Genomic DNA, 144,179 nt, shown 5'->3' on the forward strand with positions numbered 1-144,179 from the left:
CACCACAGTGGAAACCTCAATCTTTTTTAGTCCTAAAAGTGCTGCGATTTTGTTAAAGTCCCGAGAAGGGCAGAAAAGCCTTACTCGAACAGACCGAACACTAAGTTCATGTTCTAGGGAGTTAATTATCTTCAGGAAAATTTCAAATTTTCCCACAATTATTTATCCCCACCACAGAGGAAAACTGAATCCATTTCAGTCTTAAAAGTGCTGCGTTTCGTTTAAAATCCTGAGAAAGGCAGGTCGGTCTTGCTCAAACACATCGATTTGTATTTTATTTTTGGGGAGTTAGTTATCTGCTGGAAGCTCAAACCTCAATTCGCAGTAAAAACCTCAATACTTTTCAGTCGCAAAAGTGCTGGGGCTCATTTAAAGTCCAGAGAAGGACACCGATTTGTGTTAATTTTCAAGTGGGTAAGTTATCTTCAAGAGGGTGAAAATAGCCAATTTATTTTTCATATAGTTAGCGGAATGAATTAATAATTAAAATGAGCGAAAAATTCACCTTCTTAGGAACAATTTAAGTTAACAAGGAAATTCTTTCAATACTAAAACAGAGCAGTCTAGTTGTTGTAAAGTTCATATAACGATACACATACATACTGTGAATATACATGAAAATATATTTAGTAAAGTTGTAAAATGGTCAGGGCACGGGGTAAATCACCTGGGGAACCCGTATATCAAATGATATCCGAGAAAGAGATGGAGGAACGGGAAGTCAAGTATTTGCAACGATTGAACGATAATCGAGTGTGCGGTTCCTTTGTCAAGGGTAAGAAACACATGAAATGTCTCCATGCTCCGTAAATTGGTTGCTCTAAAAACTCAGCATAGCTGCCGCCGAGCAATTTAGTCTGCTTCTGTCTGAGCAAGTCAGGGAAAATCGCTGGGAGACCTACCTAAGCTGCAATGGTTTACCAAATCCCAAATCTCCTGCCGAAATGCGTCATTTTCTTGAAAGGATTAGAACTTTTCAGAAAATCGATGTGGACGATACGGTGGATTGGACATTGTCAGTAGATGAGCGCAGCTTACTTACCCAGGACATAAGACGCACGGATAAGTCGCGTAAAACCCTACGGAAGTCATGCCCCAACATTGGAATGTCCTTCGAACGCGACGTCAATATGTGTTTAGAGACACTGCGAAACATAGATCGGCAGCTGGCCAATGAAGTTGAAATGGAGGAAATCGACATTAATACGCAAATGGAGATAATTACGGTAAAGTTAGTGTTGACACTGATAGAAAGTGTGTTTATTTGAAAATATTGCAGGTGCGATCGGAAATTGCGAAAGAACTTGATACCATGTTTGATCGCCTAACCTATCGTGTTGCACGAACCGATGGAGTTTTTACGAGGTGAGAGACTAAAGTTCGCAGGGGGATAATGGAGTGGGAAGGAAGTAGAAGATAGTTTTAATGAAAATAGTTGCCCTGCTCAAGTAGAAACGGGTCGCATGTACAAGTATAGATGGAGCTAAGGAATAGAATCAACTCTTCACTAGAGTTCCTTAATCACAATTGAGAGGTCACTTCTGTTGACTGTAATTGCCTCGTCCGATATGAAAGATCATATGTACTTTACAGTTTCCTTAATGTTCCGTTCAATAATTATTTGGATCATCAAATCTAAACTAGAATCGGTAAGGATGCAATTTTTGTGATGTTAGATAGAAGTGTCATGGGCTCAACAAAAAGGCAACATTAAAGTCTCTAATCTGCTGTTCTTTAATTTATAAAATCTTCATTTAACAAATTAGAATGTATGCTAACATACTCCTAGATAGATTTAAGTAAGAGACTTAAGTTTTAAAATCGGTAATGGGATGGAAAGCAACATAAAATACCATTGATTAGAATTGGAAGAAGCTCAGCCAATGTAGAATCGAATACAATACGAGTACTTACAACTGCAATTTACAACTGCAAGTTTTGCATGTCCATTAACTATAATTCCACAAGAATTTTGGAAAGTTTTTTTTGGCTATTTTGGCTATTTAAGTAAGTAGCTACTTTAATTTCAATTACTATCCCGCTTATACCAGTTCATACGATGACATTGTTGCGCAATATGTGTACAAGGGTAAGGAGTTTGAATTGCAAATCTGGAGTCTACGAAATGTGCCCATTCGTTTTCAGCACATGGAGTAAGTTCATCCGATTTTATAGATATGAGAATGAATTGTCAATATGTTCGTTAAATAGATATCCTCTGCTGATGGCCGAATTAGAGGGTATTGATGCGCGCGTACAAATGCCACTCAGTGTCCTCATGGATAATCTAACCCTCCGTTGTGTCCACACCCATTTCGATGTAAACACCGAAAATGCGAAGAGCTATGAGTGCGTTATAACGGAAGAGCAAGACCTGAACGCGGGCATTTTGGACATTGAGGACTGTCTTGTGAATGAATGGTTAATGCAATTGGAGATACAGGAGGATATTATCGCAAAATTGCTGGCAAAACGGGCACTGTTTGAGGAGATAATGGTCGGTATTAACGAGAAGGCAGCGCAAGCGGCCAAGGAGGCAAAAGGTGAGGGTAAAGTGTCAAAAACAAATGTGCCGAAGACGCCAAAAGAGCCGCAAGGTATACCACCGGGTATGGTGCCCGATACTTATGGCTTGTTTTTGGTCCGCGAGCAAAAACAGTATATGGAGTTCTTGGATGATATTTTTCATCCGGAGAAACTGGCGCTAAAGCACTATGAAGTAAGTGGATTAGCACAAAGATCATAAGGTGGCTGCTTATATCGTTGCATATCTTGCAGATTAATCTCAGAAAATACATTATACTAGGTGGAAATTATTCCTTTTTTTTTGTGCGGCGGCCTGGGCACACATCGTTTGAGAAGTTCAACATAACGCTGCACGAAGATGGTCGTATTTTGTATACCATGTCGGACATTGTCGCTAACTTGGGGGACGGTGAGGATGAGGAATCTCGCTTGGGTCCCTTACTGGGTGATACGGTTGGTGGGGTTCCAGGTACCCAACGCAGTCGTAGCCGCATAGAGACGAAATCTAAGTCACGATTGCAGCTGCGTCCAGATGCGGAACCGGGCACAAAAATTATCTTAAATGAGGATGATCTACCATTTTTCCATGTCACCATTAAGCTGCCAAAGCATTTGTGCCTGTGGGGTTTGCCGGTGGCTTGCCAATACATGACAGAGTTCGAGCCACTGGATGTGCATCGGAGCGAGATTCAGGTTGCTGAAATTGTTCCACAGAAGAAGAAAGGTGGAAAGAAAGGGGCGAAGAAAGGGGCAGATGAAAAGGATGCGGTTTCAATGACTCCAGCACTCCAAAAGGAAACTGACAATGATCAGCGCCCCCTCCGTTTCTCGCAAATCCAACGACCAGAATCTCGACCCTCAAATATTTTCCGCTCTACGCTTTTGACCATGTTGCGTCATAGTAGATTGGCAGATCGTCAAATATCAATAGTGCCACTGTCTGATTTTAATCTTGAGGAACAGCTTGGAAAAACAAAGATACGAAATCTTGAACGACATTGTGTGCCACGCATAATATCTTCATTTAAGTTTCCGATGGAGTTCAGAGAGCAGCTCCAAATGTTGGATGAAGAGCTCAAATCGAAGACAAATAGGTTACTACGTCGCCCCGTCGAAGAAGACGTTAACTTGACTGCTGACGTTCGCCAATATACGTTTGATTACGAGGAGCAACAGGGTCCAGAGCGAATGTTTCCCGTGTTCGACTATTTCGAGCCCATTTTATATCCCGAAGAGGCAGTCCATGCGAACATGGAGGACGAAGGTACCCTGTACGGTCTGCTGACTAAGTTGGATAACATTAAGTCACAATATGTGACAAACTATAAGAATGTTATGAATCAACCTGTTTTCGAGCCCAAACGACGTGCTAAAAAGGAGAAGGATGTCACAATGGAGGAGCCCCAATCGACAAAAACAAGGTCGCGTAGCTCTACCAAAGGAAGAGATTCAACTCGGTCTCGAAGCAAGCACAAAATGCAAGAACCTAGTATACATACTTTGATGTATGGGTCGATTATGAATCTTAGTACTACGAATATAGGCGCGATCGAATCGGTGAAATCAAATATTCTAGATCCAGAAAGCGTGAGTATGCACTCTAGACTCTCGGTATTATCTGAATATGAAATGCACGACGAGCCGCCCAAGATTGAGGTCACACACTGGACTACGGAGCATATATTTGATACGAAATTCAACACGGAGGAACAAACGATTACCATTAAAACGGATCGTTTGGGCATTTTTGGATTTGCCTACAAGCGATACGATCATTTTCCATTTCGGGACTGGAGTTTGCAACCGAGCGATGAAAAGTGAGTAGCAGATCACCTGGATTTGTAGGGAACTAAAACAGATTTTTCTTTACAGTCCCGATGAGATTATATTTACATTGGACACCTTTCATGTGCGTGTCATTCTGTATGTCTCGGGTAAGGGAGTTCGTGGTTATGCCACAGACCTCTCAAAAGAATATGTGGCGAAGCCGGTACGATATTTAGATATTGAACAGCCCGTATCGGACTTTCAGGAGCTGCGCATGGTAATATTAATAAAATTATGCATTATAGTTTTATACTCTTTTTACACTGTAGACACAATGGGAAGGTGTCTGAATAACAATTTTAAAAAATTTGTTTTTCTTTTTCTGACTATTTAAGCATGATACTTGCTTTTAAAATTATTCTTTTATTGAAATGGGCATATACCTGAATTAAGTTTTAAAATGTTGTTGAACTCAAAGTTACATTTTTAAAATCATATAACACTTTTGTTTTTACTGAGACAATAAAAATGATGTTATAGCTTCATGCATAGATATGTTGCATGATATCGATATTGGTTCAATTAATCGAACTTTTTTATAAGCTGCAGCATTGATGAACATGCGAATTTGTATCGATAACATGTATTTTTGCAGTATTAAGCTAATCGTGTCGTATTGGTCAGCTTTTCGCAAGGATCTAATCATCGATCTTAAGTCTTCTACTTCACAGCAGATCATGACATTATTGATCTCAATTTATAATATTTACATTTATTTTCAGCGTTTCTGGAATAGAAACATCAACATCTTTGCGGAACACGACGCCTGCTATTATATCGACAATGGTTACTTCTCCATTAAACATTTGGCCACAGCGGAGCATACCTACGATGTGATGGCCTTGCACTGCAAGCTCATTAAGTTCTATCGTTCGAGTTGGAATCGTTTGGCGACGAGACGTGATATAATTATGTGCATGAAGGGCGCCAAGGATACATCCGAATTGTCTGAGGTCACCATACGGGTTGAGCCCGAATGTACCACATTTGTAGAAGTACATGAGCTTTGTTCGGATGATTTGAACGTGTTTAAATTAAAATATTCACCCACGTGGCGTAACATAGGCGTATGTTGAAATCTTCAAACGCACAAGACTGTATTGTATCTATATTTTCCTGTATTTCTAGACCTATTCGGATGCGCATCAGGCCATAGTTTCTATGTTTCCACAAGCAACCGATGTGCGCAACAAAGATGCGCTCTTAATTTTTCAACTCAAACGACTTTTGAGCGCCGTAGCCCCATTATGTTTCTCATAGTAGTTTTATAGTAATAATAATAATAACAACTTCAACATGTATGCTAATCAAAAAAAATGTCAAATTTGTTCATTAAAAAAAATACACAAAAATATAGACACTGTACACTTTTTGGGGAGGGAATAAAAAAATGGTAAAAAAGACAAATAAACCAAAAAAAGAAAATGAGGGGATACATTTAATAAGTGAGGCAGATTGGTTAGCTCGAGAACAAAGTTATCTACAGCGGTTGCGCGACTTGAAAACATGCTTGAGCTTCATTGATGGTGAGTTGGAGATTCTGTGAAAATCTGTATCTGTATCTGAATCTGCGGATATTTCAGAGGCCACAAAAGATTATGAGAGTCTAGAGCTGGAACAGATTAGGGAGAAGCATTGGAATCATTATGTGCGTTGCGATGGTTTGCCTCATCCACAATATCCGCCTGATATACGACGGTTCATAGAGGAGATCCGACACTTTGAGAACATCAACAGACACGATGTCGTTGACTGGACGTTGTCGATTAATGAGCGCAGCATCTTGACACAGGATATATTTTGCAAAGATTTAACCCGTAGAACCCAGATCAAAAGTAGCCCGAATATTGGAGCCATTTACGAAATGTGGGTGCAACGTATTTTGAGCACATTGAACCAAATGAATATAATGCTGGACAACGAGCTGGAAATGAGCAGCATTGAGTTGGCTCGAGCCTTGGAAATTGTTGCAGTACGTGGTTTCTTATTATTTTTTTTTCTATTTTGAGCTTCGAGCTAAGATCTTTCACATCTTTACAATAGATGCGAGCCGAGCTTCAGCGAGAAATAGAAATACTCCTCGACAAACTCACCTATCGTGTTATATGCTCTGATGATGCCTATATGGTGTAAGCAAGCAAATCATAACATACTGTATAGGTTATACTTATCATGAACCTTTTTCCTATACTATATAGCTCGAAGGATGGCATTGTAGCGAACTATTGCTACAAGAGTGACAGCTACAATTTTCACATATGGTGTTTGCGGGATGTGCCATTGCGGTTTAAGCAGATGGAGTGAGTTTTGAGTTTAGACACTTTTTTGAGGTACAAGCTCAGAATTCTGGCAGTACCTAATTACAGTTATATCGATTTAAAAAGGTCATCTCAGTTCTAAAAAATGAAGCTAGTCGACACACAGAGGGGTCGCTAAGATAAGATTATATTGCCTACTCTGTCTATTACGCGACAAAGTTAACATCTTCTCAGAATATAAATTACTTATAGATGTCTTTATAGAGATGCGGATGATTCTGCTCAATTATAAAAAAAGCTTAAGCATAATGATTGAATGGTTATTCTAAGTGATTTCCAGGGGCTGGTTAGACTAAACTGACATTGCACATATTTTTGTAGATTATCTAGAGTCTGGCGCAGGCTAGAAATTTATAGTCAAATTTATATACTCTGTACCTGAAAGATACAAGATTATTTTATGTTTGCGGGAAGTGAAAAATATAAGAGGCAGAAGGAGGTGTGACAGACCCCACAAAACATATACCATCTATAATATTGATCAGCATGACTGACTAATAAGTTCTCTACGATTTTTTTTTTTTTTTGAGTCGTTATCCGATTGTCGACTTATTTAACCGTTGCTTATGTGGTCGTAGGATAGGGGGATTGGGAGAATCTTTAGTTGAACTGCTATGTTTAGTTTAGTGGGACTATTATTCACTTCGATTGTAATTAATCAGAATTTTGATCCTTCTGTAGACCACCCCTAATGTTTGCTGATCTGATATGTACCGGTGTTACCGTGCAATTGCCGCTAAGCATCCTTACCGACAAATTAACGCTGCAATGTGTGCATGCTTTCTACGATCACTATACAGAATATTGCAAAAGCTATGAACAGGTTATAGATATATCCACAGATAATTTGAATGCTGGTATTGCAAACATTGAGGACTGTTTGATCAACGAATGGCTCATGCAGGTGGAAATACAGACAGAGATGTTTGACAAATTGGAAAGAAAGCTGAAGCAATATGAGGAAAATATGTTGTAAGTGTAAGGATATAATATCGGAGTTAAAGTTTGCAAATACCTATAAATAATAATACATACTACTATTATATTACAGAGCCCAAGCGGCGAAGGAGAGCCAATCGAAATCAAAAAGGGACGAAGCAAAGAACAAACCAATAAAGGAGGCACCAGTTGTTCCGCCAGGCATGTTTCCCGATCCATATAATGCTTTTTTGGATCGCGAGCAAAAGCAATATATTGAATTTCTTGATGAAATCTATCATCCACACAAACTTAACTTGGAGCGTGAAGAGGTAAGAATACGGGTCCGGTACCTCTTTATTCTCTGACACATAGTATTCGTTTAATATTTCAACTTCGACAGATCAACCTGCGACGCTACATTATGTTGGGTGGAGTTTTTTCCCTAATCTTTGTATGCAAACCTAAGCACACAGACTTTCAGAAGTTCAATATAACGCTGCATGACGATGGCCGCATATTGATTAGTTTGCGGGATGTTGTCGCAGATTTGGGTCGGGATGAGCAGGTGATGGGACCGTTGCTGGGTGAAGCGCCATCCCAGCTGAGTGGGGCCCAAATGGAGCAAGCATTGCGGTCTCGCCTGCAGATGGTACAGCTAAGCGAACACATAGAAGGTGGGTGGAGACTAGGTCCAGACGAGGTTCCCTATTTCTTTGTTACATTCAAGCTCCCCAGACATTTGTGTCTCTGGGGTGTACCTATGCCCTGCCATTTCATGGAGGAGCCCTCCGAAAGGGTGGTGGAGGAGGAGCCTACGACTGAAAACGAACCTCTTCCAAGTAAGAAGAAGAAGCAAAAGAAGCGTTTACCAGACACTTCGCCGCATTCACCACGCGTCAGTTCAATCTCCGCTAATATCGATACGTCGCTTGCCCCTGAGCGCATAAGTAGACCAAATCCTTCGTACATTAATCGTCGGGCAGTACAATCGCAGAACATCTATCGCTCCACTATTTTAGCCACATTGCGACGCACAATACTGCGACCATCGATCTTGCCAAGCGTGACGATAAAGAATTTTCCACTCACAGGCAAGTTGCTGACGACAGCACACATCCGCAATTTGCAACGACATTTGTTGCCCAGAATTTTGCCCTCCTTCAAGTTTCCGCACGAGTTCAAGGATGACTTGGAGGAGCTGCTGTTAGTGAAACAGAAAAAGAATAGGCTGAAACGTCGCACAGAGGTGGATCATGAGCTGGATCTAAATCAGAATGTGGAGTTTAATTTTGTGGACCAATATGGGCCCGAAAGCATCTATCCAGTATTTGACAGGCGCGAGAAAGTGATGTACTTTAGAAGCAGCATGGAGCACGAGTCTAGTAGTGAAGATGACGGCCAACCGACGCAAACTGATAAAAACATGGATGAGCCCACATTGTTTAGCATGCTTAATACATTCAATGAAATGCAGGAGCGGTACGAGAACAAGCATCAACAAATTACCGCCCAGCCGAATTTCGTTGTGAAGCACAAGACACCAAAGCAGGTGCAGACATCTGAGCCAGCCAGCAGTTCGGCTCGCGAGTATTCTTCTATTCGTGGCAGAAGTGGATCACGGAAAAGAAGTCGAAGCTTTATACACACCTCCTCAACGGACCTAACAAAGCGTGATCCTAATTCCTCGCCATTAGCCACCCAACCCAGTGTTGAAATGTCCTTGCGTGTCCCTGAAGTTGACAGTTTTCATGACGAAATCTCTCAGCCAACCAGTAGAAAGTCTAGAATGTCCACGAGCTCTCGCCGCCCGTCTCAAAAAGTTGGACCAATAGTCAAACATTGGACAACCAAATACATAAGGGAGACCGAGTTCGACAAAGAGAAATTGACAATTACAATAAAAACAGATCGTTTGGGACTGTTTGGTTTCGCCTACAAGCGATACGAGCACTTTCCTTTCCGGGATTGGTGTGTACAGCCACCCATTGAGGAGGGGTAAGAGAATATGCATAGTAGCATAGTAGTAGTAGTAGTAGTTCTTAAAACATCCTGCTGCCATCTATAGAAGTAACGAAATCTTGTTTACTCTGGATACATTCCATGTGCGTGTTGTTATGTACATCTCTAATAAGGGGATACGGGGCTATGTGACTGATTTGGTCAAGGAATTTGTGGCCAAGCCGGTCAAGTACTTGACCATTGAGGAGCCCATAGCGGATTTTCTAGAAATCAAGAAGGTGAGAAATGCAGAAAAAGGCGCGCAATGAAGTGATGCATAAATGTTTATCGATACGTGAAAAATATCGATAGCTATAAGTTAAAACTATTTTGGAATACTTGTATAATAACATTTCCCGCATTTTCTACAGCGGTTTCGTGAGCGCAATGTTAATATATTTGCCGAACATGATGCTGGGTACTATATTGAGAATGGATACTTCTCCCAGAAGCATTTGGCCGCAGAGTTGCATGTGTATGATGCGATCGCCGTACATTGTAAGTTGATGAAGTTCTTGAGGTCGAGTTGGAACCGTTTGGCCACGCGTCGGAACATTGTGCTCTGCCTCCGCAATCCTAAAGATATGACCGAAAATGCGCAAGTCACAACGCGCGTCACTCCAGACAATTCCACATTTGTGGAGATATCCGAGCTCTGCTCTGATGACTTGGATGTATTCAAATTGGAGTATAAGCCGACATGGCGAAACATAGGCGTAAGTAGTCGTAGAAATGTGCAGTTTACAAGCAATTTAAGTATAGGGGCGATTAAAAAACGGTTAAAGGGTTATACTACGGGTTGAGACTACTGATACCCATTCTGATGGGTTTTAAATTAGTAAAACGAAAGTATGGGTTTTCTCAGTTTATTAAAGAAATCGTCTACTATTCAGATTTAGATTCTCAAAAAAGAAGTCCCATAATTGATATTAGCAAAGTAGATGATAAACTGATTAATTCCCGTAACTCCCATGGTTAATAAAGCGTTTTCATTTCCCTTCGATGGGTCAAGTAACTTGGTTCTAGTGGACATATTATCTTACAGGAACCAAGTTTTTGTCCTTCAAGCTTTATAAAGTTGAAAAACATCACTCTTTCAAGTATATTTTAAAATTTCAAACAATTACATATAACGTTAGAACATAGACATAAGTTGAAGCTGAAACATTTTACAATCCTTAAATCTATTTAGTTTGAAATAGGATAACAATTTCGCCTCAGCCACAAAATAATTGTGTATAAATAATGGTATAGAATTGATTTTTTCTCTTACAGATGTATTCGGATTTGCACCATTTAATCAATTCCATGTATCCTCATGCCACAGATGTGCGAAATCGTGACCCCAGACTAATGTACTATATTAGAAAGTTGCTGACCGAGATCAAGCCGCTGAGTTTCTCCTAGCCTTACACTACACATGAATAAAACTCTAATCGTTGATGACTAAAATGCCTCTGACTCTTTTAATTAACAGCAATTAAACTCAATTGCAATGTTAGCTGCGTTGTCGTTGGCGGTTTGCCGTTGCCGCCAAGAACTTCATTTATTTATGACCATTTTCAGTTGACTTTTGAACTGTAGAGTAGACTCAGCGTTAAGTTAAAATGTAGAGTTACGTTCCCTCATAGCTAGCGTTATACAAAGAATAAAAGGAATTCGCATTACATTTAAGGCATTTTGTAATTGATTTAAGCATAAATGCGTTTATTTTTAAATAATTCAAAATCTAACAGTTAATTAATGCATATTTAATATGATTAGTGTAAATAAGGAAGTAAAAATTTGACTCGTGTATGTATTAACTACTATATTATCTATATTATCTATTATTATTGGAAGTTAGATTTTCCTTAATACACATCAGATATAATTTAGTGTTTTATTAATTTTAAAAGGATATAATTTAAAACGTGATTTTTAGATTAAGGGATTAGAGCAAAGATTTTGAAATGTTTTACTACAAAGCTTTACTCAATAGATGTCTAGAAGGCATATGTGTAAAAGTGAGATTTCTACACGATAGATGACTACACGGTAGATGTCTACAAGTTAGATGACTATACGTCAGATGACTATACGTCAGATGACTATACGTCAGATGACTATACGTCAGATGACTATACGTCAGATGACTATACGTCAGATGACTATACGTCAGATGACTATACGTCAGATGACTATACGTCAGATGACTATACGTCAGGTGACTATAAGTTAGATGAGTATACGTCAGATGACTATACGTCAGATGACTATACGTCAGAATACTATACGACAGATGGCTATACGTCAGAAGACTAAACGTCAGAAGACTAAACGTCAGAAGACTAAACGTCAGAAGACTAAACGTCAGAAGACTAAACGTCAGAAGACTAAACGTCAGAAGACTAAACGTCAGAAGACTAAACGTCAGAAGACTAAACGTCGGAAGACTAAACGTCAGAAGACTAAACGTCAGATGTCTACAATTCAGATATCTACAAGTCAGATGTCTACAAGTCACATGTCTACACGCCAGATGAATATACGGCAGTTTTTTGCAGGTCAAAAGTCTACAAGTCGATGGTATTATATACGCCAGATGTTTACACATTAAGCAACCACAACTAGAAAAATATTTCACAAATAGTTTTAGTCAAGCTTGAAATTGAACTAAAATATTCTGTGGTGTTTTTAGTACCATTTAATAAGCGGTACCTAATCGACTTATAGTCGCTCTTGTCGCGCATTGCATAAGTCTCTTTCTGGGTCACTAAGAAGTCTTAGCTGGTATAGGGCATTGGCAAATATGTATCTTCAACTTTTGTTGTGTCCCTTGCTGGTCAGTTGGATAATATTGCTACACACTTGTGGACATTCTGCCTTGGCTGAGCAGGAGATAGATGGTGCAGAGCTGGCGAAGGTGGCGCTACCATCGGATATTCACCGGCGTGTCATTGGCGGCGAATCTATGACGAACCAAAAACTTGGGGGCTACCTGGTGGCCTTGCGTTATCGTGGGGAATTTATCTGCGGCGGCACGCTGATCAACGATCGCATTGTTGTCTCTGCGGCTCATTGTTTTATCGGACGCGGCCTCAAGAATCAATGGATCATTGAGGGCAACATCAGTACGCTGAGCGAAACAGGCGTTAGGGTGGGCTTGGTCGATGTCGTTAGGCCAGCAGCGTTCCGTGAGGATGATATGCACATGGATGTGGCTGTGCTGTTGTTGCGGAAGCCCATTAGGGGCAAGTCTATAAACCCGCTGTCGCTGTGTAGTAAGCATCTGCCCGCTGGAGAACATCTCAGAGTCTCCGGTTGGGGGCTGATCGATCCTAATGCTTCCACTCCACATATGCATCTACGCAGCGTCGTTGTTCCGATTCTTCAGAAGAAGCAGTGCAAGAAAACATATCGCGCATCGGTGTTTCTGACGGATAGTATGTTCTGTGCTGGGGTGTTGGGACAAAAGGATGCCTGCACATTTGACTCTGGCGGTCCCATGGTCTATGGAAAGCAACTTTGTGGAATTGTGTCCTTCGGCATTGGTTGTGCCAGCCACAAATTTCCTGGTGTCTACACTGATGTCTACTACGTGAGACCCTTCATAGAGAAGACGATGGCATCTTTGCTGAAGCGTAAATAGAAATCCAGCTGTTTTTGAAGCTTTTTCTCCACTGTACCCACAAATTCCCAACAGTATAATAATTTCACACTATTCGTTTAACATTTCAATAAAACAATTTTCAAAAAGAATAAAGAAGAAGAAGGTCAGTCAAAGACTTTTCGCTAAACTTAAGAAAAAAATAATAAATGACAACAAACCAGATTTATTTATTTATCTACAAGTAATATTCTGTTATTGTATGAATGGATTTGAATTTTCCTGAACTTAAGGTCTAAGGTCAAAGATAAAATATTAAACTAACTTTTTAAACTAAATGTTAGATTCCTAAATGGTTTAGTGCGTTACACGAATTGTGAGCGATTGATTTGTATAAGCCCTGAGCTTTCTTATACTGATTTTTTATGGGTAGAAAATAATAATAATAATAACTTTAATTTTATAACTTTTTTATATAGGTAAATATTTAAGCTTAAATTTTAGAAGTAGGTTAGTTTGAGAAGAATTATGTTATTAGATGCGATTATTACTATTGAAAACTCATTAATTATATGGTTTGAAAGGTGGTCCGAATTAAAAATGGCACAGAACTGGTTCAAAAGTGGTTCAGGCCTACAAAACTCAGAAATTACGAAAAGTATAGAGGGCTGTAGTCGGATTTGTATGTACATATGTGGTAAGCCCATGGTTCAAATTCAACATCTGAATCTGATTTAATATTTTTTCAAAATCGCAATTAAAAATGGGTTAGAGTTCCGTTTATCTTTTAGCGCTGGGTATAAGTACATTACATAAGTGCAAGTTTTGTTTGTATGTATGAGCCGTGATTACTTGTTTCTGTTTTGCGACACACACCAAGACAACATATCTGTATTAATTATTGCTATTATTTGTATCTTTTGGACGATTGGTGCGACTCTCGCCCGCGTCTGGGAACCATTTAGGTACGTCCAAAAGTTTTTGCGTGAAATGCGTGTTGTGTCAGCAACGGCTACGGCAACGGCAGCGACACCAACAGCTCCTTGCTGATCATTGACTGATTCAATAATTGATTGCCCGGCTCGGCCTTTGAAAGCCCGAGGGCGCAATTTTAGAAACAACGTTCGCAACCAACTTTTACTTTTGTTGCCTGCCATCAAACCAGCCAGCCTTACTGCCTTTCTGCCTCAAAATGTAAATTAGCGAGCGTTTATGTTGCAGAGCTCAATGCGCTACCATATTTATGTGCCCAAAATTTATCGCATGACTGATGGCAAGCCATCGAGTAACATGAACCATCAGCCATCAAGCATCGACCAGCGTTTCAGGTTGGCCGAATTAGTTTAATAATACAATTAATTGTTATTTATTGCTTCCTTTGAGTACCATTTAGCGTATGCAGCTTAAAGTAGTCTCTGGACGCAGACGCTAGTTTGTTGCACGCAAGCCAATTTTTGCCCTTAACGGTATTGAAGGTGTATCAAGTTTTTTTTCAATTTTTTTTTTAATGTACCCACACAAAAGCTGTGGCTGGAATTTCAGCCAAGAATTCCAGCAATCTAACAACAAAAATTAAAGGGGCTGGTACAGTGTTGAAATTGTTTTAAAAGTCTGTGAGTCATTGGTAATACCCGTATATGTATTTTATTGCCAATCAATTGAGCATTTAAACACAGATATGTCGACTTTAAAGTAACTGAACAATAACAACAGTTCCAATGGAAATTTAAAAATATAATGCCTCGATAAGTCTGATCCTACTGAATACATTTTTTCCCATATTGCAATACAAATACATTTTCTGTTGATTGTTGTGTTAAGAAGTAAATTTCTTAATTCTAGCATTTATTGGAAGAAAGAAAAAAGAAAAACCAACATTTTTGAAAAGTCCCGATTTATCTCCAATTTTTTTAACCCGTCTAAAAAAGGCTTTTTCGGGAGGTCTGCAAAGTAGACCTTCTTGGTGGTGATAACCTGTCATTCGACTCAAACGAAAATCTGGAGAGTAGGGTGGATGGGACAACAGCATATTCTTAAGAAATTAGTATTTGCTACATTACATTAATAAAACTTTAATTATAACTCAACTATGTATACCAGTTTGGAATATATTAATTATTCAATTAATTTATATCCAACACTAAATTTGGTATATTCTACAAAATTTAATACAAATAAACAAATAATAAAGTAATAAAAAATCGAATGTTGGGCAATATATCGGAAATTAAATCGCTTTTAGTGTTTATTCAGTTCAATTGTTGGAGTTAATTTTATATATTATATTTTTTACGGATCGGAATAAAAAGGGAATTATGTCTTAAGTAGCGATTTAATATTTGTATAAGAAAACCAAGCATCTAATAGAAACACAACTTTTTTTTTAATTTTTTGACACCAATAATTAAACAAATTTTTCTGGGCACGTCAAGAATATTTAACTATTGTAGTGTTCTTGATCTAGGAATTTGTGGGTTAACTGAAAAAAAAACAACAAATTTTGAATTGCTAAGGCAAATATCAAGATATATACACCTAATTCTGTTTTTACACCGTTCCTGAAAAAGACGCTTAAAAAAAACCGTGTAAAATAGTCATTGCCCATATATTATTTTGAATCGTGCTAAATGGAATAAAGTCGTGCAACCATAAATAAAATATTTAATTTTCAATCCGTGTTAAATCAAAATAGTGTAAAAAAAGACCGTGTTAAAACAGAATTAAGTGTACTCAATATCCCTGTCAGCTCTTCAAACAAGTGAACGAGGTTTTTCAATTTATGGACAAATTTTAAATGAGCGACGAGATCGACTTCTTAGCTCAAATATAGATCAGTAAATTTGTATTTCTTAATACAAATTTGTAGTGCTTAATATTAATAAATTTGTCGTTTTCATTTAATGGTTATAACAGGTTCGTGTTGGGCACCGTTTAGAATAATTTTTGTCGTGTGTGAGCGTGCCGTTTTCTAAAGGTTTATTTCAGTTATTCCATCTCTAGTATGAACATAGATAACTCCGATAACAGCTAGGGACACCAAACTTGCGAAGCAGACTTGCGTTATCCATACAGGGTGCGCCATCTTTATGTAGATATTGAATAACTTTGTCATTAGTGAACCGATTGACTTGAGTAGACCAGTGTTGAAAACCTCAGTTCAAGAAACTGTACAGAACCAAATTAAATAAAAATATCTCATACTTGAAAATCGGTTGTTTATTTTCAAGAATATTCAATGTTTGCATACCGACATAAAAGATGGCGCACCCTGTATGTATCCATTACAAACCGTATATAGCCTGATTAGTTTCTTTAGCTGCCATCGGACAGATTGTTTATAAAATCACTCTTTGTAGAATAAACTAATCGTAGATGGACGATTAAAAACCTGTGATTGCCTATAAATAACATTAACTGTAAGCCAATACAGAAAGTTTCGTCAAAGCAAAGCTACAATGTATATCTGAGTCTTCTGTTTGACATTCTACGTGCAACGCCAGCTGCGCCGCAGGACACTCGCAAGATGGGGAAGAAAAAGGAGCTTGCCACACGGCAATATAACGTACGCACATAAATATCCCTGCACGACACTTTGCAGCCTTCGCATGTCACAAGGCTCGGCCGGACTGGCAGACTGGCAGGCTGCTTTCCTGCCAGACTTGGCATTAACTTTATTTATCTGCTTTTAAATGGCATTTTCAGTTGCATATAATTTTCATGTAATGCGCACCAGAAACAAAGACAACATAATGTAACTTGCAGCATTTACAACGCCAGCAACAACAACAACAACAACAATTACTAAAACAGCAGCCGAAGCCGCAACCGTAACGTAAGGAGGCTGTAGATAGATATAGGTCTGTATATGCTTATAAACAGCGCCAGTATTTGAACTCACTACCATTTACCACAACGACTACTACGACTACTACTACTACTATTTTTAGTAGTGTCATAAATTTGTGGCACATTGTGGAGCGCTCGCGAGTTTCACGCGGTGCCGCGCCAATTCTCAACTTCAGGCGGCCTTTGGCTGCCAGTCTTGGCCACGGCATGCGATACTCCAAGCTAGCTGGCACCTAGGCTCGAGGTCCGCCGTCGATAACAGACACTGGCACCGACACCGTCACCGACACCGACACCGACACCGACACCGACAACGATGCCGACACCTTGGACCGCGTCTGTTTTTGGCTACAGTTGCTGACTGATTTGCAGATGCATTTTTTCATTTCCTTCAGTTTTCGGAGTCGGGCCTTTTGTTTTGTTTTTTGTTTTTCGATCGCATTGGTGAATGAGTGAGCGCTGCTGAAGTGCTCCATAAAATTTGCCAATCAGACACACCAAATCAACTGGCCAGCACATTGTTGCGCTAGTTATTGTACTTTATTTTCACGTAGCCCCTACGCCTATTTAATTAACACACCGCGACCAGAGAAAAGAGTGAGGAGACTGATGAGTATTGAAGCGGCAGTGGACTGTGGCTTTGAGAGACCGGAAGAAGGTTGGAGTTTGTTTCTATTTGTCGCAAATCTTGCATCAAAGCATAATAAATGCAGTTGAGTTTTATTGATTTATAATTTACAAATATTGTTTAAATGAAGTTAACCTAGCACTGGCTTTACAAGATGTCTTTTAATATGATTAAAAATCTGCTGTTTTTCTTTTTCAACACACTGAAAACCTCCTTCTTATATGATAGAAAAACTTCAAGAAAGATTCGCATAGCAGGTTGAAAAGACTATTCCAGTTTATGAGAGAGTAGGAAAAAATACTTTTACTTTATAAAGTGTTCTACAAAAATCGATTAAAAGCCAATAAACAATCGCAAAACCAATTCTTTTGCAAGCGAGAGGACTACAACAAGAAAAAAAATGTTTAGCACGAAAACGGCTTTTAATTAGAATATAATGCCACTTGCCAGCTGCTTTAACATATATTACGCTTAAAAATATTTTCCATTTTAATAATATGAATCTGGTAACGATAAATATTCAACATTTCAATATTCATAATTTTTTGTTAATTTTGAAAATGTTTGGACCTTAAAAACATCAGAAACTTGATGAAATCTAGGAACATAATCCCATATTTTGTATTGAATCCATGTCTTAGAACTAGGTTTTCTAGGAACTTAACCGCCGTGTTAAGGGAGGGCTAAAGGAATTCAACAATTAAAACAATCTTGTGAATTCATTTTGAAATCTGAACAGGCTCCACTGTAGGGAGTATAGCGATTTGGTTGGTCAACGTTAACATTAAAGTCGGTATTGTTGGCTTTGTTGTGAACTGGATTTCTATAGAATTGACGCACGGTTGCACAGACGGCTCAGACGGCGGACAAAGCAAACAAATCTTCAAACTCGACAAATACTCAGTCGATCAATCGCAGCGCACTGTGCGCCGTGTATCTAACAGATACGAAAACACAAACATAAACACACAATACACGCATCTAGCATTTTATTATCAAGTGAGTGTTGAGTGTTTGAACGACTTAAAAGCCAATAAAATTGTTGTTAATTAGTTTTGTAAATTGAAAATTAGGTTTTGGGAAAAAGAGAATCATCACAAAACTATGCAGTTGCTCGCTGGCAACGAATTCAGTTTATTTGTTCAATTTATGAAGCTGGGCACTTTTATTGAACTTTTCCGCATGTGTCTATGTACATAAGTGCCGTAGAGGCAAACCACCACACATACTATAGATATACACACACATATATAGAAACTAGACAAATCGAATCGCTTGCAAAGTGAACTTTAATCGGCTTAAATGTAATTTAACTTATTTGGGGAAACAGCAACGACGACGACGCTTACAACGCTTACGATGCCGACGACGCGCTATGATTTCTCTACTTTTCAGCAAAGTCAGCTTAGTGGAAACAAATCGGTTAATTAAAGTTCAACAAAGTTTAAAACCGATTTCATGCCGCGTTGAATTAACGAAATGTAAACTTTTGAGATAGACAGACAGACAGAGAGAGAGAGAGAGAGAGAAAGGAGAGAGTGGCTAATGGGGTCGAGGGAAGTTGGAAGGCACCTCAGATGGAGCATCATTTGTACTTATTTAAGTGCTTGATCATGCTGATATCATCACCTTGCAGTGACTTTTTTCGTTCGTTATACCATCTTTGATACGTACCCGAACACTGTCTGCAATTAGCGTTTACAGACGCCAGGTGGTCTTTACCTTTTGGTCCGAACACATGCAGACAATGCCAGAAACAAATCTGAAATCGAAAATCAGTAAATCGTTGAAGAGGAGAAACAAAAATATTTTATGTGTGAGCAGGAATTACATTTTAGGGCCAAGTTGTTAGGCATTGTTGAATTCGAGAAAAAAGAAAGTCGAAGAAAGGATGCCCTCAAGCAGTTGGATGAGACCTTTCAACCATACATACTAGTAATGTTTATTTTAAATAAACATATGTTTAAATTAATATTATAGCTACCACAATTATCTGCTTTCTAAAACTGAGGCAAATAAAATATATATCTACAAGAACGACACGGGAATCACAAATGCAGAGGAACTGTTTTCCTTTTTAAAAAAAGAGATGATGAATTCCTTTTAGAAGTAAATGAAATATCTATTTCACAGAAATCAACATTTCAGCAGAAGTTGAAGTAGAGGGAAAGTAGTAAGTAGAGAGAAAAAATATCAAAAGTTGGATGAAACCTTTCAACAATATATAGTAATATTCATTTTCAATAAAAATATGTGTAAATATGTATAAATCAATATTAATACCACAATATTTCTGGAAGAATACTAAAGCGACTCGGGAATCACAAATGGAAAGGAACTGTTTCCCTTTGTAAGAAAAAAAGAGATGATTTTTTTTTCTGTTTAATCAAAGTATTGAAGCCGTGCATTCAGATTAGCACCTTAACAATACATGTTTACAAATATAAAATTGCATAACCTCGAGCACTTCCTCCAAATTCCTTTTAGAAGTAAATAAAATTCGAATTTCACAGACAACAACATTTCAGCAGAAGTTGAAGCTTGCTAATGCACAACAGCTCAGTTTTTATAATATTATTATCCATATTCATAAGTAGGGAGAAAAAATATCAAAAATTAACGCCCTATTCAAACTCTTTTTGAAGAGACATGTATTTATCGCTCAATGTTATATTAAACTATCATTTTGAAAAGAATATCTGATTCGTGTTTACTGACAAGATCATAATTACCATACAAATATAAAAATTTATTTATTTAAAAATTTGCAAGAAAAGAGTGCTAGCCTTAACAAATTTTAAATACAGATTTTGAAAAACTGTATTTATATTTAAATACAGAATTTTGTTCTATATAAATAATAAATAAAGTTACTTCCAAGCTTAAATTATTGCTATTCTTAAAAGCTTACCTGAAAGGTCCGATCTTTTTGCGTCAAATGTAGATTATCATATTTATCTCAAAAGAAACTTTTTTGTTGGCATTCCAGGTGGCAAAGGAGTATTATCCTGCTAAGATCTGCGACCTCTTTTTCAGCTTTTAAAGTGGAGATCAGTAATCACTAGAATTTATAAGGAAATGAGAAACCGTTTAAAGGAATAGATTAGATTATATAAGCTTATAGAAGTAATCGAAGAATAGAAGTAATCGACTAACTATCAAGAAGCCTTTTAGTTTCAGTTTTTAAATAAAGATGAGCTTCGGAAATTCATTAGAAAATTATGCCGACAAATTAAGTTTATTTGTAACAATGGTTTCTAAACTGTTACTTAAAATATTAATATTACGCATACAGTTGAAACAGCTGCTAGTTTTTGGTAACTATAAGTTTGTATTTTTGTCTCCAATATCAATATCCACAATATTGGAGTGCCCAACTGTAGGTAGAGTATAGAGTGACCGACAATACTACCGCTGTGTTGACAGTTATTGATCGATGATATCGGAAACACAATGTTGAAATTAATTTTTATGTGGTTTCTCTGCATTTCTCATCGTGTTGTGTGCGTGCCCCTTTCGTTGATGGGCTTGTACCACCAATTGAGTCTCATTCTTGTGATCTGTAATTTACATTTATTTGGACTTCCACAGATTTCTTAATGAGTAACTTTAAACGAGAAGCGTCAATTTGGGCGTTATAGATGGCAGGCCTTTCTAAACTCCCATATGCGAGCAGCTGCTCACATGTCTGCCAAAAAACGCAACAACAACAAATAAATGTAGACACAATGATATACTATGTTTGTGTGTGTGTGTGTGCGTGTGTAGGTATTATGCAGCCAAGTCCAATAAGTGACACTGACTAATGCGGCATCATTAATCTAAAGCTGCTTAATGTCAAGCTGCTGGCAGCGCGCCCATCAATACGCATCAAAATCGAATTCTGTATGCGAATCGTAGACGCAGCTTTTCTTACTCACGTCCCGGCGGCAGTCCACCCGACAAATGCAAGCGAGAATTTTTAAGGTGTACGTTTCTTAAAACATTTGAAAGAGTCTGGTACAAAATAAAAGACCAAGAATGATGGTCGAAAAGGTTCGAAAACCATTAAAACAAAACTGAAAGAGAAACCAAATAAACGAAACTATCGAGAACTTCAATGTTTTTACAAATTGTACAGAAGACCTTTATAGAGCATTTAAAGTAAAAAACACTAGTATTCGCCTTTACCTTTTGGGTACAAGGTATAAATATTTAGTGTTGCAATGCCTAAACAAAGTGGCATGTTCGAGCACTCGAGTATTTACCGATCTTTCAAAAAATCTTCGAATAAGTCGCCAACAAAATCAAAAGTTTTAATAAAGTAGTTAACGTAAATCTAACGAAACTTCTATGCCGAAATTAGTTGTAATATTCATTTCAATAATTGTATTGTATTTTAAAAATATTCAAATATATCAAAGAGTATTTATATAATAGTTAGTTGAGCTCTCTCTTTATCAATATCGGAAGCTCTTTTTGGGTGCATTCTCTCGGATTCATCCAGTATTGCTGAACAACATTTCAGATGAGATCGAGCTTGCATATATTTTTCATGATGCACGTTTTGAAATCTCTCATTTTTGCTTTTTCAAAAATAATACAAAAAAATGTAACTCAGTTTTAGTATTTCAGTATTAATGTACGTACATACTTAGTTGCCAGAAGTAGTTTTGAACTTTTAAGTTATTTTGGTAGGAATTGTGGTAATTAGGCTGCGTTGGCTACACTTCAAGGTTGGGTGTTAGTTTATTGAATTTTAGGTTAGCTGCAATTTTAAGCCATCATTAATTTGAATCACTTTCTTGCTCTCTAGTAAACTGTACCTCCCCTTACTAAAAACCTCTATTATCATTCCGAGATAATCACTGATTACCTTGGCTGCGAGCTGGGGCATAGCTTGCCGGACTGGCGAGTAAACCGTCCCCACCGGATCAGTTATTCTCCACTTTTCAGTTTTTAAAATATATTTGCATTGTCTATTATTCAAATATTTTAATTTAATTTTACTATATTTTTATTATTGTTGATTATTATTTTAATTCCTTTACATCTATTTATTTTTGTTAGGTCTCTGACTACATTGTGCTATGAACCGGGACATAGCTGGCCGATTAGCAAATAAAATATTATTGTAATTTACAAAGGCTTTTTTAGATTTCAATTTTGTTTATTTAAAGTTATATTTTTTTTTATTGATTTTCTGCATCAACAGCTTTATGTTCTGAAAAATAACAAATAAATATAACAATAAAAAATTCGATTCATGTAATAATGTACTGATTCATTTATCCATTTTGCTTGACATGCAAAATTGATTCTCCAAAAAAGCGATGTTTAACAAATATGTCACGCATTGATGAAATCAATTGAGAAGAATTGATGGAATACAGGCTGATCCATCGGAAAGTAAATAATCTTGACGCCGACTTAGGAGACCTTGAATATCAAGCTTGGCCATATCGATTCGTCTCATCGTGCATCTTTAAAATAAGGTCTGTCTACTACTTTCTTTCTTAAATACTTCGCGCAGAGGGTCTTTCAATATAACTTAAATTAATATGTTATTTCGAGAACTGTGTATATTTTTGTCGGGTGGAAACATGGAAATGCTGGTAAAGAATTTGTGATGAACTGAACCAGAGTTGCGAGTGTTGCCAGCGTTGTCAGCGTCGTCAGCATTGGACGTTGCATGGTTGGATGTCACTGCCACCACAGTCGAGGTGGAAGTCTGTGTCTTCACTGATTTGACTGCCAAGCCATGTGTGTGTGTGTGTGTGTGTGTGTGCGCAGACATAGACAAGCGAGCAATCAAGCCGCAGTCAGTCAAGAAGTCATTCACTCAGTCAAAGTGGAGTCCGTCATTTAGTCAGGCAGTCAGTCAGTGCATCACTCAAGATTCCTGTTGCTGGGCATCGCTCAAAACGGCGAACCAATTTTCTGCTACACATTCTGCGCCAGTTTTGTGGCAGCGGCCACCCTTTGCATGACTACTGGGCATAATTTCAACCACAACAACAACAACAACAACAGAGAAATATGGCCAAAAGTAGAAAAGAGTCATGAAAAATGAACACGTTGCTGGTTGCTGGCTGCGCACGCGCACCTTCGTTTGGTTTCGAGTTGGCCCGCTCTGGCCGGCTCTGGTCTTGTCTGGCGACACTCCTAACCGCAGGGCGGCAGCCAAAGACTGTGCGCCCGTTTTTCGATTAAGCCTCCTCCGATGGCAACGTGTGCCGAAGCGTGGCAATCGTCGAGTGCAGCACTCCAAGCTCTACACTAGACACTGCGAGGGCAATTCAAGACTGCAACTGTAGTGCAGATTTGGTCGAGTGTATGGCAAAATAGTAGGAAGGAGCGGATCAGGCGGGCAGGCAGGCAGGAGACAGGAGACAGGAGGTGGGCAGGCAGGCAGGCCAGCAAGCAACCAACGCCTTCAGTTTACATTTTACAATCCTAACAAGGTTAGCGATAAACGAAGTTGGGCCACAATATGGTGCTGCATGTTTGGCGGCTGTGGAGTGTGGCGGAGGCAGTGGCACATGCCCAACCAGTACAGCTACGAAAACAACAACAACAAACATATACACACAAAGACTCTCAAAAACAGTGAAGATTTGAACGAACAAACGATCCATATATTTTTTGGCCATTCAACATTTTTACTTTGTTCATAGTTTGTCCGATGTTCGAAATATTTGGTTTTAAATTAAAAATGAAGAACTCAATTATTTTTGTAAAGGAACTTGTACTCTTACTGATATAGCATTGCTTTTGAAAAAGCTGGTGAAATGTTTATTTATGAAGCTTCACGATCTTGTCATATGTTCGTTTAATGTGCCAGTTAGGGGGGCTTTTACTGTATGTTGAGAATTGCAGCCGAGTTGCAAACCGACACACATACATACTATCCATACGTGCAGTAAAGTGCACATTAAAAATGAGGCATGGGGAGCAACGGCAACGGCGATGGCGGCGGCGACGATGTCTTTTTCTGTGGCAGAACAAGGTTGGCCTGGCCCGAACATTTGGCCGCCTGGCTGCTTGGAAGCCTGGCAGGCTGGCAGGCTGGCAGCCCGACTGCTCGGCCGGGTATTGCTGCCTTTTTAATGCAATTCAGGCGAAAGGCGCACAAAGGGACAGCGAACAAGATGCCGAGTTGCTGATTGTGTGAGCAGCGACGTCGACGTCGACGACGACGCAGAAGCAAAGCTTTTGTCGCAAGCACAAACATGGAATATGACAGGCTGGGCTCACACACACATACATAAGTGTGTACTTATAGGGAGCAGCGCATGCAAAGCATTGTGAAAAACGAAGTGCTACAGAAAAAGCATGCGACAAAAACAGCAGAGCATTGGCGAAGAGCGCTCTGTTGCGGCAGTGATGCCAATTGTTGATGAAAGAATGAGATGGATCTGTAAAAATCGCTAAAGGTTGTTAAAAGATTCAAAATTCATTGAAAAATACACATACCTTGCCTTAAATGTTGTTTCCAAACGGATAACATGTTACAGAAAAGAAAAATTATTTGACATTATGCCTTCAGGAAATGATGAAATTCGTAAAAATTATTGCAAAGGCTTATTGCTTATTATGCTGGGAGTCGCTCTGAAAGAACTACTGCCTAAAGGAATGCTGGGAATTTGAACAATCATCGAAGTGCAATAAAAAAATTAGTAATTTAATGTGCTTTTGTCACCATTATATACTATTTATATTGAATCATATATACATAGTTCCTTAAATAGTGGATCCACTTCTGGCAGTCAGAAAATATTGCCCATTATGACATTTTTGTGTAAAATAATTAAATCTGGTACTATGTTAAGCAAATATCGTAGTAAAGTGACTATAATCATATTATTGTTGATTTATTTTCCAAACACATTTTGAATTTGTGTCTTTTTTAAATTTTTATTTATCATTTTAAACTATTTTTTATTTTACTAGCTTTGTCTTTGTATTTACTGATAAGTATTCCAAATAAAAATAAAAATACAAAATAAATATAATATTTAAAACTTTTTAGTTAATAGTACTATCAAGAAGCTAATATTAATATGAATTGATAGTTTTAAAAACAACATATAGTAGTTAGGTATGTTAATTTGCAGAAAAAACAATACAAAAATTTGGAGTTCTGGACTGCAAAAAAATAATGTGAAAGAAATCTAGCTGAAAAATGGCTGTGGTCGCATCACTGTGCAACAGTAGGTGTGTGTGCTAGGGTTCCACATGCTAGTGTGTGGGTATTGCAGAAACAATGGCGACAATAAAAATGCGATCGCACAACATGCTCCAAAGATAAGTTAACGCAAAGTGACAGTGTACAACTTTTAATGGAATTGTCGTTTGCCTGTGACGTCGGCAGTGGCAGCTTGCCGGTCCTGTAGCAATTGCACAGCCCGACCAAGACGTGAGCGTTTTTTGCATAAAAGTGAAGAGCTATTGAATTTATGGTTTTGGCTGCTGATGATTCAGCAGCACGTCGCGCCCTTTTGGTTTATGTGTTCAATTATGCCATGGAATAAAAGTACATACCGGCCTCTAGCCGATCAGCCTAAAGTGGCAAAAAGGATAACTGCAATGCCCACTCCTGCTGACGCCCACACCCACGCCCACACTCGCAACAACAGTCACTCACAATCACGCCGAGCAGCTGCAAGTATAGCCGGCAGCGCTACTGTGGCACATGCCGAGGCGGAACTAACAAATCAACGATCGCACGAAGCAATCATAACCAAAGAGCGGCTGTGCGACTGTTTGTGAGAGCGCGAGAGGGCGATCGGTGCCGAACTGGGCTCAACGCCAACGCACGCTCTTATTGGAAGCGAGCAGTGCAGCTTCGAGTGAGCTATCTATCTCACTTGCATACGCTACATAGTACGTGCAATGCTACGCTTCCAATTGGAGCACACACGTACGCTCTGGCGCTCGCTCTAGAAAACATGTCTTTCTGGTTTTTGTTTTGTTTACGATTTTCGTTGGAACGCCGCCACTTGGGCTTGAGTCGCATTCACGGCGGCGCACAAATTCAGTTGCTCAGCAAACTCGTCGCAAGCAAGACGTACGCGCGCGCGCGTTTCTTTTTATACATTTTTCATACCGCAACCAAGTCGAAGTGAAGTTGAAGTCAAAGTACTCGTAACGCAGATAAAAATCGTATCAGAACATAAACTACGACAACAGTTAATAGAAGTAGACCGTGTGTGTGTGTGAGTGTGTCAATTGTGCGCCAATTATTAAGCTCGACTTGAAAGAAGGCAACGAAAATTAAAGTTTTCAGTTAGTTACATCCTGCGCTCAATGTAGGCCCGCAAACAGCTGTGGCCAGAGAGGTACTAGCGTGAGTGTCTGTGAGAGAGAGGGGCGCACACCAACAAACGGTAACGCCAACATATGATGAGCCTTACTGTGCTTGCATTGCCGCAACGTTTCAAACGCCTTCTGCAAGCCATGACACTCGCCATAGCCATCGTCTACATGACGCTGGTGCTCTATCAGAGCACCTACGGATATCCGGGCATGCAAGTAAGTCTACTTACACATTTCTTCATAAATACTCCAGTAGACGGAGAAAGAAAAGTGTAAATTTAAATAATAAAGGGAATTACTTGTCTAAAATAATCAGACCGGGCAAATTTTACGAAATATGAATCACGTTTGTGGCCTGAAGTAAACAATTTCTATACATAAAGCAAAAATTTGGCTTAAATAAACCAAGATTTATAAGGAATAAAACCATAGCTTGACAAGGCGTATTTTTTCGCAGTGTATGTATCCTGACTGCGTGGGTGCGTGCCTACACACATATGCAAATTTATAGGCAGTCAGCATTCTGCTCCACATCGACTAAAACTACCACACACACATCACACACATACATATGTATAAATAGTGTGCCTTAATTTTCATATATTGGCAATTTTCTTGCGCCCCTTAGGTGTATCCGTATGTGTGTGTGTGGGTTTGTGTGTGTGTTTGTGTCTGCCATTTCGTGCACTTTCATAAATCAACGCAATTCTCGGCGTTTTGCAGCTGCGCATGCGTTCATCCGCTTAAAACCTTTTTACGCCCTTGCCGGGCCAACATCGTGCATATAAAATACATTTTTTTTGTTGGTTTTTTTTGCTCGTTTTGCCGTCGGCAGCTCGTCGCCAAAGCTCTCAGACCAAGGCTGACTTGTGTCTGTCCTGTGTTTATTGTTTCTTCCTTCATTTCTTTTGTTGCTCGGCCTGTTTCGCATAAATATTTGTGTAATCAAATATTCTTGGCTTAAATTACTAGAGCGAAGTCAGCTGCTCCTCAGCGAACGCGGTAATATTCGTAGATAAGACAGTCCAGTTGCTTCGGGTTGCTGGACTTTTGCAAATTTCCGTTAAAAGTTGGCCGAAAATGTGTTGGTATTTATTTATAAATAACAACATAAGTAAAATATTAAATAAAAAAGAAAAGAAAAGTAAATATAAAAGACTAAATTGTAATTATATATATTTAAAATCTGACCAAATAAATGATTAATTTATAATATAAAAGAAAAATAATTATTATTCCAATTTTTATATACAACAACAGCAACAAATAAATAAAAGATGTAAAAAATTAAATAAAAAATCAAATTTCTTACATTTTGTATATAAGTTATATATAGAATAATAAATTAATAATTAATAAATATCTCTATATTTTTTTTAAATATTTAAAATGCAAAATAAATATATAAAATAATACACATTTCTGAATTTTTAAAATATAAATAAAATATGTGTAAATAAAAAATTAATGTTGACAAATTAACATTTCTTGAAGTATTAATTTCTTGAAAGTGGGTGTGCGACGGTTGACAGCTTTTGTTCATACAGTTTAAAAATCCTTCTTGCTTTCCCCGATTTTCGTTGAACCATGAACCATTTGTGTAACCTTTCACTTCAGATGGTGTATCCAATATAGTACTTCTGCTCCATTTGCTTTAAAACTAAACAAACTATTCATACATATCGACTGCTTTAAAAACCATTTGCTTTCTGTATATATCTATCCAGTACTGACAAATGTATCCACTTACTGGACTTTTCTTAGACTATAGTATTTTTGAACAACCGATCCATTCCATTAGTTCAATGTTTTGCTTACCGGAAGTTTATTGCATACCTCATACCTCATACCCTTTGGTCAATTAGAAAAACGCTGTTCTCGCAAATTCGGAGAGAAAATAAAGTTCTGCTGCCACCCCTCCACATCAATGACACAAATGAGTCACTTTTATTTAGCACACAAATAAATAAACCTAATTAGGTAAACAAAAGTGCGGTAACTTTGGACATTTATCAAATGCATAAAATAATGCTCGTTTCTGCCAGCTTGGCAAATTTGCAAACTCTAGAGCATGTGTGTGTTGTGAAATATAGCAACGAATGTAAAAGAAGCAAAGTGGAATATTATAATGGGGCAGAACCGACATTAAAATGCGCTGTCAATTTCATTATATTGATAACGAGTATCAAATTTTTCTGAAAAAGTATTAAGTACTGGTAAATCATTTTCCAATCATATACAAATTATTTATTTCCACGAACCACAATTCGGAAATATCGCATTTTTCGATTTGAAAACACAAATAATAAAGATAAGAAGATACGCCATAGTTAAGATCTATGTTTTTGAAAATCTTTGAAATGCTGTTTGCGTATGTATTTAAATATAAAAGAACTTTTGTTCAGATTGTCAACGACCTTACTACGATTTGAATCCCCTGTATTAGGTTGAGAATATCCACAACCCACCTTCTTGCCAATTAGAAACTTGTTCTACATCCTTTTCAGAATAGAGAGTGTACAAAACTATTGTTGAAAGTTTTGGCTTGTCGGTAATTAAAACTATATGCTGTTTTAATTTAGCAAAAGTTGTCGTTGTGGCTGCCGAACCGGAAACTTGCCGCCATTTACTGTTACTCGTACACATACTATGTGTATGTATGTATGTACTTAGTATTGTTGGAATAGCAAAATGTAGAGCGGATTGATGTCCACGTTGCTTTCAATTGGACACTGAAACGGTGGCCAGTGCTAGGCTAGGGAGGAGATCGGGAACGATTCAACGAATCGTTGAGGTCTCTGACTTGCAGTTGGCAGTTAATTTACAACTCTATTGTTGTTGTTGTTGTTGTGCTTGTGACAACAAAACTGCATACAATGTACATTTTTTATACAATATAAATACCTTTAATGAATCGCTAGCCTTTTTCCATATGTTGCGCAAATTGTTTTTGTTGACTTTACGAAAAATGCAGAGACACACTATACGTACATTCATACGTGTATAGTATATGCAAATATATGGATATATGTACATATGTACATACTATATATTTATATTGCTCAGCTTAAGCAGAACTGACTGTCCAGCAATTTGTACACACTTGGGTTTGGCTGACCTCTTTTGATATGAATTGGCATTTGGCAATATACATACACATAGACATATAAGTATATATAAGCATGTACATGTATTGGAATTAGGTGGGGTGGAGTCCAAGTCCACAGACGAGCACTTCAAAATCTTGGAAATAATATTCGTAATGCAAGACGCGTAGTTGACGCATAAATCATAAACGGAATTATTATATTAAATTTGTTTAAAGTGGCGCGCACAATGGGCTGCATTTTTGATTGATTTGAGTAGTTCGTTAAGCATTGTATGTACATAAATAATGACAACGGCGACAACAAGTATAGAAATAACAACGACAGAAACAGCAACAAAAACAACATCAAATGTTCATTTCTAGCCCCCCGTACAGTGGGCTTCAATGTGTGGATCGTGAGTGGATAGCTTTGTCTGTAAACAGTTGTATTTCTAAGAATTCAGCTTGTTTGCATGTAAACGAAGTTAAAGATATTGCATAGAAGGAAAGACCACGAACTAACTCATTTGCTAAATATAAAGCTTAGACTGGGAAGGAAAAGAAATGTGTAAGCTGTATTCGGAAATTGAAAAGAATTTGGCGAATTCTTGACTATTTATGTATTGGAATAAAACCAAAGAATATCACGAGCGATATAAATTTAAAATAGAAGAGAGGCATAAATTTATGTCAGAGATTTTAGTTAAAAGTTGATTAAACTATTTTGAAGTATGATTTGTATTTTGTATTTAATGAGGCTTTTTGTTTAAGAGTGGTTAGTGTTATCTGAGAATATGTTTCAATGACGAAACATATTAACTCAAAGGTTACAAGAATGCCTTCCATAATTTTAATACATAGTGCAAAATTTTGAATGAAAGTACTTGCCCCATTATTCTCAGAAGAAGAGGAAAGCAGTTAATAAACATCCTTTATAATTATGAGCAATTAGCATCATTCAAACTGGCCGAAATAGACATTAAATTACGATTTGCAATAGATTTGCAAGCACTTTAAAAGTAATTGAAGCTTCACAAAAAATAAGAGCCATTTCTTAAATACCAATGAGTAACTTATTTAGAAAATATCTTTAAAGGAATTATCACTTGGTAAACCATTGGATAGTTTTTGGAAGATACTTACATACTATAATATGGAATATACAATAAACCTTTCTGTTCTGCAATAAAAAAGTAAAGCTCTTAAAATGTTTGGGAAGTAATGACTTATCGTTGTCTATTTGTACATAGAAGGGCGTATAATATTGAAAAAGGTAATATATTCATCACAGGGAAGGGGCTTACAATAATTTCTTAGAAGTACATAAAAGTAATATAACTATGAATATAACATAATTATAATAGCTATCGACGCTCTGAGACTTTGCAACACTTTTGGCTCTTTTTAGGAGTGCAGTTTTATTTAGCGACACTATTCTACAGAAACATTTATTTTTTTTAAACGTAAATTCGAAACGATTTTAGAAACTTTTAGTAACTTGGAGTTGTTGGGTCAATAATTGTTGTATTTAAATATAGTTAGTAAACATGGAAAGTCCCCTAAAGAAGTGAAAACCAAGGATACTTTTTACCGAATTTACAGCGCGTTAAACCACTGTGTGGTGCATGCAAATCAGTTAAGAAGCCGGCCAAGATAGTGTGTAGCTGCTTACAAGTCCGGTGATTGAAGGCAGCCTGACAGGCAGGCACGAAGAGGAAGAACACGCCTCAGACGCAGACGCAGAGGCAAATGCAAAGGCAAAGGATGGTAAAGACTTTGATGATGTTATTCCTGTTTTGGCGAGGCACCTGCCTGCTGTGCATTTCTCATGGCAAGTGCAGCTCGCGGCTTGCTCGTTCGCTCACTCACGAGCGCAAATAATCAGGAAAGGTAGCTGCAACAACAACCAAACAACAACAACAACAACAGCCAAAAAAAAAACAACAATAACAACAGCAGATACTTGCGAAAAGCTGCCCGAAAGTTGACGACATTAAGCGCTTGTAGCATTGATAAAGAGCTGAGTGTGTCTTCTCAGTATCTGTGTGTTTTGTGTGTGTGTGCGTGTGTGAAAGGGTTTGGATTTGGGTCTGGGCTTGAACAGCTGCCGGTCTTTGCGGGGCAGTCAACATGATCGGGTCTTATGGAACGACCACCAGCATTTTACTTAATTGAGGCAACGAGCTGGCAGCGCAGCGCAGCGCAGTCAGCTCAACGTATCTTATCGAAGATTTGTATCTGGCGGATAAAATTGTTAAACAGTATTTAATGAAGATTTTTCCGCATGAGGCTCTCACCCTCAACTTCTTCTTCTTCTTTTTCTGCTTTATGAAACAGTTGGGTGTCCGTAATCGAAAGAAATGCCTGCATATACATTTTTTTTTACATACGAGTATTTATTTTTTATTTTTTGATAAACTGTTTCGTTCTGATTTATGTTTTCCGTTAGCCTGACTCTTTGGGTAATTGGTAATCACAAAAGGAATGTTTCGTAAGTTCCCCCAACTACACAAATTCACCATTAATCTTGGCCCAAAAAAGGTTCGGACCACTCTTAAAAATTAGCGCGCCATGCGTCGGCATTCACGCCACTCTTCTACGCTCGCTTCATGTTTCATTAATTGACATGAAAATGTTTATAAACATATTAATCATGCGCCTAATGAAGCATAACAAAAACAACAACAACAACGATGGTATTAGCAATGGCAGCGTGTTAAATTTTACAAGCCTTGCCTTCACTTAGGCTCGCCTCGCCTCGTCCCGCTTCATACGCTTGTCTATTTGTATCTCATGGGTTCGCTTTGTTTTGTGCGCGTATCTGTTGGATAGCTGCGCAGGCGTGCATGTCTGCATGTGTTTGCATTTTCCCTCCACATTTGGCGAATGTTTCATGGCTACACAGACAAACTAATTCACACACACACACTTATATATAGTACACTTGGGAAAATATATTTTACAGAGTTTTCAGTCTAGTGCCATATTTTTGGAAAATAATAATTGAAATAATAGCACTAATTTTTTTCGAATATGGCTTTACATCCGAAATATTTTATTATTATACTTGTATTTAAGAACAAACTTTCTAAAAATACCTTCATCCTAAGACACATAAATTAAGATTGCATTTATTTATTACTCGCAATTGGAATATTTGCTTTTAGAAAGGGACTCTTTTCTATATTTTCGGCTTTTTTGTTGAGTGTATACAATGTTCTACATGTTATTTATAAGTTTAATCACGTTCAAGTAATTCCCAATGAGCATGCGCACAATTTTGTGACACAAGAGTCGCATTGTTGTTGTTTTTTCTCTTTTGTTTTTTTGCTGTCTGTTGGTGTGTGGGTTGCGCTGTCTGGCGCTTTTCTGTGGCTTTCTCAAGTATCTTTAGTTGTTATTGTCATGTGCCATGAATTGCCATTTGTGTTTTGCATAAATGAGTTGAATTGCATCAGCTTGTGCACTCTAGTCCATAACCGTGATTAATATATATACGTACATATATATAAAGAGTGCATACAGATTTGCGAGGGTTGTCTGACATTAGAAATGACGAGCGGGAGGTTTTCAAAATAGATTATTGAAAGTGCTGTTTATAGATAAAATTATTTTTATAACATTCTTAACTGATATTCAAATTTGTTCCACTTTATTTGTTCAAATGAAGATATAGCTTCGGCATATTAGTGGGTTTCAATATTTTATGTAAATGGATTAACATCAAATCCTATTTACGGACTAATTTATTAAACAATATTTGCAAAACCAGCTACCTTAACAGTTGTATAGAGAAAAATTTGTCTAATAGCATAAAGAGATAAAGAAAAAGACTTGTAAATAATAGGGAACAGATTATATGTCAGTCTGGCAAATATATTTGGTTAGTTTATTTTGTTATACTCAGATACAGAAGGATAAGAACGGTAGGTTTGTGAACAACATGCAAGCACCTCCAACCCCATATAGTACATATATAGTATTCCTAAAAAGCATATTTATATATTCTGGAACGCCTAAGTCCACATAAACCAAACCTGATATGTAGACTCTATTAAGCAGTTTCCACAATTCCAAAGCCAAGCAAACTAAACAATGCAGTGGTGGTTTTTTTTTTTTTTTTGTGGGTGCAGGCTTTTTTACTTTTAGACAAGTAGTCTGTAACGTTCTCTTTTGTTTGAATACAACCCATGCTGTATACTCGTTCACATGGCACAACATTTTACATTCTAATCTATGCATATATGTATTGTACATACAAATATATGTACACATATGCATTAAACCTCGAACGAATTCTAACTAAATCAGAAGGTGGCGGCAACCTGTTAAGTGCCTGCGATCAGCTGCTTTCACTTCACATAAAAATCACGACTCTTTAAATAAATTATCTACGGCTTTTAATCTTTATATACAGTCGTTCCAATTGAGTTCAGCAAAACACATACAAGTATGTAACAAGTATGTATGTTGAATGCTTTTTCTTTTTCTTCTCTTTGGCAAATTCATAATTCAACGTTTTAATTGCTGCCCTGCTGTTCGTTGACCAACTTTCCAAGCTTAATCAGGCCCAGACACACACACACACACACGCTCACATTTATATTACAATTTACACCTGCCACTTGCCACATGCCTTGCCTCAATGGTCGCTGCTGCTGTTGTTGTTGCTGTTACTGTGGCTGTCTTTTGAGTATGCACAAGAGACGTTTTGGGTGCCTCATTAGGCCAATAGTCGCTGCCTAGGAAGCTGTTTTCCAACTGCCCGCACACCGATCTCCGGCCAAGCCGTCTTCACGTCTTCACGTCTTTCCTCTTATTTCTGTATTTCTTTGGTGGCTTTTTTCTACGTTTTCTTTATCATCGACGCTATTATATTGAACACCGTTTGTCGATCGTGCCGCAATAAAAATGTATGAGCCGCTATCAACGAGACAATATCGCGTGAAGAAATATAAAACAACAACAACAACAACAACAGCAGCAATGACGGTGGCAACAGCAACAACAACAGCAAGAGCCACAATAACGAATTCGACAACCACAACCACTCGGTCTATAGCCGCTGTGCCTTTTTAAGCTTGTAATAAAAATATAAGAGAAAATGATTCCATTTAAACAGACGCTGAAGTAGAGCCATAAAAACGTAGACACATTAGAAATAGTCCGGTTTGTTAAGGAAGTTGGAGGCAAGTCAACTGATTTGAATAACGCCGCTTGACACAGAGCGGAAATAGTCTGGGAGTTGCTTTAAATACATACTCGTAGAATGGAGAAAATGTTTTAATTGCTAACTAAACTTTGAGTTGATAGCTTCAACAAACTAGGTGGGTATATAGGAGTAATGGAATGAAAATGCCCTTTTAGTTCAAGGAAATTAATTAAACCTATTTTCTATTTTTTGAATTTAATTAACTTTATGTGGGAAAATGTTAAACAGGAAATCCACACGAAACTCCTACGTCGATTGTAGCAAATACGATGGCTCAAAAGATTCTAAAAATCTTCATATGGCAGACTTTTAAAATTTTAAAAAATATTTGAGGATAATCAAGTACATTGGTCAGTTTTCGACTATTACTACCAGTCCAACCAAGTTTAATAAATAGCAGAATAGAATTTGTATCGTTTAATTCAATTATTTAGATGTCATTTTCAGATATCTTTTATTATTACCAGTCCAATCAAGTTTAACAAATAGCATAATACAATTGTATCGTTTAATTCAAATTGTTTAAATGTAATTTTGAGATAATGTGCGATCTTAAAGGCTTAAATTGTGAATTTTGGAATTTTTGGAATTTCAACAGTGTATTTGTATTAACATTAGTACTAATATTCTTCTTTAAGAACGGAGGGATCAATACTCATTTCCTCGTTTCGTAGCTAATACTATCAGTTTTCAATAAACCGTATTTTACTTTAGACCTTCCTATATTGCTTATTCCGTGTCTTCAGGAGTGGTCGAATTGGCAAATAATTTGCACACAAACTTCTTGAATTTCACAAATATATGAGGAAGAAATTTTATTTCTGTTAACAAGAGTTTGAAAAAAATATATTTTTCTAAAGAACTTTTCTGGAACTTAGTTTTGTACAAATTATTTGTATGAAAAAAAGAAAAAAATTAATTTTTTCATTAGAATGCTATTGTTTGCGAATTGCACAATTTCATTTTTTAAATAATTATTTTTAACGAAGGGATACGCTCGATATATATTTTTGGTCGACATCGCCTATTTAATTAGACGTCAGTTATTTTTGGAAAGGTCTTAGAATGTTTTCCTAAAATCTTACTTAAATCAGAACTGTAAAAAATAAACGAAATCATTTTGTTTTTATTTTGCAAGAATGTTATTTTAATTGAGAATAAAAGTGTAACTCTGCGCTCTTCTAATGTTCATTGTAAGGTTTTGATGTCAGTCTATTTCCCTGCCTTATACTTATTTTTTGCCACTCTCCAACTAGATACGTGTATGTACGTGTGTGTAGTACATACATACATATGTAAGTATGTCGTTCTCACTCTACTGCAATTTGAAATGAAATTCAAAGCCATTAAAATGAATTAGGCGAACCGTCGTTTTGTCGTTTTGTCGTCTACGACGTCATCGTCGTCGAGTTATCAGCGCACTTCAATCAAATCTCGTCAAAGAGAACCAACCCACAGGCCATTTAAATGTTTGGCCGTTGCGCAGGCGCACAAAGCAACAAAAACAAAAACAACAACAACAACTAGAGATTGAAGTGCCGCTCAACGTTCGCTGAGAGCAAACAAAAGCAAATGAACCTGTTATCAGTGGAAATTAATCAAGCGCTCAGCACAAAGTGAGTGTGTGAGTGATTGAGTAAGTGTGTGTGTGTGCTTGTGTGTTTGTGTGTTTGCTCTTACTCAGCTATTTTGTTGGTTTGTTTTCTGCTGCTTATTTGTTTGCCGTTCTTGTTGTTGCTTTTGTTGTTGTTTGTTGAAGTTCGCCTTTGTTTGCATTGTGAAAATGCCTGTTGGCACTGCAAGCAGGCTAAGAATCTACCTTCGTCTGCACCACAGCTGTATGCCCTTCACAAAAACCTTTCGACGAGGTACAACGACAGCTCAACGAATTTCTGATATCAATGCTGTGCCGACAGAAATAATTCACTCCCTATATCAATAAGTTAAGTGAATAGGAATTGGGTATTAAGCACTATATAATAATAACATTGCAATTAAAATGTTAGAAGCCGTATTTTATGAACTTTACAATAATTATTATAATTCGAGTCCGAATGGGTTGAATTTTTACTAAAAAACCTAAAAAAAACCTATAAAAAAATCTTGGCAAGGTAATCAACGTCACGTCACGTAGCGAACTTTCTTTGGAATACTGCCCTACTAAGCAAGTAACGAAATTTCGCATCGTGACGCACCAAATTTTTACATCAAAAAAAAGGTTCTGCAGCGTGCAGAAAATCGTTTTCCAAAATAATTTTCAAACAGCTATAACCATTGTTATGTTCCTGCACGATCTCGACAGATACCACCAATTAAAATCTATAAATAAGCTGTAATATTAGTGTAGTGTAGTGCTTACACCCAAAAGCAATATATCCTCATAATTTTTAGCGAAGGGTATAAAAAGAAGGGAGGGAATGCGATGAAGACGCGTCTTCATTTTTATTGCAGTCTACCATTTACACAACAAATTTACATTGTCATTGTCTTAAGCAAATCTTTCACAAGCCCTCTCTCACACACGCCCCTCTGTTTCTCACCCTCTCTCCCTCTCTCTGTTTTGATTGCAGTTGCAGCCCACACAGCACTTTAGTCAACTGGATGGCAATGAACTCTCAGTTGCCACCACCACCATTGTACCACCCGCACCCTCATCGCTCACACAAAAGGAGCAGCTGCAACTGCTGCAGGAATATACGTCCTCGCAGCCTGCACCGCTGGCCCGGGGGCTGCATGCCACGCCCACGCATGCCGCGTCGGCGGTGTCGATTGGATCGTCACCACCTGCCCAAACAACGGTTATCATACGCAAGGATATACGTAGCTTCAATTTCAGCGATATTGAGGTCAGCGAACGACCGACGGCCGCGCTCCTCAACGATCTGGCACGGCGCAGCCGTAACGGTGAACTGTTGCATGATCTGTCGCAGCGAGCGGTGACCGCAACGCCACAGCCGCCGATCACTGAACTCGATGACATTTTCATTAGCGTTAAGACAACCAAAAACTATCACGACACGCGGCTGGCGCTGATCATCAAGACTTGGTTCCAATTGGCGCGCGATCAGGTGAGTCCCAACTAATTTCGAAGCGGCGAAAGAAGTCAAAAGATTGCCCAACGATTAGTTTAGCTAATTTGGTTAGATGTTGCGTTGGCGTTGGCGCTGGCGACAATTGCCAGAGTTGAATTGCTCTAATTGTAGGCCAAAAGGTTGGCGCTGATTTGAGTTAAGCTTAGCGAATGTTTTTATATGGTACTCTAAAAGGGCAAACATTTAAGCTTACTTGGCTGAGCTTGTTTTTTGTTGTTGCTTTTAATTTATGAACCGCTTGAGCTGCGGTTTTTATTGGCAACTTAATTTTTTCTCTTTACTTTTTTTTTGGGGCATTTGCATAATGAGTTTTTAAGCTGTTTGAATTGATTTTGTTTTGCCGCAAAATTCATTTAACGATTTATGATTTTTTATTCTGCCACTTAATTGGCCATAAAAATGTCTTCATCCATTTGCGCTTTAAAGTATATGTGCATGTGTGTGTGTGTGTTGGTTTCGTGGCGACAGCCATAACAACAAATGATGGTGATGATGATAATGATGATCAGGCTATTGAGGTTGCCAATGCCGTGTTGCTGAAGATGTTGCTCATAATGTTGCTTATGGTATTTATTGATGATTATTCATTTTGGAAACATGTGTACTCAGCTATTTTGAATGGCTATAAACATGTATTTTATGAACGAAAACATTAATGTCTTTTGGGGTTCTTTTTAATACGTTCGCTTTATTCCTATTTAAATAGTAGTAAGCCCACAACTGAAAGAAAAAGTTCGTTTTGATGATGTAGTAGCTGATGAGGTTTCCAATGCCAGTGTTGCCAAAGATGCTGCTTGTTATGTTGCCAATGGTTTTTATTGATGAATATTCATTTTGGAAACATTGTTTAGGTGACAATAGCTTTCATTATGCTACTAATAAATTAATCTAATGTAAATTATTTTCTATAAAAACTTTTACTTCCACAGTTGACTCAAATAGTTTATTATATTTCAAAAATTGTTTATATAATCATTATGCGTATAATAAATGAATAAATGTTCCAGGAAAGTTTTAATAACTACATCTGAATAGATAGAATATGGAATTAAAGGTGATGGTTTGAAATGATGGGACGGGAATGTATTAAATTAAAGCTGTAAATTTTCCATAAGAGCGCCCAACTTGGGGCTGCTAAGACTAGTTTAGAAAACGGGTATTATGAAGATACAAAAAAAAAACACACACATTGCAATTATTGTTTCCCAATGCTCCCTACAGCTCGTTAGCTTTAAAACTAAGCGGGATGCAGCAAGTAAAACAAATAAACAGACAGAGAAGATCAATCTATATAGTGACTGTGTTTATCTGTATATCTGTATATATATTCTATAATCTTTTGGGGTTCTTTTTAATACGTTCGCTTTATTCCTATTTAAATAGTAGTAAGCCCACAACTGAAAGAAAAAGTTCGTTTTGATGATGTAGTAGCTGATGAGGTTTCCAATGCCAGTGTTGCCAAAGATGCTGCTTGTTATGTTGCCAATGGTTTTTATTGATGAATATTCATTTTGGAAACATTGTTTAGGTGACAATAGCTTTCATTATGCTACTAATAAATTAATCTAATGTAAATTATTTTCTATAAAAACTTTTACTTCCACAGTTGACTCAAATAGTTTATTATATTTCAAAAATTGTTTATATAATCATTATGCGTATAATAAATGAATAAATGTTCCAGGAAAGTTTTAATAACTACATCTGAATAGATAGAATATGGAATTAAAGGTGATGGTTTGAAATGATGGGACGGGAATGTATTAAATTAAAGCTGTAAATTTTCCATAAGAGCGCCCAACTTGGGGCTGCTAAGACTAGTTTAGAAAACGGGTATTATGAAGATACAAAAAAAAAAACACACATTGCAATTATTGTTTCCCAATGCTCCCTACAGCTCGTTAGCTTTAAAACTAAGCGGGATGCAGCAAGTAAAACAAATAAACAGACAGAGAAGATCAATCTATATAGTGACTGTGTTTATCTGTATATCTGTCAGATAGACAACGCGACGATTTTTATTGATATAGCTGATGATGATGACGTTTCGTTTATGATTTCATTTCTGCATTGTAAAAGCAAAAATAAAAGTCAGGTAATGCCGCAAAAAACAAACGATGCTGCTTCGGCTGCCACCGTTGATGAGTTTTCGTTTATGATTTCATTTTGACAACATGCCGGCTTCGATTTTTTTTATTAAAAAAAATAAATATCTACATACATACATATATACAAATACGTGCAGAGCCATCGCATTAATATTCATGTGAAAGGATATGCTGCTCATTGTTGGTGCTTTTCGTTGCCTGACTTCTGTGCCAACTTATGCAAAATCACGCGTCACAATTGTGTTTTGTTATTGTTTACATAAAACTGCACTCGCTGGCAGCAAAGCGAGGCCCAAGGCTCAAGGCCCGCAGCCCGTAGACCGTAGTCCGTAGCCCGCAGGTTGGTGATGTTCGTGTGTTGACAGTAAAAAAAAAATAATAAAAAAGAATAACAGACCGTACCACAACATAAATAAATAAAGAGTGAGCATGTGTGTGTGTGTGTGCATTACCTTTTGAAAATTGTAAAAATGCCCGGCAAGCACGTTTTGCAGCAACACCAACAACAACAACAATAGTAGCGACAGCAACATATTTTTATTTACTCGTTGACACTTTTAAGTGCAGTTAGTTATTTTATGTAGCCGGACAGCTTAAAACCATTCACAATTTGCAATCACCGCTGAAATTGACAGCAGTCGTCAACTGTGGGCATTATAATTTTCACACACACACACACAGACACACTCACACATCTAGTTGTGATCAGCAACTTTTACCTTAACCGGGCTTAAAACTGGCGAGCTACATAAATTGCGAGTTGGCAACAATTACGTCGAGCAAGAAAGGCAAAGACGCGTTGTAGTTGCAGTTAATTTTCTGCAGGAGGAAAGGGGCCAACTTTAGCCAAGTTTCACCAGCTGAAGCTGAAGCAGCATCAGCAGCAACTACAACGACAACAACAGCTCAGCAGCTTTAAACTTGCACTTACACTTGTTACATAGCGATAGCAGCAACATTGCAGCACCAATAGCAACAATAGTTGCTGGCAACATGCTGGCATCAGCAACATTGCAGTCCAGCAACAATTGGCAGACGTTTTGGCTTGCCATGGCAGCCAATTATTTTGGATGCGACTGCATTGTTGTTGTTACTGCCGTGCGTCAATGTAACTTGTTCGACGCTGTGCTTAACAACAACAGCAACAACAACAACAAGCTGACTAACATAATAGCAACAAAGTTGCGTGCAGTTTTAGCCAAAAGTTCGATTTGATTTGCGCGCCTTGCGTTTGAAAACAATTTGTTGTAATTGCCTGCTGTTGTTGTTTACTATTCTTGCAGCTTCTGCTGCTGATGCTACTGCTGCTGCAGCACTAATAAGCGCTTGATTAATGTTTTGTTTACCAACTGGCCTGGCATTGCACTGTGGAGTGAAAAGTGCTGCTTCCGGCCATTTATTCGCTGATTAACCAATTCATAGTAATGAACACGAAACATGTAATTTGCGATAATTAAATAAAAGGAATATTTGTTACCTAAATTAGTTAGTTCCAAACTTTTCTCAAAACAGTTAAAGACTCAACAAAGGTGAGTCTTGTGTTCGGAAAACCGCAATTCAAATTTAAAAGTAATACAAGTACTTTGAATAAAGCATATATTTGAAAGAATCCAAAGAAAATCGTTTTTCAATTAAAATAAAATAGTAACTCCCAAAAATGTACCTACAATTTGATAAAAACTACGAAACTAGAATGGCTAATTGGGAAACAAATTATATATGTATTTCACTTTGAATAAGATGTGAAGAAAATTCAGAGTACGGTTTGCTAATTGCAAACTATGATGAGCCAAAATAAAGATTGGAATATAAATTATGGCAGATACTGGATTTTAATATTTGGCATACTGATTAGCACGACTTAACTAAAAATGTTGATTTCTAAAACTTATCTAAGAAAACGTACCTATTATGAAAATGCAAGGTCTCAAACGAATGCATATTTGTCCTACCAGATCTTGATTTTATAAATGCGCCTTTTAGCGTAACATATAGTTGAGTTACTGAAATAGGTCGAAAAATAAACCTTGTTAAGTTCGGTCAATCCATAAAATTGATATTTTTGTTGTTAAAAAAATATATTTTTGAAAAAATGTGGCCCATTGTGTTGCCGCTTTGAACTGTTGCATAGTCCCGTCCTTCCATAGTTTCTGCGTGTTTTTGCGCATAAACTACATCCATTCAGAGACTTGGATGAATTTGGAAATACTCCTCGGCCTCCTTCTGGACAATGCTGATAAATTTGGGAGGAAATTGGTTCCTAAGAATCGCTATCTTGCTCTTAGTAAGGCCGGACAGTCGTAGGCCGGCCCAGTGATGGCTCTGATTGGTAATAATTTGGAAATAATTTAAGTTGCAACATGGCTATCAGTTTCGCAACACATTTATTCAGTTTAATTAGTCCTTCAGCCCATTGTAAATGAAGCGCTTCTTCGGAGTGCGTTTCCACGTTAGTTAGGCTTAAACCGGCCGCCCTGTCTCATTGTTATTAGCCCCATCTATAAAAGGGCAAAAGCAACTAAACAAGTCTTTGGCTCGCTGTCAGGCCGTGTGCCCAAGAAGGGCAACAGTCCATTCTGAATGCGTGGCCAGCTTGTTAGTTGGTTAGCAACTGGCAGGCATTTTAAAGGACAGTCTGACTTTTTTTTATTGGAACCCTCTCTCTCTTATTAATTTATATTTATAAAGCAATTGGCCGCAATTGCTGCCAACTAGAAACTTTGTGTTTCTGCCTGGCTCGTACTCGTATAGTATGAGTCACTGAAATAGAGTTGGTTGCTGGTGAAAAATTGCCATGGCCCAGTCAAATTTTTCATGCTTTCATACGCTTACAAATGAGCATAAATTACCGACAGTTCCAAATAGGCAGCCCGTCCGTCCAGTCTGTCGGTCCGGGGAGCTAGGGAGCCAGGGAGCCAGCTACCAAACAAGCTGATTGTCTTGATTGAACGCTTTTCAAATGCAGCTTGGAAAATCGCGTGCAATTTTCGTGGAGTCGAGAGTTTTGGCTACCGTTTAATCTTCTGTCAGTCAGACGAAGTCAAATTTGCATGCGCGGCTGCATAAATTTTGCAGACTCCACAATTTCTGCCTTTGTGGCCGCTGTGGCTGTGGCTGTAGCTGCTGCAATTCCAGCTGCAGTGTGGCATGTGCAACATCATGTTGCAGCGGTTGCTTATTTGTTAGCCAAGTTGTCGCTTTTAAGTTGGCAAACGCATGTCAAATGTCAGCGTGGGCCGCAAATGTTGTCTGATAAATCAAACAAACACAGGTTGACAAACTGTCAGCGTCTTGCGGGGTTGCGAGTGGGTGGAGACTTTGGATGCTGGCTTGTTTGGTTGTTCCTTTGTTGCCCCTAATTTCGATTTAATGAAGGTGGCATGTAAACTTCATCATTCGTTGATTGATAGGCGGCTTGATTGGTGAGGCTTCGTTAATGCTGATTGTTGTACTTGTAGTTTGCATAGCGAATGAGATGCAAGTAAATCTCACTTTAATTGATTTATAGACAAGTAAAATTTTAATAAAAAAAAACCGACCTCAGGTCTAGTGCAGTGAATGCTTTTTTTGTCATTTAAAGTGACGGATGACTTTGAGGTAATAGCATCGGGTTCAGGAATAGAATTTTCAGCTAAATGAGTGATGTCTAAGTTTTCTCATGAATGCCATTGCCATTTGAAGCATGCGCTTTCAAATACAAAGATAATCATCAAAATCGGTTTACCCAGTGAAAAGTACTGAGAAAAAACAAAAACAGTCGAATTGAGAACGTCCTTCTTGAAATACATCCTTTCCAATAAAAAAAATAAATAAGAATCATTGAAATCGGTGGGCGTGTTATTGAGTTATTCGTGGATGGATGCCTTTATGGACCAAATTGAAATGGGACCATTCGGGAGCACCAGCTTTCAAATGGAAAAGAATCATTAAAATCGGTCCACCCAGTCGAATGTGCGGAGGTAACAAACATAAAAAAAAATATAGACGAATTGATAACCTCCTCCTTTTTGAAGTCGGTTAAAATGGAAACAAGGAATGTTTGAAGCTTTAAGCTTGGATGATTTTAAAAAAGTATCTGTTTGACAGTCGGTACCCCTGGATCTAGAAAAGTATTGCAACTAGAGCTAATAAACCTGAAGTGTAATTTCTGCTAGTCTTTCTATATATCAAGCTTATCAGTGCTGAGGTACAAAAAAAAAACCAAAGCGAATGATAACGAAAGGAATGAGTGTTTCGTTAGCGCCTTAAATTGGAGTCTATACCTAGAGATGGAAGCTTTAATTGATAAATAATACAAATGAGTTCGAGGTTCATTTAAAGGCAGGTGAGAGTTGTATGAAATGTTGTTGATATATTCTTGTATTTTGACGTTGCATAACATTAACGTGAGCTCAAACTTTCTTTCTGAGCAGCTGAAATAAATTTGATTTAAAAGTTGGCAATTCATATAAAACAGACACACTGCCACAGCTGACTCACTTTTGTGAGATTCACGGCTTGATGTGGCTTTTTGAGTTCTCGGGAAATGCGTACACAAATTTTTATGTTGGCCGGCGTTTCGAAACAAAAAGCTGGTCACATTTTATTAGGCCCACATGTGTTGAGCGCAACAACTTCCGTGGCAGCAACAATTTCCATTTATTCACTGTTTCGCTACAAATCAGTCGCTGTCAGCGTCTTGGGCTGTGTCTGTGTCTGTGTCGTTCCAACAATGTCATAAAATTTGACTTTGCCAGCATTAGATGGCAACAGTTTTGTTCAGAGCGCATCCCTCCCTTTCCCCACCTCCCTCGACCGGATCGACAGTGGCGCAGTAACGACAACTGCCGTCGCGCCTCGTTGGCTGCCACGTCCGCTGACCCACAGTGAAGAGCTCGGAGGAGGTCCGTCTTTTCAGATCTGGTGTGTGTGTGTGTGTGTGTGCGTGCTCTGTGCTTTGTTTCGGTTTTTGCGCTCCCTAGGCAGGCCTATTAAATTCATAACGTGCCATGTCCAGCTCTTGGGTCTCGCCGGTCTTTTGGTTTACTGCTTAAATCTCATTAACTCTTCTTTGCGCCGGCCTATAGACTCGCCGGTGGATCGTTGTTGGCCATTGCTGCGCTTTAATGTCGCCTCGCTGGCTTTCAGCACGCACACAAACATAGACAGAAGAGAGTGGCGGAGAGAGGGAGAGGCAGAGAGAGGAGAGTGAAGGGGAGCAAGAGTGACACGTCTGTGGCCCCTCCCCAGCACACCTCACTGCCACAGCCCGTTGTTGACACCAAAAAACACGTTGCACAGCACAAGGAGCTGCGGTGGCAACTTGACGGACAGCCAGTCGGACAGTCAGCCAGTCAGTCAGTCAGCCAGTCAGTCAGTTAGTGAAGCAGATAGTCGGCAGTGGCTTTTGTTTGCACTGTCCAGTGGACCAGCAGCGGATAGGGGGAGGGGAGGCGACGACGCCAGTCTTTGTGTTTTGGGATTTTTGCACGCGGCAACGTCGACCACGACGACGACTGCCAAGCAGTCCGTCACTCATTCAGTCAGGCTGTCAGTTGTTCATAAATATGGCAAGTAATGACAGTTTTAATGCGCACACACACACACACATATGGTGACAGATGTGTCTGTGTCTGTGTGTGTGTCTGAGCTGCTGTTCTACTTATAAGTATATACCTAGAGAGTTAAAGAATATGTGAGATATGTGCATTGATTACGATTTACTGGAGACTAAGCAAGCTGGCACATTTTTAATAAAACTCCTAGGTGAAGTAATGGGGGAGCTTCCATTCTAAAATATCACTTTTTATACTCTGTACATGAAATGTACAAGAGTATATTAGGTTTGCGGGAGCTGAAAAATGTAACAGGCAGAAGGAGGCGTGGCAGACCCCACAAAGTATATATATTCTTGATCAGCATGACGAGACGAGTCGATCTAGCCCTGTCTGTCTGTCTGTCCGTCTGTCCGTCCGTATGAACACCTGGATCTCAGAGACTATAAGAGATAGAGACACCAAATTTTGCACAAAGATGCGTTATGTGTGTATTCTATACGAGTTTGTTTTATTTTTTTGATTTTCCCCCCCCACTTCCCCCCTATGGGGGTTTTCCCGATTTTCCATTCGTATAATCGCCTATATCTCGGAGACTATAAGACCTAGGAACACCAAATTTTAGTCCCAGATGCCTTATGTGAATACGCAGAAAATGTATATTTTGGAATTCCCCTCCCTCCCCCCTCTACCCCGCAAATCGTAACTCCCGTAATTCTTGGAATTTCGAACTAAAATTTTGGAAATACCCCCAGTTGGTTATTATGTGTCCGTATGCCAAATTTCATTATGATAGACCGATTTAACAAGAAGTTATAGCCATAAATATATTTGCTGATGCAGCGCTGCTGCAGCGCTGCTCAAGCGCTGCCCGCGGCTGTTGTTGATGTTGCTGTTTGGTTGACTGCGAAAATGCTTACACAGACACGAATTGATGCGCATAGGCATACATACACTCACACAGACGCAATTGCTATGTAAATGTTCAATTATACACCCTTTACGTGAGTTCGAATACCGAGAGAGGTAAAATCGATCACATTTTTTTTTTATTTTCTTAATTTTTTTATTTTCTATAGTTATTGTAAACATATGTACAGAGTATTTCAAAGTCGGGACACCCGACTTTAGCTTTTTTACTTGTTCTAATACAATTCGGTTCTTTCAACGGTTGAGTATTTTCACATAGAAATTCAGAAATAAACATCAAAATGTTTTTTTCAAAAATTGCATCTTAGCTTCATTTACAGAAAGTAAAATAATATTTAAGAAGCTATTTTATAAATATATTCACAATTCCAATAAAACACAATAATCATCATAAATATCACTTCAATTAAAATTGGATGGATCACTGAAAAATTGAATTTATTCTGCGAATGTTTTATTATATTCTTCGAAAAAAAAATATTATAATATATTAAAAGGCATTAGAAGTAGACAGTAGAAATTATTAAATATTTAAGAGCTCATCCTAGCCAATACACTGTATAATAAAAGTTTATAACTGTTTTACAATATTATTGTTTTTATTAAGCTGCAGAATCAACAATCGATGTGAAATCTTAACCAAATCGTAATGCATCGCTTGAACAAACTGCAAAGCTGAGTTTTCGAAGCGTCAACTCAATTTTTCGTAACCCAATTTCTGAAATAGCAACATGTCTTTATAAATTCAATTGAATGCGCTAAATGGGAGCAGCGGACATGAAACTGTTTGGGTGTGACGCCCACGCGGCGTATGTGCAATATTTGTGTTCTTTTTTGTTGCTGCTTTTTACCTCGCAATTAAAATTCAATTGTTCAGGCTCAATTTTGACAACTGACAGCGGGCCCAACGTGTGCCACCAACGCATACAAAGTGAATTTCTAGAGCCCCACTCTCCATTCCCCAACCCCTCAAGCACTCCCCCACACCCCTACCCCAGCTCTCTCCTCTGCCAGCTATCAGTGTTTGGTGTGTGCGGCGGTTGACGGGCTTTTGTTGCTATTGCTGTCCATTGTTGTTGATTGTTGCTTTTGGTTTTTTAATGCGCTTCAATTTAATTCAATTCGCAATAAATTGAAATTTCAATTGTACATACGCTTGTGCGAGTATGCGACACAATTTCGTCGTCGACGTCAGCGTTCCGCACGAACTTCCTTTTTATGTTCCCCATTCCCAATTGAGGTTTATTCTTCTCATTTTTCGTACGTCATTTAATATGCCATTTACTTAACACCAACGGCAAACAGCTCTCTTTCTCTCAGTGTATGCGCGAGTATGTGTGTGAGTGTGTGGACACTGTTGCATATTTAAACACAGAGCAATTATTATTAACGTTATGCACTCAATTTCATGCGACTGCAACAACAGCAACAACAACAAACGCAGGAGCAAAAACAACCACAATATTGAAAGTAATTGCAACAATGGCTGCTGATATTCGTATTATCCTGGACACGCGATAGTTCGCTCTGCAGACACAAAGAATTTAATTACAAGTACATGACATATTTTATTTATTGGCTTCGACCTTTACCACGACTGCCATGCCATGCAGAATTAATTAAACCTTTGCCTTTGTCATACACCCACATACAGATATATATATATATATATATATATATATATATAAATTTAAAGACAATCAGTTAATCAGTCAGTTCGTCAATCACATAATTGGTGCATTTATTTAGCAATCATCAACAAAATTCAACTCTTAAATTGTTGCTCGATGGCGCCTGCGTAGCCTTCCCTCAGCCTTGAGGGCAATCGAAAACAGGGTCACTAACAACAACAACAACAACAACAATACTCGAACAACAACAGCAATCGAAACTCAATCGCAGTCTCAGTTATTAAGCGGCAGTAGCCTATAATTAAAATTTTGACCTTTTTTGTGGTTTCGGCTGCCGCTGAAAATAGCTGAGAAATATTACGCGAACCGAACAACGCCCACTTTTATGGGCATGTTAAGCATATGTGTGTGTGTGTTTGTATGTGTTTGTGTGTGTGTTTGTGTGTATTTGTGTATGTTGTGTGTTGTGGTCGTTGGGCGGACAAAGTTGCTGATGAGTTTATTTCGCTGGGTGTGATAAATGATATGCGAACAAGTGACACCCTTGTGCCAGATCCAGAATGATTCACGAAGCGATTCTACTTATATATCTATACTAGGTTTTCGTTCACCTATTTGTGTAACCTTTAGCCGCGATTTTATTTGACGCCCCACAAGGAAATTGTTGGCAAACCAATCATCTAGTAGGCAGTGATATATGTGAAGTATTTCAGTTTTCAAAATGTTATGTTTTCTATTATTTCACAATTTTAAAAGATGCTGTTTAAAAATGTAGTATGTACTTGGAATTAATCAATTAATCATTATTATTATTATTATTATTATTATTATTATTATTATTATTATTATTATTATTATTATTATTATTATTATTATTATTATTATTATTATTATTATTATTATTATTATTATTATTATTATTATTATTATATTATTATTATTATTATTATTATTATTATTATTATTATTATTATTATTATTATTATTATTATTATTATTATTATTATTATTATTATTATTTTATTTTTTTTTTTTTTAATTGAAAAGAAATGCTTTTAGCAAACTTTAAATTATTTTCAAGATACGAGTATATACGAATATAATATAATATATAAATGTACAGCTTAAATTGTTATTTTAAGTTATACTTGTATATATATAATCGACAGAATACATACATACATTTCTTTTGTATTTAACCGACTTCAAAAAAAGCAGGAGGTCATCAATTCGTCTTTAAAATTTGAACAAAAAAAAAAACCAATTCGGATTTAATACAGTGAATGCTTTTTTTTGTCATTGAAAGTAACATAATGTCTCGAGGATAATTCTGAAGTTACAGCATCCTATGCAAAAATAGAATTTTTAGCTATTTGGACATAATGAGGTATGTTTTATTATCAGAACCCGACCAAATTGAAATGGAACCATACGGGAAGCATAAGGTTTCAAATATAACAGATTTATGTAAATTATAAAAGTTAAATTGTATTTAAGACTGAACATCTAGTCTCAGTTGTATTTGTATTTAACTATAAGTTTAATTAAGTTATAAATATAGCAGTATAATTAAAAAAAAAGCATCAAAATGCGTTTTAAAAATCAAATTCTACACCTAATCTACATAATTTTTTGATGCTTTTTCAGTTAAAATACTCGACAGTGAACAATCCTTCAAGTTTAATTTTTATTTCGCCAGTTTTTCAATTGTTTATTGATAACTTTTTGGTACTATTGACTCAATTGTAGCTTATTTCTTATACATTTCCACATACTGACTTATCTCAGACTACGCTCTTTTCTGAAGGCTACGAGCAAGCAACTTTCACTCCCTGCTTAACGAAAAAGGAAAAAATAAATTAGAAAGCAAAGCGGATACGCCCAGCAATAATTTTTTGTTCAGCAACAGCAACAATGCGGCAAAATTCGTCCATGGGGACTGGGTTGCGGCTCCAAAACTCTAGCCAATGCACAAATATGCAGACAAAGTCGAATGCAAACCGCTGAGCATTTGGTATCGGCACCGACCGGGTCTGGACCATTTGTAAGGCCGTCGCGTTGCGCTATGTTGTTGCTATTGTTGTTAGTGGTGGTGCTGTTAGTGGTAGTGGCGGCAGCAGCTGCTGCAACCGCATCTAAAATGTGCATTTGGCCTAAAGGTGTACGTGCGCCAAAGTCGACCGCACCCCACGTGCTTTTTGTCTTTGGGCGTGCACAGTGATCGAAAACAATGTTCAAGTGGTTAAAACCAAAATTAAATGTATCCTTATTCATTCAGTTAGTTAGTTAGCGACAAACAAGTCTATCGATGCAACAAAAGCCGTTCAGAGAAGCCCATCAAATACTTGTATTAAATTTTATATTTATTATGATTATTAATTTATATTTTATAGATTATATTACATATTTTGGGGCCAGGTTGCCTCGATCCATAGCTCAATTCAATTTATATTTGATAGGCCCCATGATACTGTTTTGTTTTTGGGAAAATATTATTGACAGACACATTTTTTTTGGAAATGATGGAAAGAAAATTAAGAAAATAAATTTAAGAAAAATAGGTCTTCTGATAGTTTGTGAATCTTCCTACATCGATTTAAATACACATATATACTATAATTAAGTGCAAATTATTTTGTAAGCTTGTGTATGAATAGATAGTTTTGTAAAGAACTGGCAATATGGGTACGTGTTCCTCATTTTTGGGATCAATTAAGAGTTTTAAGAGTTCTTAATAATTTTTCCCCACAGCTAGAACACTAATGCTGAAATCAATCGCTTTCAAGCTTTTATTATTTGTTGGAATTCGAAAATAGAAACAGGTTTATTTGAGTTGTCATATTTCATGTTGCTTGGTTTTTCGGCAATAATAGTTTTGTAGGAGAATGGTTCTCTGCCAACAATCGTAGATAATGCAAGAGAAGCAAATACTCGTAAGTAGCCTTAAATTCGTACCACTGTATCATTTTTCTTGTAGAATTAAAATACATGAACTAAATATTGTAAATATACGTATACGTAAGTATATATCCCCAATTCCTCGAATAGGATGCGAGCTTGTTTAATCATTTACTACTTATTTTTGAAATAGTTAATTGAATTACAATCGAATGTTTCCCAACTCAAAGCTTTTTATGCAATAGAAGTAGAAAACAATTCAACTGAAGTTGTGTTCAAAATTCCAATACTCAATTGAGTGCTCAACATTGTCCCTAATAAGAGTTTAACTATTTAATACTTATTTTTCAAATGAGTGGAGCTTAACTATTTAATACTTATTTTTCAAATGAGTGTTTCCCAACACAATTTTCCAGACTTTTGACATCGTTAATAAATTGAATTAGTTTCGAATGTGGAATTTGCAGCTCAGCTCAATTTAATTTCGTAGCCACTGTATTGGTGGGGCATTAAATTTGGCGCGACCGAAAAAACTAAAATAAAAAAACAACAAAAAAATTACTACAAAAAGTGGCCGAAACGTCAATGGTTGTTGCAAAGCTAGTTGAGTTTTTAGCCACAGAGCCTTTTGCCTGTGGCGCGACGGGCTGCAAGGAGGTGGGGGCGCATGCGGACATTGGTTGCCATTGAAAATGCATTGCATTGTTGTTGTTGTTGTTTCTGGTGTTTGTTGCTTTTGCTGTAGTTTTGGCCACGTTTGCATTTGTCTAGCCCGTTGTGACAGTCAGCCAGTTTGTTAGTCAAGCATGCCAGGCAAGGCAAGGCAAGGCAGGCAGCTGGCCAGCTGTTTGTTTGGGCTTTGTTTTTTGTTTTTGTGTTTTTTTGTTTTTTTGTTTTTGTTTATAGGTGCTTGTGGCGCTGGCGTTTCGGCGTTTGGCGTTGAAAACATAACGAATTGTTGTGGCAATCGCTTCGTTCCAATTGAATGCCTGCCGCAACATCGACGCCAGCTCAAGCTCCAGCTCCAACTTCAACTGCAACTCTGACTCCTTTGGCTACAGCTGCATGATAAATTTGTTTAGCATTAAACGGGCAAACGGGCAAACATTTTGGTGGGCGCTATGCATGAATTTATGAACTCATTGCATCGGCCTTTATTATAAACATTTGCGCCAATTTCCATTTGACAGTTATGGTTAGTCGCCGATTTTCTGTGAGCCGTTGGCATGCAAAAGCTAATTACAACTTCTATACACATACAAGTACATATCTACCTTATACATACATACATGTATGTATGTACGAGTATGTAGGAGTGTCTGTGTGTGTGTCCGCTTTCTGTTTTGTGATTTATGCGCGCAGTTCTCCTCATAAAACTCATTTCGATGCTCGGCTTTCAGGTTATTTGCTGCTGAGCTCCATCCTTTCCTTCTTTCTCTGTCCATGCTGGACACGTTTTTATACACTTTACTTAAAGGGTAACAGGGGTATGCTAGTTTGTTTGGAATGTTTGCAGCACGCAGAGGCTAAGCAATGCAAATTTACTTACTAAGTAGCATAGAGTGTTCTTTCCATCTCTTCTGAGCCACAAAAGCTATAGATCTTTAGCTTGTAAAATATCGTAAATTGTACGTATTAGTGTCTACATATATCGTCTGAACAATTACAGCTGGAGACACAAATATAGACTTGCCTTATTGTTATGCATATAACGTTTATTTTTAATGATCAAAGTTTACTTGAAAAATATTGTTCCTATGTTTTTTTCGATTGAACAGCTTTAGTGTTGTTTATTTATTTATTTCATAGACAAACAATGCAGTCGATGTAAAAAAAAAGAAAAAAAAAAATACAATACAATAGAGAACTTAAACTAAATAAAACTAAAGAAATAAAAAAGGCTAATATATCTGCAATAGGAAGGATTTCTAGACGTTTAAGTACATTTTCGATCTCATTGTTTGCTTCAAAAATGTGTTATTTGTGCAAAACCAACATCCCAGAAGTATTTCCATAAATAAAAGTGGAAGTGAGTTCAATTTTAATATCAAAGCCATAAACTTAACCTTGAAACAGAGTGCTTCGTAGTCGGTCTCTAGCTTTCCCACTCGCTTCTATTTATAAGGTAGCAGTTGGTTTTTCAATGTTGGCTTAAATTGATTTTACCTGTTTGCTAGCCATTAGAAAGTGCGACCTAGTTGGACCCAGAAACGGGGCTGGCACTATAGCCACATACCAGCGGGCGTAGCTCAGCTAATTAGTTTGACTAAAGCCTTTTAGACAATGGCTCATAAAGTCTATCTTAGCCACTACTATGTAGCTGGCAACTTTAGCCATAAATTTGGCTGCTCTTCTGTTGTAATATCGTTTGTCAACAGTTTTAGCGTCCACATAAATTAAATAATAGTCAAGTGTAGTGCAACAGACACAGTGGAATCAACAACAACAGCAACAATAACAGCAACAAAAACAATTGCACATAACATGGTGTTAACATTTTTCGCCCCGAAGCGTAAAGAGGCAACTAACGAAAAAGTTGCATGGAAAACTAAAAAAGAAAAACCCAATGGAAAATGGGGAAAATCCATGAAAATTCAGCAGGCATAAAATGTTGTTGTTGTTACTTTAGCTGGTGTTGTTGTTGTTATTGCTGCTGTTGTTGCCTTTTGGTTGGTGTGTGTATAAAGAACTCAACTGACTCGACTCGACTCAACTCGACTTGACTCGACTTGACTCGACTTTCTAACTCTTTTGGTGGACTTGGCGCGCATTGAAAAGCCTTCTGTTGGCGGGTGTATTGTTTGCCCAACGTAGTTACAACAAAAACAACAACTGCAACAACAACTTCAGCTGTTGCTGGCTTGTTGTAGCACTTCGTGTAGTTGTCAACATTTTAAAACGATTTTCGCCTGATTTGACACAGAAAACTTATTAAAAGAGTCTGCCCTCTCTGTTCACTCTGTTCATCGACGCTCTCAGGCCCGATTGAGTTGTAGATCTGACAAATCTATTAGCCGACTTTATATAGCCGCAAGCAGCATGCCTGTCATTGAACCAATTAGGTGTCTCGAAATGGGCAGCGAGTTAGGCTCTACCTTCATTGTTGAGTGGCGCAACATTTTTGCAATTAAAATTTTACTTTAATTACAAAACACGTCACTTGGGGAGTCCCCTAATGTGTTTGTTCCCTAGCTTCCAGACTCTCCCTCTTAAGGGCAGTCAGCGATGCATGAAACCCGGCACCAGCAATGGCCACAAGTAGGGTTAGACCCTTACAATAAAGGTAAAGAAGAATACGAGAGGAACCAGACCAAGGTGCTGACTGATTTCAAGACGTCTTTTTGTTTTTGCTTGACTTATTTCTTGGCGGTTTCTAGCCAGAAAAGTGTGTAAGTCTGGGTGTGTGTGTGTGTGTGGGAATTTTCTTATCTGATTGTCGGCGCTTTCTTGTAAGACGGTTCGGTTGGTCTGTTTTTGTTGGATGGAATATATAATTATATGTAGATTTGTGTGGCGAGCCTATGATGCGTAAAAGTTTAGTTTTTTCTAAGCTTGGTTCCCATGATAGTTCTGTAAATTTACATGAAAATTAATCTATAGACTGTGCTAATAATATTCGCTTACAATATGTAAATGCCGAAAGTTTCTAATTCCAATTTGAGGCTCTACATTTTTTCATCAACTTATAATGCAACATACATTTTTGTTTTTGTTACAGACTTGGTTCTTTACGGATACCGATGACCACTACTACCAGGAAAAGACAAGTGAGTATTGACCAAAAAAAGATGAGCTAACAAGTTTTTTCTCATTTGCGAAAAAGGAAATCATAACTTACGTTTAGACTTTGATATATATGTGAGAACCTGCGACTGATTTTAGAGCTGTTTGCAAACAGTGAAGATCGATTATGAGCAAATCATTTTAGGTTGTTGAGTAAATTGTTCTCAAATGTATATTTGTTGATACTCTTGTATAGATTCTGACCGAGCACCTGTGCTGTTCCTTTGATTTAGAATTTGTTTTATTTAGATTTCAAGGCATTCTAATATTTAGAATGACATTCGCATAATTGTTGAACAAAATCGAATTTTCCATTTACCTATTGTTCTCACAATTTTGAACGCTTGTTGTTTCGAAAGAAAAGCATTTTTTTCGTGATTTCTTTCGACGCCTCTCTGAAATGATTATTTGATGATGATTTTATGAAAACTCTTAGATGCTGTATAAATATGACTTGCCATTTCGATTCCTTTTTTAAAAAGATAATATAGAATAAACGTTTATATCTTAATGATATTTAATATTATTTAAAGATTTCAATATCAAGAATTCGATATTTAATTACCTTTTCATAATATTTTGGTATTATGCTGCAGCAATTTCAATTGCTAATATATGTTAACTGCCTAATTCATTTTAGTATAATATATTCCATTAAAATTGGAGTAATTTGTGGTACTGTATAGATATTCAGATACTATATACATACTCATTTGATACCATTGTGATAGTTGATTTTGAAATACTGCGTTTGCATACTTTATTTCTAAAATCGATTTAGATTTGTTAGGTTAGCTAATGTTGTTTTCTCTTTATTCCAAATCTCTTGCTATAAACTGATGTTCTTCATCTTTGTTAATACAGCTTCAGATATTGTGTTCCCATGTTCCTTTTAACTGAACTCTACAGTATTACCCTTTTTTTTTTAGCTTTAGCGTCGTCGCTTTCTTAGCACCCGCGCATTTGGACGTTGCTCGTCCGCTTTTTAAATTTTGAGGTTGTTTTTTTTTTTGCATTTCAAGCGGCCGAACATATTTTTCGTTATGCCCCACAAAACAAATTTATCACAAAACGGGCCTCGGCTCCCAGTAAATGGAGAGTGAGTGCCCAGGCTTATGAGGTTGTACGTTTGTCCGTCTATCTGTCTGTCTGTCTGTTTGTCTGTCCTGTACGATCGACCTCTTACCTTTTGTGCTTATCGTCTCTTTCGGCGTCTGGAGCTCAATTTAGTTTCACATCAGAGACTGGCAACGCCCACCCGACCGCCTAATGTTGGCCACTGTCTGACGGAGGCCGCAGCGCCTGTCCGTCTTTCCCAAAAAACAAAGATGATTAAATTTTTGTAAAATTCCATACCATACAATATACTATACTATAGTTTATCGTACACGTATATGAGAGTGCTGCGCCGACGCAACTTGAGCATCAAGAAGCATCATCACTCACCCGCATTTTAATTGAATTGCAGACTGCGCTTCGATTTTGCGTGTCTGGGCTAAAAAGTTTAATTAAAAAAAGTTCAAATTTCAATTTCGTTTAAAAATTAAGAAAAAAATTGTATTTCATTTTTGCATACACGCCATAAGATGCTGTCCAAGAGACACGGCTCAGGTTTTACAGCAGTCTCAAGCCGGAGCCCTTTCCTTCCCTTTCCACTTCGTCTTGTGTTCCCCTTCCCTTTTATTTTGTTTTTGTTGACTTGAATTGCTTTTGGTTGGCATTTTGATTAGGCCAAGGAGCGAGCAAGTAAGCGATGCAAGGATTTTGCTAAACACGCGTTGGGATTTTGAGTTATGTGTTTCCTTTCTGTGCGCAAAAGGATAAGGGGTTGCGAAGACGGATAGGGACCTTAAGCTGTAGCTTTGCAAATGCAATCGTTTGTCTGTGTGTGCTTTAAATATTTGAACAATTTTCATCCAATTAAGGCGCAAAAGTTTTTGCACCGCTTTGCAGTTTTTTCTTTTTTTTTTCAATTCTCCTTTTTTGTTTTTGTTCTGTATTGATGTTCTTATTTTGTTCTGTTTTGTTTTTGTTGCACTTTGGTCGCTCTCTTTATCGGCGAACGCGGCTACAAACGCACAAAAAGATACAAAATGTATCCGCTGGATATGCGCTTTGGCTTCGACCGCTGTCGGCATTCTTAACTAACAAGCTACTGTTTCTCGTTGCCGCTGTTTCTGCTGCTCCCTTTGATATGAACTTGGCCTTTTAGTTAATTAACATAGAAGTGGTCGAGTGTTGTTGTTGGTGTTGTTCTGGCTCCTTTGTTCGCGCGTTGTTATTTTCTGTTAATTACCAATTTTTATCAAATTTCCTCTTCTTTTCTCTTCCCTGCCATTTTCAGAGGGCCATCTTATAAACACAAAATGCTCACAGGGCCACTTTCGCAAGGCTTTGTGCTGCAAAATGTCCGCCGAATTGGATATCTTTCTGCAGAGCGGCAAAAAGTGAGTATGAAAATACCAATCTGTACATATACATATATATACTATATATTTTTTTACTTTCGATCGCAACAGCTTTTACCCACCACAACAAAATTGTGCTTTTTTTTTTTGTTGACTCTTAAACAATTTCAATTTCATGCAGAATTATTGTATTAGCCAAGCAGCTGCAAATCTGCCAGACATACGCGTTTTCCTTTCCTCTTTCATATGCTCATATGCATGTATGTGTGTATGTTTGTACGTTTGTATGGATGTTTGGATGTACCGGGAACTTTGACCCAAAGTCAATGCCACCATGTCTCTGGTTCATGTTTGTTGTTCTGGCAATCGGCAGCGCTCGTAAAACAAAGCAAGGATGTAAAAATCCATTTTGCAAACTTTTTTTGTTATTACATTTTTGGAATTCCAAACTGCGTTTGTGTTTGGGGATTACAAAATTTACAAAAAATATTTAAGAACTTGAATTAGGGCTCAACAGAATAGTTTTGTACTTTCTGCTAATCAGGCAAAGAATGATAAAAAAATCCATGGATAACAGTAACTTAAATAATTGATTGTTGTTTTGAATTTGTAGAAATTTGTTGCTTAGTTTATGAATTGTTTAGTAATCAAAATATTTATGTATTCAGGCACAAAATTAATTAATGAAAAATGCTTGCCCTCACTCACTGATAAAGGATATATAGAAATTTTGTCCTCAATCCTTATGGAAGAGACAAAATTACAGCTTGAGTTTTATTTTTGATCAAAATAAAAATCATTTTGTTATCAGTTTTATTTTTTTGCTGATCAATAATGCTTATTGGTTAATTTTTAAAGTAAAACTGAATAATTTTTTCGTTTAAAAAAAAGAAAATAATCATTTTTTGCGGTCCCTGATAAATAATATAATACTATATATTGCTTAAAAGCATTACATTTTAGCCGAAAATCAATCTCTTGTTCAATTAATTGTTTGTTAATGTTTGTTTTCATTTCAAATGAGGCAAACAATTTGCACACAAATTTCTATTTTTTTACAAGTGGGATTTTGGAAGTGAAGACCAAAGTAATATTTGCAGAAAAAAACTATATTCATGTTAGTAAAGAATTCCACTTGGCTTCAATTGAACTGCCAATATATTTATGACTTTGGAAATTGTATAAATTGGTGTGCAAATTATTTTCATGTCTGACCATAACTTATTTTATCTGAAAAGTTATTTAAATAATTTTCTATAATACCCAGTAATATACCAAGTAGTTGAATGGCTTGATAGTAGAATCAACAAATTAAAAGCGAAAATTTGTTTAATTAACAAATTTAGTTTTTCAAATGATCGTTATTGATTCATGAATTGGAACTTTTAGAACCATTTAGGAAAGTTTGATTAATTAGCATATGTATTCTTTGCTTGTGCAACATTGTTTTTGTGTTCTTTTGTTGGCTTTTTAAACGTTGTCTCATTCCGTGATAATTGGCAATACTATAATTAACCGCCCAAAGACATATTTTGTTTAATGCCTGTTTTACTTAACAACCTAAACGGCAAGTGCAATGACTTGTTGCTGTTGCTGTTTTTGTTGTTGTTGTTGTTGCTGCTGCTGCTGTTATAGTAATAATAGACTTTAATGCTTTTAATAAGCAACCACAAGAGAAGCCCATCCACTGCTGTCCTATGCTGCACACTATAAAAGCAAAGTACCAGCAAACACCCAACGCGGTTGCAACTACCAACTAGCAACTAGCAACTTGCAACTGTTGCAGCTGCCATGCGTTCTAATTTGCGCAATTAAGACGCAACAGCAACAGCAACAGAAAGAGCAGCGCCGGCCAAAGGCGCAGATACTGTGCAAAAAGAAAAATAAAAGCCGCAGACAAGCCAGCCACTCAAAACTTGTCCGGCGACCACAAGACTAGAAAAGACACTTCAACTAGCGCCCAAGGAGCAGCAACAACATTTCTGCTTTTTTTGCTTTCTGTGCTCTTTGTAATTACAAAGGCAACAACAACAACAATAGCAGCTACAACAAATTGTTGTGTGCACCAAAATCTAGAACAACTCGGACATGAGCTGCATATGATGAGGCCTGTCGAGGATGCTGCTGCGATGGGACGAGATGAGAAGTGGATGTTGATGTTGTTGATGTTGTCTGTCTTGTATACTCCGGACTTGACTGCAGTTTTGGCTTAGAACTTGAAACTGTCATTATGAAAGCGCTGAGCATGCAATCAATACGAAAGCAACAGCAGCAGCAACAGCAGCAGCAACATGGCAACAAATGGTAGCAACATTGGAGCAACAACAAATTGTTGGTCGGGCTCATAAAAAATAAAGCAAAATAAATGGCAAGCAATGAAAATGTGCAGTTATGACCATGCCTTAGTGATGGGCCATGCCAAGTGGAGTGTACAAATATGAAATCGTATCAGGTGGCAGAGTCAGGCAGGAAGCTGCAACAACAACACCAGCAGCAGTAATACCAGCAACAACAACAACAAGACCAGCAGCAGCAGCAACCGCAGGCGTATTGTGCGTATGTCTGTGTGTGTGTGTGTGTGTTGATTGGCAACGTTTAAATTTTGTGCAAGTTGCGAAATGTTGTGGAAAAAGTACAACAACAACAACAACAACAGCAGCAGAGACTCAGCAGCGACTCAGCAGCAACAGCAACAGCAACAACAGAAAACCAAACCGAGGCAAACATGAAAAAGAGGTTAATTAACGTGCATTGGAACTGGCAATTATGGTGCTCTGTTATTGTTGTTGTTGTTGCTTTTATTTTTGTAGTCGCTGCTGCTGCTGCTGCTGGATTTTTATTACTTACAGCTCGCGTAGTTGCACCCAGTTGGCGACCGCTGCCACACACACACACACACAAACGTGCAACAGCAACATGTTTGCAGAAATTGGTTTACAACAGTGGGGCGTCCCCATGGCGCCTTACAGCTTTAAACTACAGCCCCCGTGCGGCGCCCGAAAGTTGTTTCTATTAAATGCAAATCAGTCGACGACGCATAAACCGAGCAGATTTTTTAATTACGAACAAAATTCCAATTACAAGCAAATAACGTTCGTAATATTGAAACGCTCTTAAAGTTGAAGGCAAACTTTTTCTGAAATGTTGATTCGATAAGCAATCTTGTGTTTCAATATCTTCCTAACTAAGGCAAAAAAAATTAATAATTAGTTTGCAAAGAGGGAATGCGCCAATGGGGTGCAAGAGCATCTCTTTGCATTTCGATCAAACCAGTTCTTTTAAGCAGGGACTGTAATCATTATAAGTGTTATTAAAAAAATAACAAAATAATGATTATTTTTTAATTTTATTAATTCGCCCAAAATTTAATGATTAATTTTGAGTTTTACTTTACAAATTAACCAATAATCATTATTGATGAGCAAACTTAGAAAACTTATACAATAATGATTATTCTTTGAGTTTTATTTTTTTATATCAAATATAAAACTGTAGTTGTAATGTCTTTTTGTAGCTCAAAACTGTAGTATAGTCTTGGCTTAATGTTTTTTCAATTATTTATAGGAAAGCTTCTAGAATGCTTTGTTGAAATTATAAGTATAATTATAAACTTCATCATCTTGTCCCACTGTGCTAGGGCATGGCCAAGGTAGGTTGATGGCGCAGCTAAAAGTTGACGCCTTTCGTTCGCCTTGAGAAACATACATAAGATAATTGCAGTTGCTCTGGCTGGCTATGAAACCGAACAATTAGTGCAATTTAATTAAAATTACAAGCAACAACAACAACAGTAACAGCACAGACTGCACTTTTATTCAAAGGCAAATGCAAGTCACAGTTCTCTTATTTAAAAATCCATTCATCTGTCTATTGAGGGACGAGACGACAGCCGCGCTCGGGCTCAAGTAAACCCATAGCTTAGTTCCGTTCCCTCCGCTCTAATCCATGACGTCGCCACTCAAATGGATGTGAAACATCATCAATTATGGCGCGCTTGTTTCATAAAGAAATTCCAGAGGCGCCTCTGAGTTGCTGGAGGTCCCACTGTGCGCGACATTTGCCTAGCTTTGAAATTTATTAATTAGTTTCTATATGGTTTATTTTTTTCGTTCTTGTGATGCTGATGTGGAGTCCAAATTCCATAGCCTGTCTACCTTCTGACCTGCCGCTTGTGGTTGTAGATTTTATTTTATACTTATGATTTTTTTTTTCATAATCTTTACGATTTATTTGCTTCAAGTTCTAATTTATCTTGTGTGAGATAAACCTGATTGCCACCACCAGCAATGACTGCTTTGGGTGTGTTTGGGCAGCTGCCCGTCGTGCGCTCGTCTGGACACACCTACAACATCGGCAGCAACAATAACAACAATAACAACAATGACACAACAATGGCAACAATAGCATTGTATTCGTAAATGTAGCGCATAATGTTTTTGGTGAACTTGTCAGGCGATTGTTTGAATTTATGTTGCCACAGTTCTACTCTAAAATTATCTTAAAGGCAACAATTTGGCAAGAGTGCTAACAACACGGAGTTGTTTGACATAAGTATTTATTAGTCAAGTTTTTTATTTCAATTTTAATGTGCCTTCTGATAAGAACCTTTTTCTACGGCTCATTAAATGGGTTTTAAAGTTAATTAAAGTCGTGATAGTACAGTCGAGTTTTCATTGAAATCGTCAAATTAAAATTTTTGAATTAAACTGTTAAAAATCGCGCTACTCTTTAATAAAAATGTAACAATATTTATGTAATTATTTATTTAATTAATGTGTCTACAATGTGGGCTTTCGACTTAAAAGAAAAGATACATAGGTTATGATCAAACTTTAAACCCCAAAAGTAAACAGCTGACCAAGTTACAATCCAAAATTTATACATTTCTTTTAAAATTAATGTATTACAAAAATATTCAAACATACTAAGCAGTTTCCATTTAAACTTTTGAGGAATTCTGTGGAATAATGCGTATAACGTCCTAAAAATTGAGAGAAATATATTCCTATTAAGATTTATAAAATTAGTTTTAGAAATAGTTTTTGAAATTCCTTTATTTACTCCACTTATAAAGTTTCAACTTCAGAAATATACCGTCGTAAATTAAACTCTCAAAAACCAAATTTGAAGTCAATTGTGAAGCTCAAAGGCTAATCTAGTTTACAGTTTTCGCAATTTTCAACAGATCATATGTTGCATTGCATGACAAATACTTTTTGAACCTAAATATTTTGTGTTATTCAATCTCAAGGCCTAATAAAATACCGTAGAAAACATACGAGTAAGCCCGTCTGTAAGTTTTGAAAAAATATCCAGAATGCTTTTGACGCCTGCTTCGAAATATTTTAAATATAATACAAAGAAGTACGCTTGCCATTTGATAAGTGGAATCCAAATGATTGATTTTCACACAACAGTTTCGATTTCATATCAAATATGTTTGCAGTTAAGTGATTTATACTGTACCCAATATATGACGAGTATGTTAACTTATATATACCATATGTTATCGATGTGCCGATCAGTTAATAAACACGGGATGCCATACCCTCGCCATGTCGTCAGATATTAGCAGTTCCCTGCAAAAATGTGGGGAGCATGATTTTTGCAGGGCATACGGCACGTTTCGTAATCAACATTTTGACATAATAACGGCATATAAACAGAGCGGTAATTACGACACGTAATATACGTAATATTCACAGCATAAAATGTAAATGGCGCCTGGCTTTCCATTTAGCTGGAAAGACACACAAGACAGAAAACAAAGGGCAAGGCATGGCGAGGAAAGGAAAGGCAAGGCGCCATATTCGCATCAATCAGACGAGTTTTGTTTGCTTTGTTGTAGCTGTTATTGTTATTGTTATTGTTGTTGCTGTTGTTGTTGTTGTTGCCCTGGCTAATGATGTTAAAATGTAATGATTATGCCGTTGATGAGCCTGATTTTTCGCACCCAACATGGATAGTTGTTTGTGTTTTTTTTTTTGCTTTTTTTTGCATTGCTGTTTTCGGTTTGTTTTTGAGTCCGCCCTCGTTTTGTGGGTGTACATGGACTTATATATACTTGAATATATGTATATATATACATATATGTGTGTGTGTTTGGATGAAGAAAGTGCGTGGGAATTCGCTCGGTCCCAGCACCTTTCACTTGCATTGCATGTTAAAATGTTATAAGTATTTTGATACGAGCCCCACTTATAATATTTGCTCATCAATGAAATTTCCCATGCGGCTAACAAAAGTAACCATAAAATCTATCAAGACCCGTTCGCAGTGTCGTCACTTGTTGCTGCTATAAGAAGGGGGAGCTCTTAATCCCCGCCAGGCCTCAATAAATGATGGACGGGTGCATCGCATTGCACGCATTTTCCGACATCATTAAGCCATCTAAGGCAGGGAGCAAATGTAGCGACAGTTTTAATTGTTGTTGTTGCAATGAAAAGCATTTGTGGTTGGGAAAATCATAAGCGCACTCCTCGCATACTCGTATGATGTGAAAAACCAGATGTCGTATGCGTGTGAGAAAATTTCTTTTTGCGGCCAGGGGCAACTATTTTTAAAACGCGTGTGAAGCGACACTTCGAGTAACTGTTGCCTGCCCGCTTCCTTCCTGCTGCATAGCCCTGCATTAGGGATGGTGTCGTGAGCAATTTTTCTCCCAACTCTGAAAATCAGGGTGTTGGGAATTGAGGAAACATTGCCGCACAATTGCTTAATTGCTGATATTTCAAAAACCAGTGAGTGTGATTGTGAAATAAAATTAATCCGTCTTGAAATATATTTTTAATTCGTTACTGTATTTGAACATATGGGCAATATTTTGAATGCGAACTGGGCTTAAATCACTCAGTTTATTATTTATTATTGATATATTTATTCTTTTTGGAGATTTCTATTTAATATTCTATTAATTTAATTTCTATTTAATATTTTTATTTCATTCATATTTGATACCAACTAGCAAGTACTTTATAATATTATTTCAAAAATATTTAAAAAAAAATGTACACACTTTCAATTTTGTATTTAATATCGAGGTTTCAACTAATCTGGATAGTATGAAGTTTAATTGACCAATACCAACTATAGTTATTTATTTGCACAACTTTTTTGAAATGTTTGATATCAATTGGATATAAGTACTTGTACTATTAATAATTGGCCCTTAATATATCAACCAATTATACTATATATAGTGTGTAAATTTATTCACAAATTTTTTAAAGCTAATTTATACCTTATTCATGCTAGATTTTTCATTTATGTTTGATAATATTTCGATGATTTCATGCTTTTGATACAATTTCGATATATTCGTAATATTGTTTAATTTGAAATCCTTTTAGAATTAAAATTTGTATTAAATAATGCAAGATGCGTTTAAATAATAACCTATGATCAACAGAAAAACTTCAACAAATCCTATTTAATTCCATTTTAAGGCAAAATAGTTCGCGCTAATAATGAATGTACGAAATTTTTTTCTAAAGATTAAAGGGGAGGTAAAGGCTAAATAATAGCTCATACTACTATCAGTTTTTACTTAATATTTATAAGACCGTACTATCAATTCAGGGAATGCGCTAAACTCTCAAAACATTCCCAGCAATCATATATACTCGTATTGTGCAACTGTTTATCGTGAGTTATGCAATCGAACACGAGTCGCTTGCCATCCCTTTGCGGCATGCAACATGCATATGACACACGTACTTGCACTTTAGGGGAAAGCAATTGCACAGCAACTTAGAAACGCATCAATTTCATTTCTGCTGCCACGATGTTTCGAAGCCACTTGTGGCGCACAACAAGCAGCAACCACAGAAACCGAGTAAACAACGCCAATTATTCAATTGAACAAAATGCAAGCGTGAGAGAGAATTTGTTTGGAAGGGGCTAAAGGGTGCGGTGCTGGGGCATCAAAATAAATAAATTATGCTGCGCTGTTGACATTGTGTCGCCATAGCTGTGAAATCTGTTATAGAATTATAACTGCACCTCGACTGCAGTTTGTGCAGTTTTTGCCTTTTCCATTTTGTATTTTTATCTGACAGCTAGCAAATGCTTTTTGCAAATGCAGCGACAAATATTATTGTGCCGCCGGAAGTTCGCAATTTTCGCAACATTTGCATGAAGTTGAAGCGCGTGTTAAGCCGCTCAACTTGCTCTATTAAGTGGCTAGGAAATAGCTGCTACATCCGGGAAACGCTCAAGTAGCTGGTGGGATGGACGTCCACGTTGATGCTGTTGATGTTGTTTGTGCCTTTCTGGGGACTGGGTAGAGCAGTGCCCTGAAAGCTGAGCCTTCTACTTTACAGTGGTCTGAAACAGCTCCCACTCTTCGCTTAAAAATGGAATTTCTAACTTTAGCAGAACTTGAGCATTTTTACAGGAAACAGTTTTAGTTTCTTGTCAAATTTTTTGCTCTCCATATCAATTGATATTTTCGCTTCCAATGTGATTGGAATATTAGAATATTAGAGAATTCAGTTTAAATTTGGTTGGTATTGAAAATTAGAATTTTAGATAGCTTCATAATTCAAAAAGCTTGTTGAATAAACGGCAAACTATTATTTTTTGTTGTATTCTTATCAAATAGCAAGACATTAATTCATAAATAGACTGGAAGAGGGGCGTATTTAAAGGTGGAGGGGGTTTTTAAAATCGATCAAGGTCTAGTAGAAGCAGTTTAAGTAAATAATATTTTACCTCTAAATGTTACTTTTAAATGTAATCGCTGGCTGCAATCGATTTTTGAGGAAGTTAGCAAACACACACAAATAATTAACAGCTTCAGGCTTCAGTAAAAATGTGAAAAAACTACTTGACATTAAATAAATAATTTTTAACGAACTCAAGTATCCCTATATTTATCCCTGAAACAAAATGCACTAAACTGCATCTTTTTTCCTGCGTTTTTCTATGAGTGTACAAAAACAAAAAAACAGCAAATCATTGCCACTTGTTCCCTCGAATTCGTGTTGAATTGCACGACAATTTTTTAAATATAGCAACTACAACTATATAAGACACAAAAAATGCTTGCATGTACGAGTAGCTGCCACCACCAAGAATCAAGTGTGTCTCTCCAGGCCATCCAAATGCCTTAAATTAATGATTATTTTGTCAGCTCCAGCCAGCGAGCCGGGAAGGCAGCCCCAATGGGGCAGGCGACAGGGCAAGTGACAAATGCGTTTCAATTGTCGCTCCAATTGTTCAGCGAGCGTGTCAAAGCAAAAGTGAAAACGCTTTTGTATCTAAAGCGTGCAAACAAACAGCGGGTGCACAGACTTGCCACTTGCCACAGACATGGGCGCATGCGCAACAGCGACCAACAACGGCCGAGTCATAAATCTTGGGACAGAAACGTGACTCATGTTGCACTTAATGGCAGGGACCGAAGTAAAGCAAAATGAAATGAAATGCGATTAATTTTCATTTTTTTCTCCAGTTGCTTGCCACTTGTCATTGTTGCTGTTGCTAATGAGATAGCCATACTATATACCTTAAGTGCCGATTGCATTTTTATAGCCGAATGACTGACTGGAACGGTCTGAGTGTCCCCCCGTCCTGTGCTGTTTCTGTGATGCTTTATGGCTAATGTAAATATCTTGTTCTCTGACATATTGATTTGTATCAATTCAATCCATAGGGCTGGCGTATCTTTCAGTTACTTTTTGCCATTTGCCATTTGCCACTTGACAGCTGACTGGCTGCTAATTGCGAACTCGAACGAACTTGAAATCAGTTCGTCATTCTGGCGATCGCTTATCGCTTGCAACTCTACGTAGCGCTCTGTAGCCTGTCAAAAAAAAAACCTTTTAGAGAGCTATTGCTCTTAGCTAGGGGGGCTGACTGGCTGCTTTACTTTTGCGCTTAATGCGAAATCTATTAAGACTACGCTCAGAATCGCAGCCAGAGCCGGAGCTGGAGCCGGAGCTGAAGTTGTTTGCGGCTGCCGTTGCTGATTCTGCAAAGGCACCCACTTGAAGTGCCGTCAATCATATTTTATTATGCCCCAGACATAAACTCATTTCGCTTGCAACGCCAACGCCAGATACTCGCCCAGCACTTTGGCATTAGTTCGAGTTCGTTTTTGCCAAACACACACACACACACACACACTTGAAGATAAATATATACAGCATTGGAACGATATACAAGTATGTAGTGCAGCAGCAGCCTATTGGAAGTTGCTAAGGCAATGAAAATTTATTTGCACTCGTTTCAAATTCTTTTCCGACCACACACAAACACGCCGAATCGGCCATTCGAGCTCACTAGTCCTTTCTGCTTACGAAGCGATCAGCAAATCAGAAACCAAATAAACAAACCAAACTTCGTTGGTGGTACGCCAACTGAGAGGCTGCACAGCTCATATGGCACAGTGATTTGTATTTCAGCAGATATCGATCTAATATTGAAAGCATACTACAATACATTCTCTTAAGCTTTATACAAGATTTGAAATCATGAGATAATTGTCATTTAATTCAATTCCTTATATAAACTTAGAAGGGAAGAACGAACTGAACATTAAACGAGCTGGCAAAATATACATCAGCCCTGAGCCCATCCTTGAAAGGTCAAAAGATATAAAATTAAGCAAAAATTGTTTCGGCGTATTGTAAAGACTTAAACCCATATTTGAAACACATTTTATTTATAAATAATTGGGTCTATAAATACTTGTAGATCTAATATTGAAAGCATACTACAATAAGCTCTCTTACGCTTTATACAAGATTTGAAAGCATGAGATAATTGTCATTTAATTCAATTCCTTATATAAAGGGAAGAACGATACACCATACACCAGCCCTGAGACAATCTAATGCACCCCTGAGATGTCAAAAGATTTAGAATTAAGCAACAATAATTGCAGTGTATTGTAAAGGTTCTAACCCATACTTGAAACACTGTTTGATATTTAATGTATAAATAATTGGGTCTATAAATACAAGTATGGGCGATTCTTCCGATTCTTCTGAACAGTTTTTGTAGAGTAAATGAGACAGTTCTGTAAAGATTAACTGACAAGATCATTATCATTTTAGTACGAAACACCAAACGATTGTGAGTCCAGAGTCTAGACAAGATAAATGGAAAATATTTCCTTGCTGGGCTACAAGAAACGGAATCGTGAAGACTTTACAAAGATTACTAAATCTAGTATCTACAGTTACCAGGATGGAGTTCTACAGTAGATCTCTGAACGACCTTTATATTATTTTATATGATATATAACTTCGTAGGAGCACTCTTTCGATGAAACTATAATTAGTTCGAGCCTCGAAATATGTTTAATTAATTTAATTTAACTACATATTTTTGCTTAAAAAGGAATCTTATGGCACAATTGGATTTATGATTTTATGATTTCCCATTAATCTAATTATCTGAAATCTAAGTAAAGGAATTTATCGGCTTGGCTTCAAATACACAAGAAGTGAAATGAAGATGATTTATAGGATATTCCAATCTGATAACAACTTCTATACTCCATTAAAAATGATGATTGATTTTATTAAGTTAATTACAACAGTTTGTATGTACTATTGAGATACTTGGAGTTAACTTTTCTTTCGTAGTGGTTATGGGGTTTCCATATCCCTAATACACTCTAGCCTGTACAACACATTTAAATTGAATTGCAATAGTGTTTGTCCCACTATGCTGTGTTATTCAAATGCATTTATGCAAATGCAGCCGAATTTCAACGACGGCAGAAAAATGAAACACAAAACACCGAAAAAAATAAACATTAACATTTTCATAAGAGTTTCCTTTGGCAACATGAAAAGCGCATAGAAAAGCGAGGCGAGTTAATTAAGGCTGCACATAAAATGCCTGCTAGATTTCAATTTTAAGCTCTGGCTGCGAGTAGCGCATAATTAAGTGAATTAAAAGCGCATTTTATGCGACACGACTGAGTCGTCGACGGGGCGACTGCTTCCTCCTGCCCGTTGTGTGTTGCATGTTGGATGTTGGCTGGGATTCGCACAGGTATCGCATGTGGCAGCCTCATGTATGACTACTAGTTGGAAGTTGCAACTGCAAACCCTCAATTTATGAATGCCACGACTTGTGTTGGCCAACTCTTTCTCCCTCTTTTCTGTTTTTTGCGGCAGCTGTGCAATTGGCTTATGCAATAAAAATTATATTAAATTACGGCTGCGATTTTATTGAATAGTTACGGACTCAACGAAAGTCAATAGAGAAGACTCTCAGTCTTAGGCCTGTTGTGTTGTCAGCGGATTGCAGAATGCGCGGAGGGCGCTGTCGGACAACTGCATTAATGGCATCATTAGGCTCCGGTAGCTGGGGCCGCCGGCATGCCGGATATGGTTGATCGTTTGTCACTGACTCGGCCCAGGCCCCGGCCTCGATCTCGATCTCGGCCTCGAGAAGTTGCAGCTGTGCAAAAAAATAAAAATAAAAAACTAAAGGGCTGACCAATCATCACACTGCGCAGCTCTGAGCAGCCAGCGCCCCTCCTAAGTCGCTGACTTGGCGGATAATTGCGATTTAAATTAGTCCACTTTTTATGCCCATCCAGCAGTGCTGGACAAAAATGTGATTTCTTTTTAGTCACAGTCCACAGTTGGACTGTGAATTGGCAACAATTGAGATTCTAGATTGTGATTTCATGGCTTAGCCGACTGGAGGTCGAGTTTAAGGAATGAGCTGCTTATTTATTTTCTGTAGGGTAGCTTTTATACGTATGTCTGAACTGTGTTGCTTGGTTTTTTGAACTAACAAATTAGTTCATAAAATTAATAATGAAATTTTGAATTAAAAGAAAAGTATCTTTTAGTAGAGTAATATCAAGAAAATGATTGCATTGAAGACGTTTTGCAATTCAAGTTATTGGAAAAATACTATAATGGCTTCTTTTGTTTCCGTCAGAGGCATTTCTAATATTTAGCTGAAAGGCAACACCATAAAATAATGTTGTATAACTTAAAAAGAAAGAAGCTTAATAAGTCGACATTTTTTTTAAAATAAATTTAAGCTCTATCTCCTATATAACTTAATTTTAGATATTATTTATATTTGTCATTTAACTTTAATCAAATATATCTTTTTTTATTTATTACTTAAACATTAAAAAACAACAACAAATGAGACACACAAAATTTCACCTAGGTGATAATCTTAATGAAAAGATCGTATTTTTCAAGAACTCATGTCGATGATTCCTATTTTGCGCTTCAATAAATAATCCAATTAAAAAATTGTTTTTAAAAATTATTCAAATATTCGCAATAAATATTAAACTACCCAGTTTTTAGATGTGACTACATTTTCAAGTGTTGAAAAATTGAGAACAATTGTCTACATTTTAAAAGCGTTTTTCATTTCCGAACCCAAAAGCAGTCGCAGATATCTAGACACAGAGTAGCAGTCGCAGTAATGTAATCACTGATATTAAATCGCATTTGGTGTCACAATATTGAGCACAACACTATTGACCAGCCCTGAACGGAAGTCGGAATCTCCTGTAGTTATGCTTTTTTTGTAATACATTTATTTATACTTTTGCAAACGAATTTAGAGGGAAACACGAGTTCTCTTCACTAAACAATATGCAAATTGCATGGAATGCTAACCAGAAAAACAAGAATTACGCACACCATAGATGGTATCGTTGGCCTCGGGGAGTTTGCAAAACTTGCCAGTAGTTGGTCGATTGAGGCGCTGGGCGAGCATATCGAGGTTCATGTTATGGACACGCACCATAATGGTTGGCTCCTTTTCGAGAGCACGGCACACCGTTGCCTTGGAACAGTTGTCTGCCAGGTGCGAGGTCATGGAGCTGCGAGTTGTGGGATGATCCTTGCCATGCGGATGCGCCACTTCCTTGAACTTTCCAGGCACTGCTTTAGGCAACAGGCCCATGGTCTGAGGACCCACATCGACGCCGATGTTGGTGTTGCCACAGGACAGACACTTGAGGTTCGTGTTGATAAAGCCAGCGGCACGTGGGCAGGTCTCCTTGGATTCGATCTGAACGAGACGCACTTCGATGTCGTCGAAGCGATCGCGTATGTACTTTTTTAGAGCCGGCATGTGCACCTTGTCCAGTTTGGAGTCCAGCATGTCCTGCAGCTCCTCCATGGTGCCGATGAATGTTAGATTGTATTCCTCGACCAGTTTGCGCAGATTCTCAATTTCCACCACACACTGCTTGACCAATTCAAGACGCTCGAAGAGCTCATCGGCCTTTTTCAGGAACGCTTTGAGCGTCTCATAGAAGCGCTCCAGCTTTGCGGATATCTCATCCAGCTGGTCCAATATGGGCGTGGCAACGCGACGCAACAGCTTCTTCATGAAGTCCATGTTCTGCAGCAGACTGCAGGCGATCTTGTTATCCTCATCGCAGGCGGTGCACAGATCCTCGCAGGGCGATGAGTATTTCTCCCAGGTGCTCATTTGATACTTTTTGTCGTTCACCTTGTTGCAAATGCGTATTTGTTGAAAATGCTGCTCCAATTTGTGCTCGAGCTCCTCGATGCGCTTCTCCATGCTGCTGACCTTGTCCAGCTTCTCAGAAATGGGCACAATGTTCTCATCGTTGAACGGTATTGGTGAGATTTTTGATTGCTCCAGAATCTTCTCCATGCACTTGGATTCAAAGCCAGTTATGGTGACCAAATCATTCTGACAATTGATTTTCTTCATTAGCATGACGAGCAGGCTCTGTAGAACTGCAACGTTGACGCGGGTTAGTTCCGGAACGCCCAGCGCAATGCGGACCAGCTCCTCCATTGTTAGCTCCAACTTCACCGGCATTATGTTTTCTTTTTCTTTCTGTTTTTATCTATAACTTTTGAAATTACCAGAACAACTTGGATGCTGTTCTGTTCAATAAAAGGCTGTTGCGACAGTTTATCCTTAATTTTTGCTATGTTATACAAACTAAAATATTCGGTTTTTAATTATTTTGTATTTATTGTGCATTTTCCAGATGGTTCTGTCACTTTGACGATGACAATTATGTCAATGTGCCTCGTCTGGTCAAGCTCTTGGATGAGTACAGTCCCACAGTGGATTGGTATTTGGGCAAGCCGAGCATTTCATCGCCGTTGGAGATACATTTGGATAGTGTAAGTGCAATGTTCATACTAATTATATGTCATTAGGGATGCTGATATTTATGAAGTTTTTTAAAAATTAATGATATTTTGACTATTTAATCGATAGTTTCATGATTATCGATAGTTATTTAAAAAACTGAAAATAGTTATGTAAATCCGAAGTGAACATCGATGTTATACATTTTTATGGTAAAATCGTAATTTTCGATTGAAATGGGAATTGCAACTTACTAGCACTTTTTTTTATATATGTATGTACATACGTAGTTTCACTTTTTAAAGGCTTTGTGTATTTCTCGGGACTTCTCTGTTTTACAATGTCCGCAAAATCGATGTTTTTATAGAAATCGATCTTAACATCGAATCTAAAAACATCGAGTTAAAATCGAAAACAATCGTTAAGGTAAAAATCGATACATCGATGTATCGATGCATATTTACCTCACTACCTGAAAATCGCATTTATTCAATTCCATGTTTTTCAATAAGGTTAAAACCAATGAAGCTTACGATATTGAATCATTTCAATATTAGATAAATATTAATAGTGCGAAATGCAACAGTTCTTTTTTCAAAGCGAAATGAAATCGGAGCAGACTGTGAGAGAAGATTTCTATTAGAATCGTAAAAAGCACTTGCATTGGAAATTAAAATAAAATTCTCGCAATATCCTATTGATCATTGACCGTTCAACCGCAAGGAATATACTTAGTATTCATTAAGTCCATCCGCCGACATAACCCATTTTCCTAAGAATGTTCCAAAGCTGATTTCAGTGGCATTCATGCAGTCCTGTATTACATACATACGTATATATGTAGATACTTATAATTACATAGGCGGCTGACTTAAAGCCTTTCTCTCGCACTGTGTCTATTTGGCCGATTGCTATTATTTATGCACACGCTGCCGCGGCCATTTGTCTATGCCGCCATTTGGCTTCCAGCTGCCACAAAAGCTATCATTAATAACCGATATGATCTGCCAGTTGCAGACTTAGCCGCAGCCATAGCCACAGCAAGAGGCTCAGCAGGCGCACACTCCATTTCAGAGCTGGATTTTTCAAGCCGCATTTGAAATATCGCGAGCGCTCAGCTCTGGTGGCTGATCCGGTAATAAATGTGCAATGCAACAGTTTTGTCGGCTTAGAGATTTATAAAAACATGCCACACAATTTCCCGTCTGGACAACTTTTTATGTTCAAGTATGTGTGTGTGTGTGTGTGTGTGCACTTAATTAAAAGCCCAAACTTTACGCTTCATTTGTGAGCAGAAAAAAAGGTCACGAAAAATCCTGTTAAGTTTCAGTTTACCTTTAAGCAAGTATTAAGTTTCCATGGATCCCCTCGTACTCTTTTCTCCTCTCCTCACCTCTCCTTTTGCTCCTGCTGTGCTGCGCACATGTCCATTTACATGGTCAATTAATCATGTTTGAAACAGTCTGCCACTCCAACTCACCGCACTTCTTGTTGCACCTTCCTGCACCTTTTATTTTTATTTAATTTTTAAACCAACTTCGGCCTGCCGAAAAATGAATTTCTGTATCTTTCATTCATGCAACTGCTTCTTCCGTTGTCTTAAGCCCGCATTTTTTGTGCCCCTCTTATACTTGCAGAAGAACACAACAACCAATAAGAAGATAACCTTCTGGTTTGCCACTGGAGGCGCTGGATTCTGTCTCAGCCGTGCCCTGACGCTCAAGATGTTGCCCATAGCAGGTGGTGGTAAATTTATAAGCATTGGCGATAAGATACGTTTTCCGGATGATGTCACAATGGGCTTCATTATAGGTAAGTGGATGAAGAAAGAAATATAGAATATGAAAAGCTTAGCCTAAGTAGTTTTTAAGGCAAAAAAAAAGCTTCAGATGGAGGCGAAAGAAACAAGCGATAGCCTGGCACGTCAGATAAATATACGTCAGATACAATATTTCAAAACCAATTTGTAAACCATATAACAAAGAGTTATTTAGAGTCAAGAATTTAAAAGCTTCGCTTCTGCAAAGGGAATTGTTAAGAGAATAAAAGTCTTACAATAATTAGAACGAAAACATCACTACAACACATTACGCGTCAGATATCTTTGTAAGAATTTGTCAGTCGCATACAGTGGACAAAAAAAGTTTAAGTACACCTAATAAGAATACATTATTTGTTTTAAAAAATATAATTTAACATACATATAATCCTTGTTTTTTGTTTTCCTTATATTTAAGGACACTATTTTATTCTAGTCTACCCCAAAAAATTCTATGAAATATCTGTATGGGACGCAGTAGCCACGCAAAAAGGAAGAAATGGCTGAAATTCACACCAAAAAAGCTTACGTACATTCTGCTTTCTTTAGCTTTTCCGTCTATATGTCAGTCGCAGCCGGAATATCACATAATTTCTATATTTTGAGCAAGCATTTCTTTTTAAAAATATTTGTTTTCATATTAAAAGATAAAAGATGGATCGCTGCCCAATTCACTCATTGATTGTCTTACAATGCCTTTAAAATTGTATATTTTAAGCTAATTTTGTTTCTCTGCTTCTCAATCCACAGAGCATCTGTTGAAGGTCCCCTTAACCGTAGTCGATAATTTCCATTCGCATTTGGAGCCCATGGAGTTCATACGCTCGGATACATTCCAGGATCAGGTATCCTTTAGCTACGCGCATATGAAGAACCAGTGGAATGTCATCAAGGTGGATGGCTTCGATCTCAAGACCGATCCCAAGCGCTTCTACTCGCTACACTGCCAACTCTTTCCCTACTTCAGCTTCTGTCCGCCCAGATGATGAGGCTCCTAACGGGCATGGCCGTAGAACGCTTGTCGGAAATTAGTTCTGAACTAATTTTGGTAACGCGCGTCGAAAACCAATTTAAATTTTAAAAAATCAAATCTCGCTACTGTGATTTAACATTTAAGTGCATCCGAAGGTTCTTTGTACATAGGCTTACTAAAAGTTGTGCTTCCTAAAATGTTTAGCGATATCAGCCTTAAGAAATGAAATGAACTTGCCTTCCAAAAAAAAAAAGAGATAAAAATGAAACACTTCTGTATAGTTAAGTTTTGCAATTTCAATGTCTTGCAAGTGCTTCCTTTAAATTCTTCCAAACAAGTATGTGTAGCTAATTTAATTGTCTAGTCTAATTTAAGTTGCTGTACATGATGTCTTTAGCGATTAGCAATTTGTGAGACTACTTGGTCGTCTATTAGCGGTTCATAGTTCTTCCTTGTATATTTAAGCAGAAACTGTAAAGCAGTCTAATACTTAGATATACTTTTTGTACTACTGTGTATATATATATACATTAAAGACACATGAATTTAATGAGTTTTAAGAAATGTTTAAACGATTTTGTTATATTTTAGATTGCGTAAATAAAAATATATTAAATAATAAAAATAAAACAACATATGTGTTTTTATTAATCTTAATTAAGGGCGCGCCTTTCTCGGCGATTCTCAAGATGGATTCAACTGTGAATTTGAAACAAATTGAACAACGCGAACAGAAAATATGACATGAAAATGCGATAGTATTTTATATCGTGTATTTTTCAATCTTAGACATATCATTGTGATCAATTTAATAGCAAAAAGATATAATAGTTGTACTTCAGTAAAAAGTACGATAAAAAATGATTTTGTTGCTTATGCAACAATATGTTTTTCAAAATATATTCAATGATTTTTCTTTTCCAGAAATGCAACTTATTTCTGCATGGTTTTCTGTTCATTACGATTTGATGCTTTCTTTCAGGAAAATAAAACAGATTTCATATGATTTGTATATGTTCTGATATTGAATTGGTACACTATCATATAACTTGCTTAAAATTAAATGATTTGGACTGAAAAGAATATTCCATGGCTACACATTATGAAATATTTGATGTGGCTATTTTAGTTAAGCAATTTAAAATAGATTTAGATATTTTTGTTTGTACTAAATTGTATTCTCATAATTCTTTTTTTACACGGTATTTTTGCACACGGTTTGAAAATTAAAAATTGTATATATGGTTACACGACATTATTCCATCGAGCAAGATTTACAATAACATATGATCAATGTATTTTTTAACACGGTTTTTTTATACGACTTTTTCTGGAACCAATCTACCGTATAAACACAGAATTAGTTGTGTTAGTTAGTCTATGGGATTACTGGCTTTGAAGGTGAGGCTTAGATATTTTGTTATTTTGGATTCATCTGACTAGATCTGCTGATATTGGGCATATAGATATGAAAACAATGCGAACCCACCAGAAATATGTGGGCAGTATAACAATATTTAGCATTTAATTATTTCTAGACCAGACTTTTGAAATGTCTAATAATAGCGGTAACTTGTACATATATCTGCGCTTCTCAATTGGTGCAGCTAATTGGTGCAACCATCAAGGATGGATATGTGAACGGTATAACAATATTTTTCATTTCATTATTTCTAGACCAGATTGTTGCAATGTCTTATACTAATTATAAATTTGGCCTTTCTCTGCGCTACTCAATTTGTCTATCTGATGCATTGTTGCCACTGGATGCATGCTATTTTATTTGTATAATAGTTTCCGATTTCAATTAAATATTTACTCTATCGGTTGGCGCTTTCTGTCACAAACACATTTCTGCTTCGTTATCTACACGGTTTTTACCATTTTTTGCATGTATTTTGCATTTCGAAAATTCGTTGTTAATTAACGCTAAAAGATCAGTTGAGTGTTGGCTCCAACAACAACAACAACAGCAGCAACTACAACAGCAACGACAACAGGGAAAACAACAGCACAAACGGGCGGAGGCATGCACCAGACATTGACATGTCCACGTCCATGTCCATGTCCATGTCCTGCGCAGTCAAAATCACACAGACGTGAGTGTGTGTGTGTGAGTGTTTGCAACAGGAAGGTGCACAGACAACGGCCAGCTGAGGGTGCCTCAGTGCCTCACGATGTAGCCCAATGACATGTTGCAAATTTTGAAAAAAAAGCGAAAAAAATACTCACTCTTGACTCACTCCTTAACTTGGCTCGTTCTTCTGATATGTTAAACAGTTCTGGGCAATTATTTTTTGCTGCTGCCACTGCTGCTGTAGCTGGTGGCTGCGATTTTTAGGCGCTTATGGAGATAATCAGTTTTTAGTCTCAGGCTTAGCGAGGGGCGCGCTTTAATGAATGAAAGCTGACTGAGTGCCTGCCTGCCTGCCTGCCCAGCTGCCTGTCTCGCTGGCCAGATTGTTGGATGGCTGGCTCGCTGGCTGGCTGGCTGGCTGCTTTCTTGGCCATGCTGTGGCCTGCATGCAATTTTTGTGTCTTGTTCTTTTTAATTGCAAGCGAAATCCTTGTCAGCGCCTGGCAGCGCCTGTCTTGAGGCCCCGAGCATCGATAATGAATTAATTATCATATTTTAAAAGTCAGTCGCGAGTCCGACGAGTCGCTGATAATCTGTTGCTTCTGCATATGTTACCAATTTCGATTTAATGAACCGAAGTCGCGACTCTCAATTGCCCCAACTTGTAGCAGCTGCCGGGCCACATCCTGTGACCCTTTAACCTTTCAACTTTTCATCTTTACTCAATATTTCATTAATTTTCATTTTATTCATTGCATTTGAAAACTTTCATTCATCATTCAAGTGAAAGAAGTAGACGAAAAGAGCAGGAACCTTCAGTAGTCGTTGCCACAATTTCGATGCGTGGCAACCACAAAGAATATGTGGCAGGTAGCGTTCGGCCATAAACATAAAAACCAGTGGCAATAACAAAAGCGCCGCAACATTTTTCACTTTGACGCCGCCTACAAAAATGAAGTTAACAACGTGTTCACATCTTTTGTGTGTGTGGTGTCGATTATTAAGGTCGATTTAAATTGCGGTTGGATTCCTCAACTCATTAGACCAAAAAAAAGAGGAAGGGGCATGGTTATTAAAGAGGAGGATAGCGGAAGAGTTGTTGATTTTTATGCTAAATCAGCATTTTAATTGAAATTGGAAAGCTGTTATTTTTTCTCCAAGGATTACAACCCAATAAAATTTATCTTATTTTTACAGACAGCTATTTTTTTTTTGTATTTTCAAGGCATTAGAACTACGCCTGAAATCATAAAAGACAAGTTCTAGTTATGACTGCTTGACCAAAGGAAGTGAGGCAACATTTTACAGCCCATCAAGGAGGCGAGGAACGAACTCCTAAGGCGTAAATTACATACATACTACTATATAATGTATATATATCCATACAACGGCAGGGCTGGCAGTACAGCGAGCTGTGATCAAGCGATAAAAACGCAAAGTATCTTGTAGATGCACAGCGGCATGCGGTCAGGCCGCCAGCAAGCCATTGACTTGCGTTGCATCAATGCGTGCGCAAAAGTATCCGCCAGATATTTATCGCTGCATGCATGCCTTTGTGTTGTACTTTTGGCTTGTCACAGCAAACGGTTTTGCATTCAATTTTGGTCGCATGTGAAATGCTTTTGCCACCAAAAAGGCAACAACTCTGCCTCTTCTTTGGCAACCTCCAAGCAATTTGCACCACATGACAACTACTGTTGGCCATCACTTAACAGGCCAACAAGCCAACCAACAACTGAGCCAACTAACCAGTCAGCGAACGAGTCGGGCAACTATAAATTAGAGCGGCAGTTTCAGCACCAACACAACCCCAACACCCAAGCGTTATAGAATTTATGCGCTGGAGCATTTAGCAAACGACCGGGCGTTGACTGCGCATGCGCAACATCTGAGGAGCCAGAAGGCAGGAGCATGAGGGCAGCATCAACAGCAGGTGAAATGATGACCAAAGCAACTGGCTTGCCGGCCTCTAAGCAGGCAGATGAATACGACTATTAATACGTCTATACAGTCAACACTCGAAAGAGTGCACTTTCTTTTTAGCATCATGTGATAGAACGATAAGTCTACACCGATTAGGCTTGCAAGTATTTATAACATTCTGAGGTTATTTGTAACACCTTAACAATTCAAGTTGGCAGTTTCAAAGTAACCAAACGTTGAGCATTTCTGCGAGAGGATTAATGAGCAAGTGGCGGCTTATGGTTATCTTTCAGTCTTTGGAAAGGCCTGGCAGGTAGTAGTCGTATCCCGTTGTATCTGCTTGTGTGCCTTCCAATCCGCTGTACCACGTTGAAAAGGTTTAGGTCTGGGGAAGCGATCGAGCCGCGCAAGTGCCAGGGGCAGTTATTTGCAACTAGATTTTGCGGCGATCCCTCAAATCTGTATACCGTAAAGCCCTATCGGTGATATACAGTAGCTCTTTTGGCTCTAGGAGGCATATGCCAATTCTATTAATTATCCCTCGAAATTGTTGCATTCTTTGGCCATGTATTTTAGGCGTAGTTGTCAGGGTGATGCCTAGGTATTTAGCTTGCGTTGGCTGATACAAGGTTATCTACATACTAGGCGTGCAAGATGAAGTAGGGGTTGGACGTCTTCATAGGGTTGACCAAGCTCCAAGTGTATCTAAATAACCCTGTAGTTCATCTGCTGTTTCTATGTGGATTTTTGAGCTATAAATAACCGCAAAGGGTTCCTCCATATGGTCTTCATTTTGTCTGGGTAGCAATATATTGCGAGTAGAGCAGCCGGCCAAGCACACTGCCTGCAGAGCTCCAGCTCCTTACAAAGGTATAACTATTAGAAAGTGCGAGTACATATAATTTCACAAATAGCAACACATTATAATATAAATCATAGTTTTTGTATATGTATCGACAGCACTATTTGTTGATTTACTAAATAAAATAAAATATAGTATAGCAGATAATGCTTGGTAGGGCATCAAAACAATCAGTTCTCCAGGACTCAGTCATTTACTTGTACTTCTTCATAAACTCCGCATGGAACACCCGGAATTTCTCCATCATCAGCTTAAGTTTGTCTGTCTGTGGCAGAATCGTGCTCCGGAAGTGATAGGTGCCTGGTTTTTGACCAAACCCACTACCGGGTACAATGCAAATGCCACTCGTTTCCAACAGTTCGGAGGCATAGAAAACATCTGGATCCATGTTCTTGGCCTTGGCCGCAGCAATGGCCTTGGGCGGTATCTCGATTTGGGGGAACACGTACATGGCGCCCTGTATCGGATTCACCTTGTACCCTTCGAAGCCGCTGAGTGCGTTGTAAACTAGCTCGGCACGCTCCTTTAAAGCGGCCAACGTGGCATTATTTTCGCTAATGAAGCGCTCGTAGGACGGTTCGCCGGGCTGTGGGGGGTTAACCAAGGCGCTGACTGCCACCTGACCAGCCGTGGTGCTGCACAAAGCCGCTGTGATGGACTTGGTGAGCATGGCCTTAACCTTGGGGCACAGATTCATAACTTCCATGTATCCACCACGTATGCCGCACTCTCCTAGATATCCCTTGGATGTGGAGTGGAAGCTCACCAGCTCCTGACTGCTGTAGGGCTCGCCCATCTCATGCATGACCTTCTTGAATGAATAAAACTTTGAGTTCTTGTCGTACACATTATCCTGATAGACCTCGTCGGCGAGCAGCAACAACTGATTGTCGTGGGCGAACTTAATGATCTCGACGATGTTGTCGCGGGTCAGCACCTGGCCGGTGGGGTTGCCCGGATTGATGACCACCAGGGCGCGTGGATTGCAATGCTGTTGGCATTCGTCAAAGGAACGCTGGAGCTCCTTGCGATTTAGACTCCAGCCCGTCTCCTCCTCCAGGTAGTAGTCCACCTTAACCATTCCATACTCCGTAATGGCGCCAGAGTACAATGGGTATTGAGGTATTGGAACCATCACACCGGGCGTCTTCCCATCCAACTGGCAATGTATGAGCGAAACGATGCTCTTGATGCCTGGTGAGGAACCACCGGTCAAGTAGATATTCTGCCAATCGCTGGGCACACCCCCATCGCGTCGCTCAATAAAGGCGGCCACTTGACGCCGCACCACCTCCAGACCGGCCGAGTCTGTGTACGAACCCACCGAATGACCTTGACAGTTGTCCAATATGAGGCGCGCACGTTTCTTAACATCCTCCGGATAGTCCGGTGAGTAGAGCAAGCGTGGCTCGAATGTCAATGTCAGCAGCTGACGCAAGAAGGTGACGGGCTGCTGTCCCATGGCATGACAATCGCCGATATTGACGCGTATTACCTGATCGAACGGCATCTTTACGCCCCTCTCCAGCTCCTTCTCAATCTCGCCAGCGCGTATATCCAGCGGTCCACGCACAGCATACTCCATGTTTATGAAGTTGGGATTGATGTTCGCCAGTTGCAAACATCTTGGAGGCATTTTGTTTTCAGATTTCGGCGATATAACAGAGGGTTTGTCTGATGCTCACACTAGACGGGTTGCTTCTACGTTCATGGCCTCAGATCGACTGACAGCACCTTTAACTGCTTCTACTGCTGATATGCACTATTTAACATGATTGTTGTGCTGCTAAATGAGGTGTCACTGACTTTTTAGTATATTATTATTATATTAGCTTAGTTTAATTGTGTGTAATAATATGTTGTTTTTAGCGTATTAGAAAACAAAGAACTTGTTGAGAGTCACGCTATAAGTAAACATAAATGCGATGATAACGAAGACTACTCTAATATAGTATATTGTAAATAATAATACTGTTATTGTTCTCCTCTATATGTACTTTCATGTTATGCTCTTTATGTACATATTTTCATGTTACTTCATATGTACCATACTACTAATTTTAATTACTTGTTGTTCCCATAAAACCCATTAATGCCAGTATGGTAGTTATCAGAGTCTTACATGTGCATTAGTGCTGTCACTATGGTATTAAAGATTTGAAATGAAAAAAACAAAAACAGCGATGATATATGTAGCTTGGCAGGGTGGGTGGTATGTGAAATTATTTATATTTGTTTTATATTTCTTCATTCTTATTAAAACATTACACCTATTTCTGTTTTTACACGGTAGATTCGTTCCTAAAAAATCGTGTACGAAAAAGCGTGCAAAATGAATCGTGCTAAATGGAATAAAGTCGTGTAACGATATATAACATTTTTAAATTTCAAACCGTGTTAAAAACAAGTAAAAAAGCTAAAGTCGGGTGTCCCGACTTTGAAATACTCTGTACATATGTGTACAATAATTATAGAAAATAAAAAAATTAAGAAAATAAAAAAAAAAATTTGATCGATTTTACCTCTCTCGGTATTCGAACTCACGTAAAGGGTGTATAATTGCACATTTACATAGCAATTGCGTCTGTGTGAGTGTATGTATGCCTATGCGCATCTATTCGTGTCTGTGTAAGCATTTTCGCAGTCAACCAAACAGCAACATCAACAACAGCCGCGGGCAGCGCTTGAGCAGCGCTGCAGCAGCGCTGCATCAGCAAATATATTTATGGCTATAACTTCTTGTTAAATCGGTCTATCATAATGAATTTGGCATACGGACACATAATAACCAACTGGGGGTATTTCCAAAATTTTAGTTCGAAATTCCAAGAATTACGGGAGTTACGATTTGCGGGGTAGAGGGGGGAGAGAGGGGAATTCCAAAATATACATTTTCTGCGTATTCACATAAGGCATCTGGGACTAAAATTTGGTGTTCCTAGGTCTTATAGTCTCCGAGATATAGGCGATTATACGAATGGAAAATCGGGAAAACCCCCATAGGGGGGAAGTGGGGGGGAAAATCAAAAAAATAAAACAAACTCGTATAGAATACACACATAACGCATCTTTGTGCAAAATTTGGTGTCTCTATCTCTTATAGTCTCTGAGATCCAGGTGTTCATACGGACGGACAGACGGACAGACAGACAGACAGGGCTAGATCGACTCGTCTCGTCATGCTGATCAAGAATATATATACTTTGTGGGGTCTGCCACGCCTCCTTCTGCCTGTTACATTTTTCAGCTCCCGCAAACCTAATATACTCTTGTACATTTCATGTACAGAGTATAAAAACCGTGTGAAAACACAATTACTTGCATAATACATATATATGTATGTGTAAACCAATTCTTCAACGAAAGTTTACACACAAATTCCTAAGTTTTTTCCAAAAAATTCTGAAAAATATTAAACTTTTCAAGGAAAAGTTCCTAATTCTTCTTTTGAAATTATTGATCATTTTTCAATTCTGTACCGCTAATAAAAATGGTTTATTTTCATGTTGTCGACGACTCATTGTTTTTTTAATTTAAATAAATTAATGCTCGGCGACGGCTTTCACACTGTTGCTTTTTTTGTTTATACCGTCATAAATTTTAAAAGCGCGTGCTTACCGTTTTTTATAATCTTTTTCAATTGTAGACCACATAGTTTTTTATACGCTTGTTAGTGGGACACTAATGTTCTTAGCACAACGAAAATAAACGCATCTCATGATAAGCCGCAAAAATATGATGAGTAACGTACATTATGTACATACTTGTACGTATATATGTACATATATGTTTATATGCCCGTCTGCTATATGAACAGAATCACATGACAGGCACACAAACATAATATATTGTTTTACCCTAAGGGAACAGGGTATAAAAAACTAAAGCCAATTGGAATTTCCAAGTAGGTTTTAAGTGGTTCTATGCTCTAAGTATCTGATATATATTATTTAGAATTGCATTGCATTTAGAAACAAGAAACATGTATCAATTCTTTTAAATAATTTTGAAACAATTAAATGATAGCGAATTGAAAAAGTGTATATTTTGGAAATGTCTCCCATCGACTGTTCACTGTACGGTGCCAGGCATTGTAATTGCACATGTGCAGCAGGAGCTCGAGATGAACTCCACTAGGCTATCTGCTGGGGCTCATAACTTAGAGCACGGCTACAGTTCTTCTTTATGGGCGATCTGCGCTAAATTATTCGCTGCTGATCGGCAACTGCGCAGCTGCAGCTGCAACTGGAACTGCAACTGCCGGACGTGCAAACTATTAGTAGCGTTTCTTCTTTTCTTCATTTTTTTCCTCATTCCTTCTGGTCTATCTGCTTTAATTGCAAAACATTTGTAACGGTAATTTGGCCTGTTTTACAGACTGTTGCTCTGGATAGAAACTCCAACGCCAACGACAACGCCAACACTTGCAAGATACAAACCCATTTACAACTTTATTAGGAGCTCATCAGCGAGTCTTAAAAAAAACCTTTTAGTTGCAACCCCCAGCCGAGATTGTGGCTTCACAAATTTACGCTGAATTTGCGCGCAATCAGCGACTAGTATCAGGTTGTAAATATTTCTGCTTGGGGAAAGCGAAAAGGGCAGGGGAGAGAGGGGAGGGGGTGTGGCTGTTGTCAAAGCCGCCGTTGCGTAGCCGAACGATTTTTATCTGTGGAGTGGCACATGCTCGCCGCTTTGTGGGGTAATTGTTTTTGAACGTGGCCCGAAGCGTGTTGATGTTGACGAGGTTGCAACAACAACAACAACAACAACAACAACAACAACTGAAAGACAAACAACAACAACATCAGCAGCAACATCAGCAATGTGCGCATGTTTCACTAAAATGCTATAAAGATAAAAATGTGCGGCGTATGACCTGAAAAATGTTTGCGCATGCGCGACTGCGACGTTCCAAGCAGCCTACACAGCTAGCAGCAGCAGCAACAACAACAAAGATAACAGCAACAACGTAAAACAGCTAACAGCAACAACCCACAACAAAAGCAAATGACGCGCTTATCAGTTGAAATTAATCAGGCGTTGCCGTTGTTGCTCAGATTGTTGCTGTTATTGCTGTTGTTGTAATTGTTGTTGTGCTGCCACGCACACTTCAAGCAGCCGCATACCCAACACACCTTCAGCGCCAGGCGTTCTCCTTCTTATTACTGTTGTTGTTGCTGTTGTTTTTGTTGCTGTTGATTCTCTGAACAACTCTCGCAAGCTGCTTGCCATCGTCGCCTCAATTGTTTGCGCTTCAAATTTACATGACTTTGTTATATTCTACATACACGTATGTACATACATACATAAGCCTCAAATTGAATGACGAGCTGACTGATGGACTGACTGAGGGACTGGGACTGGTCACAATACACAGGAAGAAACAGTGGCGATCAATCACAATCAAACAATCAAAAGTATTGCCCGAAACACAATTTGTTAGACCAAATATTAATTTTGAATACTTAATTTCTAAGCAAACTACTTTATTTGATAATTTTCGGCATTTTCTCCCATTTCTTTGCAACATTCTCTGGAAATTCAATGTATCGGCTAGTTTTTGGTATGATAGACCGTCCTTGTAGAGTTTACATAATAGACTACGTATATCTCATAAAAAATACTTTTAGTGCACATAAAAGCCGGAACTTTTTACAAATATTTAGAGTAAAAATTGCTAATGTTCTTTTAATTTGTATGTCTCTTCACAGAAATAGCAACCATTATAAAACAAAATAAGATATTTATTCCCTAACAACGATTGTTTACTGTATTGACATTTTAGCAAATAGTATTGTTCTTCTTTTAATATTTATTTAATATTTTAATCTTTGATGTCGATCAAACTTCTTTCAAATCCGACAATTTTTTTTGTTTGCAATATAATCTTAAATCAGGTGCTCAAAAAATCAGTGTTTAGTGACTTTTTAAAAAACCATATTATTTAAAGATTCGTATGCGTATTTCATTTTTAATGAATTTGTAATCATAATTCGGGTGGAATTCACTTGGAAGAGAATTACAGAGCATTCCTCTTGTTCTTTTTATTCTAATATATAGATAAATCTTTTGAATTAGGCACACATTTTTCTAGCAGTGTAAAAGTGGAAATGTCTGCCACTCTTCAGTGTTTTATGTTTCTGACTTATTGTTGTTTATGTTGCCCTGAAATGTTGTACTTCTTAAAGCGAGCGGCGAGTGTCGCCACTTGCTTTACTACCTTTGAAGTTTTCTCCTCTTTTAATTTCATTTTTATTATTTCTTTATTTCCTTATCAGTGCTCAGCATTTGTTGGGCCCATCTTAAGTGTAGTTAGTCAGTCATTTTGGGCTGTTGTAATTCATTTGCCGTTTTCATGTTTCTCTGGAAATCAACCCAAGGAATCACAAAATGCAGTAGCGCTGACTATCTGCCTGTTTCCATCTCTCTATGGGTCCAAAGGCGTCAAGTAGCAGTGCGTGATGACCACCAGAATTTAAGTAGAAGACTCTTTCGGCGCATAGCTTGGGTCACGTGGGAGGCCGTTCTAATTCTAGTCGTGCGACTGAAGCTCCAGCAGAAAGTCCAAATCATTTCAATAAACATACGCCACCAGGCCAAAGTTTTCAAAGGTACTCCACTAACTGCCACACGCCTACTTAAAAACGAAGAACAAACTGAATCTCACTTGACTGTCGACGTTTCTATACGCTTGCCGAAAGTACTTTGGGGCTTTAAGAGTGATATTAATGGATTAGAATTATATTTGGGATTACTCAGGACTAAATTCTAAATGGGTTGGAAAGCTTCTTAGATGTTCTACTTATCACAAATGCATATAAAGAATGAAAAATTACATTACATTACATTATTACATTTAATATTTGAAATGAAATGAAATTATTGTTAGTATGCAAGTAGTATAAGAAAAAAAAATTTTATTTTCTGAAAATGTGTTAATCACAAGCCCTATTTATCAGAATGAATTAAGAAAGAAAACAAAAACAAGTTTGTAATATAAAAAAGTTAATCATTCTATATCTTAAGCATAATTTATTTTGTTAATATGCACCCATTACCCATCAACTAATTCATTATAATAAATCATATTATTTTTAGCTTAGACCACCATAGCTTATCTGTAATTTTAAATACCTGTAAGCTGTATATAAATAAATAAATAAATAAAATAAAATATTTTTTTAATATGATGCAGTTTTTAATATTCAGACAAAAATGTTGCAGGCAACTCCTTAGTTTATTTATCAACATTATCAAAAAATGTGTTGCTTCAATATACATTTATCATTCATCAAAATGTTATTGAATAGATTATATATTCGCTGAAAAGGGAAGGGCTCAGTAGGAGTAAAGTAAAAGACAATAGTCGCGGACCGCCGTGCGTCTGTTCGCTTTAGAGTTTTATTGGAGACTGACACTTTTGCTATACATATTCTTTATGCTTACATTCGTATGCAACAGTGACAGATAACTTGTAGATAACATAAGATTATTATCTGCTTATATTAACATGCGTGCATTGGTACTTATGTTTGTATTGATTTTCAACACCCTTCCTCAATGCAAACATGTTTTACAAAAATTTTCAAATCAAATTTAACAGCTTTGTAAAATGAACATGCTTCGCTTTAGGGAGATTTTTCGTTAAAATATCAGCTATCATTTCATTGGTTGATGTATACTGTAAAACAATTTGTTCTTCGTTTACAACCTGTCTTGCAAAATGATATCTAATATCAATATGCTTTGTTCTTTCATGGTGTACAGGATTCTTAGCTAATTGTTGAGCACTTAAATTATCGCCATGAAGAATAGTTGGAGTACTCGAGTCACCGCAGCCAATCTCCACTATAAGACGCCGTAGGTATATGGCCTCCTTACACGCAGTTGAAAGAGCCATATACTCCGCCTCCGTGCTGCTAAGTGCCACGCTGCGTTGCTTTTCAGATCGCCAGGATATGGGTCCTCCAGCCAAGTAGTATACATAGCCAGTATACGACTTGCGATCGATGCGGTCGCCACCCCAGTCTGCATCCACATAGCCGGTAAGGGGTTGTCCACACTCTTTGTAGTGCAACTTCAGGTCCACAGTTGACGCCAGGTATCGAAGCACATGTTTTACACCCACTAGGTGCTCTGCATGCGGATCTTGATTCCGTTGAGCTAACTTGGCAACGGAATGCAATATGTCTGGCCTTGTTGTAAGCGCCAGCCACATTAACTCGCCAATTGAAGACTGGTAGGATGCAATGTCAACCTTTTGACAATGCTCGCTGGTACATATCACTTGGAAACCAGCATCCAGTGGGGTCGCTGTAGGTCTACAGGTCTCGCATCCATGTTCACGCAATATGTCTTTGATGTATTGCGAATTGCTTAGCGAAATTTCGCCAAGCTCACCGTCGCGCTGCACTTCCATGCCAAGGAACAAATGCAGCTCTCCCTTGTCAACACATTCAAACGATGTTGTAATGGCTGACTTGATGTTGGCCAAGTCCTCTTTTGATCGGCATGCTATAATTATATCATCAACATAAACAAGGATTAATGATAAGTCACCTCTTCCGTTCCTTTTGTAAAGACACGGTTCATTTTCACATGCTACAAAATCTATGCCTTGTAGTACACAATCGAGCTTGGAGTTCCACTCGCGCCCCGACTGCTTCAATCCATATATTGCCTTTTTAAGCAATAAAGCCTTACTTGGATTATTGGGATCTGTGTATCCCTGTGGCTGCTTCATATAAACAGTTTCATGCAGGTCGCTATTCAAATAGGCGGTACACACATCTATCTGGTGAAGGTACAGCTTCAATTCCGCTGCTAACGCCAAAATAAACCGCACGGTTTCCAATCTGCAAACGGGTGAGAACGTCTCTACATAGTTCACGCCATACTTCTGGGAGCACCCTTTAGCAACGAGTCGTGCCTTGAAACGTTCGACTTTTCCATCAGAGTCACGTTTCAGGCTGTATACCCACTTGCAACCAACTGCTCGCTGATCTTTTGGTAAATCAGCCATCTGCCAGGTTTCGTTTGATTGTAGTGCCTGATATTCCTTTTGCATCGCCTCTTGCCAGAATACTGCATGTGTGCTACCAACGGCCTGATCATAGGATGTCGGAACCATTACGTCACTAGCAACCAATGCTCCAAGCACATTGTATTGCTTTCTTGGACGACCAGGTTTACCATTTCGAACAATTTTAGGCCGGCCTGGCCCAATCTTCACAGTATCCTCGTCAGAGTCTTCTTTTTCGACTGCACTCTCATATGCGTTGGAGCTGCTGTCGTCAGAACTGTGCTCACTGTCATCGTCGTCGATGCTTCTGTCACCATCCGTGTGAGTGACATGCTCTTGAACCTCGCATGCAGGAAAATCTACCGTAACGGTATCTTCATTGGTATGACCACCACAACGCTCATCAAATAGAATGTCTCGTTTTTCGACAATCGTCCTCGTCTCTGGGTCGTATAACCGATAGCCTTTGGCTGCTACCGAATACCCAACCATACGGTACTCATGCCCTTTGGGTTTGAATTTGCCTTTACGGGGACCCTTTGCAAGTGCAACTGCAATGGAACCAAAAACTTTTAGATGGCTAACACAGGGTTTCTTACCTGTCCACGCTTCCATTGGAGTCAGGTTGTTCAGTGCACTGGTAGGTGATCTGTTTCTTATGTATACTGCTGTGTTGACTGCTTCGGCCCACAAAGACTCGCCTAGGCCCGACTGCACCAATAAGCATCTGGACATCTCCGTTAATGTCCGGTTTGCTCTTTCCGCCACGCCGTTCTGCTGCGGAGTATAAGCCACGGTCAATTGCCTTGCAATACCATGGTGTTTCAGGAAACCGTTGAATGTTGTGTTGACAAACTCGCCTCCATTGTCGGTTCGAATACATTTGAGCTTTTTATCTGTTTGCCGTTCAACCAAGTTTTTAAATTCGACGAACTTACTGAACACTTCATCTTTCTTCCGCAAAAAATAAACAAATATACGCCTGGACTTGTCATCGATGAAGGTCAGAAAGTATTTGGATCCAGCAAGTGACTTCGTGTCGAATGGGCCGCATACATCAGCATGAACCAGTTCCAACAGCTCTTCGGCACGGTTAGTGCTTACCTTTGGGAATGGCTGTACATGTATTTTGCTTAGCATACACGTTTTGCAATTCAAGTTGTCTGGGAAAAAAAACCTTTCCAATACCACGCACTAGCTCTTTGCTGATCACTTCCTTCAGACTGGTAAAATTTAAATGGCCATAACGCTTATGCCACAATGTACCATCTGATTCAGTTGCGGAATAACACCTATTTTGTTTGCCTTGAAACATATAAAGGTTCCCAACTTTATTCGCTTTCAGTATACACTCGCCGTTTTGTATAACTTTAGCAAAATGTGGCCCAAAATGTATAACATTGTTCTTTTGCACTGACCGGCTGACGGACATAAAGTTGCCATTCATTTTCGGTACATACAGTACATCTGACAACACCAAGGTACAAAGTTCTGTCTGTAACTTCACCTCTCCTCTGCCTTCGGCCTTCAGGAAACCAGCGTCAGCTAAACCGATCATTTCAGTGTGCGCAATAAATTTTGAAAATAACGTCTTATCGCAACACATATGGCTTGTTGCTCCGCTGTCCAGACACCACATGTTGTTCTCTATCTTTCCAACGTCCAACGCATTTAACAAGCTGCTCTGCTTTTCCATCTCTTTCTTTGTCGATTGCTTTTTCCCTTCACCGCGAATTTTCTCACGCTTGCACTGTGCCTTGTAGTGCCCTTTTTCGCCGCAGTTGTAGCAAACGACGATTTTTGAATTCCTTTTTGAATTCGCTTTGGAATGCGCGACGATCTGCTGCGTAGCTATAAATGCTCTTGCATTCTCGCTCTCTCCATCTGCATTGCCTCTGCGCTCTCCCTCTTCCATCAGCTTGATACATAACACATCAAATGACGGTAAATTGTCACGCGTCTCAATGGCGACGACAAAATTTTCGTATGGTTCGGGCAAGCTTGACAACAACACGATTGTTTTTAACTCATCATTTAATTCGATGCCAACTGTACACAAACCATCCAGAATTTCGTTAAATTCGTGTATGTAACTTGAAATGCTTTGGCCTTGAAACATGCGTTTGCCTAGCAATTTCTTGTACAGCGACACTTTCCGTACAGGTCCACTCGGCTGATGAACGTCCTTTAACTTTTTCCATGCCTCGTACGAAGTGTTGCAATTTTTAATGAAGCCCAATTGTGAAGCTTTTACACTTAGCGTTATAATTGCTAATGCCTTTTCATCTTTTGGCCTTGAACTCTCAGTATTACTAGGTTCAGCACCTGATGCCACACTCCACAATTCCGCGTGCACTAAGACAGATCGCATCTGTATGCTCCATGAGTCATAGTTATGCTCTTCCAATTTGTCTATTTGATATAGCGCACTCATTTTTTAAATGTTATATTTCTTGAGTCACCAAACGATTACTATTTCACAATACTTTGAACTTCTCCTATGAGCCTATATGCCCTGGGCCCATAACCTATTGAATAGATTATATATTCGCTGAAAAGGGAAGGGCTCAGTAGGAGTAAAGTAAAAGACAATAGTCGCGGACCGCCGTGCGTCTGTTCGCTTTAGAGTTTTATTGGAGACTGACACTTTTGCTATACATATTCTTTATGCTTACATTCGTATGCAACAGTGACAGATAACTTGTAGATAACATAAGATTATTATCTGCTTATATTAACATGCGTGCATTGGTACTTATGTTTGTATTGATTTTCAACAAATGTAACATAAAATATATAAAATTTATTTTATAAACTAACTTTATTGATCGTGCCAAATTATAAGTATCTAGGGCTCAGATTCTTAAGAAACATCGTCAATCATCAAAGCGAATGCACACAATTAAATCAATCTTCATTTTCTTTCTTTCTTTTTCAAAAAAAAAAACGTTGCATGATTAAGTTTAAGAATCTAACATATTCTAAAAGTATTTAGAAAGTTGGCATACATTTATCGTAGCGTTACGAAAATCATCTCAAAGATGTAAATACAGTTTAAAAAGCTTTTGCGAGGGTATTAAAAGTGTGAGAGGCATTCCAGTGAGTAGAGGCTTATAATTATGTTTAGGCTCCTAAGCTGTGCCAAAACCAACAGAATAATGCCAAATCGGTCGGCTTTGCACGCACCGGATTCGAGTGTTTAATTACAGGCGTGAGAGGCGCGCTTCGGCTGCTGAAAATAGCTGCGAGCTATTGGGGCGGACCTAGTCGGACGGTCGGACAGATGGGCGGACGGACGGACGGATGGACGTTTGCCCAGAACGGGTCTGCTTCTGTTGGCTGCTGCTGCGCGTTCGCCCGATAATTACAGCGTTTTGTTGTATCAATTTGTTAATGAACCGACGAGTCTGAGGTCCAACGACGCGCCTGCGCATTACTTCTTCTTCTCCACCATCTTGTTGTTGTTGTTGTTGCCGTCTGTTTGCTTTTGAAGCTTCTCCATTTATGAATTATATTTCAAACAAAGTCAGAATTGATGTCTTTTTTATGAGGCGGCAGGCACTTGAATCAATTCATGCCGTTGTTGGCATCTGTTGCCTCTCGAACTACGGGCATACCCGTACACCAGAGTCTATAAACTTGAACTCTGTTCACACATTGTGGCTCGATGTCTGTCTGTCTGTCTGTCTGTCTGGCTGTTTGGTTTGCTGGTTTGCTGGTTGGTGGCCTCATCATCTGCCATTTTATAACAACATTTTGGCGCTTGCTTTGGCCTTCTGCTGAAGTCGGTGTCATTATTATGAGCATAAAATATTTCATTTCCATTTTCATTCTCAGTCATGTACATACATATCTGTTTATACTACATACATATATGTTGTCTGCTGCCTCAGTGGCTGCTCCTTCAGCTCATAATGCACGTATTTGTTGTGTAGTTTTGAAATGTGTTTTGATGGTCATAAATTTTGCCATGCCGTTTGATGTTCTGCCGCCTGATATTTTGCCTGGATCGGGAGCTTTGTGCGGGTGTTTGCCAGCTCCAGTGCCTGTTTAGCTCTATCAAATGGCACATTCGGCTCAATGATGGCAAATATTTGCGCTGGCCGATGCAGCATGTGCAAATATTTGAAAACTAGCTGATGTCGAAAGGCAGTTGAATTAAATTGAAATAAACCCATAGCTGCTTGAACTAATAGTATCACAGTTCAGTTCGTTTAGTTCTTAACTAATGCAGGCACTTGATTCTCAAATAAAAGCTGCGCTCCCCGTTCCTGCCCTTTCACTCTCTCTCTCTCTCTCTCTCTCTCTCTCTCTCTCTCTGACATTGTAAACTTATCTCGGTCGAAAAGTGTTATGCAGGTAGATGCAAATGTTTAGATATAGTAGATATACTCTAAACAAAACTATTGCTTAGCAAGAAAATTGAATCTTAGGATTTTAGCTCATTATATAAAAAATTAAAGACTTTATTCACCAGTGCTGAAAGGAATTTTAAATGCCTGAAACATTGAAAACTTTTCATACTTGTATAAATTCTAGATATATCATATATACTTCCACGCAACTTTAGTGGAAGGAACATTCAAATGCAAAAATCAAATCATTAAAAAGTCAATAACTCTTTATATAGCTTCGCAATCGTCAAAACAGTTTAAGGAATGGCATCGAAAAGTTTGCAAACTCTTCAAAACATTAACGATATCAAGTTTTGACCATTACAATACATATAGTAGGTTTGATTGATCCATGTGTCAATTGTGTGTGCAAATTGTTGGTAACGCCTATTTTCCAGTTCAATATTTTTAAAATAAATTACGCCGCTTTTCATACGCCTTTCGGCATTTCATCCGACAGTCTGCCTTTTTTTTGGAATTTTGTATTATGTCATGGGTTTTGATGCACTATTTCATGAATAATATTTTGGATTGTTTTTATAGTTGAAACTAAAACCTTTGACTAGCTCGAACAATCATCAATGGATTATAGTTTGAAAGCATTTCCGGTTAAAATGTGTTTCTCGCTTTTCACATACGATGCAATGTTTGTTTAACACGTTTTTACTGTATGTTATTTTTCTGTTTTCTGAATTTGTTGTAAATGATTTGAAAAGAGCTTAGTGTTCTGTGAATTCATTAAATACAAGTTCGAGTGCACATTTATTCGCCCGAATGCCTGCTGAATTCCCTTGTGTTAGCTGCTGTCTTTGGCTTTATCTGTGCGTTTTGTGTAAACTGTGCCAGCAAATGGCATTTTATTTTTGCACTTTGGTGAAGGCATGATATAAATTTAATACACTCGATGCCTGTTTACATTTACCTGTGTGTGCTGCTGGCCAAGCTGGTTGCCAAATTGTGCTTGCAAATTGAAATATTTTATGCAACTATGCATGAAGCCCCAGAGAAGGAGCGACAATGCCAGTCCGGGCAATGGCTTTCGGTTTTCGATTACAAGCACAATTTTTGGGCAAAGTTTAACGAGTCATGTGTGGGTGAAGATAGTGCGGGTAAGATGGGGAGGGGGGGGGGGGGGGAGGTGGTGGTAAATGCTTTGCTTAGCTGGCACAAGCGCACAAATATGTTTGAATAGCATAAAATCCAGCAAAAACATGCCAGAACATTATTGTTGGGCCTATGTGGCCATGAGATGCCTTGCAAAAGTGTTTCGCTTGTGAAGTCTCTGACTGAGTAGTGGTAGAGATTTTAAACTAGAGTTGTTGATAATCCACAGACATATACTATATATATGTCGCTTTTTGTTTTCGATATTATCATTAATGATATTTTTTGTTCGGTCAATACAAATTCAAAACTTTCTTCTATTGAAATTGTATTAAAAGAATGTAATTGGTTAAAAATTAAATTTCGATTATGAATGCCAATAATAAATAATACGATTTAAAGTAATAATTTAATTATACTTCTTATCTTGTATGGCTTTTTTTCTCCTTTTCTTTTTTGTTAGGTGGCCGTTTGGCAAATAAAATTCCCCCATTAAGTCGGATTCGGTTTTACATATTTTTGTTATTTCTATAGGATTATTTGGAATAAGTTCCGCATTGTTTTGGTTTTGATTTTTATTTTTTTCTCTCAAATCAATCGATAAAATAAAATACAATAACAAAAAATAAATAAAATAAAAAATAATATTCTTTCACCTCAAGCATATATTTGCAGATATTTCATATTAAAAGGAATCGAGAAGTTTACACTTTTATGGTTTTTTATCCTAAGCTATAGTCGTTCAATTTATTATTATAGTAGTAGGGAGTAGTAGGTTCAGGGATAAATTAAATCTATTCTTAAAAAATAAGTAACCAACAATATAAAATGTCCGTTGTAATAAATAATACATTAAATAATCCCTAAATTTGTATAAAATAGGTTAAGTAGGTTAATCAAATCATTTTAAATGTTTTTCTATGAAAATTGTTTGTTTTTGTGACTAGAGCAGTAATTTTTAAGAATTTTTCTAGTCGTACTAGGAAATAATAATATGCTATTCGTGGGTTACTCTTCTTTTAAAACCCTACCTAAGCAGACTTCTGTTTATAAATCCCCAATTGCTGGCTAACAGCAGAGCCACAGCCCTTGGTGTTGTGCCTCCTCAGTTCTCTCTTAAAGGTTGTCTCAATTTCTGAGTTCCTTGATAGATAAACGACTTGAGCAATGCTTTTCTGGTTTAATGATCAAATTATAATGATCTTTTTGACGAGAGAATTCTCTCTTTCCTCTCTCTTACAGCTTCCCAGAAATATCCTGTCTAATCTCTGACTACATACGCCTATGAATCTTATACTTTGTTCATATAGATGGATGAGCCGATTCACTTTTTTGGCAAAGGGTATAAATTTACAATGAATTATGCATAATTTTAAAACAAAATAAGGAGGGAGTAGCACAACAAGCTCTCCAATACGATGCAAAGGTACTGACAAAGTAAAAGGATATGCGCACACAGAGCTCTGAGCATACACACACACACATAGACGTATATGTGTTTAAGGAGAAACTAAAGGGGAACTATGGGTCATATGTTTGTTGTTGGAGCTGGGGCTGAAGCTGGACTGGTCGGCAGTTGCAGCCGCAGCAGTTTGTGAAAGTCAGTAGTCGTTGAACGAGGTGCGGCAGCCTCGCTTTAGATGTGGCTGATGTGGCACGGCTGACCACAGACCAGACCAGACCAGACCAGAGAAGGACAGGACAGGGCTGGGCAGGGCAGAGCGCACACTTTACGCTTCAATGGACTTACGTGCGGCGCAGTGACAAAATAATCGAAGCTGACAAAAGCGACAATGTAACTGTTGTTGTACTCGTAAAGCCGCTGTTATTGTTGTTCTTGTCCAGAGCCGGGGCTTGTGCTCCGCAAGTCAGCTCGAATGGCGAGATGGCCGTCGTTTGTCGTTTAATTAAAAATGCGAATGCGAATTTAAATGCAATTGCTGCACAATAAGAGCGCGGGCGAATCAATCGTTTTAGTGGGCAAGGGGCAGGCAGGCAGGGGAATATTGTGTGCGGCCGACCGCCACTTGGAAGTGAACAATTGTCACGCGCCATAAAATGAAAAGCAACTGCTATGAACGGATAACTTTTTATTTGTCATGCAATTGGCTGTCGTTCCAAAGCGACGCATGCGTGATATACGCGGACATTTGGGGGACGGGGCGGGAAAACTGGGGATCAGCAACGTTGCTTGACATGTGTCAGTCGTACTTCAAAATGCCCAACAGTTCACTAATTGAAATAAATTAACAGAACAGAATTAAAAGAAATTTGCTGACTACAAAATTATGCAAAACTATGTATATGAATGAGTTCTACAGGAAAGAGGGCAAAAGTTGGGCCAACCGCCGCAGCACACAAATTGCCCATCAAGGATGATGGTCTTGGGGTGGTGGGCGTAGTGGAAGTGGGATTGGGAGGAGGTGCTGTTTGGTAAAAGGACTAGCGACATCATTTGCCACACTGACCACAACAAGGTAAAAAGTTTTGGACTCCGACGCAACAAAAGTTAAGGCAACAAAATTCGACTGCATTGGTTATTCCGAAATTTATAACAAACACTGTCTGGCATAAATATTTTGACAATCTTACTTCTCTTCTTGTTTCGTTTTCAAACTTACTTGTGAATGTTGTATTTAATAATCTTCTAATTCTACATTTACGCTGGCATATGGAGATTTCTACCTTAATTATATTTTTAAGAAAGCATTCGTCATCTATCGAATCAATTTATTTATCTTATATTTATGCATCACTTATCCCTTTTTCTAGGCAATTTTTCCTATTCTATAGATCTCCCTTTCTATACTTATTTATATTTTCACAATTCCATGTACTTTTACATAGTTCTTGTTCTTATTAGATTGCATTATTGCAACATTTCTTTTCTTATGTCGTTGAAGCAATCTCTCAAGTCTTGCAATACTTGAAAAATTTAATTTCTAAATAAAAAAAAATTTACAGTCCTAAAATGTTTGCCCTTCAAAAGCAGTTGATGTATACAATCATTTGTTATTTCTAGCAGAGACATTTATTTGATTATACAATATTATGTTTTGGCTCCATATTAAGTATTTATCTCGGCAGCTTCTGAAATCGGAAACGAATATAAATACGGGGAGAATCCGATTATATTCTTCCCGTCGTTTGGCTTCTCATATAGTTCAAATGAATTTATTATGTATAATAATCATTCATTTGCATTTATCCATTTCAGAATTTGGGTTAACATTTCAATATTAAAGTAGCTCTTTTGTAGTCTAATTAAAAATGTATAAATTAAATTTTGGCAAACAATCATACTGTTCTCACTATTTTTGTTTATTTTCATCTCAGACTTTTATATACACCATTTAGATGTGGGCTTCAACATGGCAACTTTTTCGGGAATTTATAGAAGTAGCTCTATAATATTCGCTGCTTATCTTTGGTAAAGACCTTGGCTTTTACTGGTCTGTAAACGTTTATAGCCAAGATATGGCATTATGGCCTATTTGTTTGCCTCAGTCATTCTCTGCAGTTGACAGTCTAATTCTGTACTCAAACCCCACATGAGCATAATTTGTCCACCTAGTGTGGTGCCACGACAACTTTGTTGCTGCACAGTTTAGTAATAAAAGTCATTTGGCACCGCAAGCGTTGGGTGACCCCGGAGCCTGCAGACGGAACATTAAGTGGTTAGAAGCTGTTTAAATGCCGGGGGCATGGCCATGGGACATCAGCATAAGCTATGGCTGAGTAGCATAAAACCGCAGCCTTATGGCTTGGCTAGGCATTACCTGGACACGATATGGAGTGGCCTGTCAGCGACACCCAGAGCCCCCAAGGCTTCAAACAGTTCCTGAGCGTTTGTCCTGAATGCTTGGCGCGTGACTGGCTGGCAGAGAATTAATGCAAATATTGACATGAATTCGAATTCGATGCGTTTGCATCTACGAGTGGCATTCGTTGTATGCCTAGAGGGCAAGCGGGCAGGCAGGCAACCTGTCCATATGATATCCTGCCGGCACTCTGCCGCTCATTCTACCTGCCATCCTGTGTGTCAGCCTGTCCTTTCAGTCCAATTCAGTAGCAGCCCCAGTTCAATTTCTCTCATTTGCTTTTTATTTGCTTTGGCCATTTTCATTGTCGCCTGTTGTTGTGTCGTGTCTGTGTGTGTGTGTGTGTGTCTGTGTCTGTGTGTGCGTACATCAATGTTAACCCATTTTTACGACTAATGGTGTTGTGGCTTCTGCTGTTTGCTGCCCACTTCAAAAGCCCTTGCTCAGGACATGGTCATACTACAACGTGTACTTAAATGTGGTCTGATTCGATCCCACTGACTGCGCCTATTTCTTTTTTGTTGTTGTTTTTTATACCCTTTTAAAGAGTACATTGTGTTCGCTCTGTTATTTGTAACGCTTAGAAGGCACATTAGTGATCTGACGCGATATTGCAATGTTCTCTAACTAGTTCTGCAAATTACGACTCAAACACAGTGACTTACCTTACCTATTCGCAGTAATTGGGTTTCGCATATTAATTTCGAAACTCCTTCTATATTGCTGAACTGCAACTCATTTTCTGTAAAGGCATAATTTCTATGCTTTGCCAGAACTACTGCACCGACTATTTTCTTGAGTAGGTACTCGGCTCGAATCACGCCGCAACCATCTTGACAAGAAGCATGATTACAAAATGCCAAAATTATCATAGGATTTAATAGTTGTCCAAAATGGGACAGATGTTAAATAAAGAATATACATAGAAAAAAACACATAATTTCATTACATATTCAAATATGTGTTTAAAAATATTAGTTTATAAATATAATTCCAAATGTTAATTCGATAAAACTAAGCCATAGTGCTATTAAAATTGAAGTGAAGTACGGAATTGGTATTGAAAAATGATTAAAGTAGGATTGTTGGTCTTTCTTAAAATATCGGATTGCTACAGGTGTGCGCAGGTTTGGATACATGTTTACCAAAATTGACTTCAGACATCAAAAAAATCTATAAAAATGCATCAATCGATCTGCAATTATTGTATAGAAAAAAAAAAAACAAAAAAATTAAATAATTAAAAATTTACAAGTAATGTTCAAGAGTATTCAAACTTCAGGGTCTCCCCTTTTTTTGATCCCATTTGGCTTTGTGACAGTATGGGACGTATTCATGAGCGTTTGGCAAACGAATGACAATTGGAACCAGGGGTCTGTCTGGAAATGGAAAGGTCGATGGACAAACAAGCAGACGGACAAACAGACGCGTATCAAATGTTCGATAGTTCGCATATTTACTTTTTATGTTGGCACATCAAATGAAAGCAAATCAAAGAACAATCAGGCCAGAAAACAATTCCCATAAACCAAATTGAATTAAGTTAGTTGGCATACCATTATATGGTAAAATCGAAAATCGCTGCTCTCACTCGCTCTATCTGTCTCTCAAAATAAGGAACGAAAGAATTTGGTAAAAACCGTTAAAATAAACAACAACAGCATTGCTGATTCCTCGTGATTGATGTCGCAACATTAAAGAGGCAGCCAATTAAGTGAAATCTATCAATGTGGCCAGGGAGAGAGAATGTTGTGAGAGTGAGTTGGGAGTTCCGTTTAAGCTGGGGCGCCCTAGCCCTGCGTGTGGCTCTGCCAGACAGCTACAGCAGCTATAGAACAACAACAGCAACAACAGCTTCAAGCAAAGATTCTTACGACTTGCCCAAATTGATAAATGACACTTTTATGGGGAAATAACCACAGTCCAGTCCCTCTCGGTCACTCACACACACACACACACACATACAGGTTGTGTAGGTTTGTGCGGCTTAAATGCTTGCCCCGGCCTCTGATTAATCAGCCACAATCATCTGATGTTTTAAGCAGCTTAAAACGGACAAGCGGCCGAGTTAATGTGACCGCCAAGTCCGCCCGCCGCCTGCCTGCCTGCCTGTCTGTCTGTCTGTCTGTCTGTCTCTTTGACTACCTCTGGACCTTTTGGAACTGAAGTTGAGTGGAAATGAATTTTGATGGCAATACATTTGCTGGATTTTGAGTTCATTAAATTGCCATTTAAATTCTTCATTTCTTTTGTTCGATTGCTTACTTTTTCAGCGTAGCCCCTCACCTCTCCTTCGGCGCACCATCATGGCGACAAAATAACTTGCGCTTAAGCCCCTAATAAACACGGCTGCCCAACACGCTCGTTAAATATTTATAACATAACAGCAACAACAAATTTTATGTAAATTCTTGAAATTGCCTTTTGATTTACTGAATGCCTGCTCCACCGACTATCGTCCCTCCATCGTGGCATCATGGTTGCTAATAAACTGAATGCCAGGATCAAGGATTTTTGTGCCCTTCTGTCAGTGCGTTCGCTTTTTTCTGTTTTAATTTAAAATCGAATAAATTTTCATGAAATTCCAGTTAAAAATGTCAAAAGCTGATTGATAGCTGGCAGACAGGCCCAACCACTTCGCATTCAGCAGCACAATGCGTAGAACAAGCGTAGGCCAGACTCTTAGCAGACAAGAAGCCGTCGCGTCGCGTCTCGTCGCTCCGTCTCCGTATCCTGTTTCATGACCACTGCCTTCTTCACATTCTCTCTAACCCATTCAAAGTGGCACCTGTAGAGCATCAGCAGCGACAGCAGTCCCTTTACCTTTACCTGACCGGGCAATGTGCGGCTGATGAGCTGGATATGTGAATGAGCTGGGAGCCTGGCTGGCTGGCTGGCTGTCTGCCTAGTATTACGAATATGGAGTGCAGAGACTGCGGCGCGCAATCTTTTAAACAATATCAAAAATTAATCACTTTTTGTAGTTTCGCATGTGCGAACTCATTTATGTGCCTACAGTGAAAACAGCTGTCAAGCAACTCTGCTTTAAATAATAATTTGACTTAGATACATCTTATTTAGAACAAGTTTGTAAAAAATTGTTTCCAATTAAAATCCGATTACTTTTCATAATCAATTTCCATTCAAAATAGCTAATAGCTTTTATAAATAATTAATTGTAACAACATTCATGACTTTGTCATCGATCCATCACATCAATTATTCTGTTTACTTCAAATTGTACACAAATTAAAAATGATTTGTTAAATAAAATATTCATAATACAAATTCTGCTCTTATTGTCAACAGTTTTTAATTTTATTTATAATTGATAAGTATCAACATGTCCATTATTAATGAATTTATATCGATATGAAAAATATGTTGGCCATACAAGAAACTTGGTGGCGAAAGTGAGACTGATACCCACAAAATTAATCTAGCAGTCAGATGGCAAGCTATTTATTTTAATATTGCATTTCCAATACTCTAAATGTTGTTGAACAGTTGAAGAAGAATCTTTACTTCATCGCATCTAGGAGAACCTGGGTACCAAGTTGGGTTATTTTAGTTCTTATACTTCCCGAGATAATTGAGTTCATACAGACGGACAGGTGGATATGGCTATATCTATTCATATGGTCATACTGATCAAGTATATATTCATCTTTTTTCTACTATTTTCGACTACAGAGGTCCTGAAAAACAGTCGCTGGGCAATAAAATCAACAAAAATCATTATTTAAATTTGAATCTAATTTAATTATGTAATAATAATTTAATATTCTTAAAGCATAAATATAAATGTCTGCATCTTTTAATTCTCCCATAAAGAAATTATTCAATTTTTATTATTATTTAAAGAGAACATAAAACGCGAAGATAGCCGAAATTTCTTGGGTACACATTCAATGTGGGCTTTTGACATACCATATTATATACTTGTACAAGTATCTATATACTTTATACTGTCGCTAGGCGACTGAAGTGGCTACCCCCTGGAGACCTGCACCAAAAGCGCCAGTTCTTGCTGCTTATCTTACACTTAAAATATATTCCAACACACTCATTTCGACAATTTGCCGCGCTGCGTCTCATAAACTAATTACACGCTTTATTGGCAATGAAAATGTATTAAAAGAAAATAACAAGAAGCACGAAGTATATTGCATGCCGAGCACTATATACCCTTGAAAAATTCGACTCTTTTTAAGCAGCTTATTCGCTTATAATTCGATGAATAAATTACAGAAAAAAATTGCCACTAAAATATGAAAAAACATTTGAAACTTAAAAAAAATAGATTTTTTCTAACCATTTACATATTTAATTTCATTTAGTTCCTAGGCAGGCATATTTATATATTTAAATGTATGTATATACGTCATACTCGTCATATTTTTGCGGCTTATCATGGGATCTGTGATGCTTTTAAATTTTGTGTGCTAAGATCGTCAAAGTCCCACTAACAAGGGTATAAAAAAACTTAGTGGTCTACAGAAATTATGCTAAAGTCCAATTGAGACAGAAAAAAAAAATGGTAAACACACTTTCATGACGCTATCAACAAAAACAGTATCAGCGTGAACGCCGTCGTCAAGCATTAATCAATTTAAATTAAAACAATGAGTCGGCGACTACTTGATAAGCCCAAGTGTTAAACACCGTGTTGCCAAACTCGCTGCCAACGCCGACACTCCGCAAAATACCGATCATTTACAGACTTGAGAAATTCTGATAACTCAAGAAGAAGAATGTAGAAGTTTTTAAAAAAATTTGATGTACTTGTACACCTTGGTGGAAGAATCGGTTCATAAATACACGTAAATAAGTCGTCTATAATGTGTTAATAACATTGAAAAAAATAAAATAAATATAAATATGTCTCTTGTCTGTTCCCAATACAAAATCACATATGTACGTCCAAACCTGCCTCGTTATCATCGCACCTACGTTTACTTAAAACGTCACTCTCGAAAAGAAAAGCAAAAAACAAAACACACAACACACAACACAAGTAAACCAATTTTCGTTGAGTGTACGAGCTTCGTTGTTCCGCAGTCAACGCAGTGGCAACGAGAGAGAGAGAGCACCTCATTTAGCAGCTCAACAATAATGTTAAATAATGCCAAACGTTGTCATACGGGGCTGGAAATCGGCTGTGCATATCAGCAGTAGAGGCAGCGGCTGCGGCTGCCGCAACACTCAAAAGCTGCGATCATCGCCGCCCCTCAGTCGAGCTGAGGCCATGAACGTGCATGGAACCCGTCTAGTACGAGCATTAGACCCGCGCTTTTCAACGTCTCTGTTATATTCCACACAAGTATCGCCGAAATTTGAAAGCAAAATGCCCTCCAAATGTTTGCAACTGGCGAACATCAATCCCAACTTCATAACCATGGAGTATGCCGTGCGTGGACCGCTGGTTATACGCGCTGGCGAGATTGAGAAGGAGCTGGAGAGGGGCGTGAAGAAGCCGTTCGATCAGGTAATACGCGCCAATATCGGCGATTGTCATGCCATGGGACAGCAACCCGTCACCTTCTTGCGTCAGCTGCTGACGCTGACATTCGAGCCGCGCTTGCTCGACTCACCGGACTATCCGGAAGATGTTAAGAAACGTGCGCGCCTCATATTGGACAACTGTCAAGGTCATTCGGTGGGTTCGTACACAGACTCGGCCGGTCTGGAGGTGGTGCGGCGTCAAGTGGCCGCCTTCATTGAGCGACGCGATGGGGGTGTGCCCAGCGATTGGCAGAACATCTACTTGACTGGCGGTGCCTCACCAGGCATCAAGAGTATCCTTTCGCTCATACATTGCCAGTTGGATGGGAAGACGCCCGGTGTGATGGTTCCAATACCTCAATACCCATTGTACTCGGCCACCATTGCGGAATATGGCATGGCTAAGGTGGACTACTACCTGGAGGAGGAGACGGGCTGGAGTCTAAATCGCAAGGAGCTCCAGCGTTCCTTTGACGAATGCCAACAGCATTGCAATCCACGCGCCCTGGTGGTCATCAATCCGGGCAACCCAACCGGCCAGGTGCTGACCCGCGACAACATCGTCGAGATCATTAAGTTCGCCCACGACAATCAGTTGTTGCTGCTCGCCGACGAGGTCTATCAGGATAATGTGTACGACAAGAACTCCAAGTTCTATTCCTTCAAGAAGGTCATGCATGAGATGGGCGAGCCCTACAGCAGTCAGGAGCTGGTGAGCTTCCTCTCCACATCCAAGGGCTATCTGGGAGAGTGCGGCATACGTGGTGGATACATGGAAGTTATGAATCTGTGCCCCAAGGTTAAGGCCATGCTCACCAAGTCCATCACAGCGGCTTTGTGCAGCACCACGGCTGGTCAGGTGGCAGTCAGCGCCTTGGTTAACCCCCCACAGCCCGGCGAACCGTCCTATGAGCGCTTCATTAGCGAAAAGAATGCCACGTTGGCCGCCTTAAAGGAGCGTGCCGAGCTAGTTCACAAGACACTCAGTGGCTTCGAAGGCTACAAGGTGAATCCGGTACAGGGCGCCATGTACGTGTTTCCCCAAATCGAGATACCGCCCAAGGCCATTGCTGCGGCCAAGGCCAAGAATATGGCTCCAGATGCTTTCTATGCCTCCGAACTGTTGGAAACGAGTGGCATTTGCATTGTACCCGGTAGTGGGTTTGGTCAAAAACCAGGCACCTATCACTTCCGGAGCACGATTCTGCCACAGACAGACAAACTTAAGCTGATGATGGAGAAATTCCGGGTGTTCCATGCGGAGTTTATGAAGAAGTACAAGTAAATGACGGAGTCGTGGAGAACTGATTGTTTTGATGCCCTACCAAGCATTATCTACTATACTATATGTGTTGCTATTTTTAAAATTGTATGTACTCGCACTTGCAAATAGTTTGCACAAACAACTCTGTGCGTTAATTATATTGAACTTATTTACGAAATATATATTTTCACTATACGAGTATAACATACCTTTGTGAGAATAGTTCATTCAGCCATTGCAAACGTAGAGCGTGGGCTGTTAATGTGTCAGATATATTATATGCTCAGTAGATCGATTCTGATTAAAAGCATGTATTGTTGTTTACACATTATACATGCTATACATACTATATAACTGATATAACCAGCCAGAGCAGCTGTGACGCGCACGCTCTCGACAGTGGGGGACCAAACGTTTTTAATACCAGCTAGGCCAGCTATCAATTTTGATAAAATTCAAGTATTTGTTTTTACAAAACTAGAAAGATGGCTCAGAGAACTATGAGACACCCTACATTCAATTTTGCGAACATGAGAATATATGAAAATTAAATTTCGTTAGTTCGAAAATTTAAAGAAACGGTTCAATATTAATTTTGAATGATAATAGAACTTTTCATCCATAGACAATTGTATAACAGAACTCATATACCCATTTACACAGACGTTGCAGCGTATCTGAAAAGCACATAACAATAGAATGGAGTAAAATCTAGAAACACAGCTCGATTTTGTGACACACAGCTTATACAGCTGGCTTTAGGTAGCGCGTTATGAAATTACAATAATTAGTTGCTTGCTTATAGTTACAAAACAAAAAACAAAAAAAAAACTTAATAAAGGGTTACAAATCTAGTGATGAAAGCGCAGCTTTACAGAATTAGTAGTAAGCAGGATTTTATGGCCATTTAAAAAAAAAAATACAAAAATACGAATGGAAAAAAATCAATTAAATGAATAAGCGATGGTTAAAACTAGTGACGAAAAAGCAGCTTAACAAAACTAGAGAAGAGTTTCTCTTTCTTTCCTTGACATAATAGAATTGGAAAAAAATAGAATAACAATAAAGAAATAATGATTAAAAGCTGTTTCAATTTAGTGACGAACATTAAATTACTAGTAATATAATGCACGATTTGGTGACTTTATTATGAGTAATGAAAGAATCTGCATCTTCATTTGCCCAGATGAAATACAAAAATATATAAATTGAAGAACAGTGTAAAAATGTAGTGACGAAATTAACCAAATTCAGCGAGTGTGTATAAAAATTAGTTTTTCACTCTTTACGATAAAATTTTGAATTAAAAACATAATTTGTTCGTATAAAATTAGTATATATAGTAATATTTCCGCTCTGCTAGTGAAAAGACAGTCTAAGGTTGAGGATATTTTAAGCGGTATCATGAATATGGTTTTGAGTTTTAATAAAAATAAATATTCTTGATGAACGAATTTTTAAGCTAGAGGAACAATTTAGATTCATTTTAAAATCTAAAATTAATACTGTACTTCTTGTTTAGAATGAAGATCTAAGACATAAATGAGAGACGCCGAATGTCTGTTTCAGTTAATGAGCATTCACTGTACTTACAGTGTTGGCATCGTTACAGCTCCAGAGATACGCAACTGCCAACAGCTGGACAACTGGCCAACTGGTGAAGTGGCGAATGGTGGTAAATGGTGGCCTGGCCAGGTCGGTAGTTTTTTCGGGCGTTGGCGAAGGCGTTGCAGTTTGATGTGAAACTAAATTGGATTTTTTCCTGATGCCTTTTGTGGCTGGCCTCACTACGTGATGCTGGCTTGTTTACATTTGCTGGCCCCATCGCTTTGGGGCCTGCTACTTCCGTTCGAAGTGCCAAATACAGATACAGGCCAGCGAGCTAGAGTGTGGCTTTAATGAGCGTTTGATAAAAGCAGCCTGCCAACCAGCCAGAGGGCTTTTATCAAATGTGCTGTTAATTATCGTGTTTGTTCGACTGTTTAGTGCAGAGAGTGTTAATTGATTGATAGCTAACTGGCAGTCTGACTAATAACTTACGCCTAGACATGTTAAGGAGCTTAATCTACTGCATTTGATTTCATGGCCGACTTAAGTGTAAATGTATGCTAAATTGCAATTGGAATTGGCGAAATTTTGATTAATGCATTGCGACTAATGAGCAATTGTGAGGCACACAGATATCCACACACACACACACACATATTGAGAAGCGACATACAATGCTAAATGTATCTACAGGCTGCGTCGCGTATCGGTAACATCAATAAATTATAAATTAAAGAAATCCATTTCGCCTTTTTTGTGTCGACAACAGCAACAACATCAACGCGAACGATAGTCCGAAGGTCTGTCCGCCTGGTCTGGCGATTTCGAAACGAATTGAGTGCCTTAACTCAACTCCGGCTTCGACTGAGACTGAGGCCGAGACCGAGACTCCGACCGCGGTCGAAAGTCAGCTTAAGAATTTATGCAGTAGTCATTAAGGCGAGCGCCCAAAGTGGGGCCGCCGTGCCTTCCTGCACTTGGAGCGAGGAGCGTTGTTGGAACGAGACTTGATGACTTTTGGAATTTTGATTAGGACCACAGCATGTTCAAAAGGATTTTTGTTAACGCGCATTGGACTTTGAAAAATGTACCCATACACACACATACGCACACATATGTATGTAAGCATGTGCGAGCAGTAAAGGGGTAACAGATTGAGAGAGTGAATCAGTTGTTAGGCTATTGTATCGATGAGCTGCGCTCACTGTTTGCCTTTGTTGGCTGCTGCCGTTTGTTGTTGTTGTTGTTTTTGTTACTTTGTTGCTGCTGCTCCTTAATTTTTTGTTTACACATTTTCAATGGCGTTGTTTGAAATATTCAAGCAATTTGATGCCAATTAAGCGCAGTACTTGAGTGGAAAAACTGCCCGAACGAGCGCTTGTGCCTCATTGCTGACTCATGCCGAGTACCCAGTACCCAGTACCCAGCCCCCAGCACTCAATGTCCAGAGCATATCAAAATGTAGTTATGCATACTGTGTGCGACAGATACATTTTTACATATAGCAGATACAAGCCGTAAAATGTGCAAATTGTATGCGCGGGCGGCATGGCACAGCACAGTACAGCACCACACATAATTCCAGTTAAATCTGTCACACAGAGAGCAACAGCAATTACAGTGGAAATTGCCTGAGGTGGAAATAGTTTTCTAGGGCATTGCATTTACGAACTTGGTTCACAGATGGAAATAATGATACTCTACGCACTAATGGAATTCTAGCATCGCTTAAAAGTGTACTGTAAATATTTAAGCGAGTAATTATCGCTTCAAAATAATTGTTATTTATGCGAACCATACTTGGGCTTACTTGATATCTGTAGACTAGAAGATGAAGCTCCAGCTTCATATTGTTCATTGGTCATTTGTTTTATTAATGAATGTTAAATATTGCGAGAATAAGACTCAGATTGCATATTAAAACTATTTATACATTTCTTATATTTTCACGTTTATAAAGCCTATTGTCTGTGTTATATAAATTCCTTTTTAGAAAGATAGATGGATACTCTTTAAGTCAAACATCGTCAGTAGATTTTAGTTCACGAACTTTGTTGATTTTTCATTTGTAATGCCCATATCTATTTTCCAGTTTTGACAACGCAGTACTGCCAATCTTTCGTCACTAGATTCTTGACCACTGTTTATCTAAAATGCAAAACTCCTCCAATTATTTGTATTTCTTCATAAACTCGCCATGGAATATCCGCATATTCTCCATCATCAGCTTAAGTTTGTCTGTCTGTGGCAGAATCGTGCTCCGGACGTGATAGGTGCCTGGTTTTTGACCAAACCCACTACCGGGTACAATGCAAATGCCACTCGTTTCCAACAGTTCGGAGGCATAGAAAGCATCTGGAGCCATATTCTTGGCCTTGGCCGCAGCAATGGCCTTGGGCGGTATCTCGATTTGGGGGAATACGTACATAGCGCCCTGTACCGGATTCACCTTATAGCCTTCGAAGCCACTGAGTGTCTTGTGAACTAGCTCGGCACGCTCCTTTAAGGCGGCCAACGTGGCATTCCTTTCGCTAATGAAGCGCTCATAGGACGGTTCGCCGGGCTGTGGGGGGTTAACCAAGGCGCTGACTGCCACCTGACCGGCCGTGGTGCTGCACTGCGCTGAGAGGGACTTGGTGAACATGGCCTTAACCTGGGGGCACAGATTTGTCACTTCTATATATCCACCACGTATGCCGCACTCTCCTAGATATCCCTTGGATGTGGAGTGGAAGCTCACCAGCTCCTGACTCCGGTAGGGCTCGCCCATCTCATGCATGACCTTCTTGAACGAATAGAACTTTGAGTTCTTGTCGTACACATTATCCTGATAGACCTCGTCGGCGAGCAGCAACAACTGATTGTCGTGGGCGAACTTAATGATCTCGACGATGTTGTCGCGGGTCAGCACCTGGCCGGTGGGGTTGCCCGGATTGATGACCACCAGGGCGCGTGGATTGCAATGCTGTTGGCATTCGTCAAAGGAACGCTGGAGCTCCTTGCGATTCAGACTCCAGCCCGTCTCCTCCTCCAGGTAGTAGTCCACCTTAGCCATGCCATATTCCGCAATGGTGGACGAGTACAATGGGTATTGAGGTATTGGAACCATCACACCGGGCGTCTTCCCATCCAACTGGCAATGTATGAGCGAAAGGATACTCTTGATGCCTGGTGAGGCACCGCCAGTCAAGTAGATGTTCTGCCAATCGCTGGGCACACCCCCATCGCGTCGCTCAATGAAGGCGGCCACTTGACGCCGCACCACCTCCAGACCTGCTGTGTCTGTGTACGAACCCACCGAATGACCTAGACAGTTACCCAAAATGAGACGCGCACGTTTCTTAACATCTTCCGGATAGTCTGGTGAGTCGAGCAAGCGTGGCTCGAATGTCAACGTCAGTAGCTGACGCAAGAAGGTGACGGGTTGCTGTCCCATGGCATGACAATCACCTGTATTGGCGCGTATTACCTGATCGAATGGTTTCTTCAAACCCCTCTCCAGCTCTTTCATAATCTCTTCGGCGCGTATTAAGAGTGGACCAAGTATGTCATATTCCATGGCTTTGAAGTTGGGATTAATGTTCCCTAATTGCAGAAACTTGGCGCTCATTTTGCTTTCAAGTTACGGCTATAATTTCTACCAGCGACGTCTAATAATCGGTTCTAGTATGTTCCTGGTCTCAGTTCGACTGACGACTGGCAATAATTTTGAATTCTAAGTGGAATCGCTGCGTATCTGCTGCACCTAATTGCTAATATATATATATATATATATATATATATATATATATATATATATATATATATATATATATATATATATATATATATATATATATATATATATATATATATATATATATATATATATATATATATATATACATATATATATATATACAGCCGATTTCAAGCACCACCTGATAACATCTGGCATTAATCAGCATTATTTTTTTTGCGGCGGTGAAGAGCTCGTTCCATTAAGTTCAAATCTTTTGGGCTTATACACTCAAGAAAATTGTGTTTATTCATATTTTGTGAAAGCTTAGGAGCAAGTATAGTTAGTTACAAACATGCTCCTAAATTTAAAGGTATACATTTCTCTATATCGATGACGAGTAAATGTATATATTGGTATTTTAGAGATAAGCTAAGTATTAAATTGATAATTTAGGTCAATTTGTTTAAATTTCAAAAATAAACATTTGTAACACATAATTTTATATTATTCTCAATGGCGAAAAAATTCAATTAATAATGAGAAGCAATGCACACATCGTTTGAAAGCGTTCATAAGGAATACATTATCAAGAATAGTATGGCATTCTGTTGACTATTCGATTTTGCAATTTTGAATTAGACACGTAGCTTTATTGAAAGGGGGCCCCATTAGTTTGAGTTGTTATAAGAATAGTCATGATTATTACCCTCAAATGGAATAAATTCGGTAGTTAATTCTTTATGAATTGCTCATTATCAATGTATTATTATTTAAAGAATGAACTTGTGAAACTCGTAGTATATTCATTTTTAGACTTTCGACGCAATTACTACGATTGCAATCGATTGATTTAAATTATAACAACGTTCGTATTTATTTGGTCCGTTTCATTTTTAAAATAATATCTACACATATCTATCAAATCCAATGATACCACATAATTTAATAATTGTCCTCCTTAGGACAGATCTTAAATAAAGAATAAAGAGTTATAAAAAAAATCATATCTATCAACTATGTTATTTTCAATTTCTTTTTATGACAATTTAGAAATTCCTGAGAATTGAAATATCATATATGTAAATAAACCATTTTTAAACAAGCAAGCCTTATAATTACAAAAATATCTAATATGGGCTTAGCTTTGAGAAATGTGTAAAATAATGTTTGGACACATAATTGCCAAAAATGTTATCTTGTTCCTCGATTCAAAAAACCTTTCACTTTTTCATATTATGCGACAATTGTGGCTATTATTGTCTCAGATACTTGAACCGATAAGTAAGTTATAATAGTTTAGTTATAATTTTAATTCAAATGCACCTTTATTGGTAAATGTATTTAGTTGTTGCTTTTGGCTTTAGTGTTTATGATAAGCAGTTTATTTTAAAATTGACGGAGGGCTTCTGCTTTCTTTGACAGTATTTACTGTACGAATACTCCCACATATCTGGCCAGTGGTCGCTTATGGCGTGCGATGCATTATAATGGCCGCACACTTTTGGACAGCGACATGCAACATTTGTCAACAGCAGCCGCTGCATGCAACACGCTGCGTGGTCTGGTCTGGTTTGGCTTGGTTTGGATTGGTTTGGCTTGGTCTGGCATGGCTATAGCAATTTATTAGCCAAGTGGCCCCAATGTGTGTCAGAGTTGAGTTGCACATTGAAATGCATTTTGGCTGAATATCTTTACACATGCCAATTGATTTGGGCCGCATTAGAGGCCATGGCCAGGGCCACGGCCAGGACCGTGTACAAAATCGATGCAAGTCGCACATGTCACGCATTTTTATTGTGTTTTCCAATTAGCGCAGCTGCCAATGAGAGGACAGGCGGCGGGCAACGTGAATTACAACGGCCGTTAACTGCATTTCGCATCTCTCTCTCTTTAGGTATGTTCTATGGCCATTTTCAACACCTAACACTTCCCCAGATGGGCGGCCGGGCCGGCCAACTCTTGAATGCCGTTGCCCATTTCCGCTATTTTACATTTCACAGTCGGGGCCATAAAACTTGTTAGTCGCTGCTGTTGCTGCCGCCAACTTGAATGCGGTTACGAGCTTATTACTATTACGAGTATGGCCAGCAGCTAACGCAGCAAAACGAGTTCAAGTTTATGGCCAAAGTGCCAGCAGAATGCAAATGCGTCTTTCGCCAAAAAGAATGTGCCAGGCAGGCCCAAATGTCGTCAGCGTCAATTAACTTGAGGTGCTGGCAAAACGTTTTGCAAGTTGCCTCCACTCTACTGTTGCTGCTGCTGTTGTTGTTACTATCTTAAAATGCCTGAAGCAGCTGCCGCCGCGATTTGTGGCAAGCGGCATGAAAACTAATTAAAATTTAGAAACGACACAAGAAATGCGAGGATAGTCTCCTTAGTTATCGCTTCGAGCCAAACAAAAAATTGTTTTTATAATCATTCTGCGTATTCAATATGGTTTCGTTTAAAGCATAAATGGTACAAGAACTCACACAAATTTCCTTATTTATGCGACTAAGGAAGTGAAAATTCCCCCAATCGCCTTTTTCTGACCTTCTTAAGAACAGGAAATAGGTAAGTTTTTGTTCTTGTCCAGTAATTCATATGAATAAATTATTGTTACCATAAAACTTCATCCTTAAAAATATTAGTTTTATTTAAAGTTAAGAGCTAGAGCGTGTTCTTTGAACGGTGAAAAAATGTCATCAGCAGCAAAATCTACCGAATCAATTCAGTTCATACACCATCGAGCTTCCTCTACCAATTCGAAATAATAAAACAATCGCACATAGATTATCGATTCTAAGAGTGGATAGAATTTGAATTCCTTCAACTTATCAATTAATTGTATTAATGCTATCGAGGGGTTATGTATTTATTTTAAAAGAATTATTTTAAAGAAATACATAATTTTATAAATTCTGCAATAAAGTACGAGTACTATATTTTTGAAATGAATTTTATTAAAATCCCTAAGTTGGGCAAGTAAAGTATAACAATTTGGGCTATTTGTTGGGAGTTTCACTTAATAAAAGGAACAATGTTTTAGCATATGGAATGTATGGAAAAACTATGCTGCAACGTCTAATTGGCGAAAAATACCATTTTGACTAAAAATGTATTTCATTTGTTGTTGTCGAGATACCTAATTTTGAACTTACATTAAGTTATTAGTTTGAAATAAAATGGGGTTTCCTGATAAACTTAGGTAAAGCAATTAAATTTAGAAATAATTTAGTTGTAATTGAAATAATGTTGTTATTAATGTTAGAGTTAATAGAAACAATTTCCAGATGTTATTATTTCTAAAAATATTAAAACTAAACTACTTAAAATACTTAAATATTTTTATCATTGACCCGATTTGTGTAACAATACCATTTAACATAACCTGAGAAATTCCATTGATCATATGAAAGCTCACATTCTTTTACATGCATTTGTAGTTCAAAATTTCCTTAAACCCTTCGGCTACAATGTATACAAACAAATTTACTTAAAAAATGCAAAAACTTTGTTAAAATACGTTGTGTAAAATCTCAATCCAGAAATGGACTTTTATTGAAGCTAAAACAAGAACTACAATCAAGAACTACCTTAAACCCTTCGGCTACAATGTATACAAACAAATTTACTTAAAATATGCAAAAACTTTGTAAAAATGCGCTGTGTAAAATCTCAATCCAGAAATGGACTTTTATTGAAGCTAAAACAAGAACGGCAATCAAATAGAAAGGAATTTGTGCTTTTTTAAATCGTTTTTCTCCTTTCAAATATTGGCAAAATTCTTCAATCACTTTAAGCCTTCTACTCGTAACAATAGCAGATACGTATGAAAAATTGGCTTTACAACTGACAGCGGACTCAAGCGCAAGTACTAGGAGAGTACTACTAGTTACTATTTGTTTATACACAAGAAAAATAGTTTAAAATTTGATCACTATAGTAATAAATAGTTGTGTTGATATATCTTAAATTTACAATCATCCTTTAAATAAGTGAACAATTATTATATTTTTACGAGAAAATTTGTCCGCGATTCGTTTCCTTTTAAGGTTTGTTTATAAATACATCCATAGAAGCAATTGAAATTAATTTTTCAATATAATCCACTGATCACATATTTATGAAAAAGAGGTTAAGACTTCGATTACTTATCAGTTGGATCTCGTGAGTTTGAAAAAATGGCGCAATTTCGCAAAAGAGGTGTTAGTGTGCTTTGAGCGACTTTCTCTAACGGTTCTGATGAACGAATCCGGCTAAAATCAATTTGTTACTTAAATGTGGAGCAAGTGAAGCCAAAAGCCAACAGCTGGACAACAACTGGGGTGCACGCACGTGCAGCTTTAGCTGCACTTTATAATCGCTTTATGTCTGATAGGCCGGGGACAAGCTGCAGCTCAACTGCTGTGCGTGTGGCAGCAACAGCAGCAGCAACAACAACAACTACAACAACAACTACTACTAATGCAACTATCTGTGGTCTGCATCTACTACATTGACTATCTGCCTGCCTGCTCGCTGGTCTGCCTCCCCAGCTGCCGCCTATACAGCACTCTGCTGTCCAACGTTGCGCGCTAATTTGATTTCCTAGTGGCAACACTTGCGGTCTGTCCCTGCCCCCATCACCCCCTTCTAGGCCAAGTAGTGGCTCAGCCAGTTACTTGTGCTTGCTCTCTATCGTCATCGTCATCGCCATCGCCATCGTCATCGTCCGTATGTCTGTTTGCCTGCCTGATGGCCATTGCCGCTCCATTTGCAATTTGCATAATTACCGTTGTTTGACTTTAATGTTGCCCGGACCAACTCGGTTGGGTCTGAGCCATGCGAAAGAAAGGCTTTGGAGGCGAACCGACAAAAAGTGTTGCACAACTTTTCATTACTTTTAATTGCTGTGGCCAATGAGGAAGCAATTTGTAGGGCTGAGGCTGGCAATAATCACCAGCCACCAGTCTGTGGCATCAGCTCAGCTGCATATGGGACTTTACTCGTATTTGGCCAACAATTGGCCAGCCAGCAGGTGTGGAGGGCTTCTGCAGAGAACAATACATTTTGCAATTGGCAAAATGCAATAAAGTCACCACAGCTTCATTTCAGCTTTTGATAAAATGTGCATACAATTTTACAAAACGATGCATTCCTCTATGTTGTGGTTTGGTTCAATAGATATTGTTTATTGTATGTGTATATTAAAAGATGACATCTACACCACTCAAAGAAAGACTTCAAATGACAAACCTTTATGCTCAGGCAGTTTGTTTTTAATTTAAATCTTCATTTCTTGTATGTAACAAACAGAATAAGATGTGTCAGACCCCAGAACATATATACAAGTAGTATAGTAGCATATGACAAGATAACTCTGCCTATCCCTGAATTTTAGAATTTATAAGAGCTAGAATAACAAAACTTGTGTTCATATTGCCTTAAAATTTAAGCAAAGATATCTGCCCTATTCCAAAACTTTCTTTATTCTTGAAACTGTTTGGCATTTAGACTTTCCCCTAGCTAGCTTTGGATACAGTGCATAAAAATAAACTCAATAAAAAATAGAGGCGAAAATTCTGTTGAAAGCAAAAGCTAAAACAAATACAAAATGGAGAGAAATTAATGCTTTTTATACCCTGTACCCAAAGGGTACAAGGGTATATTAGTTTTGTGCGAGTGCACATGGAACACACAGAAGGAGACTTGGTAGACCCCACAAAGTATATATATTCTTGATCAGCATGACAAGCCGAGTCGATATAGCCATGTCCGTCTGTCCGTCTGACCGTCTGTCCGTCTGTCTGTCTGTCTGTATGAACGCAAGGATCTCCGAAAGTATAAGAGCTAGAATAACCAAACTTGGTATACAGATTCTCCTGAGACCGAGAAAGGACGAGTTTGTTCATTTTTTCTGATCCACCCCCCCACTCCCCCCCCTATTACTGATTTTCTATAACTCCCGTAATTCTTGGAATTTTGAAAATTTTGAAAATTTGGTAGTTATATTAGGTTAGTAATTATATATCCGTATACCAAGTTTCATTATGATAGAATGATCGGAAAGAAAGTTATAGCCATATAACCAGGCCCAATGCACACATACATACATATGTACAAGTACACAAACACGCATAAGGCACGATTCTGATGTAAATGTATGTATGCATGCATGGAATATTTTATATTTAATTTAGTTAATTAATTAAATTAATTTTGTTAATTAATTAAATTAAATTAATTAATTAATTTAATTACTTTTTTGTGGGGTGGTACAGGGTATTTAAGAGTAGAGTCTGCTCGACTTTAGCATTCCTTTCTTGTTTCAATCTGTTTTATTCCTTCAAATGTTGCCATTATTTTCGCAATCAGCCAAAGTCTTCTAACAACAACTCATATGTGTAATAAATTGGCATCAGAGCTGGTGGCAAGCTAACGCGCAAATATTATAACTTATTTGTTTAAAATTTGAAAACTATTTGAATACCTTTTTAAGAACATTAAACATGAATCATGAATCTTAACAACATTTCTAAATAGCTCAAAACCTATTATGCACTTATCTAACTTTCTACCTTAATATATATATTTTTTCGAGTGCATCTATGTTCTCTATTACGCATTTATTGTTTAAGTAGCGATAGAAAATAAATTTTGGCAATTTGAGAGCAACAAAATATCTACGAACATGAATTCGAAGTCAGCTTAAAAATACTTTATTTGCTCTTAGAAGCTCGTCTCCCTACTCCGACTCCCGACTCTTCTCCAGAAACGACACGAGCCAGGTGTTAAGTACACAGCCAATCGTCCCTCCACTACATACAACCCCCCCCCCCCCCTCCCTCCAATCTGACAAGCTGGCAAGTTTATTGTTGTTGCTGCTGTCGTCGCAAGCTTTTTGTTTGGGAAAATATGAAAAATGTATTAAATAACCAAACATGATGCATGGGAGCTTGTTGTCTGGCTTTGGTTAGTTGTCTATGGTTAGGCAATCGGTTTGGCTGTCGATGTTGTTGTTGTTGTTGTTGTAGTGGTTGTTGTGGGGCGTCGTTTGTGGCTAACAGACTGCAGTGTGGAACCACAGATGTGAACTGAAGCTGTATATAGTATATAGTCGTACTATACTATGACTATATGCATGGCAATTGAATGCGATATTTGTGTGAGAGAAAATGCAGCTTAGAGCATTGCAAAAGCGATTAATGATGCCGCCTAATGCGACCAAAGAACAAATTCACAAAACATTCTAAGAATTAATAAATCTCGAATTTCCGCCACACTTGAGTACCCTTTTTTGTGTGTGCGGCCAAGTCCAGTTTTCTGGACTCTGGAGTCCTTTAAAACAAAATTAAATGAAATGTTGAGTAGGGTACAAGAGTGTCTTTCTCTTTCTCTCTCTCCCTCTCTGCCAATAATACTTTAAGCTTTGGCTTCATCATCATTCCCATCTACCTAGGTATGTTTGTATTGCCATTGCTGGGATACTCGTATTCGCATCTTCATTCTCGAAATAAATAAATTTGAAAAAGTTTCAAGTTGACATTGAATGCTTAGTCGTTGGCCGCCTAATGTTCATGTCGCGCTTCACGTTCGATTTCATTTTCAATTTATTTTAGTTACTGTCCGGCGGCCAAGTTGGACCTTTGGCTTACATTTCGATGGTCGTCGGTCGCCGGTCGTTTGGTCGTTGGCAGCTAATCGGATTTGTCGCTTTAATGAAGCGCATGATATAAGCGGTTGCCACAAATGCCCCAAAAAAATATTCGCGGTAATAAAACATTTTTCAAGTAAAATGCGGCTTTACGCATTTGTCTGTATGTACTACTTATATGTATGTCTATATGCCTGTATGTATGTATGTATGTTGGTAGGTAGGTAGGTATGCATGTTTGATTTGTCGGCATTGTCCTTTCGCCAAAAGAAAAAAGTTATGGTAGCTGTCATGTTCTGATTATTTTAATTTGACACTCTCTGCACGCTCTGAGGCCCCAAACTTCATTAAAAATTGTCAACGCAGAAGATTTCCCTTCTCCGCTATGTATACTCGTATATCAACAGACTGCCTGCCAAACTAAAAGAAATGACAACGCATGACAACCAAAATATGTTGGCCAGATAAAAAAGCGCAGGACAGCAAAGTTTCTTCACATTTTTTTTGTTTGTTTTTTTTTTTTGCCCACGCCTGTCATTTCACAGTGGGCTGCAGATAACAAAAAAAATTATGCTGCAGGCATTTCCCATTACGTTTTTCCCATTTCTGCTTCAGATAATTAGAAATATCTGACAATTGAATTGAAGGTTCCAAATCGAAACTCTCGAAAGAAATTTGTAAAGGAAAATTGAATGATTCTGTTTGGGTCAAATTACAAAAAGGTGTGAAGAGTGTATTTCGAATGGCATTTAAACTTTGTGGGTAAATGGTCAAATAATAATTCAATTAAAAGCCGAAAATAACCTTATCAGAAGGTACTTAAAATTAAGATTAATTAAATAAGTTATGAAAACTTACGTGCCATGCTAGAAATTTCGGCAAATTCCACAATATTTAGTGTCTGGAATATGGAATAAGAAATTAACAATTAATTATTATATTATAAATTATAAATATTGCATATTGGGAAATAAGAAGTAAACAAAAAACTTTTAAATGGTAGTCTGCCGATAAGACGGGTAAAATTATATTATTCTGTTGTTCGGTCAATACAAGTACTTTATCAACTATTTCAGTATCGACCCATAAGATAACGTCGCAGTTAAAATTCATCGTGCCATATCAAACTTAATTAATTTATAATTTTTATAAAATAATTACATTTCGTGGTATAAAGTAGAGACCATATAGTATAACAACTATACCTTTGATTTTTAATTTTGTTTTAATTTAAACAAGAGCGAAAAATACTGTTGAGAAAATCCGAGAGTAAAATATGGTTTATTGCAATAAAATTGATTTCCTAATACATTTTATCGAATGGACTGATTTGGATGAAATTCAGTTCAGTTTAAATATATTAAATACTTACAGTCGAATATTCAGCAGTAAGCATTGAAAGAATTATTCTTCTAGAGGTAGACTACATCTCATTAGTTTTAAATACATTTAAATTGTAGTATTTATTTATTTTAAGAAAAATATGGAATAAATATTCTACGGAAAGAGAAAAAGAACATTAGACATATCATGAATCTTCACAATTTTAATAGCTTAAAACCTATTATACACTTATTTTATTTTCTACCTCAATATATATTAATATATTTATTTTCGAGTGCATCTATGATCTCAAATACGCATTTATAGTTATAGAAAATAAATTAGAACACATTAGATGGATGCACTATTTTAAAATATATATTATTTAAAAAAATCATTGATCTTCGTCATAAAATAATAATAAACTCATTGCAAGCTTTTTAAATTGGACTAGTATTGGCTTCCGTTCGTTTTATATTCCGTTTGCGAGCAATCGTTTTGTTGATTCAAAAAGGCCACCAAAAAAGCACTAACAATTGCGAAAACTCTTCCCATCATTTGCATTTTCTGCAGATATATTATTCTTCTACGAATATTTCGATTTCATTCTGTCGCCCAACTATAACTATTTCTCTCCATACTTCATGGCCCTAATGGGCCTTCACAGTTCATATCCATACACATCTAAAACGAATAAAAATTGTGGGCGCAACAATTTACCGCAGCAGCTGGCAGCAATGGAAAATGGTGAGTGAAAATATCCTGTAAATATTTAAGGACGACGTCTATTTTTAAAAAAACGACAAATAAAATATGAAATATGCATAAGCAATTTGGCAATATTTCCCACTAAAATGGAATTTTAAATTGAGCAAAAGCTTCAAGTGGATGCTTTTGGCGCTTGGGTGGCCATTTTGTCACTCCGTGTCCGTCTATTTCGGCCTGTCGTGTCCGTTCGTGTAGGCGCAGTGAACCGTTAAATTTTGTAATCTACTTGGTCGGCCGGCTAATCGTAGCAGAAGCGTCTGTGCGTCAGACTGTGTTTAATGGAGTCTGCATGCAAAATTGCCGGAGACTGGGCCCAGGATGTGACTAGCCGGCTTTAAAATTTGTCTCAGGCACGCCTACGGTCCAAATAATTAGCTAAGCTATTGAGCCGTATAACTTCAGTGTCTGACGTCTGACATTTTATTTAATTGAACTTGATTTGATTTTCGGCAGCAAAGGCTATTCCAACACTTATTGTGCAGGATGTGTGCCTATGAGTGGGTTGTGTGATGGGGAAAGCTGTGTGTGTGTTTGATCTTTTTTGAAATAATGTGAGCTTTGATGTTTGTGCATTTGAAACTATGAATAGACTGTAAGTTAGGAAAATGAGCTAAGTCACAACTCTACTCTCAGCATTGATTACATAAAACTTTCTTCTAAGATAGTTATAGTTTCTACTAAGAATAAGCTTAATAGCAACATAGGAGTAGTTTAAGTCATAAAATGTTAACAAATGCTGTTGTACAAAGATTTTCTCGTTTTTCCCCTTTCAAAAGTTGTATAGCCTATATAACTTGTATGTGCCATTTTATAAAGCAGTTACAAGTAAGAAGCTTCTTATTTAACGAAAAGCTTTTGATTGTAAGGCACAGAAACGCAGTGTTTCTTTGATGGCCGCAAGAAATCAACTTATCGCTGTCCTTGGCGCAAGCTGACGCTCTAAGTGGTGGCGTTTCGGATTGCAGAGTTTCTCAAGTGTAATCCTTTTTATTTCAGATAGTTTTAAAGTACTTTTTATCAGCTCAAATGTACACAAACAAACTATTCCATGTTAAGAGTGAGCTATGCAATCACTTCTTTTTCTTTTGTTTAAGAATCATTAGCAATTAAAACTTACTACTGTCGAACTATCAGTAGCATATTAATGATTCTGTCCTGACTAATTATGCTAGATCTAGAAACACTTTCTGGTTGATACTGTTCACACAATATTTCAATATAGTTACGCTGCAGGTCTTGGCTAAAAATAAGGATAGAAACTAGATTTAGCTAAAAATTCAATAACCGTTTGGGAATGTATTTAATGAAAACGAAAAAAAAACTACAAAAATAAAATGAAATAAAAAAAAACGCTAAAAAATTATAAAAATTCTATCAAGCATTAAAATAGATGAACATTTAAATAGTTAGTAATACTTTCAGGGAAAATAAAAGTAGAGTAGGAGGTATATTTGAACTTTTAAAAAGAATAACCGTGAATCAAAATCGAGTTTTAAAAAAAAACTACCATATTTAAAGACAAAGTTAATAAATCCGTCTTTTCTGTAATGCTAAGACTTGGTCTTAAAACTGTACGTCCTCAGAATGAAATGGAATGTGAGTATAAAGGTAGATTGCAGTGCATTTTACATTTATTTAGATGCCAAACCACGCAAATTGATTGATATACGGGGCTAAAGCGGAAATGAAATGATACCAGACTGACAGCTAAGATTAGTGAAGTCCACCTCGAACACGCACACACGCATACACACACATCTCCACACACCCATACATATGTTAGTATAGACGTTTAGCCTCTGTATAGACCTTTGATCACGATACACAGGTATCCACTGCGTGTGCTCCTGACTTCCGTTTTGCACTAGATACGTTCTTTGAAAGAGAGAAGAAAAACAATATGTCATTGCAGCGTTGAGGCAAATCGCCTTAAAGCAGTTGAATATCAGGAAAAACTTTTGTGAAATATGCGCCCAATCATCGAAATTAACCAACGTCAAAGCAGAAATGAAACAAATCAATCAAAACGCTACAATATTTGGGCACCCGAGGGCATATTAATATGATAGGGCCCTTTTGGTTGTTATTGTAACTGTTATACCAAAACACAAACCTAATTCTGTTGTTGTTGCTGTTGTTGTTATTTTTGTTGTTGTCGCTGCCGCTGATACCTTTGTCGCACGTATTTAACACATTAGTTTTCATTAATCATGAGCGCCTTTGCGGCTCGCCTTTGGTTTCTTTGTTGTTGCTATTTCTGTTGCTGTTGCCGTTTCTGCCGTTGTTGTGTGTGTGTGTGTGTGCCTGACTGAGCAATTGGAATTAACATACAAACACAGAGAAACATACACACACACGCACACATACACAAAAGCAGGCAGGTAACCCACGTACGAGTATGAGTTTGTTGGTTTCCTACGTGATTTGCCAAAACATGCGCGGCTTAATACCACATGAAAAAAATCAAATAATTTATATGTACACATACATATGTACATATGTATTTGTATATTGAGCTCATTACGGGATTTTGACCGCAAGTAAAAGGAAACAAATTAAATAAGGAGTGGGTGCGTGAGTGGGGGAGTAATTCAGTGAATGAGTCAGTTACCAGCCTCAGAACACATGAAGGGTGTAGATTCGAATCGAAATATTCACAATTTGTGGATGGGTTTTTGAAAATAAAATACATCGTTTGAAATAGTGCTGATAATGCTATAACATACTTGCGTAGCCTAACTTAAATTTAATTGATCTAATTTAATATTAAGATCCACTATAAAAGAGCCCGAATTAAACGATTTACACAATGCCCATTACTTGACCCTGCCAATTGCTCGTCAATGAAAAAGAAGATCCCCTACACTTTCCTTCTCTTCCTCATCTTTACTGAAAACATTGGATGGAATGCTAAGTCTGGTGGGGTCTCTGCCATACCGAACAGTGGCCCATACGTACCCCTAACACTGTAGAAATTCCTTTCAGTTTTAGGAGTCTTGTGTCGAGAGTTTGCCTTGCTTGACTTGATCGTTAGATGTGATTAAATTGAATTTGTTTCATATTAAATTTAACATCGTTTAAAAGCTTTCTACTACAAGTAAGTACAACATAAATTATTCTTTCTTTTTTTTTTTGCATTTGGTTGAGGACTTTTTTATATTAATTTTAATTACTATTATCAGGTTATTATTTTGCTTACTCCTTATTAAATTATGGGTTGTTTTGTTATCAAATATATTAAAGAATCAGAATATCTGTGTCATGCTGTTTTTGTCATTGTTAACGTTTTTATTAACGTTGCTGATCAGGGTACTTTTGTATTATTTTGCCATTTTCAAGCAAAGAACATTATTAATTAAATTTTGTTTCGATAATATGCTAAAAAAGTTTCAGTTTTTAACCACAACCGTTTCTAGATTTTGTTTTTAATATATAGAAAGCAATGCAAAAATATATTTGATGAAATATTGGATTCAAGGCCCAAGCAGTCAATCAAATTTAAATGAACAGTACAATAGTATTATCGCAAAAGGTAATAATTGATAGTTTGGTGATCCCAAATCACTTGAAAACTCAACCATATCCAAATACTTTGCAAAGACACCCCAATCATGTATGTAGAATGTTGCAGCTTAAAAGCTATAACTCTAAAGAACTTTACAAAGGCAACAGGAGCTAAACGTATTAAAATTTAAATAGTTTGGCCATTAAGCAATATCCTGTGGCAGGTTAACGGTGAACATGCCGCGCAGCTTCCGGTTGCATGCACACTGCATCCACACACACAAAACTGGCAAGGGAGCGTCTGCTATCTGTGTGGATTTTGGTAATGCGATGAGCGCGCGGGCTGTTCGTACTCGTGACTAAAACACTTTTTATTCAATTAGTTACATCCGATTATTACCTGCGTGGCATTTGTAGAGCCAAAAACCTAAAGCTGCACTACGGCGGGCAATTCGCTGGGCGGGAGTGAGGTGGAGTTGGGACACTTGTGAGCTCTCGTATGGCTAATGGCGCAGTGTGCAAGGCAAAAGGACAGCAGGGACATGCCGTCGTATAGTTCGAGTGTGAGCGTGTGTAGTTATGGAATGTTTATTTATGCGCATTTGTGTGCTCTGCAATTTCCAGCTGAGCGCTTCACTGTGCAATATTACAAAATAATTTCGAAACCGCATTCAATGCACAACAGGCGACGGCAGAGCCAATGCGGTTGTGGCGCTCGAGGGGCTGTGTAGTCGACAGTGGGACCGGCCTCCGGCCATTGACAGCAGCAGGAACAGGAGCTGAGCAAACGCGCTTAATTCTGTTGTGCAGAAGTATAAATTTAATTTGGTGTAAAAGTCAAAGCCACGAAACAGAAAACACAACTCGAACTCATTAAAAGTTTGGCAGCTACAAATATTTGTTTGCTGTGTGTGTGCTTTTAATTGTAATTTGTGGTTTTAAATTGCATAAATATTGTAATCGGCTTCGCGTTTTCTATTCACCCGCTTTTCCATTTATTTATTTACTATTTATTCGGATTTGTCGAGTTGGCATAAAGTTTTAATTTTCCGGTCACGCTCTTGGCACTGTTAATGACAGATATGTTAACAGTGCACTGTTGTACGGCATTTAGTTTTCATTTTAAAACCGTTGCATACTTTTGGGCAGTGGTTGTAAAATCTTCCTTTGCTGAAATACCTTTACGCATGATTGCGCGTGAAAGTAAAATTCAGAAAAGAAAAATAAAAAGAATAAAAACATTTATAAACTAAAAGAGCGCTTGACAAGAGGAAGGCAGCAACACATTAGTATGTGTTCGATTAATTAATACTGTGCAACTACAGTATGGAACGGGATTAAACAAATATAACCTTTTAATTAGTAACTATCATAAAATACTATACGTAGATACGCGAAATACCTTAAAATGTCTATGTCGGAATTAGAAATCAAATATTAGTTGAGTTGAGAAATAGTCGCTTACCCCTTAGGCGTACTTCACTAGAAGATTGGTATGTTTTTTTAAACATTTATTTCAATTCCACAAATACAAATAATTATTGGCCATAAAATCAATGATTTAATTTTATTTCTAGTGAACCGCCTTTAATAAATAAATAAAATAATAAATACAAAGTCGAATAAATAAAGTGCTTATCAGGTGTGATCTAAATCACTTGCTTTAAATATGAATTTAAATGGCAAAGAACCAATTTTTAAATATGAGAAAAATCCCATTTCAATTTCATGATGCGTATTTACGATGAAGAGTAAGTAATCGTATCAAAGGCAGCAGTGATTTATATTTCCAGCATTAAAACCAATTTAAATTAAAATATGCAACAATTCGTTAAAAATTTAATTGATTGAACTGCATAGCAATATCTGCTGGAAATTGTATTAAAAATGGTTTCTATAAATACACCGACAACAATTTATTACTATCTTTAGAAACATCTGAAAAAGGAACCTCTTACATCGAAATATATATAAATAACATCCCTATTTTCTATTGTACCACAATTTTAAAAACAAATAGCTCAACAAGCATTTAAATGCCGCAAGAACCTGTCAACTAAAGAAGACAGACAAGAAACTGTCAATTTATGGGTTAACTGAATAGTAGCAACAATATTTTGGCAGTGCACAATATGAACGGTATTTCAAAATGGCACTGACTTTAATAAAGAATCAGAAAATGGAATGTCATCCTGTATATGCATGCATATCCATTATATTGCTGCTGTCGCTTACTCGTATAACATGCAGACACATGTACAGATATATTCTTTTTCCATTTCGCATTTTGTGCAATTTATTTAATGATGACAATAATGGCAATAATACGCAGATAACAGCAATCGCATAGACAAGTCAGACATGACGGAGCAAATATAAGAAAAAATAAACGGAAAAACAAAAATAAGTAAAATAATATCAGAAAGAGAGAAACTGGGAAATAAAGTTGGTAACAAAGTTTTATCAAGACGTCGACGTTGGCGACAACGAAGCGAAAATATAATTCAATATATATATGCGACTGAAATGAGAAAACTTTTATACTTTTTGTGAATGTGTTTGCCCGTGTGTGTGTGTGTGTGGGAAAAGCCTCGCCAAGTAATGCCAGTCGTCCAGACGCTTACAATTAGTCACACATACGCGTAGACAGACCTATATATGTATATATGTATTTATGTTGCAGGACACAAGGCACAGGCGAAAGCCTTTACTAAATAATTTAATGGAATTGTTGATTATTATTTAAGTGCGAACAAGCCAATTTCGCGTAAGCAGTCCCGAAAGGGTCGCAAGGATTTATGTGCCCTCCAAACACAAAGGATAAATTTGAAGCATACGAAACTTTGTCAGTTAGCGGTAAGCGGGAAGGGAAGATAAGGGATGGGCATGGGACTGAACTGGACGGCCGCTCTTTGGGTCAGTGGCAGCTGTCTCGAACAATGGGTACGAGAAATCAATTTAAAAATAAGTTAAGCAGGCACAACTTGGCGGGCAGACAGCTACAGCGATAGCAACAGCAACGAAAATAAGGATGTTGTTGCAGCCATATTCTACGTTCGTTTATAAATATTTATATATACATATGTACATAAAAATGTGCAACGTAGATGTGTCGTATCTTTTTTGGAGCAAAGGAATTCAATAAAAATGTGCAATAAATAAAAGGCGATTTATAAAAAGGGGCGCTGAAAGCAACAGCGACTGCGATAGCTCAAAGGGTTTATGGTAAATCTACAGAGCGCTCTCCCAATAAACTGACACTACATAGGCGTATACGCAATTTTTTTGCGCGCGTAAAGAATTGGTACGAGAGGTAAGCCTTGTCCATGGTCCAGAGCATGCTTGCCAGCTCAGCAATGTGAGATAATATGTATAAAGCAGCGACATTTCCGACAAATTGCAGAAACAGCAGCAGCCCATTGAGTTGAAAGGAGCACGCCCCCAAAAGCAGGCAACACTTTCTTGTGCGAACAATTTCATCTCACAAAACCACACACACACACCCACAAACTAGAGATGCAGTGCTATAAAGAATAAAGGTCGTGATTTGCGTGATGTAAAGAGATAACAAATTAACAATAAAATAAATAAAAGTCGGGACTAAAAGTAGAAAAATTTTAGAATATTATATAAAGTGAATAAAAGACAAAAAATAAAAGATAAAAATGTGGTGAACAAAAGAAGTAAAACAATTCCAAAAATTATATCATAAAGTTAATACAAGCAACGAATTGCGTGATTGGAAGGAATATTATTTTAAAAGAAATAAGCTTATCGTTATTTTATAAATAAAAAAAAATGGTAACATTTTTAAAGGAGCATCAGCAAAAGAAAACATCAATTTTGCAAGAGTCCTGAAAAAGCTGTTCTCATCATCTAACAGCATTTAGTCCTAGTCTTGTTGGTTTTTGTACAAAAAGGTTTATTGTAAACAACCGACATACCGCCAAGGTATTTTAATTGCTAATAAGTAAGATAGAGCCCAACTAAGACATAGTTCTTGTTCACTTCTAGGTGTATTGCGGGCTACACTACCTCAAAACCATTATCAATGCGTTACAATGAAATTATTAATATGTACACAACCAAACCTTAAATGTGTAATACTTTCCCAATATAATAAAGCAGCAAAAAAAAAGAAAAACAGTAAGCGAATTAATTAAATAGATATTAGTATTTTAAATGTTGGCATGCAAGTCAAAATAAATATTTGGCTATACTATATTTTTTAAATTCTATGTACATGGTTTTTGAAAACAAATATTCAATTTTTTGATTGACAAAGATTTTGCGTTCTACAAAATGTTGTTTAAGGTTATAAGAAGCACACAAATCAATGCAAAAAAAAAACATAAATAATGTTGTGCCTATTTCAACAAGGAAATTTAAACAATGCTAATATTCAGAAACAAATAATACACTTTCCTGAAGATGTCGAGTCTACCAACAAAATTAATTGAAATGCGATAGAGGCTGTGTATTGTTTCTTTATTGAATTTCAGACCCCATTTCATTACTTCATTTCATCATTATTTCATCAACTCATGCAGAGTTACATCCGATTTTCACATAAAATTTGATTAAATAATTTATTTTACGGATGCTACCCTCAATGTTCATTTTAGTATACGTCCTCAAATAATTCTATGAACGAGAATTAAAACGCTTTTAACAGACATGAACACTCTGAGGTAAATAGTAATCAAAATATAAGTAGTTGTAGTTTTTAAAATATACCTTGAATTTCAGAAAAACGTAAGATGAGTTTATAAATTTTTCGGACGCTTTGTTTAATTAAGTTTGCCTGTCATTCTACTTGTTTTCTACTCACAATGAATAACAACATGATTTCATATAATCCCTTGACACATTTTATTCAATATTAACGAGCGTGTTTGCGAGAAACGTCATTAGAATAATGACTCACGTAACAGCAATGTGGATTAGTCGCCCATCTCTAATACACATGCACAATTAAGAGCTGCATTTATCACACAAAATGAATCAAACCGCACACGCCCATTGTCTGGCGATTGCAACTCCTTAAAATTCATGAGGCGTTGACTGTAAATTACATTTATACGCCAAGTCAAACAACACTCAAAAGTATCTGCAGCATCTGTGGTTGTTGTTTCTCTTTCCGTGTGACTTCTATTTCAACTGCTGCCGTTGCCTGCCTGGCTGGCTGGCTGCCTGCTGGGCCATTAGATCATTCGCCAATGTTATTTTTCACGTGGCCCTGACGTGTGGCTGTTGCAACTAACGAGCCACCTCGTCCTTTCGCCCAAAAAGTCAGCCAGTGTAGTCAGCTGTTGAAACATGCATTTTGTTGCGAAGGTTTGAGAACACAGAACACACTGTGGGTGTAAGTAAGAGGCAAGCTGAAAAGAAATGGCGAACATGTTTGCTGAATAATTTATTTTATGTCAAGTGTGGCAACACAAACGCAGGCGGTAACAAAAGCTTGTGGCATAATTAGTGAAAGGGCAAGTCTGCAATCTCTTATTTTTTGGACGCAAAAAGAAAAACAACTTAAAAAGAAGAATTAAATGGGTTTTCCATGTTTATGGTTCTTGATAATTACATTTGCATGAACATTACCTTCTTCTGGGTATAATGCATTGTGTTAGAAATATAAAATGTGTTTAATCAATACAAGAACATCAAGGGAAAAGGAAAATTACATTTTCCTTTTTACAATAAAATTAAAATCTATTAGACGAGTTTAACAACTAAACTTTTGAAATTTCTCAAGAAGAAAGAGGGCTTTGGTAAGTGGACCCATAGCGTATTAAAGTGAGGAACTAATCACTATCCGTCAGCTGTGACGATTAATCTCGGAGGTGCAACAACCTGCTTTCGGGCAGCAGCAACCTCCGATTTCATATCACCATTCCAAATTGTTCCGTACATCTAGAAACTGGCAAATAGTAACTCCAATTGGCCAAAAGTAACTGGAAGTAAGTGTTATAAGAAAATAAAGTGTATGAAATAATAACTTAAGATATATGTATACTCTTGAGTGATGCCGACCTAACTATTCAACTTTCTCACCGATTTTACAGAGTTTTTAATTTCCCGCTCAAGTGTACGAGTATTTCTTTGATTTAAAATTTTTCAGTGTATCGCAATTTTTGTATTGCTTGTGTGTCTAGCGAATTTGTAATACACACACGCACACCCGGAGAAATTCGGTCATAAAAAGCCACAAAAAGTATAAAGCGGGCGCTGAAACATTTTTGCTGTTATTGTTGAGCGCCAAATTTAATGCCAAATGAAATTCGAGCTGCGACAGGACTAACAATAAGCAGTGATAGAGTCGATTACTTGCGCCTCAAGTGACAGCAAACAAGTCTTAAATTACGGAATAGTTAACTCTCGGCTGTCGGCCGACTTTAAGGCAACTGAGCGGGTGGCTGTTTAGGGCATGAGGCATGGGGCAGGAGGCAGGAGGCAGACGGCTGGGCTGAGTTTGAATGAATGAATAAAATGAATGGCTTATCTTTTGTTGACATTCGTCTGTGTCAACATTGACCAGTTGGCGCACAGAGACACAGAGACAGACAACGACTTATTCATACTTATGTGTATGTATGTATGTAGGCCATGTAAGTCTCGTTAGCACTGTCTGCGGAGGGCAAGGCAAGAAAATGCCGAGCTGTGTCAGCATTACGAGTTACACATTCTACTCGTACAAGGATATTTTTACTTGCACCGCTCGTTTTCTTGCTCATAATTTTCAATGTGTGAGTGGGTGTTTATTGTACAATAAGCTATATATGTGTATATGTGCGTGTGTGGGCGCAAATCCGCTTTTAATGAAAAGAAAACTCATCTGAGTTTTATGTGTGTGGCACTGCCTTCCTTTCTGAGCAACAAAAGGCGTTCAACTTGCAGCCACAATCCTGCCCCATAAATACAAAGTCAAGAGTGTTGCGTAGAGGCCACAATTGCTAGCAAGGGACACGCAGAAAAAGAGCGAATGAGATACATACACACACACACACACACATATATGTGGTGTGCACAAAGGGCAACAGTTAATGCTGCTACTAAATAAATCTTATTTTATTATTCGATATGTGGAGAGCAAATAAAGGACGGGCTCCACACCCGCACTCGCCCACACCAGCATTGCCAGCACCTTTTTGTTGGCAAATCAATGGCAATCAGCAAGTAATCGAATTGTGCGTCTAACTGCATGCATTGTGGTTGGTTTGTTCGCGCCCTAATCGTGGCATAAACATGCCAATTGGCACATATTTATAGCCAGCAAGGAGGGCCGCCTCGAGCATTCAATTAACTGCCCCCAAGACTTAGTCTAATAAAATTTAAATTATATTCCTTAACCAATTTTGCTTTCATTCTCATTCTAATTCATTCATTCATTCCAGCAGCTCTGATTTATGCAACTTTGCTGGCATCTGCTCCACAAAACTGAGGAAAACAACCAACCGAAAAACCCTGGCGCCGTCTGACCCATTTGCATGTGACCCACTAAACTATGCGTCGGCCAAAATGCAAATCAGAGTGTGTTTGTGTGTGTGTGTGTGTGTGTGTGTGTGTGTGTGTGTGTGTGTGTGTGTGGGGGGGCGTTGCATTCAATTGAGCAACTTGGCAAGTGGAGTTGTGGCTGTGAGCATCCGTAGAGTCGGCACTCTCCATTTACTTTTTTTTCTTCTTTTGGCAGCATTATCACTGCATTGCAGCTTCTAATTTATGACGCCCGGCTGTGGCTTGCAAATGAATTTTGACGTAATTGTAATAAATTGTCGGTCAACCGCGCGGTCTCAGTTGGAGTGCCGCACTTTCTCGCCAAGTGAGAAGCCTGCCATCCTCCTTGCCTGGTCAGCGGTTTTGTGGTCTTGCATAAAAATTTATATTTTCCATAACTTTCTTTTGTGGATGAAAAAAAATTAGGAAAAATCCAAATAAACTGAAACAGCAATGCAAAAGGAAATTTATGTGCACATCTAATGGCCATGAAATGTGCGAAATGTTGAGCATAAAATTGAAAGACGTTTATTGAAAAGACATGGCCAGAAAGATATCACTGAACTTTGGCAATAAGGAAGTTGATGGCAATCAAAAATTGCAAAAAAAGAAAAATTGCAACCAATTCTGAAGCGTTTACTTTTTGAAGTGGAAAAATATCAATTGACATACATTTAAACGAAGCTGATATGAAAGAAAAGTTATTTTTGTGTTATTGCATCGCTGGCAAAACCGGAGTTGGATATTAAAAGAACCACAACACTCCTCAAACAAACAAAAAATGTGTGCAGTCTTTTTTACAAATAATAATTGCAATTGATAATTACAAATAATTGCTGCAGCACCTGCAGAGCCCAGGAGAAGGATGACAACGTGATCGTCTTCTTTGTCAGAGTCCAGCACTTAGCAGGCCCAGATTTATTGCTTTAGGGCAACCCTTTTCCAATTATATCAGAGAAATACCAAAGCTGGAGATCGTGGCTAAAAGCGGACCAATAAAAACTAAGGTGATTATTTGCATCATAATACCTAACCTTATCTAATGTAGATAATCCAGAAGCATATTTTATGGCTATTCGTAAAGAAATTGTACAATAAAAATTGTACAATCCAATTGCTTCATACTCGCAGTTCCTTTAACAATTTGCGTAATTTCTGCACTGTATTTCAGTTTTCTAAACGCGCTATAAATGACAGTTTAATTTTATGGGTGTGGTGGCTGTTTAATTTGTGTCCAATCTTAAACCCAAATAAATAACATTTCTATCGTTGTGGACAAATTGCCATTTAAGTTTGTCGATTATCCTGCAATATTTTACAGAACATATTTACATAAAACTCCCATTTATTTATGTATGTAGCGGCATTTCATTTTGGCCAGATTACAAAAATAAATTCAAAATAAATCCATTTAAATTAAAATTCAAGCCCAAAACATATTGGTGTAACGTATACACCGCGTGTGCGTAATTAGAAATGTGCGAGTATGTGCACATTTTTCATGCAAAGGACAAAAGGATACACATACTCACACGCAGCCTAAACAAACAAACTGATTAGAATAGAAGGAAGAACCACAAAAATGTTAAATGTATCTACGGGACGCTGCAGAACGTGAACAAATTTTGACCAAATGGAAAAAATAACTACTCATTGTGGAAGCCGAAACTCCCCTTTTCTCTTCCATTTTTCTGCTGTCCACTAAACCGCAAATGTTCCATTTACTCAGCTGGAGGAAACAGCCCGCCATACGAAGGACGACGGCGCTGTAGACGTCATTTGCATAAAAAGGTTAGCAGCATAAAATGTTGCTAATTTTTGTTGGCAAAGAAATTTTGTTAAGTGCTCGTACGAGTGCAAAACTACACAGTGATGTGTACAGCTGGCAGCCAAGCGGATTGCGCTGGGCAGGATGGTGGCTGTAAAGGATGCAGACAATGGCATTACATATTTCCTCATTAAACAGCACGATGTCGGTTAAATGAATATGTAAGAGGGAAGGAGTGCGGACGTTTGCATTAAAGTCTTTGTGTATAACATCGCGGACAAACACTTGTATTTTCCTTATGTCAAATTTAATATTATTAATTAATACCTCTGGCAGCCTAAACAAATGTGATGCTTGAAGCGAAATTGTAATAACAATAATCCAGAAATTGGATTGTGTTTGAAACAAAACCTAAAAGATTTATGCCGTATGTAAATCAGATTGTTTTAAAAATGTTTGCTTAGCGATTGCTTTAACGCTTGATATCAGCTTACATTAGAGGAGCTTTTAAAGTGTTGTTAAACAGGAATGGAGTGCTTGCTATTGATATAAGTGCGTCTATATTTAAATATATTTCCAACCAATTCAATTTGTAAATATTTAATAAAGTATTGAAGTTATAAACATTTTTTAGGTAATAGAGCATTCTTATTCCACATACATTTTAATCGATACTTTATTATACTTATAGGTCGAATTTCCAAAAAAAAAAAAAACACATCTTGAATAATTCAATCTGACGTCAAAGGATAAAACTTAATCCCGTTCCGCGAGCTATTTAGGAGCGTATATTAAAAAAAAAGTTGCATAGTAAAAATGAATATTCTCATATTAATTTCAATGTTTTAATAAAATATATACAAAGTAAATTTAACTGAAAACATATTCAATTACTGATTTAAATATGAACAATATTCAAAAAATATTTAATGTTAAGCCATATTAAATTTTAGTTTTGAGCAAAGCTTAAAAATATTAGAAAACGTCAATATTAATATGGTGTTAACAAAAGAAATTGGGAAATTGCTTTCTAATAAAAATATTGTTCTATATAAATATAAATATGCATTACGAAATGTCGTTATTAAAAATAATTAAGTATAGAAGAGTATATGAGTGTATGAATGCAGTACAGGAATAAGTCAAAGCGGGAACAACAACATCAGCTGCGGGCAGAGCTTCGGCAGAGAGTATATTTATAGCTAAGTATTCATAATTATTTCCCTCTTTCTCTTTTCATTTTTCTCTTTCCAACTTTAACTTTCCCTGGTTTTCTATCTCTCTTTCCTTCTTTCTTTTTTTCTTTTCCTCTTTCTCTTTCTACTCCTTATTTTTTCTAATTATATCTTAAGTAGAATTCATTTTCCTTCCTTACTTACTATTTGTTTAGTTTGTTAGGCCTATAATGTCTCTGACCACATATGGCCAACTGGTAAATAAAATTCCCCCAATGTGTCGGAGGCACTAATAGACGTTATTGTTCAGCTTTTTCTTAGGCTTTCTTATCTTTTAAGTTTAAATTATAACGTTTTATTAAATCATATCTCCATTTTAATTTTTATATAATATATATAAAATGTTAAAATATATTTTAATAATTATAATAGAATGCATCGACAGAACTATTGTTGATTTACTAAATAAATTTAAATTTAATTTTAATTTCTGTATGTTACATACATTCGCACAAAACTAGTATATCCTTTTACCCTTTGGGTACAGGGTATAAAAACTGGAAGGAGGACAGCTCTATTAATCTGCCGTTGAAGTTGCTTCTGACCGATGGCGACCAAGCTGGTTCTGTTACTGCTTAAATGTTTCTAACATTTTCTATCTGAAAATATTATCTATTTTTTATTTAAATGGCGAGCTGTAAAATACTTGAACAAACTATTTCATGTCTTGCATAACAGATCGCGTCTGTGAATTTATTATTCGTATTATTGATTTAAGCAAATGGGCAGTCACATTTTAAGCTTCAAATCTGCAGCTATAAAAGAGTATTCAAATATCTGAGGCATCAGTAAATACTGTCGATACAATGCTTACTGTTAGATCTCTGTGTACTATAAGTCTGTTGAGTTGTGTGCTGGCAACTTGTCGGGAGGGCTTTAAACTCGTGGGTACAAAATGCTACATTATATCCGAGATAGAGGTACATATTATATTGATTTTAAATATTGTAGTTGATTAGCTCCCAATTCTTACAGATGGAGTGGATTTTGGCCGTGGAATTTTGCTTTGAGAAGAAAGCCCAGATGTTCGTGTTGGAGAATGAAAAGGAAAGGCAACTTCTGCTACAATTTTTCAGAGCCGAAAATGTTGACTTAAACTGCTTTCTTAAAGGTGTTTGGACAGCAATTAATTGCCTGAAAGAAAATCGCGTATTTGTTGTGTATCCCACTGGCGAAGAAATTCCTTTCAATATATGGTTACCTGGATATCCTAACAAAATGACTCAAAGGTGTGTGCCATGTTGTTATCATACAGACAATTTAGTATATATGGATTGGGACTGCGATAGTACCCGTTATAGAGCTGTATGTCAGTATCCAGCACCTCCCATAATAAGCTGAAATTGGCATTGAAGTTGAACAAGCCCCCATATTATGAACTTCTTAAGCACAATGCCTCGTAAAATGTAAGGCCACTTGCTCAGATCGATTTTTAAAATTTACTTCATTAAATTAATTAATTGAAATAAAATAACAATATATATTTGATATTACATAACTTGTGAGATGCACTTTTAATACATTTCCAGTAAGTACGATACAACGTTTTGAAACAAGAATCGACCTTTTGGTGGGCCTCCTAAATGGTGTTCTGATTCAGAAGTTTGATTTACGCCCCTAGCAAAAGCAAAAAGAAGAAGAGCGAACTTGATGCTGGGGCTTGTGGGCGTAGTACCGGAGTGAAATTGTTTCGCTAATAATTTTTCTTAGAACTGGCAGAGTTTTATTTATAAATTACAGAGCAAAGTTTGGTTTATGTAGCTTTTAAAATGTCGACGGCATTGACGAATTTTTGTAGTAGGGGAAGGGGGAAAATTTAAATAAATCAAAAAAACCCGTCCTTTCTCGGCCCTAGGATAATCTGAATACCAACTCTGGTTATTCCAGCTCAACAAAGCCTTCACTCGTTGGAGTAATTTTGTTGTGAAAACACAAGTTAAAAAAATATTACTTAACTTATTATTATAAAATATTAATGAATGTTATCAATTTATACAACTTTTGCATCTACCCTCCGCTGACTCGGCAGCAAAGCCGAGCAAAGCGAAAATTTGCGCAAATATTTGGAAGTCTGTTTTCGGATATCCCCCCCCCCCCCATTCGACTATTTTTAATGCTTCTGGCCACATGCTGCTCTTTGCAGTCCATATAAGGAGGGCTTTAGATGTTTTTGCCAATGCTGGTGCTGGTATTGTTCCTAGCGGTGCTTCTGCGGCTGTTATTCAAAAGTTAAATCAAAAAGTTGCCAAAACAATTCGCGCGCATTTAACCTGAACGAAGCAAAAAAGTTGCTTGTGTTTGTGCTTGCTCTCCAAATGTTTGCAGAACTTGCTAAAAATTGTTGCCAACAATCCACATAAACACTACACTACGATCATGCACAGACACACGCACCATTTAAGTGTAAGTATGTTTAAGTGCTTCTTACTATTTATAACTAAAGTTCTGTTGAAGTTAATGTGTGCCTTCGAGTGCAACTGACATGAAACAGTTAACAATATTGCAGTTGCTTGCATTTAATGCCAGACTATGACCCCCGTCGAAGCCCAATTAGAGCCAAACACAAAAACAGAAAGCAGGCACCAGGCACCAGGCAGCAGGCAGCAAAACCAACAACAATCACATCAGCAAGAATAAACGCCAACGAAGCTTGTCAAAAGCAATTTATGCCAACAAGCGAATAGAAATGAAGTTGGTCGCCAAATGCTAGCCTGCAACTCTCCCTATTTGTATCTTCTATATGTATGTATCTGTATATGCATGTAGGATGTGTGGGTGTATATGTATATGCTTGCGAGCAGGGCGCGACAAAACATGACACTGAGAAGACAATGGCAAATGGCTGCATGACTGACTGACTGACTGACTGACTGCCTGTCCCGACTTCACCAACTCACCCGTTGGCTCCGACTGGATGGCTTACGGGCATTTAGTGCACAGCACAAAGGGCATAATAAAGGAGTGAAGGAGGAGTGGCGGGGCTTGTCACGCTGACAGCTGCAAATCCAGCACGCAACGTTGCGGCAACAACAACGACATCACCATCACCAACAACATCAATAGCAGCAACAGCAGCAAACAGTGACATGAGATGCCTTGGACACACGGACGACTCTGTCTTAACAATTAAATTGTAATACGATTCAAGACATTGATGGCTGAAGCAACAGACGAATCCACAAAATGACTGTTGATTGCAGCTGTGCATTCCATATGTGGAAGCCCTCTAGGTCCTTTTCTGTTTAATGAATCTACTAATTAAAGTGCACTACGAATGAATTAATGGGCACAACGTCTAATCACACATTCTATACTTTTCTGGGGGCAAGAAAAGAAGTTTCGTTTGAAAAATTCTGACTATGCTAAGTAGTAATGCAATCCAGACAAGTAATGTGAAAAGGATTTATATTTCGTCTCAACCTTGTTTTTATCAATGTATTCAGCTTATTTATTATTTATTGTTGCAAACGCAATTTTTCTAAAAGATAATGTTGTTCGTTTGAGTTTGTGGGTGACCTTTCAGCTTATCTCAGGATTGTCTCATAATTATCCAAAGGACATTCAATAATTAATTCCAAAGATGAAGACGTTTATAGATTTAATTTTAGCTAACAATATTAATTGTGGAATAAAAAACAAAATGAAATTCTTAGAATTAATGTATGAACTTAGGTTCAGATTAAATATTAGTATTGTAGGATGTTCTCAGTTCGTTTATTTTGAAGCACACGAGTACTACTTATATCTTGTGATGTTATAAAGGGCAACTTTTTATTTCTGGCCATTTATATTTTATTCTATATTTTTAAGTTTTTGGACCATACGTTTTTCCAAATACTTTAGTGTAATGAATATTTCAATAAAAAACGTTTTTCAAATTACAATTCCTTGTTCAACAGCACAACTTTTATTAATAGACACCTACTTAAACTTTATTTCTTTATATCAATAATTGAATTAATTATGTTTTATGCAACTCTCAGGTATTTGACAATATATTAACCTGACAGCTTGCAGATAACTTCAAAGAAGGAACCACCAAATGTATTTTATTTGTCTTGGCACCACTGCAAAATACATATGCACTCTTTAATTCATTTATAATTAGTATCACAAGCTCTTGGCTGCCTTTCAACTCATTTTGTGGAGCCTTTATTCCACCTACTTCCACATAATTAAATTCGTTTCTCAGCACATTATATTCAATGCTATAGAAATTATTTCCCGCACTTTTCTCCAACAGCAACAAGTTTTTAAACATAGTGTTTATTGCAATATTGTTACTTTTTATTGATAAATAAGTGATAGCCGTCAGCATTTAAAAACATATATAACAAAATTATTTAATATCCGTTCTGCAATAACTTTTTAAACTAATTAAATCCCTTAAAAAAAATAATACAAAATTATTTATTTAAAAATATATCATATTCAAAAATACATTCCTAAATAAGCGCGAATAAGATGCAACACAACTCTGTATCTATCTATATATCAAAAAATAATTAACAGATACTGACAGTTTGCCTCAGTGGTTTACTTAGTTAATCAGTTGGCTGAAGAAACTTTAATTGACAGCCAGCTGTTAGTTGTGCTGTGAAAACTTTAAGCTTTTGCGAACATTTTACTTTTCCATTGCAGATGACCCATTTGTGAAGAGCACGTGCTGCCGGGGAAGCTTGTAATTTGTCTAATGGCCTCAGCACAGCGCAAGCAACAATTCCCAATAGACTTGACGGTAATGAGATAGCGACACTTAAAAACAACAACAATGCCAGATACAAGAATAGTAAAAGCAACACCAACAGCAACACCAACAACAACAAGAACAGCCGTTACGCCATTTGCAATTGTCTAAATATTGAGCAAGTAATTCCATTTTGGCAGGCGAAAGAAAGTTTCATTAGATTTTGTAATGCCCACGCTCAGAAAACACAAAATAAACAGACACGAACGCACCCATACACACACACACACACACACATACATCCTCACACATATATACCCAAAGTACACGTGATGCATACACACAAACACACACGCACACGTATACACTTATACATATGTATACACTCGTATACAATAGAGACCGCGTATCTCTCTCTTCTTGTCAGGCTGTAAGGCAGCGGCAACGAGGCTGCCTTCAAGGTCACTGCTGTCAGTCGCAGTGCCATATGAATGACGATGTGTGTGTATGTGATATATGCTTACTTGTGTGTGTATGTGTGTGTGTGTATGTGCCATAATACACAGATGTTTGGCACGCTTTACCTCGTCACCAGCGGGAGCAGCAACAACAACAATGAATAGCACACGCATTGCGACCAACGCCTAGCCAAACAAACGCTCATCACCCATCTCCCCATCTCAAAATATGCTTGCCATCAATGCTTTTTGGCGCTATTTTTCTCAGCATCACCAGAATGCTGTCAATAAACATTTATGCCACACACCATCACCAACAGCAGCCGTAGCCGTAGCAGTGGCAAATATTTATTTGGTTTATCAATCATACGCACTGTGTGTGGCGAGCGACACACATTTACAGTGTTCCCAAAACACTGGGCACAGTTTTATGCTCACTGCGCATGCTCGTAGCACGTGAGTACTGCTGTTAACTAACAGTTCTCTGTTAAGTCATCACAGCATCTGCTATGCATATAACTAAGACTGTCGCTTAATTTGACAAAAGCGCAGCTCAATCAACTCCAGTACGAAATTCAAAACTTCATTGGCCAATTGCTTAGCCCACTTCCCCTCCCAGGACCAGGACTAAGAACTTAGTTGACAACAAGGAAATGCTTTTGATGAAACTTTGCTGCACTCTTCTTGTATTTGTTTTGATTGTTTTTGTTGTCGCCAATAGCCAAGTGGAGGTTTACTTTTTAGTTCAGCTCGATTGCAAAAGCAAACTTACTGCTCCCTCAAATAATTCCCCAATGCACAAAGGGCTCTGTTGTACAGGACATACTCACCTACATAGATAGTAGTTACTCGTATGTAGAAACGCTTGTTGGCTCTTCATTGTGCGAGGTCATGCACAGGGGCTGATGTGGCCTGACCGTAGATTCAAATCTCCCTTTGCAAACCAGGCATCATCGATGCAGCTCAATGCATGCAAACATAACGTACAGTGGTGGGTATTAGAATAGGTTTTATGACATCAATATTCATTTATAAGGTCGCCAAAAGAATGCATTTATATGCTAAATGCAAATGTTAATTTGATTTTGAAATCTATTTAATAGATAGTAATAAGGCATGACTTATTCTGAAGTTGAATTATATCTACATTAACGTTTCGAGTCTTCATTAAAATGCTAACTTTGAGGTGCAAATACTGACATCAGTGGATGACTAATGGTTGAGAAGTGAAATTGATTCTTAATGAGAAATTTGTTTATATACATACTATAGGTATCAAAAGGGTCACAAATTAACAACTTATTTCAAATAGTTTCCAATAATTAGCAGGTTGAGTTTTTTTTCTCTACTCAAGTCCTCACCATGAATTATTCAAATAATAGCTGCTGGTTATTAGGTAGAGCTAGTTATGTATTAAGATAGAACTGAGCAACAACTTGATTGTGCCAGAAATAGATGCAGCAATGTCTTGCGTTCTATTTGTATTATTTCTTTTGTGTGTTTAACCTCTAATTTTTTACAATATCAATAATTATCTCTATCCATTTTTTTCAGAAACCACTTTAATTAGTTTTTAGTCAGTTAGTCAAAACTGATCACTTTTTAGTGCAACCACAAAATACTGCACAGAAAAAAAATTTAGCCAAAACAATTTCCTTTTATCCAGCATTGATCAAATTGAATACTATTGCACTTTGCTGTCATCATTTGTATGAGCATTATTGTGCATAGGTATGACAGTGTCTCTTTTACCTCGCACCCCTCGGTGTAAACATGCATACGCCATTTTGTATGCAACAAAGTCAATAAAGTTCAATGGTAGCTTACAAGTCTCACAGGCTATTGCCTTGGAAGGCACAAAAAGTTCAAACATGTGTAAAAGTTACAAAGTTTTACTGCTTTTGGCCATTTTGCCATACTTACTAGCCCTGTGCTCGTCCTCGTTCGCACACTCGCCCACTTGTCGTCCTCTGCAGCTTCATCATCATTGGCGTTGTCTTCGTTCTGGACGGTGTGCAATTTTGAGCACTTGGCTTGTTTGCAATGCGACCATAATATTTTGCTGGCCGTCTAACGGGACAAGATATACGGTTATACACATCTATAGTATATATGTATGTTTACATATGTAGTACGTGTATATATGAAAAATGTATATTTCTGCTTTTTATGGCCAAATGCCGCAGACGTGACGCAGCGACCCACGCGCTCCGAGTGCAAAGTTCATTGCAAACATTGTGGCCCTTAAATGTGCGCCAGCTGTTCTGTCTGGTCTAACAGTCCGAGGACGACGCTGAGGCTGAGACTGAGGCTGAGGTCGTCAGGTCATGCGCTGATTGACTGCCTGGCCTTGAACTTTGCCACACCTTTGGCTCAGGCCGAACAATGCATTATGCTGGCCACCTTGGTAGGCATACACTGCTATATCTCTCCGTATATGTAAGATGCTACAGTCTGGCACAATGTGGGCTCATCACTTGGAGCCTTTAGGCTGCCTGGTCTTAAATACCAATTAGAATAATACGCATTTCTCATTCTCCGTAAGCCGAGGCTGTCAAAAGTTTTGTAATGCAAAGTAAACACTTGCAAATGTAAGCAGCATCATGACGGGTTTTGAAACCGCACTTTGGCGAAGAGAACTTAGCCAAATCCTTCAGGCTATACGCAAATACAGTAAAGTCTGTCTCTTTTGAACTAAAATAATGTTTACTACAAGCCATAGTACTTTGAAATCATTTTTAGCCATAAATGAAGCAATTGGAATTTGAGATCATTGTTTAATGCAAAAATTAAAAAAAAATAGTTTTAGTTTAAATAGTCTATAATCAGTAACTGGGACTTGGAATTGTCTAAGTTCATGATTTATAAAATATTATTATTTGTTTATAAACGATATTTGCGTACGATTAAAGTATTAATAAGCATTTGTTTCTAGTTTGAGTTTTGAAGTAACAAATTGATTGGAAATGTTTAAAACTAAATACTTTATATTTAGAAAACAATTCCAAGAATATTTAATATAATAATCGGCAGACAGTTTTATTAAACTTAAATTCAAAGAATACTTAATATAATAATCTGAATACAGTTTTATGAAGCTTACGATTTATAACATTTACTCGCAATATGAAGCAAGTTTTCCGAGAAAAACATTTATGATGATTGCTTGTTATAAATAAAGAACTTTTAGTAGAATGAGTATTGCATAAATTGAATATACTATACTCGTACATGTACCCGTATTGTATAATGAAGATATATTTTTATATTGTTTTTGGTTAAGTCGCCAGCTTAGCCATGTGAGTTAAAGTTAAGCAATCAGAGATTTTACTGTACCGCACGCCACGGAATGTTAACTTTAAATTAAAAAGTTAAATAAACACAGCAAGGCTGCGCGCATTAAATGAAAAGCAATTAATCGCATTATAACAAACATACACACACTGATAAACAACCAACCACACGCACACACACACACTTACAAATTCACACGTTGAGCGGTGCAGACAACCATTTGTGCAAACAGCTAAGAGCGCAAAGTGTTGACAAAACAACAACAACAGCACAACAAACACAAGTTTTAAGCGTATCGCGCATTTCATGCTGGCATTAAAAATTAAACTGTTTTTAATAATCACTTGTGTGTTTTTATTTTATTCCGCCTGTTGCCCCTCTTCTTCTTCTCAATTCACACTTTGTAGTGCTGTTTTTGCCACTGGTGTTGTTACTGTTGTTGTTGGCTTCATTCAATGCAATGAGCGCATTTGCATAATTTCTTATTGCATTTAAAAAGCTCTCAGCAGCAATTTTAAATAATTCATTGCCGCTAATTAGTCGCTCCATTATGCGACAAAGATGCGGGCCCCAAAAAGTATGCCACGAAAATTCGCTGCCGTAATTATCAACAACAATACCAATATGATGGAACTTGTGAGGGTGTTTATGTTGATGTCTATGTGTGTGTGTGTTCGCGAGTTCGTGTTTGTGTCTGTGTCTGTTTCTGTGCATGCCGCGTCTCTTTCCAAGCCAATGAAGTTGCAAAAGTTGATGAATGCCAAAAAGTTGGCAAAAAGTCAAAGCAGACGGCAAAGTTTGTGACATAAATAAAATAACAACAAAAATGTAGACAAGGAGTAATTTTAATTATTATGAACTGAATAAAACACGCGCATTGTAGTACGCAAAAATTATACATTCATTGAGCGTACGCCATGTGAAGATGGCAATTGTGTAAGCCAATTAGCTGGAATAGACAAAAACAAACCAGGCGAGCAACCCACCAACCGGCCGACCTACAATGCCAAAAGTTTCAAATGAACTTTCATACAAAATAGCAATGTCATTGCGAGTATGTGGGCTTGTGTGTTATTGTATGTGTGTGCGGTTCAGTGTGTAACATGTGAAACGCTTGTAAATGCTTTTGTTTGTTATCCAAGTCAGCAGCAGCGGCAGCGCCAGCTCGGCGTTTTTATTACGTAACGTAAGGACGTAGGCAGTGGAAATGGAAAAGGAAAAGGTTTTCAGCTGACTTGCGTAGTTGTTGTGTAATGTAAATGTCATGTTGCTAAGTCTAATC

At 37.7% G+C, this 144,179-nt stretch overlaps 6 protein-coding genes, 1 long non-coding RNA gene and 2 pseudogenes across 10 annotated transcripts; 6 read left to right on the forward strand and 3 right to left on the reverse strand.

Annotated features, from left to right (window-relative positions):
- The first annotated feature begins 589 nt into the window (after positions 1 to 589).
- Positions 590 to 5,699, forward strand: LOC115632132. Of its 2 annotated transcripts, none has more exons than XM_030529141.1 (9): positions 590 to 775; positions 838 to 1,226; positions 1,280 to 1,365; positions 2,052 to 2,153; positions 2,212 to 2,719; positions 2,779 to 4,343; positions 4,399 to 4,570; positions 5,076 to 5,420; positions 5,482 to 5,699. In XM_030529141.1, exons 1-9 carry the CDS (start codon positions 643 to 645, stop codon positions 5,611 to 5,613), a joined length of 3,432 nt encoding a protein of 1,143 aa, XP_030385001.1. In that variant the 5' UTR covers positions 590 to 642; the 3' UTR covers positions 5,614 to 5,699. The 2 variants fall into 2 exon arrangements, with proteins under 2 accessions (XP_030385001.1, XP_030385002.1); XM_030529142.1 differs by having other exon boundaries at positions 689 to 775; positions 833 to 1,226.
- A 1-nt stretch (position 5,700) lies between these two features.
- Positions 5,701 to 11,042, forward strand: LOC115632131. Of its 3 annotated transcripts, XM_030529140.1 has the most exons (11): positions 5,729 to 5,879; positions 5,937 to 6,325; positions 6,397 to 6,482; positions 6,552 to 6,653; positions 7,353 to 7,643; positions 7,723 to 7,921; positions 7,993 to 8,266; positions 8,684 to 9,587; positions 9,658 to 9,829; positions 9,962 to 10,306; positions 10,866 to 11,042. In XM_030529140.1, exons 1-11 carry the CDS (start codon positions 5,744 to 5,746, stop codon positions 10,995 to 10,997), a joined length of 3,030 nt encoding a protein of 1,009 aa, XP_030385000.1. In that variant the 5' UTR covers positions 5,729 to 5,743; the 3' UTR covers positions 10,998 to 11,042. The 3 variants fall into 3 exon arrangements, 2 of the variants coding, with proteins under 2 accessions (XP_030385000.1, XP_030384999.1); XM_030529139.1 differs by having other exon boundaries at positions 7,993 to 9,587; XR_003996270.1 differs by lacking the exon at positions 10,866 to 11,042 and having other exon boundaries at positions 5,701 to 5,879; positions 7,993 to 9,587; positions 9,725 to 9,829; positions 9,962 to 10,103.
- Positions 11,043 to 12,300: 1,258 nt separating this feature from the next.
- On the forward strand, positions 12,301 to 13,349 carry LOC115632920 (seminase). The gene has a single exon (XM_030530211.1). It carries the CDS (start codon positions 12,382 to 12,384, stop codon positions 13,219 to 13,221), a length of 840 nt encoding a protein of 279 aa, XP_030386071.1. The 5' UTR covers positions 12,301 to 12,381; the 3' UTR covers positions 13,222 to 13,349.
- A 13,357-nt stretch (positions 13,350 to 26,706) lies between these two features.
- Positions 26,707 to 76,137, forward strand: LOC115632334 (fringe glycosyltransferase). Its single transcript, XM_030529439.1, has 7 exons — positions 26,707 to 27,166; positions 37,821 to 38,318; positions 55,162 to 55,210; positions 57,571 to 57,673; positions 72,609 to 72,747; positions 74,353 to 74,527; positions 75,285 to 76,137. Exons 1-7 carry the CDS (start codon positions 27,035 to 27,037, stop codon positions 75,518 to 75,520), a joined length of 1,332 nt encoding a protein of 443 aa, XP_030385299.1. The 5' UTR covers positions 26,707 to 27,034; the 3' UTR covers positions 75,521 to 76,137.
- LOC115632335 lies at positions 71,146 to 72,570 on the reverse strand. Its single transcript, XM_030529440.1, has one exon. The coding sequence runs from the start codon at positions 72,431 to 72,433 to the stop codon at positions 71,246 to 71,248; it is 1,188 nt and encodes a 395-aa protein (XP_030385300.1). The 5' UTR covers positions 72,434 to 72,570; the 3' UTR covers positions 71,146 to 71,245.
- A 4,249-nt stretch (positions 76,138 to 80,386) lies between the features above and the next one.
- On the reverse strand, positions 80,387 to 82,077 carry LOC115632500 (alanine aminotransferase 2-like). The gene has a single exon (XM_030529678.1). It carries the CDS (start codon positions 82,003 to 82,005, stop codon positions 80,563 to 80,565), a length of 1,443 nt encoding a protein of 480 aa, XP_030385538.1. The 5' UTR covers positions 82,006 to 82,077; the 3' UTR covers positions 80,387 to 80,562.
- Positions 82,078 to 103,698: 21,621 nt separating this feature from the next.
- Positions 103,699 to 105,690, forward strand: LOC115632139 (annotated as a pseudogene).
- A 3,419-nt stretch (positions 105,691 to 109,109) lies between these two features.
- Positions 109,110 to 110,667, reverse strand: LOC115632677 (annotated as a pseudogene).
- Positions 110,668 to 135,250: 24,583 nt separating this feature from the next.
- LOC115632994 lies at positions 135,251 to 135,956 on the forward strand. Its single transcript, XR_003996311.1, has 2 exons — positions 135,251 to 135,378; positions 135,434 to 135,956. It is a non-coding gene; the product is annotated as an uncharacterized LOC115632994 (long non-coding RNA).
- Positions 135,957 to 144,179: the final 8,223 nt, after the last annotated feature.

Source organism: Scaptodrosophila lebanonensis, unplaced genomic scaffold (genome assembly GCF_003285725.1).
Source record: "Scaptodrosophila lebanonensis strain 11010-0011.00,11010-0021.00 unplaced genomic scaffold, SlebRS2 tig00001415-arrow-pilon, whole genome shotgun sequence".
NCBI classification, from domain to species: Eukaryota; Metazoa; Arthropoda; class Insecta; order Diptera; family Drosophilidae; genus Scaptodrosophila; species Scaptodrosophila lebanonensis.

What these genes read in the sequence shown, in the direction of transcription:
- LOC115632132 (XM_030529141.1), top strand. Translation starts at nt 643, where the DNA reads ATGGTCAGGGCACGGGGTAAATCACCTGGGGAACCCGTATATCAAATG. An exon ending in ATTCGTTTTCAGCACATGGA is followed by an intron (nt 2,154 to 2,211) that starts GTAAGTTCATCC and finishes TTCGTTAAATAG; the next exon opens with ATATCCTCTGCTGATGGCCG. An exon ending in TGGCGCTAAAGCACTATGAA is followed by an intron (nt 2,720 to 2,778) that starts GTAAGTGGATTA and finishes CATATCTTGCAG; the next exon opens with ATTAATCTCAGAAAATACAT.
- LOC115632131 (XM_030529139.1), top strand. Translation starts at nt 5,744, where the DNA reads ATGGTAAAAAAGACAAATAAACCAAAAAAAGAAAATGAGGGGATACAT. An exon ending in ATGCTTGAGCTTCATTGATG is followed by an intron (nt 5,880 to 5,936) that starts GTGAGTTGGAGA and finishes CGGATATTTCAG; the next exon opens with AGGCCACAAAAGATTATGAG. An exon ending in GAGCCTTGGAAATTGTTGCA is followed by an intron (nt 6,326 to 6,396) that starts GTACGTGGTTTC and finishes TCTTTACAATAG; the next exon opens with ATGCGAGCCGAGCTTCAGCG.
- LOC115632920 (XM_030530211.1), top strand. Translation starts at nt 12,382, where the DNA reads ATGTATCTTCAACTTTTGTTGTGTCCCTTGCTGGTCAGTTGGATAATA.
- LOC115632334 (XM_030529439.1), top strand. Translation starts at nt 27,035, where the DNA reads ATGATGAGCCTTACTGTGCTTGCATTGCCGCAACGTTTCAAACGCCTT. An exon ending in ACGGATATCCGGGCATGCAA is followed by an intron (nt 27,167 to 37,820) that starts GTAAGTCTACTT and finishes TTTTGATTGCAG; the next exon opens with TTGCAGCCCACACAGCACTT. An exon ending in CACAATGGGCTTCATTATAG is followed by an intron (nt 74,528 to 75,284) that starts GTAAGTGGATGA and finishes CTCAATCCACAG; the next exon opens with AGCATCTGTTGAAGGTCCCC.
- LOC115632335 (XM_030529440.1), bottom strand. Translation starts at nt 72,433, where the DNA reads ATGCCGGTGAAGTTGGAGCTAACAATGGAGGAGCTGGTCCGCATTGCG.
- LOC115632500 (XM_030529678.1), bottom strand. Translation starts at nt 82,005, where the DNA reads ATGCCTCCAAGATGTTTGCAACTGGCGAACATCAATCCCAACTTCATA.